General features: G+C 36.6%; 7 protein-coding genes across 7 annotated transcripts in view; 2 read left to right on the forward strand and 5 right to left on the reverse strand.

Annotated features, from left to right (window-relative positions):
- Positions 1–2,551: 2,551 nt before the first annotated feature.
- LOC100894066 (phospholipase B1, membrane-associated) lies at positions 2,552–16,442 on the reverse strand. The gene is made up of 14 exons (XM_030998521.1): positions 16,237–16,442; positions 15,556–15,683; positions 13,992–14,058; positions 13,299–13,357; positions 12,390–12,457; positions 11,759–11,802; positions 11,011–11,119; positions 10,271–10,469; positions 7,940–8,028; positions 7,477–7,552; positions 6,926–7,030; positions 6,143–6,238; positions 4,329–4,397; positions 2,552–3,282 (listed from the first exon to the last, which is right to left on the reverse strand). Exons 1-14 carry the CDS (start codon positions 16,310–16,312, stop codon positions 3,127–3,129), a joined length of 1,341 nt encoding a protein of 446 aa, XP_030854381.1. The 5' UTR covers positions 16,313–16,442; the 3' UTR covers positions 2,552–3,126.
- A 5,417-nt stretch (positions 16,443–21,859) lies between these two features.
- On the reverse strand, positions 21,860–34,856 carry LOC100890912 (phospholipase B1, membrane-associated). The gene is made up of 14 exons (XM_003724338.2): positions 34,738–34,856; positions 34,013–34,140; positions 32,479–32,545; positions 31,765–31,823; positions 30,876–30,943; positions 30,251–30,294; positions 29,499–29,607; positions 28,274–28,472; positions 27,921–28,009; positions 26,374–26,449; positions 25,824–25,928; positions 24,962–25,057; positions 23,673–23,741; positions 21,860–22,398 (listed from the first exon to the last, which is right to left on the reverse strand). The coding sequence occupies exons 1-14, from the start codon at positions 34,811–34,813 to the stop codon at positions 22,243–22,245; spliced, it is 1,341 nt and encodes a 446-aa protein (XP_003724386.1). The 5' UTR covers positions 34,814–34,856; the 3' UTR covers positions 21,860–22,242.
- Positions 34,857–36,877: 2,021 nt separating this feature from the next.
- Positions 36,878–51,953, reverse strand: LOC100894143 (phospholipase B1, membrane-associated). Its single transcript, XM_030999678.1, has 14 exons — positions 51,736–51,953; positions 50,521–50,645; positions 48,748–48,814; positions 47,809–47,867; positions 46,624–46,691; positions 45,911–45,954; positions 45,223–45,331; positions 43,002–43,200; positions 42,176–42,264; positions 41,575–41,650; positions 40,434–40,538; positions 39,449–39,544; positions 38,544–38,612; positions 36,878–37,938 (listed from the first exon to the last, which is right to left on the reverse strand). The coding sequence occupies exons 1-14, from the start codon at positions 51,815–51,817 to the stop codon at positions 37,780–37,782; spliced, it is 1,347 nt and encodes a 448-aa protein (XP_030855538.1). The 5' UTR covers positions 51,818–51,953; the 3' UTR covers positions 36,878–37,779.
- A 5,539-nt stretch (positions 51,954–57,492) lies between these two features.
- On the forward strand, positions 57,493–58,578 carry LOC576804 (allatostatin-A receptor-like). Its single transcript, XM_030998523.1, has one exon. The coding sequence runs from the start codon at positions 57,493–57,495 to the stop codon at positions 58,576–58,578; it is 1,086 nt and encodes a 361-aa protein (XP_030854383.1).
- A 1,687-nt stretch (positions 58,579–60,265) lies between these two features.
- On the reverse strand, positions 60,266–65,590 carry LOC105437255 (protein crumbs homolog 2-like). Its single transcript, XM_011663658.2, has 4 exons — positions 65,572–65,590; positions 64,972–65,094; positions 64,157–64,261; positions 60,266–62,812 (listed from the first exon to the last, which is right to left on the reverse strand). Exons 1-4 carry the CDS (start codon positions 65,588–65,590, stop codon positions 62,442–62,444), a joined length of 618 nt encoding a protein of 205 aa, XP_011661960.1. The 3' UTR covers positions 60,266–62,441.
- A 3,503-nt stretch (positions 65,591–69,093) lies between these two features.
- On the reverse strand, positions 69,094–89,189 carry LOC115929497 (fibropellin-1-like). The gene is made up of 9 exons (XM_030998529.1): positions 89,012–89,189; positions 80,519–80,632; positions 79,464–79,577; positions 76,830–76,943; positions 74,731–74,844; positions 72,842–72,955; positions 71,219–71,338; positions 70,482–70,595; positions 69,094–69,346 (listed from the first exon to the last, which is right to left on the reverse strand). Exons 1-9 carry the CDS (start codon positions 89,187–89,189, stop codon positions 69,219–69,221), a joined length of 1,110 nt encoding a protein of 369 aa, XP_030854389.1. The 3' UTR covers positions 69,094–69,218.
- A 17,209-nt stretch (positions 89,190–106,398) lies between these two features.
- LOC578357 (L-2-hydroxyglutarate dehydrogenase, mitochondrial) overlaps positions 106,399–113,822 on the forward strand; it is an 11,537-nt gene continuing 4,113 nt past the window's right edge. The window contains exons 1-7 of the mRNA XM_030999620.1: positions 106,399–106,553; positions 108,764–108,903; positions 109,447–109,598; positions 110,212–110,343; positions 111,895–112,057; positions 112,915–112,952; positions 113,680–113,822. The exon at positions 113,680–113,822 is cut by the window's right edge and continues 22 nt beyond it. Of these exons, the coding sequence (XP_030855480.1) occupies positions 106,420–106,553; positions 108,764–108,903; positions 109,447–109,598; positions 110,212–110,343; positions 111,895–112,057; positions 112,915–112,952; positions 113,680–113,822 (902 nt within the window). The 5' untranslated portion in view covers positions 106,399–106,419. The remainder of the gene's footprint in view (positions 106,554–108,763; positions 108,904–109,446; positions 109,599–110,211; positions 110,344–111,894; positions 112,058–112,914; positions 112,953–113,679) is intronic.

Raw genomic sequence — 113,822 nt, forward strand, 5'->3', positions numbered from 1 at the left:
GCTACTGGGCGGTAGTTAGAGACCAACGACCTATCACCATTCTTGAATACAGGAGTAATATGGGATTTTCTCCATGAAGAAGGAACTTTACCACAACTCAGAGATGCATTGAACAGAATTGACAAGGGATGTGAAATTTCAGAAGCTACTTTAGAGAGAACATTTGGTGAAATACCGTCTGGCCCAGGAGATTTATTTACAGGTAATCTGGAGAGAGCTGAGCTGACATCTGTATCAGATACTGTTAAACGATTAAGTTCAGTGATAGGCAAGGTGCACTCAGGAGCTTCAGTAGGTAGAGTAGAAGGAGGGGAAAAAACTGAAGAGAAATGAGAATTGAAAGCTGCAGCTATATCATCTGGTTGAGTAAACTGTGCTTCATTATACTTAAATTTAGGAGGAGGTAGTGATTGTTTACGACTACGTACAAATGACCAAAAACTCTTCCTGTTGTCTTTACGTGCAAATAACGTGTTAACATAAGTCCAGTAAGCTTTCCTTGTGAGGGTTTTCACCTGATTCCTAATAGTTTTGTATGTAACCCAGTCAGTAGGAGCTTTAGTTCTTTTAGCGTTTCTGAACAGACAGTGTTTCTTAGAAATAAGTTTCTTGAGTTCAGCTGTGATCCATGGTGAGCATTTGGATTTACGCTTAGATGATTGTGGAATCGATTCTTTAATTGCTGCATTAAAAAGATCTAAGAATAGTTCAGAACTTTCTTCAACATTACAAGGGTCTAGAAATGAGTTCCAGGGAATGAGATGAAGAAGAGTCCGCAGGTGGTCAAAGTCTCCCTTGTTGACATGTAGGAAAGACCGGAGAACAGAAGGCATTGGAGCGGGCTGCGATGAGCGAAGACGAACGCAAACAGCCAAATGGTCCGATTCCACAGGATTGGCCATAGTATGAACATTTGTTATGGCATGGTCACGATTGGTCAATACTAAGTCTATGAGTGACCCTGAATAGACATTCGTAGCGGTCAGACGAGTAGGAGAAGCTACCATTTGAGTGAGATCGAAGTCATTCATGAAAGATGACAAATGGGTCCGGTTGTTTGAAAGAACATTAGGGGACATGTCGACGTTGAGGTCCCCTAGGAGAAGAAGCCCATCGTAGTCATCGGATTTCACAGAATCCAGCTCAGCTTGTAGCAACTCCCAATATGATGCGTTGCTGTTTGGAGGCCTATACAGAACGCCAATAAGCCACGAGTCAGAGCCATTCTTGAACGTGGCCCAGATTAATTCTAAGGTGTCGTTGTGGATGCTCTTCCGGTCGGGTTTCAGATGCCGATGGAGTGCCAGCAGAACACCCCCTCCTCGTCGATTATCAGCGCGATCACGTCGAAAAACAAGGTATTCATTCGGAAACCCCAGTGACGCATCATAAATATCTTCAGTAAGCCATGTCTCGTTTATACAAATGATATCTGGTTTGGTGGTGCATATATATGACTCAAGTTCAGGTATCTTTGAACGCAAACTTCTTGCATTAAGTAAAGTACAACTCAGAAGTTTGCTTGTCGTGGGGCGGGGTGGATCAGGGGCAGTGACCTCAAATAAACCCCCATGAGGTCCCGGGTTAGATTCGACATCCCCACAAGAAAAGATTTCTACTTGAAAAGTGGATGTTGTATTGGAGTAATGGGGTATTCTCCTCCCAACAAAACGCCTATTCAAGCAAGAGTTAATTTCTCGGGGATGGACCTCTGAAGAAAAGAAGTAATCTTGTTGATTGGGCTTATTCCACCCAGTCTGCACTCCGCATATAAGGGCACAAAGGAGATAACAATGTAGCTCCATTCTTAAGTACTTAACTCACAGTTCTGAAGGCACAGTAGACTTTAACAATCCTTTGTTCAGCTGACAAGGTTAAGTGAACATCTCCAGGCAGCCAAGTATCATGGCTGCCAATGTAGAATCAGATACAGTACTACCTGGAAAGTTATCTCCACTTATATCTTCTTCTTCCTGTCTTGAAATCAACTGAAATTTGTCCTGCCGGATCCTTGCTATAGAATCAAACTTCAGTCCACAATTGGAAACAGCATATGTAGGAGAACTATACAAAAAATTGCAAAAGCTACAGAGCTCACGAGTGTATGTCATGCACTCTTTACCGTAGTAGTAATGTTTTAATGTCATCATTTATTATCATTATATTGTATACACATTACAAAACTTGTGATATTTTATTATGTTGTATTCTTGAAATGTAATTTGACCCCCTCCCCTCTTCCCCTCCTCTTTCTGTTTCTCTCTCTCTCTTTCTCTCTCCTTCTCTCTCAATATGATTGTGGTTTTTATTCTCATGTAAACCCATCGAATTCTGTTTTTTTTTTCACGAACCCTTTATCAAGCCAAAACCAACACTTCTTTATTTAGTCATTTTTTAAACACTCAGCCCTATCTTTCTCTTTCTTTCTGCTATCATTTTTTATTACATAAATGCCAATCAAGAAAAAAAGAACAAACACATTTAACTGTAGAAGTATTTATAATTAGTATAACAAACTATTTTTTTCTTCAGTATTTAGTACTCCAATCTCTTAAATTATGCCATGAACATATAACAATATGTAATAGAACATCAGTACCTATATACATTTCATTGATATTTGAAGTGATACTTGTCTACATAAAACCGATTTTTACTAGCAATACGATGCATTATACAGTGTCTGTCAATAATTCTATAATTCCAGTTCAAGACAAACTACAAATCTACATTTCGTATATATACATGCTATTATAACAACAATTTGGAAAGTCTGCAAACTGAACTAAATCATTTCAAACTTTAATAATTATGAATGCAGCATTAGGTAATTGTTTTTGATAAATTCAGATTACCTACTAAAATTGTATTTTTTCTTATATCATAACATTCGTATAAAGCAAAAAACAAATTAATGACATGAAGGAGTCTATATGAACTATGAAACATCACTATAATATTAATAATAGAATATGCAGGACTGCACTCAATAATTGATAGGTTTTTACCACTATTAAAATGGAAATATCATGCAAAATTGTATTATGTACAAGAATTTTTTTTAATTTTCCTTATCGATTTCTCTAGTATAGAATTCAATCAGTCCGTTCATTTCAAGAATACTTTTTAGTCCCTGAGTAAATCTATAATGCACAGGAGACAGAAAACAAACACGCGAGAGAAGTGAGTGATGCTGGCACCGCCCTCAGCCGGAGGGGCGGGTGTTGTGGCCTCCCAATATTCAGGTTGGCTGTTCAGGTTTGTGTAGATGTAAGGGAACTCCTGCAAAATGAAATATGATAAAACATAATTTAAAAAAACATAAGAGAGTGAGTCGCTTGTATCGTGGCAACCCTATAGCATCTGGAGTATTAAAGTCTCCCCCCCCCCCCCCCCGCTCCGGATTAAAGGCCATGAATAAAATCAATACCATCCGCAATATTATTTGTAGAGGTGTCGTGGTCGAGTGGATACGTCGCCGGACTGTCGAGCACAAGGTCCGCGGCTCGAGTCCCGCCGCGGCACTAGTGTCCTTTGGCAATACATTGATCTACTGTCACACTCAACCCAGGTGATGTAAATGGTACCTGGCAGGAATTAATTCCTTGAAATGCTGGGGCGCTGTTTAAATGGCAGCTACGCTAAAGTCGGGGTAATAATAAATGCGCCTCGGAATAGAATTATCTAGATAGACGGCGCTATAGAAATGCCTATTATTATTATTATTATTAAACCATGCAGAGTTGCCCCAGATTCGTTACACCCACAGTCACTTGGGTGATATGGGGAGGATGCCGCCCCGATATATCAATGTATGGATACGCCACAGTAATACCGCACTCAGCTTAAAACATACATTTATACTTATTTGGTAAATGTCTAGATAATTATTAATCGCAACTTATTTGCGATTGATATCAATTGCATCTATGTACCTAAGAGATAAGAGACTACAAAGTTGTGATTGATTTGAGCACTTGCGATTGATTTGGATCAATCGCAGCTTTTTATAAGACGGGGCCCTGATTTACGTAATAGTTGGATGATCAAAATTCCATAATTACAGAATTCACCCATTGTAATTTAATACTTTAACAAACGAAGACCCTCATCCGTTAAAGCCCACGTCATTCACATTCGTAGCATAAACGATATACTTCTATTCCTATACGAAAATCCGTTGCACAATTATGATTTCTAATAATGTATGCTCCATGCATGACATACTATAAAAAGCACTTTATAAAACAAATAAGTAGTTTCCACGACTGAGATAGATGTTAAAACAGTGATACATAAAAGGAAATAAATGGATAAGTGTAATTTACTTCAGTTGGGCAAGAGATATCGGTCACTGTAGGATCCCAAGTCACACGTTTGTTTCCAACAGGTTCGATCTATAATAAGACAAATTATAATACAGTGTATAGTTGATGCGATGGAGTTATCAGAAACAAACAAAAAATAACAGAGACTCACTATGAATATGACGGACAAAGAAAGCGGACAAAATAAACAGTTCCTCAGGTAGACAAAGGAACATTATGTAAAATGGTGAATGTGCATGTGACACCTGTTCTACACATTTTTATATAATAGCAGTGAAGGGATGTTCCTTTCTATACCTGAGGAACTGTATATTTTGTCCGCTTTCTTTGTCAGTCATATTCATAGTGACTAAAGCTTCGGTCACAAATGCCATTACGAACTGCTACGAACGCCGTACGAACGATTTTCAGACAATGGAAATTCGGGAAGACAATGGAAAAAAAGGAGATTCGTACGAAATAATCGTTCGTACGAACCTTTGTGACACTAGCTCACACTCACTTTGAACATTACGTGAATAGACCATTTTCGTAACGTAACACTATCTATAAATGCACACGTCCTTGCGAAGTGCCTGGATACGAATTATTTCATTCATCTGTCATGAATAATTTTATTTCATTAGTCAGAATGCGAACTGCATACATTAGTTGTTGCCAGGTAAGACAAATATTATGGCTTTCCCTACGTAACAACACGTAATACAAACATTTTGCATTATAGTAACTATTCATAACAGGTGAATGAAATATTTGTATTGAAGCACTTCACAAAAACGTTTGCATTCAATTTGGTTACATTAGAAAACTGGTATATTAAGTAACAAAATCATAGGGTTGACTATGCATTCTCCCCTTGTTTTCAGAATGAGTCAACACTACTCTTTTAACGTTATTTCAATAACGATGATGATGTGATGATGATGATGATGATGGGGGTGGTGGTGGTGTTGTTGGTGGTGGTGATGATGGTGGTGGTGATGGTGGTGGTGGTGGTGGTGATGGTGAGGATGATGATGGTGGTGGTGGTGGTGGTGGTGGTGGTGGTGGTGATGGTGATTCATAGCATTCACATGGCGCCATGTACCTCAAAGAAAAAACATTCAAAAGCGCAAGGCTCCTACAATGAATGCAGTATTTACACATTTTGTTGATATAGGTAAGTTTTGAGGAGTGGATTTTAAATAGAATTTACACTACGATTGCAGAGACAATTATACAATTGTTGCAGACTAACCACTTCGTGACTATTATCATGATTATTGACAGTGCGATCCTGCTTTAATGTCTCCTTTACTTTTACACTACGTTCATACAGGTGATTTCACACGATTTAATGTATTTTCTATGGCTACAATGACATCACATGCTGAATTTGAAACACTTTCAGAGTATGAGAGTGTGTAAAATGGTAAAATGTGTTGTTATGTAGTATTCATACTGTTTTAATATAGGGACACTGTAATCGAATTTAATTTGCGAAAATGCAATGCACTTTTACTGTCATACGTCAAACTTCAAAAAAGAAACGGGAAATTTGTTTTACGATATTTCATATTTAGATCATCATCGAATATATGATTTTGTGATTTAAAACTAAACGGACTAAGATTGTTGTAGAGCCAAGCCTATCTTAAATGCCACCTCTATATAAAGACCGCCTGTCTATAATGGTCAACTGTGTTGTCTTCCTCTGAGAAGAAACATGTGTTGGAAGACCTGTCTAGACAAGCCATCTGTGGCCAGCTTTCATGTTCCCCTTGGGAGGACTTTATAGACAGGTTTGACTTTATAAACTAAAGAAGAATGCGTACCATGTTATTCCAAAGTTCGATTCCACACTGCGCATGCCCCTTTGCACTGAAATGAAAGCAATCTGGGGCAAAGTATGAGAAATCTGGGTCTCCATCCTGCAAGATAAAATCATTAGCATACATCAATCATATGGGTAAACAATCAAACGGGTGATTCCTAATTATCATTTACGTGTACACCAGACCATCGATATAAGTATGGCTTCTCTTTGATAATTTTGGAGTGATGCATTGGAAAATAGACTTATGCTCAGTTAAATAAACAAATTATTAGTAAAGTAATTTTAGTTATAAATTAGATTGTGGATAAAATTGTTAATCATCTGCAGTTCCAATCAAAATCTAATAAATTTTCAGAAATGAAAAATTATCAAAGATCAATCATCTTATGGGAAAACAATTAATTAATGTTTCAATCATGAAAAATCAGGACATTTTTATACATATATTTTTCGGAAGCCACGTTATATTATTTGAATAAATTATTAAAAAAAAAAAAAAAAGAGGAGCACTATATTTTGAAGCTTCTTCTAAGAGCAGAGAAAGAAAAGGAAAACCAAGTCAGATGACACAAAGTTCCAATAACAATTTTTATATTTGGGATAGCTTTTACATTGGCTCTTTTATCTGATATTTTTCTTGTTTACTTCCCTTTTTTTTGGGAGGGGGGGGGGGGGAGTGAGTAATACTTTTTCATCGTAGACGGGGCCCAGGGAACGCGGTATAATATACCATTCAATTGATGACCTCTATTTTGATGTCAAGTTTTAGATCCCTATTTACCTCTGTCATAGGCACGGCTGTCTCTTGAAGAAAAGGTTGTAAAACCACCGTGAAGTCGTCTTTGTCGTCATACTGCCCACTGTTAATATCCTCCGTTAGTTTCACCTAAGTTAGAAGTGATATAAAGATTTATTCGTGATAAAGCATGATAGCAGATATCGAGTTTAACATAGCTTGTTTAAACATTTATTTGATTGAAATGCACATTAAGATGTGAAAACAATCAATAGAGAAACGGTTAAGGGTTGCCTACTGCGACTATTTATCTTAATATTATCTTCATAAGGCGTTGTCCCATTGTTGTATTGACTTATTAAAAACGTAAATACCAAAGTCGCCCTTTAATTAGGCTAATTAGCTTTAACTGCCCAATAAAAGTCCAACAGGCGCACCTTAATCTTAATGCATCATTTAAAGGCCCACCTGATCGCAAAGGTAACTTTCAAAAGTTACATGGCTGATGGTTGATACCAAATAAAAGGTTACTTTATGTTCAAATAATGGTATCCTTCTCTTTACAACGGCGTATTAATTGTAACGATAAGATGTACCTGATATTGTCTGTTCATGGCTTCGAATTCTGCCAGCTCATCAGGAGTCAAGAACATCCCACACGAACAAACCCCCCTGTTATGGTTCCAAAAAGATTTCTCATATCAATTCTCGGTACGATAATAATAGAAATAACAACAATAAAAATAATCGGTCAAATTATATAGTGCAGCTACTATAATTATGAATATACTCAGGATGAATATACTCTACTCCGCTTAATTAACATCAACATTTGAATGGTCAGTTGCTCTACTTTTGCAATGTTCTTTCAGAGCGTGAACGGTATGATTCATATTGTATATCATCTAAAAGAGGATTAATTTATGTTTATTCTGACATAATTACAAAGGATATATTTATATCAAATATTTATTTGAAAATCTTCATTATAATTAGTGTCCACTTTTGTTTTGCTGAGTGCATGTAAAAACAACATTGAGGTTGTAACTCTCAACTCACTGATGGATAAAATCGCATATTGTGCTACTCAAAATCTCCACTTGGTAAACTTGTAAGAGTCCCACTACATTGACGATTGTCCTCGGCATCTAAAGAGTGTGCAGAAAGTAATCTCATTGTAAGGTAATGGCAAAGTTAAAATGAAAGATATTTAAAGAGAAGGTTGAGTTCCGGAGAGAGGTGAAAAATAATTGGTGAGCGTTGTCATTATTATTATGCAAGTGTGGACGAAGATCAGAGAAAAAATTTTACCTGACAAGCATGGCTCTTCAAATGCCTTCACATTCTAAATATGACAAATAACAGCTTAAAAATAATGCCAGATTTTTATGCCTCATGTTTGTGTAGTCCCAGGGGCGTACGCAGGAATTTTTCAAGGGGGGGGTTTTAAAATATTTTGCTCCCGAAAATTTGAAAATCGCGCCGGCCGAAAAGTCGCTCAGTGGGGGGGGGGGGGGGGGGGGGGGGGGGGGTAAGCGGACACTTTTTTTTTTTTTTTTTTGGAGGTTAAAAAAAAATCGCAACGACTCAGCCGGCCGAAAAGTCGCTCAACGGTGCGATATAGGACTAAGGAATAAAGGATATTCATTTCGTGATTATACTATCCTGACATTGAGTGCAAACCGTCATACACACACACACACACACACACAAAGCCATGCTTGATTCCAGGGGCGTACGCAGAATTTTTCAAGGGGGGGGGGGGTTTAAAATCGGCCCCAAAATTTCGCAACGACTCAGCCGGCCGAAAAGTCGCTCAGTGGGGGGGGAGGGGGTAAGAGGTCACTTTTTTTTTGTGGTCCCCGAAAAATCGCAACCGACTCAGCCAGCCGCTGAATAAGCGGGGGGGGGGGGGGGGGGGAAGAGGACACTTTTTTTTTTTTTGGTCTCGAAATTTGAAAATTTGACATGTTTTTCGTTGGGGGGGGGGGGTAAGGTCATGGGCATAATTTTTTTATTTTTTTATAATTAAAAAAAAAAAACCCAAAGGGGGGGGGGGGGGTTTAGGGGGGTTTACACACATAAAAATACCAAAGGGGGGGGGGGGAGAGGACACGTTTTTTGTTTTTTTTTGGTCTCGAAATTTGAAAATTTGACATGTTTTTCGTTGGGGGGGGGGGGGGGGGTAAGGTCATGGGCATAATTTTTTTATTTTTTTATAATTAAAAAAAAAAAACCCAAAGGGGGGGGGGGGTTTAGGGGGGTTTACACACATAAAAATACCAAAGGGGGGGGGGGGGAGAGGACACGTTTTTTGTTTTTTTTTGGTCTCGAAATTTGAAAATTTGACATGTTTTTCGTTGGGGGGGGGGGGTAAGGTCATGGGCATAATTTTTTTATTTTTTTATAATTAAAAAAAAAAAACCCAAAGGGGGGGGGTTTAGGGGGGTTTACACACATAAAAATACCAAAGGGGGGGGGGGGGAGAGGACACGTTTTTTGTTTTTTTTGGTCTCGAAATTTGGAAATTTGACATGTTTTTCGTTGGGGGGGGGGGGGGGGGTAAGGTCATGGGCATAATTTTTTTTATTTTTTATAATTAAAAAAAAAAACCCAAAGGGGGGGGGGGTTTTAAAGGGGTTTTAGGGGGGTTTACACACATAAAAATACCAAAGGGGGGATTCAACCCCCAACCCCCCCCCCCCCTTGCGTACGCCCCTGCTTGATTCTTCTTATAATTAAGATCACTACAGCGAAAAGACATGAATGGATATAATATTTGACTGATAGGATGATGCCCATACTATTGACTTTGAAACAAATTTCTGGCCACGGAAGGTGAAAGAATCCATTTGGATTAAAATGATTAATGCTTCACTGGAGTTATTTTCTGGCTATTCACTATAGTGCCCATCTTCCTGTCAGCAAGAGACTGCATGTGTGAGGATTGTTTATTATTGTTATTATCATTGTTATTATTATTGCTATTATCATTATTACTAATAGTAATAATCATTTTGCATTACAATGACCAAAAACAATGTCAAAGATATTTCAATGCTTATTTCTGTTATATCATTACGTTTATTATTGTCTGTCGTTGTTTATATTATGTGAAAAGAAATGAAAAATAAATTCTTCTGTCATAGAGCTACTACTTACTTAATTACTTACTTAATATTATTATCATCATTATTATTACTACCACTGCTACTACTATCATTATTGTTGTCGTTGTAGATGTTATTGCTCCTGCTGATTAAGTTTTTTTTTAAAATTATGTGTTTATTAAGAAATCAAAACATAACATATACAAACTTTCGAAGGAAATACACAAAATTAATGACAAATTAAGATATTTACAAACATAAATAATTTGTTTTACTATACCTGGTCATGCAGAGTCATTAGCGACTCGTGAATGAAGTTGACGTAGTTGTCAGACGCGTAGTACACAATGTTTTTGCACCAGGCGCACAGGTCGTTTCCTCCGATGAAGAGCGTCACCACTTTCCAGTCGTTCTCGTAGTCGATGTTGGGATCGGCTTTCATCTTTTCGATCAACCAGTCCGCCTGATGAGGCATGTCACTGAGAATAGATGATATTAAAAGGTATTGTTTTCAGTAGACTGGGAGCACTTTCTGTCAAAAGTCGTATTGATATCAATTTAGTTTAACAATGGCAATCTCCTATTTGAAATAGGCGATTGAAATTGTGTGATTGGTTGGAGGACTTGAATTCTTTATTCAATGGGTCCAGTTCGCGGATGTTTTAGAATTGGCATTTTACAATGTTTAGGTTTGCCACAGACTTTGTCGACATGGCAAGACCGGCATGTTATAGGCAGCCTTACTTCTTAATTCTTTTCTTATGAAAGGCAAGTTAAAAGGAAAAACTAAAACAACGTAATAATGAGCTGAAATGCAAATGTTTATTTTGTGTGTTTTTAAGGGCGGTTGTATTAAGGGGTAGCTTTATAAAACAAATCTCGCTGCAGCAATTATTGAATATGAGCATACATGTCAATTAAAACATAAAGTAAGGGCCCTCATACGCCAAAAGCCATGCAAAAAATGATTTTGGCCGATAAAAAGGCAAATAACTTTGAGGAAAAATGATTGTATCATACTTAGCCTTGTCCCCGGGGTAGCCGACGTTCATGCCCGCTTCATCGGAGTCCCATCGACCTGTCCCCCATCCGTACCCCTTCAGAGCAGGGTTAAACTTCCGCAAAACATCTGTATACAATTTATGAGCGTTAACAATTCCGTAATGAAAAGAACTTAAGCATATCTACACTAGTTAGGCCAGGAGTGATTAGACCTCCCTGCGTGGTCACTGACAGGTGGTTACCTCATCAAATCAGCTCTCGATTAAAAAAGAAGGAGGGGACAATGGGGGACCAATGGGTACCGCTTAGGAATTGTTTGCTATATAGAGGCATACATAGTGCAGTCCCGCTTTAGAGATTTTAAAGATATGGACATCATTCTTGTACTGGAAGTATGATCCGTTTGCTCGAAATACATTTCATTGATATTGGATATTCATATTTTGTGTATTGGTTGAAAAAAGGGATAGTGTCGTTTTCATCTCAGCATTTTTTCATTAGCAAATGACTGGATTGATAAATTTGAAGTAAATTTATGTTGATCATGCCTTGCTAATACAAGTCACAGAATATCAACTCGCTTCCGTCAAGTCGATGATTATAGGAAACAAACTGCTCTTAAAATAACAAGAATAAAAGGATTCGTTACAAAAAAGGACAGTGTAGTGCTTGATGTTGAATATTTACATCATCATTTTTTGTATGAAAGCATTAACATATCCTGACTGTAATAATATTGTAAAATAAAAGTTTTCTTGACACTTACTGGCTAAAGTTGGATTTGTTTCAAAACCTTCATCTCCTCCGTGACTGGAATGTAAGGAAAGGAAGAAAGTTTTGTTCTCAATATATAGGATAAACCGCAAACATCGTTTTACAAACTATTGTAGAATTAAAGCATACTCCATGTAACAGAATGTGTATCAGAGTGAAATTAGCATCTCGTGCCTATCATATAATATTTGTATTACTATGTTAGGAAGAACCTTCAACAAGACAGTATGTTATTCATGTAATTACGACAGGAGGTCTCCAATTGACTATAATTTCATACTCAATTATAAGATGTGTTAAAAAAGATAAAGAAACAACTTTATAACATATTTTCACGTATTAGTTAAATGTCAGTCACACTTGTTGTGGTTAATATATTTGCTTAAATGCTTTCAAAGCATAAATTTTACATAGCTCGAACACAGCAATAAGAAATATCAATTTTAAGACCCGATTTGACAAAAGTCTCTTAACCAATACGTGATTTTAAAAAACCCTGATTAATGTTAACTTGGCGGGACAAATTTTTGATGTTTTCTTAAATTTCTCTGATATCAAAGAATCAAACATGGTCACTTTTATCCAAAGTTTGTTAGAGTTTCGGTATCTGTAGTTTATCTTACCTGAATGTTAGACCCCTGTATTCTAGAGCTAATTCTGGCAAGAAACATGCTCCAGCCCCGTTGGCAGCCTGATTCATGAAATAAAGTGTCAAATTGTTAAAGTCAAGTTATGTGCTGTAGATGCACGTTGATATTTTAGATATATTCAAGCTGAAATCTTATCTTTTTAAACAATACCTGTACTTGGCACTGTGACACTCATCCGAACTTTCTCGTCCAAACTTTCTCATTTTTCTATTTTTCTTGAGCGCCTCGGAATAGCATTGTCTAGATAGACGGCGCTATACAAATGCCTATTATTATTATTATTATTATATATTTACAACTCATAAAAATCTGTCTGTCAGTCTTTATGAAACCTTTGTGAATTTTCGGTGTTAATGAGTCAGTTATGCTTTTACGGTTTATTTTCAATTGACAGTAATCACGTACTTCTACTATCATTATTCACACGTTGATTATTTTTTAAAGAAAACCAAGCAAAAAAAAAATAATATAAAAAAAAAAGAACAACCTAAAATGCATTTTCTTCTTGAGTGGACTATGTCCACGACATTAATCAATTCAAACAGAGTTTGGAGACATATCTATGCTGAAACCATATGCATTGATTGAACCAATAAAGGAGGTATAAGCTCCTCCCACCCAAGGAGGTAGGCTCCTCCCACTTCCTTGATTGAACTTACACTGTCACTGCCCAGTATAAATATAATTATAATTTTTTTTTAAATCGAACGGTGACTCAGGGGTTTCAACTCAATGCGCATTGCATGGCTCCAGCGGAGATGACTTGACAATTTTAAAGCTGGAAGCTATCTTATAGAGCATATACCTTTATCATCATCGTTTATCATTGTAAATTTAAGTATTTTATAAACAAAAGGCTCTTATATAGTTATAGAAACTTACCGATAAGGAGTCCCCCATTGCACCTATGACATTGATGTCTGCCGGGCGTAGCCGATGTACTGAAGGGCAAATATTAATATTATCATTGTTTTGATGATAATGCAACTTTCTAAATGGTAATGCTACATCCAAAAAATGCAGATAATATTGTAATATATTCAATTACTGGACTGCTATTTTAATTCTACCATGGCAAGTAAGCTGTGTTCTCTGCTCCTTGAAATAAAAAACGCATTCTGTTGATTATAGGCCTAGATTTTATAAATATTAAGAAATTTCATAGCTTTAAACTATTTTCTACTCCTCTGGAATTCAAATAGGTTCTGTGTATTTTTCCCCCTCTTTTTTTCTTATTTTTTTCTTAATTTTTGTTTCTTCTTCTTTCTATCCATCTTTCTTTTTTTTTGCATGACGCAAAATCGAGCTATAAACTGTAATTAGGTAAAGAAGCCAAGAAAATATTTAAAGATCTATACATCTTTTGATTTTTAAAAAGAGATAATGGTAATTTTAATGTCCAAATATTTTGACTAACGGAGGTGGAAAAGGACATCATGTTGATGCCTTAGCACTCTTAACGAACATTTACTTGCAATTTTCCAGTATGTGTTTGCAAGCATTTTAACGTCTATTCGCATTTCAATAACTTAAATTTCCACATGAAAACGTGTTTAAAAAAGTAATAATGCTCACCAGATGTAGGAATCTCATCTGAAGGCATGGTGACTGTACACGGGAATTCAAGATTTTTACCTAACGCCTTCAAAATGAATGAAAACAACACAATATTTCTCATATAGATACCTATAAGAAATGATACTTACGTATATATGTGTGCAAAATATATTTCCTCATACAAAAGCAACTCTGTTGCAAGAAAAGGTTGTGACGAGAGATGCAGAAATAAAGCATTGTTAGCAATCAATTTCTCTCCATAGATCAACTTGACTTGAATTGATTTCTTATATTATAAATATACGTTTCTCAAATACCTTTAATCCTAATACACTTCCGTTGAATGTTTTCGGTACCATATTAAAGTTAAAATTTAATATTAGTAAGACAGAAAGATAGGAACCGATATTTAATACAAAATATTGTTGAAGTAGAAAATACAATTAAAATCAAGGGAAAAACAAATGATACTTCAGATGGCATAAGTGTAAATCATTATTGAAAAAATAAGTGGGGGAATATGCAATATTTAGAGCAAAAATAATACATGATAGAGGAAAAATACAAAGTTGTTTTTATTTTTAACACTTCGTAATAATTATGCCACAGTTGTGTCGTGTATCAATCCATTAATTAGTGTCATTAGGCCTTAGCAGCAGCTTAGACTTCGCTCGAGATTTTTATTGCTGCACAATCAATAATTATGACATCAATTAAATGATGTTATCTTTGTTATCTCAATCAGTATACCGTGGCGCCGCTTAACCTATATATATGTTTATATTGTATGATAATAAGCAGTGCTATTTCCTGCTTCAAATACGGTAACAAAAAATATATATATATTTTTCCCCGTCAATCATTTTCTCGGGGAAATCCGGCCAACCCTCCCAAGACCCGAAAAGGAGGATTGCTTTTTTTTAGGCGATTTTTAAATCATTTTCTCTCTTTTTTGCGGCGGATTTTCTCAAGCAAACGCTAATTCCTTGTAGGCCCTTAAAATCAACAAACATAGATGATTTGAACAATATTTGCCCATCACACTAAAACGGTTTTGTACTACATACCACACCAAGCTATAATGACTGGATTTTATTTGTATCATTTCATTCAGAAAACCCATATTGAATATTAAATGGACCAAAGAAAGAGCTTGTACACTTTATGATATGATGAGGAGTACCACCTTCAAATTAAGGTAAGCAATGAGTTTGAAATTGAGTGAGCAGACTTGTTTGCGCTATTAACCTCGATGTTGTTGTTGTTGTTGTCATGGCTGTTGTTGTTGTGGGCGAATTTAAATTATTTATTAACAAAATAAAAAAGCAGTAGGTCTTACAGAGTGTTCGGCTCTCTGTTCTACTTTTGGAGACCAAGAGCTCGATTTTATGTCACACCTTCCCCCACATAAATGCCTTGATCGATGAAAGTCTGTGAAAACTCAATTAGGGGCGCGCACACACACATTCACGCGCACACACTCTCACACACCCCCACACACATTCAGAAGGGCCAGAAGGGCGTTAACTCTATGTTGAAGAATACGAGTTAACACCCTTCTGGCTCTTAACAGACCACTTACAGGTGCACCAATCGGCCTGTTCTTGTAACACTCAAAGCCGGGAAGCTTCGGGAGCGTCTCGTTCCAGTCTACCATGATCTCTTTCAAGCCCTCGACCAGATTGGAGTATGCTTCTTCAAATCGCTCATCTAGTACAAAAACAAAATAAATGGAGAAAAAAGTAAAAGGGGGAAAGGAATGGATGAACTTTTTTTTTTTTTTCGTGGCCTTTTTTGCAGGATAAACTCTAAAATAAGTCAATGGAGTATACATTAAAAAAAAATATCAACGATAGGTAGATATGTGGAAGGAAAAAAAGAATTATAGAAAGTTAGAGAAACTGAGTGAACAGAAAAAGAGTGAGAGGACTTAGAAATAAAGAAACTAAACAGAACGAAATTTAAAAGGGTTATTTGGAAGAGAAATATCTTTTGCTTTTCCCTAAAATTTGTCAATAGATGAATCATCAAGTTGGTCAAATATTGAAGGCTATTTCATTGAACAAAACCATTCTCGATTCAAGCCCGGCTCCATTCTATAGGCGAAAGCCATTACCGTCTTGACCATACAATAACTCCGTTGACTCGACAGAATGATATGAGATATATTTCTTTCAGCTGTTCCTAAAAAGATAAACACTATTTCAAAATTATTGTGTAGTGCATACATAGATACAAAAATGGCAAAAGAAATGACCATTACCTCCGAGTGCTTGCCAGTAGCTGAGATGGAAAAGTAAAGCCAACAAGAAAATCGAACTCGTCAACGCTCTCGACATTCTCAAAAATGTGTATGTAATATCTAAACAAAATTTAAGTCACGCAGCAAATAATTCCTTCGCTGTCAAAGCTTTAATCTATAAATGACACAAACATCTAAATATTTGTAGTGTTTTTGTTTCTCCGGGCTTCTTTAAACGCCTCAAAAGAATCCTTAAATGAGGCTCACTATCTATGCAAATATCATATACGGCACTTGATGTCTTAATGACCATTAAGAGATACGCGCTACCTATACCGATCGATTTAATTGGTACATAAATTATAACGTGACCTGGGTTAGTGGCGTCTTCATCACAATCTGTATCTAGGTCAACGACCATGCCCCAGAACGCCTTCTTTCTAATCAAACATGTATTTTAAAGCCCCTCTGCACTAGTCTGGCGTGGAGGGATTATACCTCCATGCAAGGTCACTGACAGGTGGTTATCTGTTATTTGAGAGCTGATTTGATGATCAAATCAGCTCTCAAATAACATAAGAAAAAGGGCATCATGGGGGATCAACGGGTACCGCTAAGTCATTGCTGGCTGTAAAGAGGGTGCAAGTAGGTGTAAGTAGTGTAGTGGGCTTTAAAGATAAATATCTGGCCATGCGACTGCATTATGAAAGATTCTTTCTCTAAGCAATTGTAAAACGTTTATTTTGCAGCGCATACGGTTAGTGCCAACTGTAAGGTTCTGTCATCTTCATAATGATAAGAAGTTGACTCTGTCCATTGAAATATGTAAATGGGACTACACAAGCATGAAAGTTTGGTCCAAAAATGTCAACTATATTTTTGCCATATGTCGAACATAAGGGCATTTGAATAACCATCCTTTTTCTGGGGACGTTTTAGTATAAAACTTTTCCGCACTATCATTACAAGAATGTACATGCTCCCAAACTACTTTCACTTTTCCCAGAACTCAACCTCCTCCTTAACTGGACGCGCGGCCAAATTTAAAAACGTATTGACATGATTAATAGTCAATCTTTCATGTTCCACTATTGCATTTCGTCGCTTTTAGGTTTAGACAGGGCCTGATAACTAAGTAGGCTAGAACCACTGGCGTACCTATGGGGGGGGGCAGGGGGGGCAGAGTGCCCCCCCCCCCTGACGGGCTCCAGGGGAAAAAAGAAAAAGGGGAAAGAAAAGAAAAGAAAGGAAAGAAAAGAAAAAGAAAAAAGGAAAGAAAGAGAAAAAAGGAAAAAAAGGAGAAGGAAAGAAAAAAGGAAGAAGAAGAGAAAAGGAAGAAAAAGGGAAAAGAAAAGGAAAGGAAAAAAAATAGGGAAATTAAAAAAAAAAGACCATGGCCGTACGCACCAGGGGGGGGGGGGGCAGTTGACCCCAGATATTTTGAAAACGTACAGTTTTTTCCTGAAAATGTAGTGTAGGCCTATACCAAATCCTTCAATTCTACTTTTGAAAATGCAAAAGTACCCTCATGACTAGTTCGGTCGCTCGAACTCCCTTCACTCCTTTTGCTTTTGAGATTCTTCGAAAACTTTTAACGCATCTTTTCCCCTCCCCCACCAGAAAAATATTCCGCATACGGCCCTGAAAAATTAAGACAAATGAAAATAGGAAAATATAAGTGATATAACAAATTTGAAACTCTTCGCTGGCGCGAACTGCTTGCTAGCCTATTTTGTATTAAATGTTTTCACTTGCTCGTCCCCCTGAAAAAAGAAAAGGATTAGCATTGCCTAGAATACAATTGTGCCTGCCCCAACGGGCCCCGACCTGCAACCATGGCAACGATAACACACAATGTATGTACCAAATGTTACTAAAAGAGACTAATTCATTTTTCTCGCTCGCGAATAAAATGAATAGACATTGCTTTGGAAACAATTGTGCCCACCCTTGATCTGCAACAATATAATCAAAAATGGAAGAGTTTTTTCGCCCTCTCGCCAAAAAGGAATTGAATTGCGTTGAACGCGATTGCGTCCATCCTGACCTGCACCAATAAAAACAAGTTTATTTATTAATTTCTATTAAAAGAGAATTTTTTTTTTGGCTTGCTCGCTATGCTCGCTCGCCAAAATGGAATTGACACCGCTAACGTGCCCGCCCCAACCTGCAACAACCAGTTAATAATGATGTACCAAACGTTATTCAAAGAAGTTTTGGTGTGCTCGTGCTCGCCAAAACGGAATTAACATCACCTTAGACATGATTGTGTAAGCCCTGCCCTGCAACAAAAAAATTTGAAATTTATGAACCAACTATCATTACAAAAATTTTGCTCGTTTGCTACACTTTCTCGCCAAAATAGAAATAACACCGCTTTTAATAATCACGTCCCTGACATGGAACAATGAACCCAAGTTTAAGTACCATATTTTCCCTATAAAAGAGAAGTGATTTGTTTTTCGCTCGCTCGCTACGCTCGCTCGCCAAAATACAATTATAACACCGCTTTTAATAATCACGTCCTTGACATGGAACAATGAACCCAAGTTTTATGTACCATATTTTCCGTATAAAAGAGAAATGATTTTTTTCGCTCGCTCGCTATGCTCGCTAGCTCGTGGAATTATGTGCCCACCACTAACCTGCTACAATATCATTAAAAACAGAAATGTAGGGGGTTGCCTGCCTGCCAAAATGGGATTGACATTGCCTTAAACACGATTGTGCCCGCCCCCGACCTGCAACAATGAAACAAATTTTATATAGCAATTCATTGGGAGAAAGATGTATTTTCGCTCGATAGCTAAAATGGGTATAAAATTAGCCTAAACACAATATTGTTCCCGCGCCCTGCATGGGACAATTGAACCAAGTTTTCTTAATTTCTAGGACTTATTTTAAATCCAAGGGGACTTGGGAGTCCCAAGTCCCCCTTGGATTTAGAATAAATTCTTTGGACTTTAAAATAAGTCCTAGAAATTAAAGGGGAAGTCCACCCTGAAATTAAGTTAGTTTTAATAGGAGTAGAAAAATGAGAGAAACAAGTCAGTGAAAGTTTGAGCAAATTCCGATTAAAAATAAGGAAGTTAGGATTTTTGAAGTTGTGATCAATCAAACACAAATTGGCAACTCTATGACGTATCATGCGAACTCAACTTCCATTTGCTCAGTACTAAAAAAATCTAAAATTTTCATTTTCCCTCAAGAAAAATTTCAACCATACATGCACCCTAAATATAATAATTGCAAATATTATGTTTCTATACTCCCCTGCAAGGAACAAATATATATTCCGTCATCAATAACGAAGAAAACATGATTTTATGGAATATTATGCACAAAGCAAATGAAGGAGAGCTCGTATAATAAGTCACAGAGCTGCCAATTTGTATTTGATTGATCACAACTTCAATAATTCATAACTTTCTTATTTTCATTCAGAATTTGCTCAAACTTTCACTCACCTGATTTTCTTATTATTCTGCCTCTATCGAAACAAACTTATTTTGGGGGTGGACTTTTCCTTTAAGAGAGTTAAGTGGCAATTATTAAAAAAGAAGTGATTTTTTTCTTGCTCGCTACGCTCGTTTGCAAAAAAAATGAAATTAACGTCGCTAACAAGTGAATGTTCCCACCCCAACTTGCAACAATACCAGTTTATATACCAAACATTACTTAAAGATTTTTTTTTGCTCGCTCGCCAGTAGCATCGCCTTTTTTGTTTGTTTCAGTCGCTTGCCCCCCTGACGGAGTACCCCAGGTACGCCACTGGCTAGAACACTCGTTTATTTTATATGAAGGGCAAAATTGATGTTTGCTTTGGACTTGGCCTAATTCAGCGTACTAATTACCAAACTATGCGCGCAAAACGCAAGCTACGTTTCAAGATGAGACCTGCATATTTCGGTAGTGTATTATGTGTAGTTACAAAGTACATGTTTAAATTGTAAATGTAATAGTAAGTAAATTTGGATCGTAACATATTAAAGCTCCACCCCCCTCCCCCCAACAAAAAACAAAAAACATATCTCTACCCCTTTATCTCTCTCTCTCTCTCTCTCTCTCTCTTTGTTGTCTGTCTGTCTCTTGTTTTCGTTTACTTGTTCATGGTTCCCTCTCTGTGTGTCTCTTTCTCTGTCTGTCTCTCTGTTTGTCTCTCTTTCTTTTATCTCTTCCCTGATTTCTAACAGTACTTCTTTCTGTGTCTCGTTCATGTTTTTTACTTTCTATAACGTGACTGGACTTTCTTTTCTTTTTTGTCTATATTGGTCAAAAAAGGGGCAAACAGAGATTCACTGACCTGAGGAGTGTGTATTGGGTATCAATATGGAAAGCGATGGGTATGTTGGGATGGATGGTAGTAAAGTGGCTCTGGAAAATTATCCATTATGTTCCATGGTCTGATCTCCTATATCTTTATCTATTGTAATAAGTGCTTACATCGACAAATTTGCGATGTCTTGTTTGTATTATGTTACAACATTCAAGTGGTATATATTATCGTATATGGATACAGCTTACATTATCGTAATGTCTAATCTTGCCAAGTTCTCATGACTTTAATTCGTGAAGGGACAGGAACTTGGCAACCCCCCCCCCCCCCGCGGAAGTCTTACACTTGATGCAACACGAGTACAATGGTACTTAGTCCACAAGATTTGCAAATAAATGAACAAATACTATAGACAGTGTTCGTTTTTCTTTAGTTTAATTCTTCATGAATAGAAAACACTCAGATATAAAAATATCTCTTTATGTACATTTTAAAGTAAGATTTTGTAATCATATAGCTCCGTTTAATCTCATTTGACAACGGCCCCCTATTGTCAGAGTCAGCAGCATAACATGTTAGCCTATGGACTTTTACACACAAAATCGTTAAAAATTCATTTTTTGTTTTGTTTAAACGAAAAGCACATCGACCCCGACGTATGTTATCACTAGCTCTTTTATTGGAACCCTCATGTCTCATTGACTTTTGAAAGTTCAACCACCGTAATTTCATCAAAATAGGTCGCAAGCTCATTATGTCCATTTCATCCAACCCCCCACGGTAATTTTTCCATTTAGTAGAGGCAAGCATTTTGCCGAGGTAAGCAAAAACATGAATATTCATGAACGGTCAGACGATACAGCCTGTTAGTACGTAACGTATAGTGAGCCGTATCGCTCTTGGAAGTGTAAAATGGCCGCCGCGCGTGCGAGCCCACTTCAAGCGTTATCACGGGCGGGAATGTGCGATGATTCGTCCTGGAGGTAGAGGTTAGTGGTTTGTGCTGGCAATGTTCCAGCGAGCGAAAATGAGACAACCGGAGCAATATGTAAGCATATTCTTCAATTTAATACTGTTGCTATCAAATATCATCTCGATCAGCCTTATGAATTCGACTGATAAGTGTAGCTTGTTCTTTAATCATTATTGTATATTATCCGTAAACTTTTTAAAGTGTATTCTGGAAGCTTCATAACATATTAAAATGCCTTAATTTACAGTGATAATGAAAACAATAATTCAATTGCAAGAAGTATCAGGAGTATGCAGGGGGATTTCCCGCCATTCTATGATCTTAATATGCAGCGCATGATCAATAAAATGAAATATTGATATTCCCAAACCATGGTCTTTCTTGTTTTTTGTTACTTAATAGATGATATTAGATGATATTATAACAATAATTTGGAAAGTCTGCAAATTAAGTTATAACACTTCAGACTTTAATAATTATGAATGCAGCATTAGGTAATTGTGTTTGATAAATTCAGATTACCTACTGATTTTGTTTCCCTTATACCTAAACATTCATATGAAACAAAATTCGATTTGATGATCTGGAAGAGTCTGTATGAACGATAATAATATTAATAATCAAATATGCAGGACTGCACTCAATAATTGATAGGTTTTTACTACTATTAAAATGGAAATATCATGCAAGATTGTATTATGTACAAGAATTGTTTTATTTTCCTTATCAATTTCTCCAGTATAGAATTCAACCAGTCCATTCATTTCGAGAATACTTTTTAGTCCCTGAGTAAATCTACAATACACAGGAGACAGAAAACAAACATGCGAGAGAACTGAGTGATGCTGGCACCGCTCTCAGCCGGAGGGGCGGGTGTTGTGGCCTCCCAATATTCAGGTTGGCTGTTCAGGTTTGTGTAGATGTAAGGGAACTCCTGCAAAATATTATAAAATATAATAAAACAGAATTTTAAAAAACATAAGAGAGTGAGTCGCTTGTCTCGTGGCAACCCTATAGCATCTGGAGTAATTTCTCCCGCCCCAGATTAAAGGCCAGGAATAAAAATCCAAACCATCCGCAATGTTATTTGTTTAAACCATGCAGAGTTGCCCCAGATTCGTTACACCCACAGTCACTCGGGTGATGTGGGGAGGATGCCGCCCCTATATATCAATGTATGGATACGCCACAGTAATACCGCACTCAGCTTAAAACATATATTTATACTTATTTGGTAAATGGCTAATTTAATGATTAATCGCAACTTATTTGCGATTTATAACAATTGCATCTATGTACCTAAGAGATAGAAGACTACAAAGTTGTGATTGATTTGAGCACTTGCGATTGATTTGGATCAATCGCAGCTGTTTATAAGACGGGGCCCTGATTTACGTAATCGTTGGATGATCAAAATTCCATAATTACAGAATTCACCCATTGTAATACATTACTTTAACAAACGAAGACTCTCATCTGTTAAAGGGACTTGGTAACATTGTTAAGATGAGAGGTAGTGGTGCTAAGGTAGTGACTTCAATGCTAGATGTACAATTAAAGATAATCTGAAAATTTGAGTGGAAACGGACCATTATTTATGGTACAAATAGGGAAAAACTGATCTGATCGATTCTTTAATTATCCCAACTTTATTATTACAATTTAATTACATTTTAGGTGAATGGAAATCGTCATAAAGCAATAAAATGGCTCTACATTCCTTTCCAGACATTTAAGTGTTGACAGATTTTTTATAGCCTGTTTTATGTCTTTTTTTCATGGAAAAAAGTTGGGAAAATTCAAAAATGGTTGGGAGAATTTACTGTTAATCACTGTTAGAGGGTGTCATACATCGACCTTTTCAAAGAAAACCATAGATATCTTCGTGGTTTGAGATTTTTTTTTGCATGTCAGAGGGTTAGTAAAGTAGATGGAATATAGTAAGTAACATTATATACAACAATTAAGCAATTTTTTTCATCAACCTTCAACAATTGCACTTTAAAGCCCACGTCATTCACATTCGTAGCATAAACGATATACTTCTAGTCCTATACGAAAATCCGTTGCACGATTATGATTTCTAATAATGTATACTCCATGCATGACGTACTATAAAAAGCACTCTATAGAACAAAAAGGTAATTTCCACGACTGAGATAGATGTTAAAACAGTAATACAAAAAAAAATGGATAAGTGTAATTTACTTCAGTTGGGCAAGAGATATCGGTCACTGTAGGATTCCAAGTCACACGTTTTTTTCCAACAGGTTCGATCTATATTAAGAAAAAATATAAGTATAGTTGATGCGATGGAGTCATCAGTAACAAATAAAATAACAAAAACTAATATGACATTCACACTCACTATGAACATTACATGAATAGACCATTTTCGTAATGTAACAAGATCTAATGCATATACGTCTTTGTGAAATGCCTGGATACGATTTATTTCATTCATCTGTCATGAATAATTGTATTTCGATAGTCAAAATGCGAACAGCATACATTAGTTGTTGCCAGGTGAAACAAACATTGGGGCTTGCCTTACGTAACAACACGTAATACAATATTTTGCATTATAGTAACTATTCATTACAGGTGAATGAAATATTTGTATTGAAGCACTTCACAAAAACGTTTGCATTAAATTGGTTACATTAGACAAATGGTATATTGAGTAATGGTGGTGGTGGTGGTAGTGGTGGTGGTGGTGGTGATTCATAGCATTCACATGGCGCCATGTACCTCAAAGAAGAAAAAAACTTTCAAAAGCGCAGAGCTCCTACAATGAATGCAGTATTTACACATTTCGTTGATATAGGTAAGTTTGAGGCATGAATGTTAAATAGAATTTACACTATGATTGCAGAGACAATTTTACAATTATTGCAGAATTACCACTTCGTGACTCTTATCATGATTATTGACAGTGCGATCCTGCTTTGATTTATCCATTAATTTTATATTGCGTTCATACGGGTGATTTCACACGATTTAATGTATCTATGGTTGCATAAATAAAATCATCGAGTACGCAATTTTCACAGCAACGTCACATGCTGAATTTGGAATACTTTTATAGTATGAGAGTGTGGCAAATGTGTTGTTATGTAGTATTCATACTATTTTAATATAGGGACACTGTAATAAAATTCCATTTGCGAAAATGAAATGTAATTTTACTGTCAGACGTCGAACTTCAAAATAGAAACGAGAAATTCGTTTTCCGATATCTCATATTTAGATCATCATCGATAATATGATCTTGTGATTTAAAACTAAACGGACTAAGATTGTTGTAGAGTCAAGCCTATCTTAGATGCCACCTCTATATAAAGACCACCTGTCTATAATGGTCAACTGTATTGTCTTCCTCTGAGAAGAAACATGTGTTGGAAGACCTGTCTAGACAAGCCATCTGTGGCCAGCTTTCCTGTTCACCTTGGGTGGACTTTAGAGACAGGTTTGACTTTATAAAGAAGAATGCGTACCATGTTATTCCAAAGTTCTATTCCACACTGCGCATGCCCCTTTGCACTGAAATGAAAGCAATCTGGGGCAAAGTATGAGAAATCCGGGTCTCCATCCTGCAAGATAAAATCATTAGCAACGATCAATCCTACGAGAAAACAATCGAACAGATGATTCCTAATTATCATTTACGTGTACAACAGACCAATAATACAATTATGGCTCCTCTTTGATAATTTTCGAGTGATGCATTGGAAAATAGACTTATGCTAAGTTACATAAACAAATCATTAGTAAATTAATTTCTGTTATAAAGTAGATTGTGGATAAAATTGTTAAAAAGCATCATCTGCAGTTCCAATAATAATAATAATAATCCGTTTTTTTATATAACGCTCAATACACCGATCCTACGATGTGCCTAAGCGCTTTACCGATATATAATCAAATTCTCTTAAATTTCATGAATGAAAAAATTATCAAAGATCAATCATCCTTTGAGAAAACGATTCATTAATGTTTCATTCATGAAAAATCATGACAGTTCCTATACATATATCTTTCGGATTTACGCTATATTATTTGAACGATTTATGATAGTTATGATACGAAAATACGAACACTTTATTTTTGAAGCGTCGTTTAAGAAAAGAAGGGGGTGGGGGAATCAAAGATGACACAAAGTTTCAAGAATAATTCTATATTTGGGATAGCTTTTACATTGGCTCTTTTATCTGATATTTTTCTTGTTACTTCCCTTTTTTCGGGGGGGGGGGGGTGGGTAATACTTTTTCATCGTAGACGGGGCCCAGGGAACGCGTTATAATATACCATGCAATTGATGACCTCTATTTTAATGTCAAGTTTTAGATCCCTATTTACCTCTGTCATAGGCACGGATGTCTCTTGAAGAAAAGGTTGTAAAACCACCGTGAAGTCATCTTTGTCGTCATACTGCCCACTGTTAATATCCTCCGTTAGTCTCACCTAAGTTAGAAGTGATATCTAGATTTATTCGTGATAAAGCATGACAGCAGATATCGAGTTTAACATAGACTTGTTTAACCATTTATTTGATTGAAATGCACATTAAGATGTGGAAACAATCAACAGAGAACGGTTAAGGGTTGCCTACCGCGACTATTTTTTCTCAATAATAACTTTATAGGGCGTTGTCCCATTGTTGTATTGACTTATCAAAAAAGAAAAATACCAAAGTCGACCTTTTTAAGTAGACTAATTGACTTTTACTGCCAAAGCCCACCCGGCGCACCTATATCTGAATGCATCATTTTAAAGCCCACCTGATTGGGAAGGTAACTTTCAAAATGTACATGGTTGATGGTTGATACTTAATAAAAGGTTACTTTATGTTCAAATAATGTTATCCTTCTCTTTAAAACGGCGTATTAATTGTAACGATACGATGTACCTGATATTGTCTGTTCATGGCTTCGAATTCTGCCAGCTCATCAGGAGTCAAGAACATCCCACACGAACAAAACGCCCTGTTATGGTTCCAAAAAGATTTCTCATATTAATTCTCGGTACGATAAAAATAGAAATAACAACAATAATAATAATCGGTCAAATTATATAGTGCAGCTACTATATGAATATACTCTACTGCGCTTAATATAAGGTATCGTATTTTACCACGGCTGAAGCTGAGCCGCCATAAGGCGCTAAAGCATTTAAGAAGTTTTTCCCTAACGGGGACCCATTTACTTCACCTGGGTGGAGAGTGGCAAATGTAGATTAATTTCTTGCTAAAGAATGTTAGTGCCGCGGCGAGATTTGAACCCAGAACCATATGATCCACGGTCTGGTGAAGTATCCAATAGACCAAGACACCTCTGCAATATACTTATAGGCTTACACATTTCGTATTTGTACTTATTTGATGAAATAATCAACCCTATGAAAGGGGGATTCTTTCCTTTTAAATTTGTAACAAAACTAAAACAATCTCTTTGTGAAATCAATAAACTCAAACTCAAACTCAAACAGAACAAAAATTGTTTTATAAAACATGATAACTAGAGTATTAATGTCATCTAAACTAAATGGTCCAAAGTATTCTCATGTTAACCTGATCTTTCCTAAGCAGCAAGGGTTTAATAAAATGTGTGTTTTACATTTACAACCTTTGTAATAACCAACTACATTTGAAGTAATGAAAACAAAGAGATTCTAATAATATTTGAGTCAATTGTATCGTACATCTTCTGCAATGTGGCATCATTGCGTTCTATATTTATCTCCTTTGAGCATTTGCTGTAAATAATTTTTCATTTTGTTGATGGTTTACTGAAACCAATTTAACACTCAGCAAAAAAGGAAGTGGCCACTATTTATTGTTCAAAATTCCCATATAAACCGTCAATTAAATAATAATATATATGAAATTAAAGGAAATTCAATTACCTGCCAACATCAAATAAGGTCAAGTTTTGAACGTTCATTAAACCTTGGGAATGTCTGATTACGAAAATTTCACCAAAAAAAAAGCAAGTAGCCATTAAAATATAAATGAATACAATGAAATAAAGAATGAGAAACAATGTGGATCATTGAGCTCTGGATGTCAATTGTAGTCTCAGGACTGCATGGCTTTGACAAGCACGGTCACGTTGCCTCTTTTCATGTTTCTTATGATTTTTTGTGTGCATTCATTGTTTTAATTTGACTCTACTAGATGGAAATGCTCATCGACATTTTTTTTGAATGGCCAGACGCCCCACTTTTGCAATTTTCTTTCAGAGTCTCATTTCTTGTTGAATGGCTATGATCACTCATGCGTATGACTCCTATTGCATATTATCTTAAAGATGATCAATTTATGTAAATTCTGACATTATTATGAAGGGTAAATTTATATAAAATACATGTTTGAAAATCTTCATTATAAATAGTGTCCACTTTGTTTTTGCTGAGTGCATATAAAAAACAACATTGAGGTTGTAACTCTTAACTCACTGATGGAAAAAATCGCATATTGTGCCTCTCAAAATCTCCACTTGGTAAACTTGTAAGAGTCCGACCACATTGACGATTGTCCTGGGCATCTAAAATAGAATGCAGACAATGATTGCATTGTAAGGTAATGGCAAAGTTAAAATGAAGTGCGCTGGAGGATTCCCACCAAAACAAAAAACAAAAACTAAATCACTTTGACCCTCGGGTTTCTACTTCCAATATGGGGGGAGGGGGGTTACAGGTGCACAACTACACCGGATTTCCCCCTGCTCCTTCACGAAGAGTGTAATGGATTTCTTAATGAGTCATCTGTACAATCATCCACATTTTATAAATACAAATTGTTTAAATACCTGATCATGTAGAGTCATAAGCGACTCGTGAATGAAGTTGACGTAGTTGTCAGACGCGTAGTACACAATGTTTTTGCACCAGGCACACAGGTCGTTTCCTCCGATGAACAGCGTCACCACTTTCCAGTCGTTCTCGTAGTCGATGTTGGGATCGGCTTTCATCTTTGCGATCAACCAGTCCGCCTGATGTGGCATGTCACTGAAGAAAATGAATAAATGTATTTGCAGTGGACTGGGGGCATTGTATTTATATATTAATGTATCATTTTACATTTCCGTATTATGTGCATTTTACTTTTACAATGCTTCATTAAGCTAAATCAATTCAATTCTCGTTCATTTGCTTACATTTTTTTGTCATAAATTTACCTCTCTTTTCTTTTTTCTCTCTTTCTCTCATCCCTCATCTTTCTCTTGTCTCTTTTTCCTTTTTTTCCCTTCTCTTTCTCTTTCAAATTTTATCTCTTTTTATCCTTTCCCTCTCCTTTCTTCCACTTTTCACTCTTTCTTTCTTCTTTCTTCTCAATTCACTGACAAATTGATTATCACCATTTTATAATTTATAATCATTTTTTTTTCTTTTTTCTTTTCCTGTTCGTGATATTTTTCGTACTTTAAGTTATTATTGAATTTTTAAATCTACTGCTTTTAATGCATTTTTATATGATACAATGTGAGCCAATTATTTTTAGTCTTTGGACTTTTTATTTGGTATATTTTTAATAAAACCGAAATTGAGTTGAAAAAAATTGAATAAGTCATATTAAAATCAATCTCATTTAACAATGGCAAGCCCCTATAAGAAATAGTCGATTGCAATTGTGTGATTGATTGGAGAACTTGCATTCTTTATTAAATATAGAAGGGGTCCACTTCGCGGATGTTTCAGAATTGGCATTTTACAATGTTTAGGTTTGCCACAGACTTTGTCGTAATGGCAAGACAGATACATGCAGCCTTCATTCTTAATTCTTTTCTCATGAAAGGAAAGAAAAAACTAAAACAACGTAATAATGAGCTGAAAAGCAAATGTTTATTTTTTTATTTTGTTTAGGGGAGTTGTAAAGGGAAGCTAAATTAAAAAAAATCTCGCTGCAGCAATTGAACCTGAACATACATGTCAATTAAAATATAAAATAAGGACCCTCATACGCCGAAATCGATGCAAAAAATGATGTTGGCCGAAAAAAAGGCAAATAACTTTGAAAAAATGGTTGTATCATACTTAGCCTTGTCGCCGGGGTAGCCGACGTTCATGCCCGCTTCATCGGAGTCCCATCGACCTGTCCCCCATCCGTATCCCTTCAGAGCAGGGTTAAACTTCCGCAAAACATCTGTATACAAATGAAGAGTGTTAACAATTCCGTAATGAAAAAAACTTAACGCCTATCTGCACTTGTTTGGCGAGGATTGATTAGACCTCCCTGCATGGTCACTGACAGGTTGTTATCTAATCAAATCAGCTCTCGATTAAAATAAGAAAGAGGAGACAATGGGGGACCAATGTGTACCACTTAGCGATATAGAGGGCACACATAGTGCAGTCCCGCTTAAAGAGATTTTAAAGATATGAATTATGGACATCATTCTTGTACTAGAAGTATGATCCGTTTGATGCTCGAAATACCTTTCATTGATATTGAATATTTATATTTTGTGTATTGATGGAAAAAGGGGATAGTGTCGTTTTCATCTCAGCATTTTTTCATTAGCAAATGACTAGATTGAATTTGAAGTAAATTCATGTTTATCATGCCTTGCAAGTCATATAATATCAACTCGCTTCCGTAAGAGACGTCAAGTCGAATATTATAGAAACAAACAGCTCTTAAAATAACAAGAATAAAAGGATTCGTTACAAAAAAGGACAGTGTAGTGCTTGATGTTGAATATTTACAGCATCATTTTTTTGTATGAAAGCATTAACATATCCTGACTGTAATAATATTGTAAACTAAAAGTTTTCTTGACACTTACTGGCTAAAGTTGGATTTGTTTCAAAACCTTCATCTCCTCCGTGACTGGAATGAAAGAAAAGGAAGAAAGTTTTGTTCTCAATATATAGGATAAACCGCAAATATCGTTTTACAAACTATTGTAGAATTAAAGCATACACCATGTAGTACAATGTGTATCAGAGTGAAATTAGCATCTCGTGCCTATCATATAATATTTGTATTACTATGTTAGGAAGAACCTTCAACAAGACAATATGTTATTCATGTAATTACGACAGGAGGTCTCCAAGTGACTATAATTTCATACTCAATTATAAGATGTGTTTACAAAAGATAAAGAAACAACTTTATAACATATTTTCACGTATTAGTTAAATGTCAGTCACACTTGTTGGGGTTAATATATTTGCTTAAATGCTTTCAAGGCATAAATTTTACCTAGCTCGAACACAGCACGGAGAAATATCAATTTCAAGACCCGATTTGACAAAAGTCTCTTAACCGATAGGGGATAGAAAAAAAACCTGATTAATGTTAACTTGGCGGGAAAATTTTTTGATGTTTTTTTTAATTTTTCTGATATCAAAGAAGCAAACATGGTCACTTTTATTCAAAGTTTGTTAGAGTTTCGATATATATCTTACCTGAATGTTAGACCCCTGTATTCTAGAGCTAATTCCGGCAAGAAACATGCTCCAGCCCCGTTAGCAGCCTAATTCATAAGATAAAGTGTCACATTGTTAAATGTAAATGCCCGCTGCTATTTTAGATATATCCAAGCTGAAATCTTACATTTTCGACAATATCTGTACTTGGCACTATGACACTCATCCGAACTTTCTCGTCCAAACTTTCTCATTTTTCTATTTTTCTTGAGCGCCTCGGAATAGCATTATCTAGATAGACGGCGCTATACAAATGCCTATTATTATTATTATTATTATTATTATTATTATTATTATTATTATTATTATTATTATTATTATATATTTACAACTCATGAAAATCTGTCTTTCAATATTTGTGAAACCTTTGTGAATTTCGGTGGTAATGAGTCAGTTAGGCTTTTATGTTTATTTTCAATTGACAATGATCACGTACTATGATTATTCACACGTTGATTATGAGAGAAAAACAAAAAATGAAAATAAACAAAAAAAATGAACAACCTAACATGCATTTTCTTCTTGATTTGACTATGTTCACTTCAGTTATCAATTCAAACATAGTTTGAAGACACAACTATGTTGAAACCATATACATTGCTCGAACCAAGCAGGTATATGCTCCTCCCTCCCACCTCCTTGATAGAACTCACACTGTCACTGCCCAGTATAACTATAATTTTGTATTTTTATAACTCGAACGGTAACTCAGCGATTTCATGTCAAAGCGCTTTGACCCCACTGGAGATGACTTGGCAATTTTAAAGCTGGGAGCTATCTCATCATCTCATCACCGTTTATCATTGTAATTTTTTTTTTCATTAAAAATTAAAACAAAAATAAAAAAATTATAGTTATAGACACTCACCGATAAGGAGTCCCCCATTGCACCGATTACATTGATGTCTGCCGGACGCAGCCGATGTACTGAAGGGCAAAATATATTATGATAATGCAACTTTTTAAATGATAATGCTCCATCCAAAAATTGCAGATAATATTGTAATATATTCAATTATTGGACTGCTTTTTTAATTCTACCATGACAAGTATAAGCTGTTTTCTTTGCTCATTGAAATTAAAAACGTTTCCAACCAAATCGACTTATATGCATTTACAACTAGACGCAATAGTTTATTACAGGCCTAGGTTTATTGATATTAAGCGATTTAAAACCTTTTAACTATTTTCAACTCCTCAAGAAATCAGATGAGTTCTATGTATTTTTTCCCTCTATTTTTTCCTTTTTTTTTTTCCTCGTAATTTTTTTTCCCCTTCTTTTTATCTATCTTTTTTTGCATGACGCAACATCGAGCTAAATTGCAAAGGACAGTAAACAGTAAGACAAATGTTTAAAAATCTATTTAGAAAGAGATAATGGTAATTTAATGTCCACATGTTTTTTTTATACTAACGGACGTGGAAAAGGACATCATGTTGATGCGTTATAGCACTCTTAACGAACATTTTACTTGAAAATTTCCAGTATGTGTTTGCAAGCATTTTAACGTCTAGGCCTATTCACATTTCAATCACTTAAATTTCCACATGGAAACGTGGTTAAAAAAGTATTAATGCTCACCAGATGTAGGAATCTCATCTGAAGGCATGGTGACTGTGCACGGGAATTCAAGATTTTTACCTAACGCCTTCAAAGAGAATGAAAACAACACAATATTTCTCATATAGATACATATAAGAAATGTTACTTACGTATATATGTGTGCAAAATATATTTCCTCATACAAAAGCAACTCTGTTGCAAGAAAAGTTGTTGACGAGAGATGCAGAAATAAAGTATTGATAGCAATCAATTTCTCTCCATAGATTAACTTGACTTGAATTGACTCTTATATTATAAATATACGTTGCTCAAATACCTTTAATCCTATTACATTTCCGTTGAATGTTTCGGTACCATATTAAAGTTAAAATTTAATATCAGTAAGACAGAAAGATAGGAGCCGATATTTAATTAAAAATATTGTTGAAGTAGAAAATTAAGAAAATACAATTAAAATCAAGGGAAAAGCAAATAATAATTCAGATGGCATAAGTGTAAATCATTATTTTAAAAATAAGTGGGGGAATATGCAATATTTAGAGCAAAAATATAACGTGATAGAGGAAAAATACAAAGATGTTTTTATTTTTAACACTTTGCAATAATCATGCCAAAAGGGTCGTGTATCAATCCATTAGTGTCATTAGGCTTTAGCAGCAGTTTGGACTTCGCTCGAGATTTTTATCGCTGCACAATTAAAATTATGACATCAATTAAATGATGTTATCTTTGTTATCTCAATTAGAATATCGTGGCGCCGCTTAACCTATATAATTATATATTGTATGATTAGCTGTATTTCTGCTTCAAATGCGGTTTTAAAAAAAAAACAATTTATTTTCCCCGATATTTCCCCCCGTAAATCAGTTTCTCGGGGAAATCCGGCAGACCCTCCCAAGACCCGAAAAGGAGGATTGCTTTTTTAGCCCGATTTTTAAAATTATTTTCTCTGTTTTTGCGATAGATTTTCTCAAGCAAACGCTTATCCCTTGTATAGCCCCTTAAAATCAACAAACATAGATGATTTGAACAATATTTGCCCATACCGCAACAAGCTATAATGACTGAATTTTATTTGTATCATTCTATTCAGAAAACCCAGATTGAATAATGAACCAAAGAAAGTGCTTGTACACTTTCTGATATGATGAGGAGTACCACCTTCAAATTAAGGTAAGCAATGAGTTTGAAAGTGAGTGAGCAGACTTGTTTGCGCTATTAACCTCGATGTTGTTGTTGTTGTTGCTGTTGTTGTTGTGGGCAAATTTAAATTATTTATTAACAAAATAAAAAAGCAGTAGGTCTTACAGAGTGTTCGGCTCTCTGTTCTACTTTTGGAGACCAAGAGCTCTATTTGATGTCGTACCTTCCCCTACATAAATGCTTTGATCGATGAAAGTCTGTAAAACTCAATTAGGCGCGCGCACACACACATTCACGCGCACACACTCTCACATATTCCCACACACATTCAGAAGGGCCAGAAGGGCGTTAACTCTATGTTGAAGAATACGAGTTAACACCCTTCTGGCTCTATAAACAGACTACTTACAGGTGCACCAATCGGCCTGTTCGCGTAACATTCAAAGCCGGGAAGCTTCGGGAGCGTCTCGTTCCAGTCTACCATGATCTCTTTCAAGCCCTCGACCAGATTGGAGTATGCTTCTTCAAATCGCTCATCTAGTACAAAAACAAAATAAATGGAGAAAAAAATTAAAAGGGAGAAAGGAATGGATAAACTAACATTCATTTGTGGGTTGTTTTTTGCGTGACCTTTTTTTTACAGAATAAACTCTAAAATAAGTCAATTGAGTATACATTAAACAAAATATATCAACGATAGATAGATACGTGGAAGGAAAAAAAGAATTATAGAAAGTTAGAGAAACTGAGAGAACAGAAAAAGATCAATCGGACATCAAAGCAAAAGAGTGAGAGGACTTAGAAATAAAGAAATTAATAGGAACGAAATTTAAAAGGGTTATTTGGAAAAGAAATATCTTTTTCTTTTCCCTAAAATTTGTTAATAAAAGAATCATCAAGTTGGTCAAATATTGAAGGCTATTTCATTGAACAAAAGCGTTCTCGATTCAAGTCCTGCTCCATTCTATAGGCGAAAGCCATTACCGTCTTGACCATACAAACTAACTCCGTTGACTCGACAGAATGATATGAGATATATTTCTTTCAGCTGTTCCTAAAAAGATAAACACTATTTCAAAATCATTATGTAGTGCAAACATAGATACAAAAATTGCAAAAAGAAATGACCATTACCTCCGAGTGCTTGCCAGTAGCTGAGATGGAAAAGTAAAGCCAACAAGAAAATCGAACTCGTCAACGCTCTCGCCATTCTCAAAAATGTGTTTGTAATATCTAAACAAAATTTATGTCACGCAGCAGATAAGTCCTTCGCTGTCAAAGCTTTAATCTGTAAATGACACAAGCAACTAAATATTCGTATTGTTTTTGTTTCTCCGGGCTTCTTTAAACGCCTCAAAAGAATCCTTAAATGAGTCTCACTAACTATGCAAATATCATAAACGGCACTTGATATCTTAATGGCCATTAAGAGATACGCGCTACCTTTACCGATCGATTTAATTGGTACATAAATTATAACGTGACCTGGGTTAGTGACGTCTTCATCACAATCTACATAACATGCACAATTTTCTTTGTAATGACAGTCTGTCAATCTAGGTCAATCACCCTGCCCCCCAGAATGCCTTTTTTTCAAATCAAACATGCATTTTAAAGATAAATTTCTGGCCATGCAACTGTATTAACTATTATGAAAGAATCTGTCTGTAAACGATTGGAAAGGTCAATTTTGCAGCGCATACGATTGGTGCCTCATCGTAAAGATAAGAAATTGACTCTGTACACTGAAATATGTAAATGGGACTACTCAAGCATGTGGCATAAAAGTTTGGTCCAAATATTTCAACTATACTAGTATCGCTATAATATGTCGAACTTGAGGGTATTTGAATAACCATCCTTTTCTGGCGACGATTGAGTATAAAACTTCTCTATAGGGGAATGAAAAAGCTCCCAGATTATTTTCACTTTTCCAAGAACTCAACCTTCTCTTTAACTAGACGCGCGGCCAAAATTAAAAACTATATGACATGATTAATCATTCTTTCATGTTTCACTATACGTTAGACAGGGCCTAAATATAACTGAGTAGGCTAGAACACTCGTTTATTTTATATGAAGGGCAAAATTGATGTTTGTTTTGGACTTAGCCTAATTCAGCGTACTAATTACCAAACTATGAGCGCAAAACGCAAGCTATGTTTTCAAGATAAGACCTGCATATTTCGGTAGCGTAGAAAACAAAATATAATAATAATAATAATAATACATAACATTTATTAGGCGCTTAATACTGATGTTTCTAAGCGCACAGTGTTCTGATTAAGAGAAGACTATAACCCGTAAAATTAAATTAGAAGAAAAAGCAAAAATACAAAAGTAACATAGATAAGGTAAGAAAAACAGTGGCAATCAACTAAATAAAGACAAATATGGTGCGCACCTCCATTGACCGACGCACAACTGCAATTTACAATTTGAAAAGATAATATAAATTATGTGCAGTTACAAAGTACATGTTTAAAATGTTAATGTAATAGTAAGTAAAATTGGATCGTAACATATTAATGCTCCATTCCCCCCCCCCCCCAAAAAAAAAAAAAAAAAAAAAATCCTATCTATATCCCTCTATCCCTCTCTCTCTCTCTCTCTCTCTCCCTGTTCTGTCTGTCTGTCTCTTGTTTTCGTTTACTTGTTCATGGGTCCCTCCCTCTGTCTCTCTTTCTCTGTCTGTCTCTCTGTCTGTCTCTCTTTCTTTTATCTCTTCCCTGATTTCTAACAGTACTTCTTTCTGTGTCTCGTTCATGGTTTTTCCTTTCTATAACGTGTCCGGTCTTTCTTTTCTTTTTTTTTTTGTCTACATTGGTAAACAAAAAAAAAGGGGGGAAACAAAGAATCACTGACCTCAATGAGGATCATTGTGGGACGCGATGGGTATGTTGGGATGGATGATTGTAACGTGGCTCAGGAATATTATCCATTATGTTCCATGGTCTGATCTCCTATATCTTTATCTATTGTAATAAGTGCTTACATCGAAAAATTTGGCGATTTCCCGAGCGAAAAGAAAATCTATTGCGATAGTTTTTATTATATTATGTTACAACGTTCAAGTGGTATCGTATATGGATATAGCTTACATTATCGTTATGTCTAATCTCGCCAATGTCTCTTGACTTTAATTCGTGAAGGGACAGGAACGTGGCGACCCCCACCCCCTACTAGCGGACGTCTAACACTTGAGGCTCCACGTCACTGGTACATAGTCCACAGAGTACTAGTATTGCAAATAAAGGAACATATAAAATGAACATTTTTTCTTCTTCAGTTTAATTCTGCATGAATAGAAAACACTCAAATATAAACATTTATATTTATGTACATTTTTATGTAAGATTTTGTGATTAAGCATACTCTTCATCCTAATACTGTTGCTATCAAGACAGTAGCATCACGATCAGTTTATGAATTAGACTGATAAGCGTAGCTAGTTATTCAATCATTATTGTATATTATCCGTATACTTTTTTTCAGTGTATTCCGGATGCTTCATATTAAACGTAATGCCTCAATTTCCAGTGATGAAAATAACAATCATTCAATATCGCAAGAAGTATCAGGCTACGTTTGGCTTGTTAAGTGAAGAGTTTTGCCACCATTCTAGGATGTTATTATGCAACGCATTATCAATAATAATATTACCAAACCATGGTGTTTCTTTGTTTTCTTTTTAACTCTTTAACGGAAAAGTCCATATTCCTAAAAACTAGGACTCCTTTCACAACTTTAAACGTGTTAACTGTAGCTTCTAAGAATGTTTTGTAGAATTGAATTCTATCTCATTACCCAGAATGATGGATGCATTCAGATGATTTTGCCTTTCGTGCTTACTCAATAACCAACTATTATGCGTTCTATATTTAACTCAGTCCAGAAGTTATCTGGTTTATGAACAAATTAGTAATGCGGAAAGTGTAGTATTCTGACACCGTTCAATTTCCATAAAACTTAGATAATCCTCTAGTCAAAATGAATATAGTTGTTCTAACCTTATCCAAGTCTAGTAATTGAATAACATCAACATTTTTCCTATGTCAGATATGCTCAATGTCAAATCAAATGTGATTATTTAAGTAGCTCACATCAGCTACTGTAAGTTGTTATTTATACAATGTTTGTGAAACATGGTTTATAACAGTCGTGCAATTATTGATATCAGTGACGAGCAGCTAAAATTAGGGTTGCTAAGGCAACCGTTATCATGGATACCACTCCAGCATCCATCGTACGGGTTGATGCACTTGTCGTTGCAGGTTGTGTTGGTTCCCAAAACTCAGGTCTGCTATTCACATTGGTGTAGATATACTGGAATTCCTGGTAAAATAAATTTCATATAGGAAGAAAAAAGAATCGGGTTTAGAGGCAAAATTTGTCTTAGTTTACATTTAAAAAAGGTGAACGTCACTACTCTGCAGGTCTGTACCTTTTTCAGAAGCTTTATTGTATTATTTCCTTTTGAAAAGTTCAATGTGTTCTAAGACAAAATGTAGGCCTCCAAGACTGGGGTTGGTATCAACGCAAGGGCAAATAATTTTCCCAACACAATTACCACATACGAGAGTTCAAAGGCACTCTTATTTTTATTTTTGTCTGATTTAAAAAGAAAATACTTATTTTATGTTCGTTTGGTAAGATAGAGGAAGATGTTAAATACTGCATTTAAAAAGAATCTACCTCAAACAACTTGCGAAGCAATCGTGTGAATTGTTAAGTGAAACTAAGAGAGATTTATCTCTTTGTATGTCTATGTATTTCTGTGGACCTGTGTATTCACACTGTCCGTCGTAAACATGCACAGAGGAGAATGGATTTTTTTTGTTTTGAAAGGGAATCATTTTATAGATCAAGAGGGCTGTAGGTTTATTTAGAGATTTGGGATTCTGAAGATGTAATACGTAGTTCTTAATAGTTTCACATACCTGAGATGGACAAGTGAGGTCGATTTTATCTGGAGACCAAGAGGTAGCCTTTGCACCGACAGGTTCCATCTGTGTTTGGATATAATTAAAAAACAAATTAAATCAATTATATAAAATACATAGCACAATACGATAACCAAAAGCTAATTATCACCAACACATACGTTTAGCAACTTTGACAATATTGATTATCAAAATAAGTGAACCAAGCTGTCTGTAATAGCTAGATTTATACTGCGCACATAATCTATCCCAGGGGATGTCCGAAACCCCTACAAAGTATAATGTCAAAAACATAAAGTATTTACTTTACATTTGTCAAGATAAGCATAAAGTGTTTTCATTTTGTATTTATTTAATTGTATCTATTTACCACTTGGGGAATGGAAAGTCCTCATCAGCACGAGTGCTGTTTTTCATAGAGGTCCATTAGACTGTGTCTATCATATTCGTACCATAGATTATATTTAGTGGCGCCTTTACGATCATTAGTGTGACTGGCCTTGTTGGTTCTAAGTCATTAAATGTATGGGTATGGAAATGTCTTCTATCAATGCTCAGAGTTGAATAGAAAACTCATCAGTTTAAGGGGCAATACCACTTCTATTATGAATGTAACATAAGTTTGCAATATTGTAATGTTTCTCCTGACGCCATTGTAAGCTATACCACGAATTCTACTGGAATCCTGCGATATCCATCGGGTTTAATTCGAACCTGGCCGTGATATAGACGCATTGTGTTAAGAAACAAAACATCAATTTTACTTTTCCCACTATACAATGCCAACTGTTAATGTTGACCTGATATGATTGTGTCATATGTTGTGATTTTGTTTATGGTTATAATATTTGGAACGCGCTTACAGAGATATTGAGCGATTCGATATTAGTTTTCCGACTTACCATGTTTTTCCAAAGTTCAAGACCACCTTGGGCGTGGCCCTTGGCGCTGAGATGGAAGCAGTCTGGCGCAAAGTAGGAGAAATCAGGATCACCGCTCTAATAGGAAGTGGTGGGGAAACAAAACGAAAACAATTTGGTTATGGAAGCTTCGTATGCCCATAGAAACCTAGATATTAATCACATTTCCTTAATTACGATATTGCAATAAAACATGAAGCAAACTGTAAATGACGTATTGAAAAGGTGAAGTGAACATAATTAATGAACATCCATTATGAACAACATCATTTTAGAAAGACAATATAATTCTGTCGCCATCTTTTCTGTATTAAAGCGGGACTGCACTACTTGTAAGTATTGGCGTCCTCTATATAGCAAACAATGCCTAAGCGGTACCTGTTGGTCCCGCATGATCCCCTTTTTCTTATGTTTATTGAGAGCTGATTTGGTGAGATAACCACCTGTTAGTGACCAAGCTGGGAGGTCTAATCTCTCCTGGCCAAACTCGTGCAGACAGGCTTTAATATCATGTTTCCATGTAATTACGAATCGGAGATAAGTTATCATTTCTATTCGAATTGAATTGTATATTTATTCAAAATTAGATTTTAGGGCTACATACTATGTAGCCCTAAAATCTAATTTTCTTTAATTTTTACTTATACTGACTATTAGTCAGTATAAGTAAAAATTAAAGAAAATAGAAATTCGATTTATTTGGCCAGTGGAAAGCTTGGATACAATACTTATAATGGTACCGGTATACCATGCCCATGTTGGAGTTACCAAGTGGACAAAACCAACACGAGCACATAAAATGAAGGGGTTGGGGGGGGGGTATTTTACATTATCCGACAATCACACACTTTTCCATCTATTTCACTTATTCTTTTCTCCCCTCCCACATATTTTCTCCCATTTAATGATAGGGAGGGGCGTTTACACCCCTCCCCATAGCCCCTTATAGCTACACCCGTGATCTTACCTCTGTGAGGGGGACGACTGTGTCATGTAAGAAAGGCTGTAACACAACTGTAAAATCTTCCTTATCGTCATATTGCCCGTTCGTTATTGACTCTTCTAGCATGACCTAAAGAGGCAAATGAGAGAGAAAATCAATTTGTCATTATGGCGCCTAAAATTGCCCTTTGAAGTTTGAAATTTATTTGTTCCACGCTTATATTTAACAGAAATCAGATTGATACAAATTGTAGAGTAACAAAATAAAACGGGTACTTAACTGAAATGAAGGGTAATTGACGGTAAATAGCAAAGTGTTTCTAACGAAGTGTAGATGCAACATTCAGTATACGAATACTGTTAAATGTGAGGAGCCTAAATAATAGGCAAAGTGTGTACAATATCAGCCTCCTGTGAAGAGTTTTATCACAAAGTCTGATCATTACTCAGTAAAATTACGAAACAGTACAGTAGTTCCGAGTCTAGGATACGTACAAGGAGAACAATAATTGGTGTGCAATAATTTACGAGAATGAGAACATTTGCTTTTACATTATGTCACAAATGATATGCTTAATGCTATTATTTCCCACGGGCATGTATCAAATCCTTGTATTTGTGGCTTCGTCTTTTGCTCGTATACTGCTTAGCCCGGCCCGATCTTAAAAAACTTCTCGAAACTGTCGAAAACTTCTCGAAACTGTCGAAGATTAGCACCTTTGTTATAAGATTGAACCTTATACAAATTTTGTTAGAGTAGTCTACTTTTAACATGCCGTAAACAAATTAATGTAGTAAATGTTTATTCATACATGCGTTTATTTATTCGTTTATATTTACCCTTATTGCTCAGTGGCTGCCGGGCTCACGATCAATTGGGCAAAAAGAATTTCCGTTTCGGTTTAATAAAATTTGGAGTGGACTATTGGGCAATTATTATTATTTTTTATTATTATATATATATATATACATATATATATATAAAATTAAAATCATACAGGTAAATGAAAATGTTCAATTAAGAAATAACAATACTGATTATTAGATTATCAAAATAACTAAGAAACAATATCACTGAATACTGGAGACGTAGAATATAAAACAAAATGAATTCTCTAATTAAAGTTTAAAAATGATGACTAAATTGGTTTTAATATTTTACTCACTTGATACACTTTGGTGAGATTATCAAAGTTGGCTCGCTCATCGGGGGTTAAAAACAATGCACATGAACAGAACGCCCTACAGCAAACAGAGGAAATGGGTGAAGTTATCACGTTTTAGAGATATAATCCTATTTCTACCAAGAGTTTGTTCGAAAGGATGCTAACAAAACGCGACTTTTTTTTATTTTGTACCTTGATAACAGGCTGATTAAACCTGTATTTGCATCCTTTCATGGTAAATTTTCGAGTGCCCCTTGTACTCCTTTGATTCAATATCAAGAAATTATTCATTAAAAACACTGAGTATTTAAGGTAGACAATGAAAGTTTAGATATGCCATATCTGAACAATCTGAACCCCATCCAATTCAAAATTTCCGTCGTCGATCGATTCTCGTATTGTCGCTAAATAAATCATGATTTTTGGTTGATCTTTTTTCTTCAGAACCCCTGTAAGTATATTCATTTGAGGACATCTTTGTTTACTGCATTCGGGAAAAATTTTGGCAATATCGTGGGCATTTTTTTTCTGATTACCACCCCGTACAAAGTTGATTAGAGACGCCCCTTTTTATGATATCAATTTAGTAATATGAACTTACCATTGGAATATATCACATATTGGGCCCCTCAATTTCTCAACTTCAGAAACTCGAATCGTACCTATGACATTGACTATTGTGCGGGGCATCTGTAATGACAAGAACAATTTTGATCGACGAAATTAAGCAACGTAAATAATCTAGTACATTATTGTAATTTTTGGTTTTAGCGCCCCTTGATCATCGATATCATCATCATCATTTGTATTATTACAAGTCAAAATAAATTTAACGTAATCTGTCAAAAGAATGTTTTTATTAATAAATAGGGACTCAGTTTACGAAAAAGGTAGCAAACCCCATATCAAGTTTTACTTTTGTTATTATCATTATCATTAATATTACAAGTCGAAACCAATTCTCGAAAAGGGAAGCAACCTTCCATAGAAAATTTACCTGAGCTATAATAGCAAATAAATTTGAGGAACAGATGTTTGGAAGTTTCACGAAATCATACAATGATAACAGGAGTCATGCAATTTGGAAACAAGCCCAAAAGAGAGAGAGAGAGAGAGAGAGAGAATCAAGATTAATATCAAGTGAAGTCAGATCCAGGTTGTTTTTTGAGATAGTCATCATGTTTCAAATAAGTCACAAAGCAGCAAAGTTTAATGGAATAATAAACACGCGTTTTTACAGCGTTTTATACAAAAGTATCATATTCCTTGACCATATTTATGTCCAGGATTTGTGAAAAACGCTTTAACAAGCACTATACATTTTGTAAATTAAAAAAAATATCACTTTGTTCATTAATAACGGTAACATTTAGATTATTTTTCTACATCAACGAATGAAAACAAATGTCAAAAATTGATGTCCGCACCTGATCATGAAGAATCATGAGGGCTTCATGGATATGCTTGACGTAGTTTTCTGGGGAGTAGTATTCGTTGTTCTTGCACCAGTCACAGAGATCGTTGCCTCCTATGAAGAGGGTAACGATCTTCCAGTCATTCTCGTAGTCGATCTCCGGATCAGCCTTCATCTTTGCCACCAACCAGTCCGCCTGATGAGGCATGTCGCTGTGTGTGTTGAGTAGATGAAAAAACAATAACATTTATTCTCGGGTCCGAAATACCCGCTCATCATCATCCATCTGGCTCACTCGGTGTCTCTCTAAGAAACGTGCTGGTGAATTGTCTTTTCCATCGGTTGCTGCAAAACTGTGGAACCAACTACCTACTGCTGTGCAGACGGCCTCATCTGTTGACCAGTTCAAGAAACTACTCAAGTCACATCTATTCTGCTAGTAATTACTTTATCACCAGTCTACATATACTTTTCTGATCTCTAGCTGAGAAGTGTCTAACTTTTGTTTTTAAGTGGCCCAAACATTGTGCAGCGCATGTGCAGCGCTTTGTAACTGCAATGAAAAGGCGCTATATCAAATATCTTTTGGATTGGATTGGATGGATAACAAAATAATCATTATTTTGCTTATTAAATTATTTTGAGTCGGTCTCCGGATCGGATTCTACAACACTAACCACTGGGCTTGGTGTGACATGTAAGCGTTCATGTATTCAGAACAGAATTGAAATGTTATTATTTGAATACAATATTGTCATTCCTGATTCCTGACTATTCTTGTCTCCAAGCTGTATACTTTTGTTGATTACAATGAGTAAATAACGTTATGACCATGCCAACTACGTTTATAATACGCTCATATCGAGAACAAACTATATTTTTTAATATTGTTTCAAAAGCTGCAGATATAATATTCCCTTCCCTTTCCCTTGTCTTTTGTAGTTAGTTGACAGTGAGTATCGGTTCATGTATCCCTGTATTCTCCCTTTCCCTGTTTTAGCGTGTATTTGTATTTTATAAACTATACTTTAGTTAATTATGTCATTTGTAGTTTAAGGAGCCTATCTACAACAAGCTCTGCTTTTCCATAGGCCCGCCACTATATTTCTTAAGTTCAACTCAATGGACAATTTTATGAATAGTGTGTACCGGTATTGTATGTACATTATATATTATAATCATTTTCAATATGTTATTACACTCTTTGTAAAATGAGATATTGTGGAAACCAATAAACAATCTATTTATCTATGTCACTGTGTTTGAAAGGTGTGAAAGAATTAAAAATGAGTCTTTTTGATAAAAAAATTATCGGATTTTTACATATTAAAGCATTAAGCATTTTGAGTCGATCTCCGGATCGGCTTTTATCTTCTTCACGAATCACCAGGCTTGGTGAAACATGTCGCTGCGTTAGAAAAGTGAGAAAAGAAAAGTAACTATTCGGATTTCTTGAAGTATTCTATGTAAGTAATACAGCCTTGAAGAATTTTTATTTGGTCAATAACCTGGTGGTTTTTTTCGTCAAGACTAATCAAATTGCCCCCATGCGAGTCGATGTGCTCTAAATATGAAAACATATATTAGCCAATCGCAAGAATCGTTCCAAAACAATTATTCAAGTAGGACATGTTTTTTCTTCTTCAAGATATGGTTGCGCTTGGATGTTAATGAATTGACCTATTTTTCTATACTTCTACATGTAAAAGTCGAGTGTTATATTCCAATATTTTGATATAGCCAGTGTTGAGTCATACTGGTAGTAATAACCAAAAATTGATAAATTGATTTTCTACTGCTTTAGGAAACGGAATTATAAAGATGTTATGTATTGCTCCTTGCAATGAGTTTTTGCTCGCAAGAATTACAAAAAATTAGGAAATATTAAATGATTTTTTTTTTTTTAATTCAAGACCTTTGACGAAATCTCTTTCTTTCAGAAGCTTAATGAGATATTGTGTGTATTCTGTGTCAAAATGCAAGCGATACCAGCAGTGTAAGAACTATATTTATTTAATGATTACAGGACCTTGAGAAAATGTGAGATTGGATGTACAGATATGATGTCCAGGGTCCCATTTCACCAAACTTGTCATCAGTGACAAATTATAATTTTGGGTTATAAGCTACTGAAATCCTTGCTTACGATCGGTCATCAGCAGATTTGTCACTGATTTTTGTCATTTGTCATTGAAAAAAGGTTTTGTGAAATGGGGCCCAGATGTATAACTTACGCAGCTATATCTCCGGGGTGACCAACATTCAAGCTCGCATCCTTAGTGTCCCACATTCCTGTATTCACGCCATAACCTTTGAGGTCAGGATTGTACTTCCGCAAAATATCTAGGATTATATACGGATATAAAAGCCATATGAAATGAGTATTATCGTAAATAGATATTATGGTAAAATTTATTAATAACAGTCAAATAAATGATAACAGTTTTGAAATAATATTTACATTCATTTACATGCATGATCATGAACATCGAGGTAATAAAACGATTCTTTAGAGTGTTTTATAATCTGGAGACGTATAGGTAAACTCCACCAATCTCAATTGAATATGGAGCAATTTAAAAACAACTAAATGAAAACAAAGAAAGTAAACACCTGCATCTGTCATTCATACAAGATGTCCACCCTAAGGGAAATGTGATTGCTGAGAAATGTTTCTAGAATATAATGTTTTGTTTTTGTGTAGTTATTATTCAAACTTTTGTAAAAACATTTTAGTATATGAATTGATTTTAAATGATTGGCGTTTTCATTTAATTCTATTTCTTGATGACCCTGACGATCAAAATGTATTCCATCCACAAATCAAAATATTTTGATTAACGAATAGATTGTCATCTCCATCATCTGACCAATTTTACACAAAAACAAATCGTCTGTCAAAACAAAGTGGACTATACTTACTGGCAAGAGTTGGGTTCGTTTCAAAACTTTCATCTCCTCCATGGCTGAAATTATGAAACAAATTAAAACATTGTACTTCACGTAGTATGAAGTTTGGGGAAGAATCACAGGAATTGATTTTTGTCCGGCGAGGTTCTATTTCGCAATTATTACAAGAGCAATACGTGGTCGTTAATGCACCAATACAAATATTTGACAGTGACTATACTGAATATGATAAGGAGCTCGTTGGATTTCGAGGAAAAGAAGAACTTCAGATTTTACATAAATAACAATAGAAAAAGAACTGAACTAAAAAAAGAGTTTCTGCCCAACTTTCAATACTAGATGATTATATGTGAAATGAATACATGTGAAGAAATGCCGCTCTTTTGAATTTTCAAATGAATACAAAAAGGAGCACTCTAAACTATTTTCTGAAACTATACACGAATACAGAATATTTACACATTTTTCCACTTAATCGATTTTCACCCTGACGGAAAAGACATCTACCATTAAATTCCACCATCAAAGTATTATCAACGCCCTATTTTATTTCTAAGGATAGCCACGAATAAAAACATACTAAAGCTTTTCGTCTTGAAGTCTTTAGAGTAAATGGCCATTCTGAACAAAAATACGACATCTCACAATATGAGCGCTAACTAAGGAACAAAGCATGCAAACAAATGTTTTTTTATCTTGTCTTCAAAAGATAAAATTACAAGTACCTGAATGTTAGGCCTCTATACATATAGAGAAGTTCTGGGAGAAAGCATGCTCCAGCTCCGTTTGCTGCCTATTACAACATTACGAGAAGAAAAAAATGTAGTAAGTGGGTGGTTGACGGTGAGTGTTTAGAATGTCGGTCACCATATGATTTGCTTTGATATTTCTAAAGTCGTTCTTTGTTGGAGATTTTATGATGACATTTGATGCACATAATTTCTACAGGTCTTTTAAAGTCCATTTTTGACTAATGTATGTTAATAGTTATCTGTCAAGTGTGTTCCATAAACCCATTTTTTGGCATTCGATTTCCTTTTTGTTCTTCAATTTTGTATATCTTATAAAAACTGCCCACAAAGATTTCTTAACATGCTATTCAATCACTGCCGCTTTCTTATGTTGCAGCCTCTACATCGTTAGGTCAAACGGGTAAAGAAAATCATATGAAAATCTTACGATGAAGTATATCCTGCTTTTTTTTTTTCATGTCCACCCTGCATTTTAGCCATGCGCGTGCTGTATTATGTTCAGCACTTGATAGGAAATAATTACGATGTACATTTACAATTGTGTAAGTGATTAGCAAATTTTAAAGTGTTAAGCCTGTATAGCCACAAAAGTCATGTATCATTATCACGGTCATTTGATTCAGTATTGCTAAATCCGCACATGTTAGTGCACACACTTCGCTCCCTGAGGAGTATTTTGACCAGGAGCCATACATGTGCACGCATGCAAATTCATCTGCATTCTAACGGGTAGCCATGTAACACTTGGATGGAGAGTGGCAAATGTAGATAAAAGCCTTGCCCCAAAACCACCCGACTATGACACACCGACGACACCTATATACCTCTTTATGTTATGAACACAATATCTTATAAAGACACTTTCGTTATAAGCGGAAAGTAGAGTCGCTTTACGTTGGTGCCTTCATTAAGACAAGGGTTAGGCTATTGGTCAGTCCGATGCCTATTCTGTCCGTTCGTGTAAGAGATATGATTTGTCAATGTACGTAAATAACGTTGTGAAGACAAGGGTTAGGCTATTGGTCAGTCCGATGCCTATTCTGTCCGTTCGTGTAAGAAATATTATTTGACAATGTACGTAAATAACGTTATGAATTTTTATTTAAAACCACCTAATTTCAAAGTAATAACACTTTGGACAAATGTGCTTCTACTTACCGTTAATGAGTCGCCCATGGCACCAATGGCTTTGATGTCTCCTGGACGAAGTCTATGAGCTAGAAAATAAAAATCGAAAAAGCAAATTCAGAGGGAACTCCAAAGGCTCGTCCAGATACGACGCGGTAAACCGCAGCGATTTTGTATATGTTGAATAGCAACTGCGCGCAACAAAGGTCCTACGCGCCTTCACGTAGCTCTGCATTATACTGATGCAGAAATGTGAATCGTATTACATTTCACATCATTAAAATATTTAAAAAAACCCGGTTTTGCCGCGTCATTTCTAAACAAACCTTTAGAAAAAGAACATATGATTGAAGTAAATACATGATACATTTGTTTTTATTTATATCGATAAATCTTTACGATAACTTAACCCTAACGCTAAAACCTAACCCTAACGAAAAAACCTAACCCCGATGTTATCCTTGGCTCAATGTATAAACGTTCCTTGAAAATTTGCGCATTGAAACACTCATCAAAATGCGGCTTCCATATACAACCGGCATCAAATTAATCAAAGTGACATCATAATCTCAATAAGACGTACAAAAATAAACTGTAATAATATACATTCACAATCTCTGAAAATAATTGATACTGATTTCGAAGGGGAGTTTTTGATAGAATTGCTGAGAGCAAAAAAACAATATTTACCATGAGGGTAATTTTGTAACTACCCAACTTTGAGCATTTTTTTAAAACCCAACTTGGTTAATATTTTGCATTCTTTGATTAAGTAATTATTCTATATTTTGGACAACGTATTACTAAATTTTGATAAAACAAATGCCCTTAAATGCCCTTGAATGCCCTTTATGGTACACAATTCACCTAATGCTGGACAATTTTAACCAATATTTTAAAAGAGTGAAGGGCATTAACACATATCATCTTACATAGGGCCAACAGAATGAGAGCGAGAATTCTTATTACCTGATGTTGGTATCTCATCAGAAGGAGGGAGGTCCTCGCAAGGAAATGTGAGTTCTTTTCCAAGAGGCTAAACTCATATAGAGATAACAATCAAGTGATCGGAAAGGGTAGAAAGGTTTAGAGATAGTGAGAAGGAGAGGGTGAGAGAGGTATATTGGATAAGAAATAGAATGGAATGAATGTCAAGACAACAAATGAAGATTATTTTTTTAAAGATCGAGAAATCTTTGCAGGTGAGGAATAATAATGGAGTCATACATAGCTATGTGAAATAGTGTCTCTACCGAGTTCATCTTGCTTTTGATAAAGACGTTTGTTTATATTGATGCCTATAAACCTAGTTCATTGATAAAAGCTTATCCCCCAAAACGTATAAATTTACAACAATGTACAACATTGAATATAATTTTAAAAGTAGATAAACAGCAGTTTATTGTTGAACTGTAATGACCAAGTCCAAACCTATATTAGGTAAGGCATATTTTAGCTACGAGATAGATTTGTTTTTTTTGTAATAGTTGATCAGTATTATCTTATCTCTTAATGACAGCTTGAACCTTGGTCGAAGGGTTATCTAATTAAAGATTTTTCCCTTTGAAGTATTATCAAACATAGACGCCTCTTGACCAAATACACGTATCTCAAGGAGCTATACTTGAAGTGAGAACTTTGTGTCCCTCGTAGAACTGGATGACACGGCGCCGAGCAACGATCAACAAACTTTGTATGCATCATAATCCAACGTGCATAATCACAGGTTATGACATTTAATTTAAAGTTCCCTGATTGAGGTTACCTGGCTTAATTGACAGTCATTTGAATATTGAAATCGTTTTTTTGTAGAGAATTTGTTGACCTTCCGATCGCATTGAGGTCAGACCACTCGCAAGACACTCCCCGATCTAAAGCCGATTTGGCCTCTCTCGTACTGAAAGATGGTTCGACGATTTGTTGTCTCATATCGGAAAATGGTTCAATGGTTTATTTCTCGTACTGAAAGTTGATTTGAAGGACTGCAATACCTCACAATCAGGAAGATTTATTTCTAATTATGTTCAAATTTTCATATATGTCATGAAAATTCAATTTGTACCAAAATCAGACCGCATCAAGACTATGTAGTATGTGGTGAGCTATAAACAGTGTTATTATTGGGTCCACGTATATGGGTGCACTGGCATCCTGGATAGGGGTGGCGCCGATCCTAGATACTAGTCCGCCCCTGTGGGGTTGACACTTAGCATTTCATAAATAAGTGACTGATTCCAACCTCTTGAACCTGGATTCAAGATAGTATGCTTTTATGAAAATTGGACATAGGTTTTATCATTATAATTGATTTCATTTACATATTTACTTATATGTTCATTTGTTTACCTGTATGTGTATTTATTTGTAATTCCATTTATATAAAGGAAAGCATCGTCAGTTACAAAAATGCTATCTAAAGAGCCATGTATAGGCCTTTACTATCAATATATGTGCAAGATATAACCAAAAAAAATTCCTTGTTATATGGTTTAATTTAGTTTATTTTTTTATCAAAAAAAAATCATTTAAGAATGTAGAGAAATTTTAAACAATTGCAAAAATTTAAAAGAACATAATCACAACTACTTTTGCAAAATTAACCCATTGAGGTTCAATACCTTGTTGTATATCCTTTATAAATCATTTTGGGATTACGTAAGGAGTCAAAAAGTAGTTGCGATCGTGTCAAGAAGAAAAAAAGAAAAAAGAACAGAAACTAGGAACAATAAACAACAAACATACCGGGAGATCTAGTGGACGTTCCTCGTAGCATTCGAAGCCAGGAAGCAGTTCTAGAGTCTCATTCCAATCGACCATGATCTCCAAATCAGAGACGAGTTTGGAATATGCCTGCATGAATTTATTATCTGATAGATGGAAAGGATGATTGAGTTTGAGTTTGAGTTTGAGTTCATTGATTTCACATTTCACATGCAAAAATAATACAGATAACAAAATATACATAAAAGACATATTGTTTCATCATTTAAAAAATATATATATATATATTAATTGACAAGGTAATAATCACATTTTGTTGACAACTACTATCATTTAAAGGAAACCCAGACAAGAGTACAAACTGTGAAATGTGCAGGAACCTATATAGAAAAGTAGCGCTTGTAAAGAATAGGTTCCTGGGAGACTTGAAAATTGATCAAGAGTGCGTGACGAAAAATGGACTAAGAGCTTCCAAAGGACTTTAGATACATAATTACACGGGCAATACTAGCGCTCGTTGTATTCAAATATTAAAATCCTATCGGGTTACCACTTGCTACACCTGGATTGAGAGTGGCAGAACTGATGTATGTGAGCGCTATACAAGAACCCACTATTATTATTATTATTATATTAATGTACTGCGAAAGGACGTTGGTGCCATGGTAGGGAATTAAACCCCTTACCATGTGATCTACAGTCTTGTGATTTATCCACTAGACCATAACACTTCCACCTTCATACATGTATAAGCTTAAATATGTTGTAATCCCAAGCAAAGAGATGGTTTATCAAAATATCAACCCAAACACCAGAATTGTTTCAAGTTTTGGACAATGACGTACATGACAAGTATATTAAAATAAATCAAGATTTGTGTGAAGAAAAAAAATCATTGATTAAATGCAAAACGAGTCGTACATATACTTTGCTTACATTTACATCGTATCACTAACAATAATTTAGGTCACGTATTGTGTAGATTCTTGTAACTATTAATACCCCGAAAAGAAAGCAATATAAAAAGATCCAAAACAGAGTCAGGTTGTACAAATAAATAACTATCAAACATACGTAAATTCTCTATCAAACCAATTTATAGCCATTATTGAAAAACTAATTATGTCCCATTAGCCTCTCACTGACATTTGAAAGGTTGCTTATGAAATTCTTTTCAAAGTGCGAACAGGCCCACATTTAATAAAAATCGTAAATACTTAAGTTCGAACGTCTCACCTGCGTACACATTGAAATTGCTGAGTTGAAGATGCGCCAAGGCTGTCAAAATAGCAGCGAAAGTGGTCACTATCCTCGCCATATTTTCCCTCTTTTTTGATAACCTATGACTTAGCTGCCGGAATATGAGTGAAATAACATTTAGGTGTGACTTTTGTACACTTTAAACCTTACCATATTGCATTGGTACTTTAGTAGTATGTTATCGCTGATTTTGTTATCTAATTTAGCAATCGTATTCGATATCATACGACAAATACGTTGGCCACTTGTAGCTGTTGTCGTATTTGTATTACCGGTCATTAGAAGATTAACAGAACGCGAGCTGATATAACTAACAAAATTAGATTGATTTGAACTGTTGTGGGCACTATTAATCCAGTCCACAAACAATACCTCATTAAATCTTGGTACAGCATAGACAGAGACCCTACATTTGAACTATCAAAATAAGAATGACAAATAATTTTATGTCTGATCTATTATGGATTGTCAAGAAATCAAATATCGGACTCTAGAATTTGAATTTTGATAAAAATAACGGTAAATAATAGTTTAATATGTTATTTTATCTGTCTACTAATATACGGTCTGAAAGTAAGCAACCAGGGGACCGATGGCTTTAAGTCCTCTCCAAAAGAGTTGGTAATGAGGATTAATGCAGTACCAATTGATACTAGCGAATTCTCTTGGTTTTGAACCCGGCTCCTCCTAGTTACGAAACCATTGCTCTACCACTAAGCCATCATTCTCGCCTCATACAGCAGCATAGTACGATTATCATTTTAAGTTGATCGTTAGAACGTCCTTACCCTTTATACAACAAGGGTAATTAGGAAGTTATGCTTAGCGGATAAGTGCCACAAAAAACGTAAACAGGCATAGATTCACACGCGAAGACAATCAGCTCGAATTCTGGGCACCGTTTCACGAAACCGTCAGAATAAAAGTTCACCGACATCCATTTGAAACGAGTGTTAAATTAAACAAACGTGTTTTAACGGGTTATCGGCAAACTCGTAATTATGGCCGTTTCGTGAATTGCTGCTCAGGGGACAGAATCTATATCTTTTGTGATTTGAGGTGTAATGTATCAAATGTATATATGAGTCGGACACCTGTCAGGATCTAGTGAAATATAGGCTTATTTGTGTACATTACAATATATTTAAGCAACTCTAGTATGTTTTACCCTTGAAAAAAATGGTGTTCTCCTGCGGATTTCCCCTATTTTTTATTAACGTTTAAAATTATAATGTTAGAACAAAGTTGATTCAGAAGTGTTAGTGTTAGATCAGAAACATTTCCATCCATGAAATTGTCATAATGTAGTTGATCGGCATTTATATATTTCATAGAAACTGAAGATTATTTCTAATAAACCAGGTATCCATTATTTCTCTAAAATGCAGACGTTGTAGGGCCAACTTTAAGGAATGAGTTATTTTCTCTTAACTTTGGATGCACACAAATAAATGGATATCATGAAATCTATTCCCAACTCCTTAGACTTTTACCTACATAACACATCACCTTTAATTTATGCCCTGCTTTATCATAAAAGAGGTTATTTCAGATCTTCTGTTATTTAATTTTATGTGTTATATCTTGAAAAATCAATGAATCTCCCCTAGAAATGAAGTTTGAACTTATCTCATACGATTAAAGATGTCATTTTATGAAGTTGTGGCTATAGTGAGTTTGGTTTTATTTTTGTATTTTATATCTTGAAAATTAAGTGGATCACCCTCATAGGCGCCGAAAGAGTTGGCGCCGAAAGAGTTGCCCCCCCCCCCCCCAGTCAAAAAAGTGGGGGGGGGGGAAACGCATTTTTGCCCCCTAAATGCCCCCCCCCCTCTCCAAAGGAAAAAAAAGCAGTAAAGGAATAAACATGGTTTGTATTTTTAACCCAAAAGAACATAACAATAATAAAAACCTGAAAAGGAAAGTTCACAGGAATTAAATTTCATAAATATTGCGCATGCCACCTATACGGTATTTATCAATGGAGGTCTTTACGCGCATATTGTGGACATATTGTGCGAGAATGGGAAAGCGTGTCTTTTTTTTGTTGTTATAGGGGTGAGAAGACATGAGCCCCTGAACGCTGGCGTACTGATGGGGGGGGGGGGTATTTTGTATTCGATACCAGTGATTTACAAATGTTGCTGTTATGACATGATTTTCCGGTATTATTTCTCCATTTTGGGGTAAGTCATACCTTTTTATACGTTTGTTGGAAAATGAGAAATTCCCAAATTACAGTCAGGCGAAAAATACGCTTATTTAGAAGCCTTTATGTCATGGTCAGCAAAGTGGCTGGGCTCGAGCCCCCCCCCCCCCCTTCCCTCACTTTTTGAAAAATTATGTTAAAGAGTAAAAGAAAGAAAGACGGAGAGAAAAATAAGTGACCTGCCAATGTCACAAATAAGGTGTAAAAAATGCTAACTGACCGTAATTAAATGCTTAAAACCCCAGAGCTTACGGGTGCTCCACCCCGGACCCCACCAAGGGCCCTAAGGTGGTCCCCTGGATGCTCATCTGACCGTTATTAAATACCTAAAACCCCTGAGCTTCCGGGCGCTCTGCCCCCTGGACCCCACCAAGGGCTCTAAGGCGGGCCCCTGGATGCTCATAATTATGACCGTAATTAAATACCTAAAACCCCTGAGCTTCCGGGGGCTCTGCCCCCTGGACCCCACCAAGGGCCCTACAAGGTTAGCCCCTGGATGCTCATCTGACCATAATCAAATACCTAAAACCCCTAAGCTTTCGGGGGCTCTGCCCCCTGAAAGCCAACCGAGGGCCTTAAGGCGGCCCCTGGATGCTCATCTGACCATAGTTAAATATTAAAACCTCTGATCTTCTGGGGGCTCCCCCCTCCCTGGAACACGTCAATGGCCTAAAGAGGGGTCCCTGGATGCTCATCTAACTGTAATTAAATACCTAAAACCCCTGAGCTTCTAGGGGCTCAGCCCCTTGACCCCTGCCGAGGCTCATGCCCTAGACCCCACGCCAATTTACGCTCTACCTGATCGTTAATACTCTACTTTGAAAAACGTACCGCGGGACCTGCATGTAACGTGTAAGACCCCACCCCTCCCGAACATTTTTTCTCATTACGTCACTGCCTCTGAAAGGTGAGCCCCCTGGAATGTTTGCCCCTCCCCCCCCCCCAATCCCAAACTGCTTCCGGCGCGCCTGATCACCCTTTAGAAAGAAAGTTTTAACGTATCTCATACGGGTGAAGGAAACCATTTATGTAGGCTTTATTGGATACTGACTTTCACACAAGGTATCTCATTAGACGGGTTTGTAAACGGGCTCATTTTATTGTGCAATTGTCATAATTTATATACAATAAATTTCACGTTATGTGTAGTTTACGCATCTCAAATTTCGTTTCATTTCATCTAAAGAACTTGGTTGCAGGGAACTTTTACTTGAATTTAAAAGGCCTGATATTGAATGAAAAGGTCCTATTCAAACATCTGAATAAAAGGTAGAAGCTACCATTGATGTTATCTCAATTGAAGATGTTTTGTATCACGAAAAGTATTGATCGTCATAAAACGAGTTTGTATGCGGCTACACTTTATTGTGAAATCGTCATTATTTTATACCATTACTTTCCCGCTCTGTGTTTTTAGTGCATCTCGTATTTCGTCTCATCTGAAAACATGTAGAAGCTACCATTGATGTTATCTCAATTGAAGATGTTTTGTATCCCGCAAAGTATTGATCATCATTAAAAGAGTTTGTATGCGGCTACCCTTTATTGTGAAATCATCATTATTTTATACCATAACTTTCCCGTTCTGTGTTTTTTGCGCATCTCGTATTTCGTCTCATCTGAATAAAGGTAGTAGCTACCATTGATGTGATCTCAATTGAAGATGTTTTGTATCACGAAAAGTATTGATCGTCATAAAACGAGTTTGTATGCGGCTACACTTTATTGTGAAATCGTCATTATTTTATACCATTACTTTCCCGCTCTGTGTTTTTAGCGCATCTCGTATTTCGTTTTGTCATTATTTTATACCATAACTGTCACGTTCTGTGTGTTTTGCGCATCTCGTATTTTGTCTCTTCTGAATAAAAGGTAGAAGCTACCATTGGTGTGATCTCAATTGAAGATGTTTTGTATCACGAAAAGTATTGATCGTCATAAAACGAGTTTTTATGCGGATACACGTTATTGTGAAATTGTCATTATTTTATACCATAATAGTCACGTTCTGTGTGTTTTGCGCATCTCGTATTTTGTCTCTTCTGAATAAAAGGTAGAAGCTACCATTGATGTGATCTCAATTGAAGATGTTTTGTATCATGAAAAGTATTGATCATCATAAAACGAGTTTTTATGCGGTTACACGTTATCGTGAGATTGTCATTATTTTATACCATAACAGTCACGTTCTGTGTGTTTTGCGCATCTCGTATTTTGTCTCTTCTGAATAAAAGGTAGAAGCTACCATTGATGTGATCTCAATTGAAGATGTTTTGTATCATGAAAAGTATTGATCATCATAAAACGAGTTTTTATGCGGATTCACGTTATTGTACAATTGTCAATATTATATACCATAACTGTCACGTTCTGTGTTTTTTTTGCGCATCTCGTATTCCGTCTAATTTCATTAAAAGAGGAAAACTTGGTCACTGCTAGTGCTCAAGTTTCCAAGGAAGTTTCCCCGGAAATCAGAAGACCTTTATGCACTAGAGAGTCACCATTAAACATCTGAAAAGGGTAAAAGTTACAATAGCTATGACCAAAATCTAAGTGGTTTCGTGTTAAGAAAAAGCGAGATACTGGTTTTTGATAGATGGCATGACAGGGTATATAAGGGCGTACGAACTAATGCAGGCTTTAAGTTACGGCAATGCCATGCAACCTCTCACAAGCTTGATCGACTTTCAAAAATATTCAGTAGATCTTTCAGCTGACTTTACGGAAACGCAGACGTTGGAATTGTATACGGTGAGATTTTTTCTTCAGTTTTAGATTAACTTTCCAACAAATATTGACACTGTTTTTAGTGCAGATACGAAGTGTTTGCAATATGAAAGTAGTTATTCTAGTATTACAATCGACTTACAAAGACAAAATAGATTTAAAACAGGTGATCCTGCATCCATTTTACAATTGGGTAGATTTTGTCCAGATGTTAAAAGATATGTTTCGTTGACAAGTGCCTATAACTTTACGTTACTATTGATAAGAGCTTGGTATTTCATTTCGTCGGGAAATGTAATTTAGCCGTACTTAAACACATGACACTAACTGAGAAACTTTTTTTTAACGATTGTTACAAAAAGAATATTTGTCACTCAATTTTAGATCAAATTATTACCAGAAACTTCAATTTGTTCAACTCGATTTATGAGTATCAATGATTCCAATGCAATACTTAGAAGTAAGTTTACTTTATCTCGATCCTCGCATAGCTTTGTCTGATATTTACACGCTAGCTTCAGGACCAATTAAACCCTCCACTGAATATGCTTAAAGGATAGATGGCGTTATTACGTTTCCATTTTAGAGGAGTATCAACCCACACTTACCTTTTCTTCGTGTCTCGTCGTTTATTCCTCTCAACAGGTTCCCCATATACCTAGATTGTGTTTACATCGCACCTGCATCAAACACCGTTAGTTCTGCTGGTTGCGATTGAAGCAAAATCCGACATTCGTCGATCAAGATAATTTCTTCTTCTTCTTGTTCTGTGCCGATTTCGGAATCGAGACATGAACATGGCCACCGGAGCTTCACCGCTTTGGAATTCTTCAATTGATCCCTCGTCTGGGATTTTCGAAACGGGTGATGGTAACGATACAGCTAGTGGATGGTCCTGGCTCCCGCTCGTATGGAATTGGTGGGTGATTCTGCAACTGATGTCCGCAGTGCTAGGTATGGCCGGAAACCTCTTGGTCATTCTTGTGTTGTACCAGTGTCGTGCAGCAAGTCGCTCTACCGACATACTTGTCGGAAGCCTTGCTACTGCTGACTTCCTAGCATCCTTTCTCATGATTCCGATTCCACCCCATCAGACGGTTCCTGTCTCAAGGATAGGTAACGTCTACTGTTGGTTTGTAGGTAACAGCACGATAATGTGGATCTGTTTGACAGCATCCACGTTCAACCTCGTAGCCATCTCCTGTGATCGCTACTTTGCCATTGTGCACCCGTTGCAGTTCATGCGGTACGTCACCAAAGGCCGGGTTCGTGTGAGCGTGTTGTTGATATGGGCGGCTGTATTCATTCTTGTTGGACTCCCCATTTGCATCAGCTACGGGGTGGACAGCGACAAGAGGACATGTGGATTCCTGTTCGAAAGCAGCACCGCCAAGGCAGTGTATGGATGGTTCATTTTCCTGCTTCGTCTCATCATCCCGACCATGATCCTCGTAGTCACCCAATCCGCGATTGCGATCGTCCTCCACCGGGAGTCCAAGGCCTTTCGGAAAGATGTCAATGGAGCTATGCATTCCCAACGCTCTGTACACCTAGAAGCTCGTGATCACGTCATTAAACTCATGCTCATCGTCAGCATCGCTTTCATCATATGCTGGTCACCCAGTCAGATTTTCTTCTTCGGTATCAATATTGGGTTCATCTCCTTCGAGTACCTCTACACTCCAACGCAACGTATCTGCAAAGTGTTAACGCTATGTAATTCTTGTCTGAATCCCATCATTTACATCGCAAGGCACCCTCACTTTCGTGTGGCAGTGAAGGAGCTTTTTAACGGTTCTAAAGCCATGAAAAACAGAGGCCCTATCTTCGAGCACAAGACTGTGAATCGTGAAAGCAGCGTGACCCTATCTACCATAGCTTAAAGAGTATATGGCTGATAATTCAATTTGATAATCTATGTCATTATAACTCTTTGGTAATCTATGTATATATTTTTTTTTTTCTTCAAGTCAATATATTCACATTATACACACATAATGTTTGTCATAATTTTGAGGGATCTTCATTTTACAAGCTCTGCTTTTCAGTGGATCCCTCCATTTCCACAGGTTTATCTTATAAACTTTAAAAAAAAAAAACATTATACTTTTATGTATACTTTCTATTTCATAACTTTAAACCATGTAAAATGTATTATATTATTGAATGCGGAATTTTATATCTGATTTCTTGTCAAAATTACTGTTCTGTTGGAAATTAAAAATAAACCTGAACCGAAACTGAACTGAATTATAATTTTTGACATACGTATACTTCAATGAATGACATGTATCACGTGTATGATAATATACTACGGTGCTTATTAATCACATCAATTAGAATCACGTTTGACCACGCACAGTAAACGCTCTGCACACACGTTTACCTTCACAGCTTCATTCACGTAAACAATGTGCACCATCTTCACTCCTTGTCGAGTATTCCTACCCCATGGTCACCATGTTGGCATATGGTAATCACTATCAAAAAGGCTTTCGTCATCCTACCAGGTCCCCATTTCTCTCCTGGGTATGGAGTGGTAAATGTAGATTAATGTTTTGCCAAGGGAAATTAATGCCGTGTCTGGCACCGAATCTATACACGACCTTCGCATTTCCAGGTTTTTGCTGTAACCACTCGACTGCGACACCTCTACATTGTTAATGTTCAACCAATTTCAAAGCGATTAAAACTATCTGTAACCAATTAACAAAACTAAATCACGAGATTGCATGAAACTGTCAACCTGCTAAAAAAGAGTAATTATTGAATATATATCGATCACATTTTTGTAGTATGATTAAATGAAAAGAATTGTGTACGCCTAGCTGAATTCATGGCTTTAAAGTAATTTCGCCCAAAACAGACATGGAAGTCTGGTTTATAAATTAGTTAAGATTACATTGGTATAATTATGTGATGTCAATCTAAAAATAACCAAACATTGATAAAAGTGGACTTTATGGAAGGATTAACTGAGGCAGCAAATCCATGAAATATTAAATCTAATACACACCCTTTCCTCAAAAATAAAGGCTTCTAGCCAGTCAAATAAAGGTATAATGTGGGTATAATTGTCTCATCTTCTTATAACAGCCTGTTGCGGTATTCTATCAAACCATTTGAATTCGATAAGCAAAGTATTTTTCAAGCTCTTTACGTGAGTGATCTATATTATTAAGATGATTTAATCTTAGATATAAACTATTAAATTGGGAAGGAAAAAAACATCAAATTTTATTTTAACGATTAATATCTGTATTATATACAGTGGTCAGTTCTTATTTGAAGTTACCATACAATTCAACTTTCTCTGTAGGAAACTTAGAACTCTGAATACATGACAGTATGTTATTAATATTTTGGTTATTGCTTTACTCTCATTTTATTATACTTGACGAACGCCACTGCACATCCAGTCCAGAATTTGGCCGGTTTGTTCTAACATGTTTCATAAGAGCTCTCCTATTTGCTCTCTCTCCCATACCTGCTAATTTCTAAAAACCAGCCCTTACATTACGATAAAAGCAAGAATTTGAGACATAAAGAAATGCTCAAGACGCATTTTGTTCAGTTTGAATGAGTTTCAGAACACCAATTTAATTATCGATGATATCAAAAAGTCAAAAATGTAAAATCAAATTCAGATTATATGAGTTTCGTAAGATTATATTGTTTACTACTAGTGTATATATTCTACTATTAAAATGTCTACACGGGCTGCGAAATCCTGAAAAAAGCAAACTTGCAAACTCTAAATTGATTTTCAAATTTGGGGATTTTACTGAGGGATGAGTAAATAGTGTATAACCAAGGAGTTTTAAGTGCTTCTTGGTATAACATTAGGCTAAAATGTCCAAACTAGTTTTCCCCATACGTTACCGACCGCATCGAAGATTTCGGTTTGCCTGATGATTCTATCATGGACCTACTAAGAATCTACTAAGAATGATAGCCTTTGAACCGAACCAAATTTCATGTAAATGGATATATTTTGTCCATACCCATTAATGTTCTCAAGTGCATAGTACTTGGTAGTGAAAGGAACGCCATAAAATAGCATCGGTAAAATTCGGGAAATTCTGAATTCGTGGGATTATATATTTCTGTATACATGTATTCAACTCCTGACTATTCGACACTTGTATAATTGATACCAACTATTTAACACTTGTGTAATTGATATTGTATAACAATTTAAGTTCATATAACCACTTTCCAGTACCTTTAAGAAAACAAAATAATGTTTTTTTCTATGGAGTAAAGTAAATACTTAAAATGTTAAAGGCGATTACCATTGTCATTATTATTATTGTTATTATCATAATTTGTATTATTATTATTACTATTAATCAATATCATCGTTACCACTATCTATATAATAATTCTGCAATTCTAAAAAGATCACCTTTTTCTGAGCCTACCTTGTGTCATAGTGAAGATATTGTCATTTCGTCATTTAAGAATGCCATATTACATTGCCATTGGTCCAAATATGGAGCATAGTTTTACTTTCAACGGGTCGGCAAAATCTTAAGAAAAAAGGAACGTTTTAGACAAAATTGTTCTCACATTTAGTATTTACATTTCAACAAGTTTAAGTCTGTTTTTTTTCTCACTTAATCAGTAAGAAACAATGAAAATCAATCAAGAATGGAACAGCAATTTAATGTAAATTTCGTTGTAAAATGAATGCATAATTATTGATTATAAACATGTATCACTATAGAAATTATCACTATTATGACGATGATGATGTTGATGATGATGATATATTATGCATAAGCAAACAGTGAATGTTAGTATAGATACATAAACAGACATGAATAAAGCAGCTTATCTACTTGTTACAATCAAATACTTACATACTGATTACACTGTTAAATGATCGTAATTATGTACATTATTAGTAAAAATGAAAACGTACCAACAAGCGGATCAAATAGTTCGCTAGTAAAATTTAATTTAATATAATTGTTGTAACAATGACGTCCTAATGGAAATGTAAAATGAATCACAGAAATAAAAGACATGAGTGATCACCCAGGCCTCCACGCCAAAGAAACACAAATTGCATTTGTTTATAAGTTTATTTGTTTCTTTGGATGGGAGAGTGGCTTCTTAAAATTATGTGTCAGAAAATCCGTAAGTTTTGTGCTGAAAAATTTCAGTATGATGTTTTCTCTTATAAGCAGGCTATAAGAAAGCCTCTTCGAAAGTTTGTAAATCTTTAAACATTTTGTTCACCCTGCTCAAAAATTCTTAGAGTCTCATTAACTTTTCGTTACTGCCGTTGGTGCTTTTCATTCTAAAATAATGGATTATTTTTTTGGAATACATTGTTCACATCATTATCTTATTATCCACTTTGAGCCCCCCCCCCCCCATTTTGTCTTCTCCTTCATTGATAACTTCACTTCCTCACATGAATATCATTGATTGATTTTTACTTGAAAGGTCCTTGAAATACTTTGCTCACATCATTGAAAACAATTATCTTTAGGTCCTCACATAAACAGTATTTTGTGATCTAAACAGGAATTACGCGATGGGATTTTTCTGTGATTACATTCTATTCGTGGCAGGAGAATACCGAATCGGTATCCCTCATTCCTCTACTCTTCTTTCAAACGAAAGATCCACCTGTTAAACCTGTTTCATAATTTTGATCTTACCTTGTCAACTATATTCTTTATTGTTCAAAAAATTGTTATATTAAATGAAATAAATAAAATCAATCAATCAATCAATCAACCAATGGGTAAGTTGTAAATTTAAACCAAAATCGACTGTCGACTTGGTTCGGAACGAGCTTAAATGTCATTTTTTGAGCCCCATTGAATTTGCTATCGAAGGGGGGTGTTCCAAAGCCTCTAACTGTAAGCGGTCCGAAGCTCGTATCCTTAGCAGAATACAGGAAGTCGGGAAGCACATCGCTTAAGAAGTAGACGTAAAGCCGCGCAAAGTGATACTCGATTGATTTGCTAAATTGACTATTATCCACGATGACGGTAAATTGCAGCTCAGCGCTAGACGAAGAGTGAGCGGGATATTCGGGCGACCGGAAGCTCTTTTCTCCGAAGGGCTGTACAGTGTATTCCTCTCCGTCGGGAAATTCTAATTAATGTAAAGAAAATGAGAATTAAACATAGCATACATGACTATACCAAATCAAACATCTTAAGCATGTAGATGATGAATTACACCAGTTTCGACCCGAATATGAACATAGTGACACATTGAAGGGCCACCTCACAAGGGGTTTGTATGTACCAGACAATGATCTGCGGAAGAATATAGTCCACCTGTGCAAATATCACCTTTTTGTTATCAAGTATAAAATTGCTCTAGTCTTTCAAACCTCATATGCTTTCATTTCTGTTATGTTTTTGTTAAGGAATCTTTTCATCGAAAATGTGTATAATGAAAAGTATTTTTTTCCTTCTCATTTGTTATTTCCTATTTGTACCCTTCCCTGATCATTTGGGAAATTTTCTTTTTTCCACTGACGAATCCAGGATATGAGAACATGGGACAGGGTGATATGTGTCTAAAGATGATGACAAAAATTTACTCTCACAATTTTCAGAAGGGTTTCGTCACTTTAGGTCAAGATCTCTGGCGAAAGGGTAATCAGCCCCCATTCCTACCGTCTGCAATCACCGTCTGCTTACCCCGGGTACTCCCCATTTTTTCAAAATTATAGGGGGGTAGAAAAATAGCCCCTGTATTCACGAAAGGTCGGGTAACATAATACAACCAATCCTAATTTGTCCTTGAGGTTAGTCTAATTTTTGTTACATATTCATCTATGAAAAAATGCCCATAGAATAAGTCAATAACCAATTTTATGATTGCTTTACTTTTCATTAACTCTTGTGATTATTAAACTTTTTTTTCAAAAGGGTCGGTTCAAGACGCAAGATTCCGTAGCTTTGCTATAGGTTCTTCAGAAAATTTCGGGTAAATATTATTATACCCGACGCTTTGGCGATAAGAGAGGTGTATTTCACAAACGGTACACCAAAGCATTCGGGAATGGGGGAGGGGGGGGGTTATATAATTCACGAAAGTTCGTGTAATCCGAAGACTTTTGTTGCTGTTTTTGTTGTTGTTTCTTTGTGTGTTTTTCTTTGTTCAGAAAAGACTGTTGCCTAGGCTTACTTCAATTCATCGGGTCATCGAGTCCGGTCGGGTGATCGCGGTACACGACCTTTCATGATACAAAAGCGGAAGATCATGTGAATATGCACGTTAAGGAAGTGACCTTTCGTAGAAATTCCGTAGGGTGTTCACAAAGTGTCGGGTAAATCAGATCAACCATTTGTAGATGAGAAGGTTTTTTTCACATACATTAACACCCTACATTTCGTGAAGACAGGGGCATGTTTACACAAAAGGTAGAGTAACGCGACCACCTGACCCGACGCGCTGACCCGGTGATTCGAAGTAAGCCGTTACCTATGCATTCGCCTTCACAGTCAGACGGTTCACACTCATATCGATTCACGTAATTCAAACACAATCCACCGTTGAGGCATGGAGTACTCAAACACTCGTCAATATCTGTAAAAAAAAAATTAAGATTAAATTTTTAAAAAACACAACAAACATAACATCACTAGGCTTGATCATCTCTAGGTGTTGTAGAGAATGCAGTCAAACACACGAGACCGAAATCAGACCGACACCTTACCGAACATCGCACCCAAAGACCAAGAGTTGTTTGGTTTGGAGTCGGTTTGGATGTGTAATTACTGAGGTGTAAAAGTCGATTTTTCGCGAGCCATTCAGACAACAGACCGAACACAATAATACATAACCCCGTATTACCAAGATATATATCCTGCGTTATCGAAAAGATCTGCGGGGTATACAGTGGTGTATGTCACAACATTTGATAAGTATTGTCTGTACAATAGGTCGAGTTTTGGTTAAGATTTGAAATAGCTTGACCGTGAGCTAACAAATTCTTTATTATTCTGGAGAGATGGAAAGATCCCATAATATCAAAGTTATTTGGATAGGCTTGCTCTTGAAATGCTCTCTTGTTCCAAATATGACTACAAATATTTTGCAATTTTGTGTCAAAGTTTTGATACCATATGTATATGATGTTTACCAAGATGAAGTAATTTTCATAATTCCAAAACCTTTTGACATTATCTTCTAGTTCATAAGCTCCTTTTTAAGAAAAATGTTTCATTGTTTGTTTCTAAATACAATCATCCTCCACTGCTTAGAGAGTAGGAAAAATAATCATGACAATTGTATACCTATGCTACAGTAAGTCCCAGCATACCCAGCAAACGAACCGGTGCAAGAACACTCGTATTCACCGAGTCCATCTTCACAAGTCTGTATACCTGGACACGGGTTGCTAGCGCACTCGTCCTCATCTGTGTTGTAAAAGAATGACAAAAACGATTATAAACCACTAACATATATAAGTCCTATGTTTTCCTATTTACCCTTTCTGTGTATATAAAAGTCCGTTCGATTCAATAGGTGGGTGTTTAGATGTAATTTTTGAGAGATAATCCAGTCGCGGAAAGATGATCTGGGTGAAAGCATATAAATCGTTCAATGTTTTTGAAAAATGAATCAGGCAAAAGAGTGACGAATTATTGGACGTTAAGATCTCTCCTTATCTCTGCTTATTGGCAATACTGTCATATTTCATGAAGTGAGAACTCGAAAATCAAACGAAGTGCAAATAAGAGATAAAATCACGATCGCAAAAACTTTGTATTAATGAAAGTTTCAGTAATGTTATTGCTGCCTATACCAAACAAATCACATTCAGGTAGAATACCCTCTGATTTTATCGTTCGTACATTTCAATTGGCTATGGTTGATTTCTCTAAAATATTTACGATCGTGATTTAACAACATCCTGGCCCCAATGTTAACTCTTGGAAGAAAAGAAAAAAATTATTAGTAATATTCTGGGTATTTATTAAATTTACAGATGAAGGAAATGTATTAATACTCACTGATATCACAATCGAATCCACTGAACCCTTCTGCGCAGGTGCAGTTGTAACCGTCAAACATATCATGACAGGTGCCTTCATTTTGACAGGGTTCCGAATCGCACTCATTTTCCTCTGTCGAGAGAAAGATTGAGTGAAATAATAACGTTAGGTACGTAATTGGTATTTATATATATCCTTACAAATCATACCGTTGTTTAAAAAAAAAAGATTTAGGCCAAGTAGAATTGATTTCTAATTAAACGTCTTCAATATTTTATGAAAATGAGGGGGTTACATATCATTTGATACCCGATATTTTTGTACATACAAGTATCATTGGGTCAATTAACACAGATTTAATTTAATTGTAAATGCACTAGGCGTAAAAAGGCTTAAAAAACAAACAAAGTGGAATTGCAAGTCAATATTTAAGATTTGCAATATACTAATGATTTATATTGAACCTTGTTCCTTGAAGTCCTCCGATTCTTATTTATATCAGTTCAAAACAAATATACCAAATAACTTTTTGTTATGAGGTGGGCCCAACAAAACTAAGGAAGAGAGGACGAGAAACTAAAACTTCATTTTACTTGGCCTTGTATTTGTTATCGCACCCAATTACATTAAAGTGTCAGTCATAAAGTCACTGCTCTTTGTCGAAAGAATGCATACAGCATATTAAATCTGAATCTGAAACTCACCGTAAGCGCACGTCTTGCCGGTGTATCCTGCTGGGCAATGGCAGATGAAATCTGAAGTACCATCCGAACATGATCCCCGTACACAAGGATCACTCTGGCACTCATCAATATCTCGTCAAACAAAAGAAAATAGAAAGAAAAAAAAGCTTCTAAATACACTGCCGTGGAGAAATCTGGAGCAAAAGCATTTAGAACAGCATTAACTAAGGTGACATGAATGCGGTAATCGTTGTGCAGTTTTGGCATTGGGCTGAGATTAGGTGAATGATAAAATTTCATGTCATAACTCTCCAATTTTCCGTTTTTTATTTCCTATTGGTGATCTTTTCCACATCTATTTCAAATGACATGAGCAAAAGAAAAACGGCAATAAACTGCAAATAAAGTTATCACGAACATTAAAATAGCACTGTCGCAGTCATATGCAACGCTTGACTGAGTGATAGGCCTCGACAAAACCTTTGATACGACATTTGCTCCGGCGAAAACTGCTTCCGCCCTCAATTCGTCAAAGGGTTACCAAAATAAAGGGTTACCGATACAGTTGTATGGTTATCTGTTAGGTTTATGGTCAGGTTTAGGGCCAGGGTTAAATCTTAAGGAACCATCGACACCATTGCACTCTTTTGTTTACGGACATGACTGTGCACTGTCCATACCTATTTGGCATGTTTGTCCCTCGAAGCCAGGCGGACAGCCACACGTGACGCTTCCTCCAGGCTCATCATCAAAGCATAGGCCACCATTCTCACATACTGACACAGCCGAGCAATCATCTGGAAATATCATAATCAATAAAAAAAATAAGAAAATCTAGTATTATAAATTTAAGCTTTTTCTCTGTAAAGAACGTCAATATTGTTGATTGTACCGCTGTAAACTAATATTAGATAATATTTCTTTGCCAATGGGATTTTTCTATTTACTCTTTTGTTTTGTATGTTTGTTTTCTTTTGTAAGCCACTGATTGACTGGCAAAACCCGTTTCAAGCCTCGCTCCCCCCCCCCCCACCCCCTATTATCTGAGAGACTATTTTAATGGATTATATCCTTTTGATTCTAGGATATCTAACTAGTTTAATCAGTTTAAGTCAGTTTAATTCGGAGGTATCAATTCCTACCCTCTCCTACATGAACCAGACTTCCAGGACTGACTGATTTTCTCTTCCGAACTTTCTGAAAATAATTCTTCAAGAAACAATCTCGTCGGGACTTCAGCATTTCTTTTTTTACTTGTAAAATATAAGAGTGAATACAATTACCCGTATTCGTCTTGCAATCTACCCCCTGGTAACCCTCGGCACAAGTACATGTGTATCCGTTGTTTCCATCTGTACAAGTAGAAGCGTAATGGCATGGAGAACTCAGACATTCGTCAATATCTGAAAGGGAAAACAAAAGATCCAACAATCATTTTGTCAACATAAAAACATAAATTCTACCCCTCCTTTCTTTGTATAAAAAGCAACCGGCTTAAGTATTTGCTATACTACTCGACTTTCTCGTAGCAATTTCAGCTTGAGAAAAACCAGGAAAGAATAGCAACTGTCCATTTATTCCAAAATGATGTCGTTATGTAAATGTTGTTCTAATCTGATGTCATTATGTAACGATTTCTGATAGGTTATTCCTTTTCTTCTTCAAGTAATCTTTAAAGAGCTATGCAGCCTATCACTAAGATGAACTAAAGATTGCAAGCGGTGTGACGAAAACAAATGAGGTTTAATGGGATGAGGGCATTAGATGCCAAAGGAGTAGTCACTGGAAGTTCTCTGGACTGTAAGGACTTCCCTTCACTTGCTGGAAGGCTATGTCATGGTTCTTCCGTGTTCGCAACATGTATGAGTATGAGTGGGAAATCATTGGTTACATGTGTGACAGTAATGTGGATGTGATTTCACATAACGTACATCGATTGATGATAATAATAACAATAATAATAATGCTTATAATAATAATAATGGTCATTTATCCTATGCTATAATCTATGAAATACCATAGCGCCTACAATGTTTGGAGAAATACATAATGTTCTCATTTTCTTTCCTCATGTATCTGTGATTTATGACAACAGTTTTCAGAGTGGTAATAAATATTTCTTAATAATGCTTCTGCACGTGTTTTCAAAATACCCTCGATATCAATGCAATACCTTGTAACTAGCGAGTTCGTACAATTCCATTTCTGGCTGAAGCTATGTATTTTTTTATTATTTGTTTCTTTCTTGAACCATCCATAAAATGAAGGCTCATGAAACATGAAAGTTGCAGCCAAACAAAAATACAGCAAGAAATTAAAGCCAGGCAATAAAGTGAAGTTTTATCTAAGCATTCCATCTTACCAATTTCACAAGTCATCCCGTGGAACCCCGGGGAGCAAGAGCACGCGAAGCCAAGGTTAACCACATTCTTACAAGTACCATCATTTTGGCAGGGAGAGCTCACACATCCAAGCATGACTTTGGGAAAACAGAAAAGATGATACATCAAGGAAGGTAGTTGATGTTTTTATTAATTTATCGATCAATCACATTAACCATTTTCTGTGGAGATTGTATTTTAACTTAACGTTAAGATACTATTTATTTTTATAAAGTTTAGTATTAAAAAAAAATAGTTTAGGGAGCTTTAAAGAGGAATAATTTGGATCATTATCATTCTTTTTCTTCTTCAAAGGATACTATCAAATCTACATGCTATTGGTCCTCTGGCACACTGGTCCAATATAACTCACAGTTAGGCTATGCCTTGTCTGACATATTTTCTAACATGCTCACATTTATACATTCCAAGTACACATGGAACCAAAAAACATTCAATCAATCATTTGACGTTTCTACTGTCATTTTACTATACCTTCGTTGCATGTTACATCGCCAAAGTATAGAGTACAGTCGCACGTGAATCCATTAATACCATCTACACACGTTCCCGAATTTTGACACGGTAAGCTTGCACATTCGTTGATGTCTGACAAAAAATTAAAAAGAATTTTTAAAAATGTGCCAATAAAGTTATGCATATCCAGTATCTGATTTCAAATTTTGTTTCAGCAGTCAATAATAACTTTGCAAATCATCATTTTATAAGAAAAGCACATTGCAAGAGTTAAGGCAAAATGCCTAATACAAACAGAATGATTCAAAAGCAACAAGAATTCAAGGAAAAAAAGGAAAACTACATGTTTTGTTTTTTTTTGCATTTCAACGATATATACTAATATCAATTTTTTTTGTCGAACGGTCGCTACGCTTTCTAGAATACTGATAAACGCAGTGTTTCTGCTGTCTGCAAAACTATGACTTCAATAGGTACCGCAAGCAATTGGGCAGACAGTGACGTAGCGTGGGCTAAGTCATTGGGGGCATCATCCTTTAGTGTACTAGATCAGCGTTTTTCAACATATTTGTTTGTAATCACGTCATCCTTTTTAGGAGTTAAATTTTTTCGCGTCACCCCAATCCAAAAATCATCAAAGAGGATTTGTTTTTTCATCCCTTGCGCACAAAGATGTACATGCACATTGGTGAGTGCCTGGAAATATATTATCCGAATCTCAAATACTGCGAGCAAGCGGGCAAAAATATTACACTTTAATTATGGATCTTTAAATTTGTATTGGGTAACCTTGCTGCCAGAAATCATCCTAATTCATCAATTTTGCGAGATGTAAAGCGAACGAAGGGAAAATGAAACTTTGTTGAGTTATTCATTTCATGTAGATAAAAGTACAATAAATAAGGTTATATGCGAGAGCCATGCTGACCGAATCATGACGATATAAAGACAGCGAGCTGCCCGCATGTCGTCATATTACCATATGGGGATCTTCATGGACCTCGCAGCCTGAAACTATCCCGTTTATGAATTTTCTCATACTATCTCTGGAATGTTATTTTTGCACCAAAATACCGAAAGTGATATATATTTGGGCATCTTGGGTTTTCTATCATTCTTTTCATGAAGTTGACTTTATTCCAAAATACATCTTCAATAGCAATACAATTCTTAAAAAAAAAAATCTGGCCAAAGTGTAAACACAGGTTCATGTTACTTTACAATGCTCATATTATTATATTATTATATTTTTATTATTATTACTTACTTTCATCACAGACTATTCCCGTAAAACCTGGTGCACAAGTGCAGTTGAAGTGATCCAGTCCATCCATGCATAGTGCTCCATTGAGACAAGGGTTACTGGAACATTCATTGATATCTGGGGGTAAGAAGTTGACCGAAATGTCATTGGTAAACTGCAGTCTATTCAACGGTTCACGTACAATGCACGCTTGCTTTCATAATTGGCATCGCATCAAAAAACGTTTTTAATTTTGTACAAGTTGTTTGACACTCAATTGAAATGCGTGTAATTTTTTATTCATACGTTTAAAGTGGATATTATCGTCGAATTAGCAGGCCAAGGTTATTTATTATTTTGTGTATCTTCTCATTTTAGTCTGCTTGCTGTGTCGATGTTGTTTAAGTCAAATATCGTTACTATCTCGCCCTTTTTCTCCTTTTCGGTACGTTTTAGTTGAATGCTGATGAAATGTTTTGTATTTGATTCGTAAGTTAAAGAAAATCGCTAAGAAAAGAAACAAGAAAACAAAGGCATCCATTTCGTAATGACTATCTGATACCTCTTCTTCTTATCGAGTCACTACACCAGTCCCGTCCAGTGGTCCACACAGGCTTTGGCACAGCAATTCACGGCTTCCAGGTCATCTTGGGTGCATGGCTCTTTCAGGAGTGGGCAGGCTAGCAGTGACATGAATATTCTAGCATCTTAACAAATAACTTGAAATTTGATCTAACGGATAAATATGACAATGTGTGTACCTTCTTCACATGTTTCACCGGTCATTCCGTTACTGCACACACACATGTAACTCTCCAATGCTTCCAAGCAAGTAGATGAGCCGTGACAAAGGCTGCTGGACCTGGTGCAGAAATCTAATTCTGAAATAAACCAATTCCAAAATCATAACAAATTGAACAATTTATGCCACAATTTACTTTTATAGATGAATTCTATGCACTGATGTCAATATTGATGACTGCGCATTACATGCACTTTCCTATCAACAGTACAAAAATGGACGAACAAGCGTAGGATGAACTACTTCTTGGGTGCCTAACCTATGCTTGGCTACCAACATGTAATTTGAACCCTGTGGGTTGTATCAACATGTAGTGGTCTACTTGTAAGTCTTTCTCCGGCGTTGTGATGACAGTTAACACCGATTGCAGCCTCATTTGGGATTCAATCTCGTAGTCCCCACTGGACTACAGCCCCGAACGACTACCACCCATTGTATAAGTCACCATCCAGAGAGAGATTGATCATTTTGAAGACAGTATTTGAAGAATCTAATCATAACTTACAAATTAAATAATTTAATAAGCTAGGCAGACTGATTTTCGACGATACTAGTTCACTTTAAAGGGAACCGAAAGTTTTCTCATAATTATTTTCGCTTTAATGATTTAAAAATGTCTTCTGTGACTTCTGTCTGTCAAATTCGGGGTCGGAAGATGAAAAATAATAGTGTTTATCCAAGCGTGGTTGCCTTGGCGGGGGGGGGGGGGTAATTTTTTTAATTTTTTTAATTATTTATTTCCTCTCATAGGGTGGATGGCCCTTTCAGCACAGCTGATTTTCGAAGGGGTCCACAAACAGAAAAATAACAATAAGTATACAGTGAATTATTCAATAATATGTAAAACGTTGCAAATGCAAGAAGTAAGGTAATAAAAATGTACATGTAGTTACAACAAATAAATATCTAACAAATTAATGTACAAAACAAACAAACAATAAGACAGTTCATTACAGATATTCAACTAGAACGACAACAAGCATACGAGTTAAACTGTAAAACCGATAACATAACACAAAAAAAACATCAAGGTAAACATAAGAGAAAAACAAGAAGAAAAAAAAACAAGACCGGAATAAGAGGATGGGTATAATATTTATCACGTTTAAAAGTATTGAAAAAAAAAAAAAAAAAAAAAAAAATATATATATATATATATATATATAAAACATAACTATAAATAGAATATCAAATTGAAGGTAAAAATTGTAAAGAGGGCAAGACAATGTTCAGTCTATGTGAGTTCATTCAAATCAATGGCGCGAACAAAGGTAGTCAGTGTGTTTAAGGTTCGCGTTTCAAATTCTTTTGGAAGGTTTGCATACTTTTACTCTACGGTGTATTTCTTAGCCGATCGGGGAGTTATTATTTGTTCCACAATCATGTTCGTAGAGACTTTCAAGAAATCAGTCTAAGCCAAATTCACAAGCCTTGTGCGTCACCTATTAACATGTGCGAAAATTACAAAGTGTAATATGTAATCCGTACATTATTTCTTTAGGCGATGCATTAAGGTATTTAAATTGCCCTGCGATTTATTTCTTGAAAGTTTTTGCGATCGATTTGTTATTATCATTATTACCAGTAAGGCAGTGGACTCCACTAAATCGCGCGGTACAGGTGCAGTTGTATCCATTGATGACGTCAATGCAAGCACCACGGTTGCCGCAGGGATGCGAGGAGCATTCATCAATATCTGTGGAGTGGCAACGTAAATAGTGATGGAGAACCAATACAGTTTTGTTAGAAACTACATATTGTTAATAAAAAAAGAACAAAAACGTGCCGATGTCTCAAATTTTGATTATAAAATTGTATTAATAGAGTCGTCGTGATCTTTCATTCAATTCGGGTGTAATCCTTTAATGGCATAACAAAACAAGAGTCACGTATAGTTCTAAAACCATGTAAACTTTATAGCTTTCACACTATCCAATGTAATTTGAATTGATGAGACGACTTAAATGAATTAACTAATGACAGCTCATGATTTAAATTGTCGGAAAGAGGAATTAGAAAGAAGAGAATTATAAGTTGACTACTTTCTCATTGCATTATAGCAAGAATATCTAACAGGAACGAACTAAATAATATTTCGAATTTATTTCAGTACATTTCATTGTCATACTTATCCGTACATAAATGTTATGAACCATATCGAACAAATAACAAAAAAAGTAGAAGCTGAATGATAACGAACCTGTTTCACAATCTTGACCGGTAAATCCGGGAGGGCATGTGCAAAAGTAGCCAGCCAACCTCTCACTGCAGTTTCCATTGTTTAAACAAGGAGAGCTCGCACATCCTGGAACAAATAATCAACAGTCAATCGTCATGATTTTTGTTTCGCCACCTTCCTACAATTCCCTACCGTGCGCAGGGTAAAATAGAAATGTTGTTCTCAGTCCACGTCGGTGCTGCTTTGTATTGGTGGGTGTGCCCTCAGAGAACACACGTTAGTTGTAGTTTCAATAATTATAGCTCCCAGCCGTGTAGCCATAGTAATATTTTTTTAGAAGAAACGGTCACTCCGGGGCGGGCTTCATCTAGTTCTTTAGATTTAGTTCATATTTAGGTTATTTTAGGCTGTTGTTTGGGTCATAAAAATAACGTTAAATGAAGTATATAGTTGATTAGAATTAGTCACCGAGCTGAGCAGAATCAGCAGGTATTATTCGACTGTTTTTATTTCGATTGTTTTGTAGACAACACTTTGTGGCCATCCTGAGCTGTTCTTTACATTAGAAGGTACGTGCAATTTCGTTGGCTTTAGATCAGATTGTCTTTCTGTAAGCGCCTTCAGCACCATATTGGGGTGGACATCAGTCGCATTTTGAATTAATGCATGGTTACTATTATTATCATTAATACAATCACTACTATCGTTATTGTCATTGTCATTGTCGTTAAAAATCATTGTTTTCATTTATATTGTTACTAGCGGGAAAAGATCATGAATTCAGCTGCCAAGTGTAACTCCCTACTTACCCGGCGTTGTACAAATATAATTGTTCAAAAAAGAGACTGTGCCTGGTCGGACTAGCTGGTTGGCTTGTTTGTGCTCCTTTACAACAAGTCCTATCGATGTTGTTTGGGTTCCATCGAGTGGGAGGGGACAGCTCGGTAACACGCTAGCAAACTTCTCCTCGGCCGTCAAATAATGGTCCGTGGTTTCTTGGAAAGAAAGTTTTCAAAAATCGAATCATTCTGTAACGAGTGTATTTTTTATGTGCATCTTCTTAAAGAATGTTTGATTAATTTCGGGAATTTTCATTTGCGTATATATTATTATGTTATAATGTAATTGTCCCGCTATGGCTACCCTATCTCAATATGGAGTGTGTATATCTTTTTTCTCTCTGAAAGAGCTTTGTTTTTGAAGATTTTGGAATTTATTATTTATTGACAAAAACATCATTTTAAGCAAAACCACTGCAGCAATCCATATCTACTTATGATAATAATAAATACCTTGGTCGCATGTGATCCCCGCGTATCCCTCCAGGCAGGTACATACAAACATGTCGACATCCTCCAGGCACGTTCCTCCGTTGAGGCAGGGGTAACTCGCGCATTCAAGGGTATCTACGCCAAAACAAGAATGATAACGTGAGACCAACCTGAGGTGATACTCTTACCTTACCTATTTTCATTCATGTCAGCTGTTTGTCTTTTTAATCACCAGAAAATTGCTGATTTTTGGTAATATCCGCTAAACCTTTGTTGCCAAATCAGGAGCTGATAAGTGTTATATTCCATTCACCATTTGATGCATGGGGCCAGTAATTCATAAGCGCATGATGCAAAATCGTTTACGATACCAAATCAGGATACATTTACATTTTTTTTTTGGGGGGGGGTGACACTATCTAACTAATTTCGATGGAAAGCCAAGGTTATAAAACCTTTCGACCATTCTGCATTGCTTATATTGTAGTCTAAATTGCATCTTTTTGGTTGAGTTGTTGCTGTTGCTGTTTTTATTACGTAATAATAATGATAATAATAATATTCCGCGTTTATACAGCGCTGAAACCATCGACGACATCTCAAAGTGCTTTACAGATATATTATTACCCCGGTCATTGGATTCAGGGCTGCCCACACACAATGTATGCATATTTCCCACTCCCTGGGAAGCATTCTGGCCAGGCGCCTTTTTAGAGACGCTCACAATGCTAAGTAAACTACATAACCGTTCGCATCCTACCGGGTACCAATTTAACACCTGGGTGGAGAGTGGCATATTGTAGATTAAGGACGTTAGTGCCGGGCTGGGATATGAGCCCCGTCTCTTGTGATCTACAGTCGGGTGACTTATCCACTAGACCACAAAACCTCTACAAATATTTTAGAAATGTGTAGACATTACAACGACGTATTACGGATTCCGAACATGAATTCATTAGGATAGGCCTATATAATAGGCTACTGAATTGCCCTTTAGTTGATTTTTCGAAAGCAGGTGCAATGTTATTAGTGTCTAATTAATCCGAAAACACATTTAATACATAATACTGAGGAATCATGAACTATCATTTCTATCTTTTAAGAATATAAGATGAAATGTTAAAGGGAGTAATGCGAGTTGGCTACCTTGATCGCAGTTTTGTCCATGAAAGCCAGATGCGCAGTTGCACAAGTATCCATGGTGATAATCTGAACATGAACCTCCGCTTTCACAAGGAGACGGGTCACAGTCATCAACCTCTGGATTTCGTCGCGGAAGAAGATTACATGTCAATCATGAAATAAAAACGACAATATTCAGTCAGAACAATTCTTATATTTATTCTCCTTGAATTACTGGAAAAGACCGGGAAGTACAATGTTATTAAATGAAGGGTAAATCAAATAAAATGTTTTATTTTTAGTGTCAAACTGAATGTTTCCTTTTTTCCTAAAAGTGGTTGTTAAGCAACATGCTTAGTTATTTACCGCGAATCATTCAGGCAGTTCACCTGAGTTATTATAAAACGATACAATATATTATCATAATTTAGTAGGGGACATAGGCATACATACATACATATACATTCATTTGCTGTTTTGAAAGTCGTTCCATTCCAGACCATTAAATGCATTTTTGTTCACTTATCCAGATATGAAATATTAATTTTAAAGTGATAGATTTTAATCAATGAAATCTACTCATATTTACATGCACATCCAGTGTGTTGTAGCGTCATAGACAATTGAAATAACAAAAACCTTTGATTGGTGATCTGCGTTAACAAATAATTGAATGATAGAAAACCAGCATTTCCTTTCTTGTTCGTGTTTTTTTTTTGGGGGGGGGGGTAGAGGGAAAGGTTATTAATTTTTGTCTTTGTTTCATTTTTTATAAAAGTCTGATTAATGACAAGTGTAAGTGGAAGAAAAAGCAGCTATGTGCAACAAAGGTACAAAAATATTCACTAAACTGCGTTTCTATAACAACACCCAAATGTAAAGCACATTTCTCTAAGTCATTTTATGGGGCATCGGTGGTTTAAATTTGCCAAACGGTCTTAATACCAGCTACATGTCTTAAAGTTGAATTTCTTCTTTAATTTTGATTTCGTGTATACCTTCCTCGCATTGATAGCCCATGAAACCTTGCACACACATGCATGTGTACTCATTAATTCCATCGATACATGAACCTCCGTTAGAACAAGGGCGGCTTGCACAATCATCGATGTCTGCAAAAAAAAAAATCATAATAGTTGTTACTCTTTCGTACTTGCTAATTGTTTATACTTCGTATACTGCATGCCCATTTTCTGTTGAGATACAGGAACAGCACGTAATAATAATAATATTATTCAGTTCTTGTATGCACTTAAGTCTAATTTCATAAAGTGTTCCAAATAATGTTCCTCTGGTTTTAATCATTCATGAATCATTGTTGGGATGGAAAGAAAACATATGAAGTAAAATCACCTTTTCACAAATTCTAAAACTATACATGAACGTTACCCCTGGTAACACTTCTGCTTCCTCCTCCCATCTCGCCTCCGCCTTGCCCCCCCCCCCTCCCCTCTCCCTCTCTCTTTCTCTTTCTCTCTCTCTCCCTCTCTCTTTCTCTCTATTCCCTCATTATTCACGCCGGTTCTTTGGGACTTTATCCCTATAATTATCTACTAGTCTCCCTTTTTATACAAAAGTGAGTAACGTTGGTGGTTCGATAATGGTTTGTTTTAATAAACCATCTACTAATTGCCAGCTTTTGTTCCGTGTCTTTGTTCGCGTGTGTATACTGTTCTTTGTGTTCGTTTTAGACTATACGCAATGAACCGAACACATCACTTTATGAATTCATTACACTTTAGATGCTGTAAGGCTGTTGTCATGCAGAGTGTCCACAACAAAAAAAACAATTTTCATGAGTGTTTTTATGCCTCCGCCACCGAAGGTGGTGCCGGAGGCATCATGTTTTCGGGTTGTCCGTCCGTACGTCCGTACGTCCGTCCGTACGTCCGTCCCGTTTGACCGTTATCACAATATCTCAAGAACCATTTAAGATTTAAACTTAAGACTCGGGAATAGTATTTATCACCATAGGAAGACGATCTGATTAGATTTTGGAGTACGTAGGTCAAAGGTCACAGGTCACAGAGGTCAACTTATGAAATTCCTTGTATTGAGTTTGTTAGCGCGATATCTCAAGAACCATTTGAGATTTAAACTTCAAACTTAAGGATAGTATGTATCACCATAGGAAGACGATCTGATTAGATTTTGGAGCACGTATGTCAAAGGTCAAGGGTCACAGAGGTCAACTTATGAAATTCCATACATTGAGATTGTTATCATGATATCTCAAGAACCACTGGAGATTTAAACTTCAAACTTAGTGATAGTGTGTATCACTATAGGAAAACAATCTGATTACATTTTGGAGCACGTAGGTCAAAGGTCAAGGGTCACAGAGGTCAACTTATGAAATTCCATACATTGAGATTGTTATCATGATATCTCAAGAACCACTGGAGATGTAAAAACTTCAAACTTAAGGATAGTATGTATCACCATAGGAAGACGATCTGATTAGATTTTGGAGCACGTAGGTCAAAGGTCAAGGGTCACAGAGGTCAACTTATGAAATTCCATACATTGAGATTGTTATCATAATATCTCAAGAACCACTGGAGATTTAAACTTCAAACTTAATGATAGTGTGTATCACCATAGGAAGACAATCTGATTAGATTTTGGAGCACGTAGGTCAAAGGTCAAGGGTCACAGAGGTCAACTTATGAAATTCCATACATTGAGATCGTTATCGCGATATCTCAAGAACCACTGGAGAATTTTCACTTCAAACTTAATGATAGTATGTATCACCATATCATAATATCTCAAGAACCACTGGAGATTTAAACTTCAAACTTAATGATAGTGTGTATCACCATAGGAAGACAATCTGATTAGATTTTGGAGCACGTAGGTCAAAGGTCAAGGGTCACAGAGGTCAACTTATGAAATTCCATACATTGAGATTGTTATCATGATATCTCAAGAACCACTGGAGATTTAAACTCCAAACTTGTTTAAATTGCTCTATGGCGGAGGCATCATTTTCGACTGCGCGCAGTCAAAATTCCATCTAGTTTTTTTTCTGTTTCGTTATTGTTATCATTTTGGTTATCGTTGTTCATTGATTATAACCATGCTTTTTAGGTCTTGGTGATTCTGTTTCTCATCCTGCAGCTCTTAAACTTTAAAAAAAATTGTGAACAACATAGATTAATAGCACCACCAGGGTTTTATAAATATTATCATTTTCTGCCCACAATTCGTCCTTGTTTTCACGAAGTGACGGTAGCGAGGAAAATCGTAACGCAAAGTGAATGCAATTTTTTTTTCACTACCGTCACTTCGTGAAAACAGCGACGAATTTTGAGTTAGTAAAGTCGACGAACGCACTCGCATGGAATAGAGCACACATAGGGGGGGGGGGCGGGTGTCATCATTTATTTCATTTACCTCCTCCCCCTAAATTGTTTACCCAAAGATGCCTGTTATTTATTATTTTTTTCTGATTAACTGTGTACGTAAGCTACTAGCTGTACACTACTTATACTTCTTTCAAGGTTTCGTCCCCTCTAAAGTTCACCATTATACAGGCTACGACCTTGTTCGTGCATTATCTAATTTATCGGGCTTCACAGATCAGCACGCAAAATATAAATTTTTGTAAGAAAATGAATTAGATTTACCGTGTTGACAGAATGGACCTTCGTAACCCAATGCACAAGTACAATTGAACGTATTGAAACCAGCCAAGCATGTGCCTCCGTGCTGGCATGAACTGTTCTCACATTCATCTTGAACTGTGGCGTAACAACAAATCGGAAACAAAAACAAATGAACAAGGACCTTCCATTAATTAACAAAGAACTACTTCATAATAGTAAAAGGTGAGAAGACTTTTTCGATTTAATTTAATAATTTCACGTGAGTAAAAACGTAACGAAATGAGAAAGGTCTTTAACCTAATACAGCCACTGGCTTGAGATGTGCTTGGACACAAAAATGAAATAAAAAACAATAGAAGGTTTTGCATATTTTTGTTAAAGATGGTGCCTTCTAACTAAGAAATTGTAAAGATCATAACGATGAAACAATGTATCAATAGGTGTATTTTAAGTTCTGACAAAAAAGTGATATCCAACTAATCAAACTCGTTCCCATCATAGATTTTATTTAAAGGTAGCCTTGTGAAATTTCAAATCATCCGTCCTAACTTCACACGAGAAGAAAATAAATAGTATTAAAAGAAAGGCCCCTTATCCATCAAAACGGTGTTTTAGTTATAAACTTTTCTTTTCTTATTAATAATTAAAAAAGGCTTTATATTTTCAGATCTGATCAGTTTAAAAGGAGAAAGTGTTTTCATCTTCACAGAATCCTTGGTTCATCCCCACATAATTCAACATTATGTACAGATATTGCCTGACTTGAACTTATTGAAATATTAAACTGCCTCCTTTAAGACTTAAAAACTGTTGCAATGAATTTGGGGTTTTTTCCTCTCGTGTGTTCAATAGTTTATATATACAAGTATATAAATATATATCATATAACCATTGTTCTCTCAATTCCTTTCACATTATCTATAAACATATAATGTTTATAGATAATGTGAAAGGAATTGAGAGAACAATGGTTGCGTAGCTTGAATCAAATTTCCACAGAACTGTCCTACCTTTTGTAAATATGTGTTGGGGATGGGCATGTGAGTGAGGTTAAGTAAAAATGATATCGGACATACCTTCTTCGCACAGCGTACCAGTGTAAGGTTGAGGGCAGGCGCATGAAAACTGTTCTACTTCGTCGATGCAGAAACCATTATTCAGGCAATTGTTAACAAAACAGTCGTTTATATCTATTGGATATGAGAGTAAAATTAAGAAGGTATTCAGAACACAGAAATTATTTGTAGAGGTGTGGTACTCGAGTGGTTTAATTACTTGACTGAGAACGCAAAGGTCATTGGTTCGAGCCCCAGCGAGGCATTTATGTCCTTGAACAAGGTATTTTATCTGCATTACTCCTCTCCACCCAGGTGCTAAAATACGCGGTAGAATGGAGCGACCAATGTGATTGGATTAGCACGCGCACGCTCTAAACAAAAAAGGCGATTAGCCGGAATGCTCCTTAGGGAGTTGAGAATGTGAACTGCAATGTGTCGAATAGTATTGAATTCACTGACCGGGGTAAAAATGATATTGTAAGCCCTTTAGTCGGTAATAATTGGTAAAGCGCTTTATAAGAAAAAGTTATTATTTTATCAGAGAGTCAAACAAAGAGAAGGGCTAGAACATTCTGCATGTTTTGATGCCACTAGGTATTGCTTTCAACTAAAATGTAATGAAATGGTAAGAGTGAGGAATAGACACTGTTGTCCAAGTGGAACAAACAAATATAAAGGCGAATCCTTACCATTGTTTTTATTTGTTAGTTGTTATTCTTTTTTCGTTTTTTGAGGACATAAATACTTTGATGCACAGCTGTCGTTTTTCATAACCTATACTGCTTTTTAGACAGTCATTGACTTCAAGCCTATGTTTTGCTGCGTTTTAAAATAAATGTCATCAATTACCCTTAAAGACATTTGTGATAAGCGCTATATAAAAGGTAAATATTATTATTATTATTATTTTAGGCAAAAGAGAAAAAGGAGTGGTGTGCAAACCTGTTTGACAATGTTGCCCCTCGAATCCCGGTCGACAAGTACATCTGTAGGAGTTTACCTCATCATGACAAGTCGCTCCGTTGTAACATGGCTCATTCAAACACTCATTTGTTTCTTTAAAAAAAAGAGAGTATAATCATAATAAGTCATATAATAATAATAATAATATTCGGTTCTTGTATAGCGCATTTCATATTACGTTACGTCTCTATGCGCTTCCTAAAAGCTTTGTATCAAGTCACATAATACTGTACAAAAGTATTTGTTAAATCATTTAGAAATAGGTATAGGCCTAGATTATTTTGATTTTCAGAAACTTAAATTAATTCAGTAGGTATTTGCTCCACATTTATAATTACCGAAAGGAGTGTAGTTTGAAATAAACGTGGCTTATCTTAGTTCATTGATATATGGAAGGCCAAGTGTTAAACCCTCAGTATCGGATAAAATAATGATAACGAAATGAAGAAATATATATATATATAATATGGGTCATGAAATCAATTGGGAAATCAAATTCATATAGATGCATTGGTGACGTTTCATTGTTTAGTTACAGAATTATGATGACTTGAACATCATGAACAATGTGACATTTAGCACTTCATAAATCAATGTACCAATTTTAATTGAGCCTAAATACAGACGTGGTATACGGGGTTTGGGCGACTTTTAAAGTATAGGTGTTTGGTTATACAGGGGTATGTAGTACAGTAATAATCTGTAGTTTTGAGATGGTTTATGAAGCATTGATTAAGCACAACGTTTTAAAGTTCCTTCAGGCTACCTGAAATTAAAATCTCATTACGGTCGATATATATGTTTAATCTTCAATTATTGTAATTGGTAATTTCAAATAGCATGATGTATTATGGCGACACAAAATAATTATGCCATGTATTTTTCGCGTTTGACTAACTGGGTGGAGAAAGCCTTTTTCATAGATTAATTGGTGGCTTAGTTGCCTCATTCTCACTATCAAGTCTCATTTCATCGTCTCTAACAATACTTTAAAGGTCTGTTGATGAATAATTCAGTCTCACCGTTTTCACACAATCGACCATGAAATCCTAATGAACATGTACAGGTATAGCCATTGAACACATCAGCGCAATTCCATGTTCCATCGTAGGAACATGGGTTGCTCATGCATTCATCGGTGTCTGAGAAGAAAAAAGAGTATGTTCAGTATGTCTTGGAAAAGAAAGAATTATAGACATGATAAAAGTAGATCATTTAGTCATTGGTTTACTTCGAGACAGAGATACATTTATATACCTCTCGCATTTGATTTTGGATATAAGAACAGTACGATAGGTCATCTTATCAGTTTTCCCTCTATGGGTACTGATACAAATCTTACTAAATTTATTTTATTCCCGAGGAGTGATAAACTAGATTGATTATAACAGGAGACGTCTCTTGTGATTCATGTGGTAACTCTCTATTTATTCCGAAAATTGTAAGTAGTTTCTTACCAGCCTTTCCCATTTGATGTAAGGTCGTAAATTTTAAGAAATGTAAACGTAGAACTGTGCGTGACGATGTTGGTTTGGATATATTAAACATTGGCCATTGGAAGATTCAGACTAGTATATCTATGTATTATTCACTCAAACTAAACAACATTGAAACATTGAAACTAAACAAAAAAGAAAGTATTCATAAAGTTTCACACTCGATTTAGTTATGTTTTTTGTCCTTAACAGAACTGTTTTTTCATTTCGTTTATTTCCATTTCCAACAAAATAAATAAAGTACATGGAATTGCATTGTACATAGTAAAACAATGAAACTTAACGGTTTTACCTCAATGGCCATAACTCTACTACGTTCTCGTCACTGCACTTTCAAAAACTCGATGCAAATTTTGAAGGTCTTTCTTAGCTACCCATGTATCGTTTCAGTAAAGATGTATTTCTAAGTTCACCGGATAATTTAGAAGGTATTTTTTTTACTTGTTTCACAGTCGGTTCCTTCGAAGCCTGCCAGACAGATGCATTCGTAACGATTGTCGAGATTCAGGCAGGTCCCTCGATTAGAACAGGGATTACTGGCGCATTCATTGATATCTATAGGAATGCGAGGGTAGAGAAAAAGAGACAAAACGAGAGAGAGTGTGCATATAATATGGGTGAATATGTGTGTGTGTGTGTGTGTGAGAGAGAGAGAGAGAGAGAGAGAGAGAGAGTGAGAGAGAGATAAAAGAGAGAGAGAGAGAGAGAGACGAGAAGGTGTCGTTGTGAGAGCGACAAAGATGGCGATGAAGGAGGTATAAAGAAAGAGGAAACGAATGCAATTATGTGTGGTCTCGCCTTAGAACGGACAGAGGACGGACACCGCGCCATGGAAGTGTGGGGGAGGTCATTGAAGACAGTCACATTTTATTATGAAAGCAAAGGAGAAACTTTAGCGGATGCTGGCATAACTATCGTCATTTTTAAAAACCGAAACTACATGTATAACGTGAATAAATTACACCCCCCCCCCAAAAAAAGAAGACACCCCCTAACCGACAATGTCGAAAGCACCTTTATCAAATGTTGCCATTAAAAACACCTAGATCATCTTACTCTCTGTGAATATGACTGATTATCTTTTTAAAAAAAAATAATAATCGATCAGTTAGTTAAAAGCAGATGAGCAATATTGGAATAAAGAATATGAACTGAATACATGTTATATTTTTTCTTACCTAGTTCGCAGATTGTGCCCGTGATACCTCGAGAGCATGCGCATTCAAACTTGTTACTTTGATCCGAACAGATTCCATTGTTTTGACATGGCGAACTCAAGCATTCATCGACTGCTTGCAAATGGAGAACAAAAATGTAAATACCAAGATTGCAAAGGCTTTCGGAGATTAAAATTAAAAACTCAGACAATTTTAATAGCCTTCTGCGTCATACATTGAAATGGTCGGACATGACAATGGCAGATAGGCAATATAATGCTATTGAAATAACCGGTAAGTTGATTTTTTGAAAGCCTATTAGAAAATGTTTTTTGAGATCATGTTGATTAATTATGTGCATGGATAAGAATAAATGAACGTCGTTACATACTTTACTTTAATACAAACAAAAGTATTTTGATTACACATGGAGGAAGCTCATTAAAAATGAATATTAAATTATTATCAAATGTAAACAAATTCGCACTTTTCATCTCTGCTTGGGCCCCTCTCAAATCATTTCAATTTATCCCAATCATGGTCCATAAAATTCTGACAGGAATATTAAATAAATTAATTAAATAAATAATAAAAGGAATAATATTATAATAATGGTAACGATACTACTACTAATAATGCAACTAATACTACACCACCTACTACTACTACCACTACTACTACTACTACTCCCACTACTACTAATACTATACGACTACTACTACTACTCCTTCTACTAATATTACTACTACTGATAATGATAATAATAACAATCAATCTAAATAATAACATAACTGTTTTTTGGGAACAATATTTCGCCTAATTATAGCTGCAATCAACTATACCCACCCCCTTAAAAAGCCGCCCCTAAAAATCGGTATGTTTCACTACATACTGTGTTCTTCTTTATGTAAATATCCGAGTTTGTAATAGATTTTGTGTTTACCTTCCATTGAAGATACGCCTGATATGAGAAGTGTCGAAGGCAAAATCAACCCATAAAGCCAGAAGCAGCGGAAGTCCTTTTGCGGGAGGGAAAATAGTAATACACTTTTGAAAAAATAACGATATGTAAATCGAAGACATCGAAATTGAAAAATGAGATTTGATTGCTTCAGATGTTCTTAATCTGCGACGAAAAGATAAAGCTTATGCAGTCGCACATTGAGCACGTGAGAAATAATTGCATCTTCGTGATTATACTTGATTCGACGTTTTGAACTTTAAATATAACAGCCAATATACCGATGATAAAGTATCAAGTCATTTGCAACCATTTTAATTATTGCAATAATAGTATTTCTTGTCAACTTTAGGATAGAGGTGTCGTGGCCTAGGGGGGGGGGGCGGTTAAATGAAATAAATGATGACGTCTTCATCAGTATAAATCAAAAGATTACGTTTAAAAATACATTATAATTTACTGATTTGTATGAAATGACAAAATAAAATCATTTTACCATTATTCTTGCTGCTTCGGAAAACTTGACAGTTGCTGTTTCCTGCTCGCTGGCTAGTCGCCCAAAGTAACTTAGTGACCAGTATTTAAGTACATTTCCACTGCCAAGGTCGTGCGGAGCGTTTTTTGTCCAATGAGAAACTCATCAGAATAATTGGGGTTGGAAGTGCTATTTCATAATACGGACTTCTCGACGTGCGTCACCAAAGTTGAAAGGCTCTGAGCGCAATTTGGACAGCCGATCGAGAAATCAATTAAATAGTATTGACTTGGCTCAGACTGTCAACAGCAAGTATCCTTTAATGTTGCATAATTATCCATCAAAGAGTGGGGGTGGGATGTGAACGTATCATTATTATTTTTTCTTTCCTTTTTTATTTGTATTGTTTTGTTTTTACTTATCAAAGATTTTCAGGCCTTACCTGCCACCTTCTACGAAATATCCGAGCCGCCCCTCAGTTAAATGCCCATACCGTTATTTGAGTTGAAAAGTATCATCTCTGGTCATTATAATTTATCACTGACTGATTAACATATTGTGCTGTTAATGCTCAATACTCTTAATGTACAGGCGATACTTTAGAGATTTAAACATTTACGAGAGAGGAAAAATTAGGAGCATGTGTGACCCAAAGCTACCCCCCCCCCCCCTTCCCAACAGCTAGGCCGGTGTATAGGAGGGATCTACTGTTTTTAGTTTAGTGTTTTATATTTTGGTGATTTAACGAAACAGGCCAAGTCAAAAACTGTCATAATAATCCATGATTATTATTATTAAGGTGACAATGTTTATTTTAATACTCTTAAACACTGGAGGTAGAGGTGTCATTGTCTAGTGGATACCTCACCGGACTTTAGATCACAATGGTTCGCGGCTCGAGTCCCGCCGCGGCACTAATGTCTTTTGGCAAGATATTAATCTATATTTGCCACTCTCCACCAAGGTGTAGTAAAATGGGTACCTTGTAGGAATTTATTCCTTGAATGGATTTAGTGTCTTAGGGCAACTGGATAATACTCTGAAGACACCTTTAGCATTCCCATGGGGTGGACGCGTGCGCAATATAAATGCAGTATATAGAGCCCAACGAGGACCGACTGTCATCTATTACAGCTAATAGGCTTTACATAACGTGTCTTTGCATGACGACTCTGTAATTAAAAACAATGTAGCTGATGAATTACTTGTTCATCCAACCAATTAACCTTTTAGTCCGGTTATAAATTCAGCATTTATGATTCTATTCTTGCCATGGGTCCATGAAGTCCCATGTAGATAATTAGCAGTGACGTGTTATTAATATCATTATTGCCTGTACAGCCCAATGAGGACCGACTTTGATCTAATCAAGTTCATAGCGTTTTTACTTTAATATTACATGTGTATGCACGACCGGGTGACTTTAAAAAAAAATGTAATTCATGAATAACTTTTTCATCCAATCAATTAACCTTTCATTTTGGTAATAAATGGAGCATGTGTGATTCTATTCTTGCCATTGATCCATGCAGTCTCAAGTAGATAATTAGCAATGATGTATTGGAATCATAATTATCACTTGATAACTTCATTTATATAAAAAGTCATATAAGTTGTATGAGATTAAATGAGGCGTATTTTTTAAAAGCCGATCATCCGGTCGTGTGCACAAGGATGTAAAAACTGTTATAATTGGAGTAATTACTGGTGTGATATTTTGATGAGGGGTGCATTTTGGACATGACATTAGGATTTTAAGGACATATCTCATTCGGGAAGGTTATATTTGAAATTTTTCAAAATCATATTCATTAAGAAATAATATTGTTACATTTGTTGAATGTTGTCATTTATATATGCCATAGGGTCTTCAGGGATATTTCTCCTTTTGGGAGATTGTACTTGCATATTTTTTTTTTAATTTATGAAATTCAATCCTTTTTACAAAAAAACAAAAAAAAATTATCTGATAAATTATACTTTTTGCCATAAATAAAGGAAAGGGGCACTCTTTAGTTATATATTCTATATATATTATATAAATTCATATTTATTTCATTTCTAACAGAGATATTGAGTTGCTCCTAATTGGTTAGTCATTTAATGGAGCCTTTAATGGGAAGCCCATACTGATAATTAGCTGGAATAAATAAAAGCAGAAAAATGAAAGAAACAAAATAAGTGAAAGATCAAGCAATATCCGATTAAAAAATAAGAAAGTTATTAATTTTGGAAGTTGCGATTAACAAAACACAAATTGGCAACTCTGTAACGTCTCTTGCGAGGTTCTCTCCCATTTACTATGTACTAAAAACATTCTGAAATTTTTATTTTCCTTTAAGAAGATGTTAATTTAATATTTTATGGCGGACTTAAGTACTAGTTTGGCTAGGAGGGATTAGACCACACAGCGAGATCACTGGCAGGTGGCTATCTCATCAACTCAGCTCTCGAATAACATTAGAAATAAAGGATCATGGGGGACCAACAGGCACCGCTTGGGGAAGTTTTTTATACAGTGCGAGTCAAAAAAAAGTTTACACCTAGAAAATTGCTAATTATTTTAAAAATCATCTATGAACATTAAATTATTATACATCTTTTGAAAGAGTGTTTTATCCCATACCCTTTGGTATCATATTTGTGTGGTATGTGTTCACGCTTGGATGAACAGAAGACATTGTTTGCGAGAGTGCACACATCGACTTGCGCCAAAGTTGCTTATGTGATGTTTGAATAAAATAATTGGGATTTCGGTATTAATTCGGTCTTTGCAGATCCAAATAGCATCCCTAACAAAATCAATCATGCCACACATATCAAATATCGAATATCAAATATCAACGAACATGTGTGCGCGCGCGTGTGTGTGTGTATGACTTTGCTTCTGCAAAAAGCATATATGCAATGCATTTCATTTGATACATTCAATTCATTCTCTCACTCCGCTAATCCCAACATAATACGTACTCATATAGTGTAGGCATCACTTTGGCGCAATTCGATTTTTGCACTCTCGCAAACAATGCCTCCTGTTCCTCCAAGCGGGAACACATACCACACAAAAATGATACCAAATGATTTGGGATAAAATTCTCTTTCATAAGATGTATAATAATTTACTGTGCATAGATGATTTTAAAAATGATAAGCAATTTTCTAGGTGTAATTTTTTTTTGACTCACACGGTATACTTTAGTTGAGTTTGAATGGTTTTCTACTCTTATTATTTCATAAGTTTTCACACATACACACAACAACAATACAAAGGTAGTTTCAATTTGAGTATAGCATATCCAGATTTATTTACAAGGATATAATTGAGTATTTGTCATTTTTTAAACAAAAATATATCGGAGGTTCAATTGTTTGAATCCAGTTTGAAGGCGACCTCAGAAATGATTTCATCTAGAAAAGTTATTGCAATGATAAAATCACTTTCGATTGTATGGTCTCTACCATTGATAAGTTCGTATTCATCTTTGGTGAGGGAGAGATCAAGTATGACGTCACTGCTGTCGTCATCGAAAAGATCATGGGTGTAGTATGTCAAATTGTTGACTGTCGTAAACGTGTTGCTATCGTCTTCATTGTCGGTTGTAATGCTGGACACGTCTGTGAAACTATCATTGTCCATTTCGTCCATGAATCTGATCAAACTAGAAGTAGTGTCAGATAATGAATCGTTATCATCTTCATGATGAATCTTGATCAAGACTTCGTTATGGAGCTGACAGCAGTCGGATGCGATACTTGTTCCGTCATCGTTATCATCGTCGACGTCGTTGTTTTCGCTGTCGTTTTGCTTTGGAGCGATGATTGGGTAATACGTGATGCTTGGGAAGCCCTCTTCCGAACTCCACAATGATGTCGAGTCACTGAATGTATCGTTGATATTACATGTAGTAGAGTGGAACTGTGTTTGACGAAAAAAAAAATTATATGAGATAAGAGCTAAATATTGTGTAATAGCTTTAAAATTGCATACAGAGAGGCGGACAAACCAATACGGAGAGAAAATATTGTATATTCGGAGAGATAAGATTAAAATGAAATCTAATTAAAGCAGGAGAACAAACGAAAGGCGCGTGAGAGCAAAAGAATGATTTAATTCCAACTATAATTGTCTTGGTTGAATAAAACTTTTACGAATATTAATTGAGTTTTAATAGAATTCTTACCATTTTGAGGGCTTCTGCTGTCAAAACATTACTTCCGTTGGCAGTACTGTCATCCTCGGTGGCTGTAATTAAATAAATACCACCCCAAAAATCAAATCTTAATTTTCAAAGTTGCTATAGAAAATAATGATAGAACAAAGCTGAACAGTGAATGGTGGTCAAAAAAGTACCACCCTATTTTCGGTTCGTGCTCAACGAAGCTTTAGGGTTTGGTAACTATAGAAAAAATAAATCTGATTTACATTATTAAAATGTGAATACTGTGTTTATGTGTTTAATAAGGTTTTTCTTGGATCTTGGATTCTTTTCCTCCGAAATACTCCGAAGAAGAGTTTTGACTGGAGGTGGTGGAGGGTGGACGATTACATTTTGGAATAAAGTTCTTTAGTAACTGCATTTTTAAATGAGAGCGGGGAGGTTTGGTCGATGTTTGCTTGTTGTAGGTTGTTCCATGTCTTTACAGTCCTTGGGAATTATGAGTTGGCAGCCGCATAGACGTCCGAGTTGGTGTGGCGAATTTCAAATTGGTTGGAGTGTTATATGACCATTGGAGGAGCTTTAGGAAAATATTCCTACCTGACAAGAGACAACACAGTCTCCTCATACTCTTTCCCATTCTCTTTCGAAGTCGGGCGAAAAATCGTCGCTTACGAGAAGATCGGCGAGCCATTTCTCTTTGAGATATAAAGACAGGAGCAGAGCAAACGTCTTTAATGCAAGGGGAATTCATAAAGAATGAATCTCTTGTAGGTAATGCGTTACTAATGTAAACACAAAACTTGCGCATTTCATTGTTACGTATGATTTTTGGAGTAAGATTTTAGTAACGTGTTCCTAATTGGTCAAAAGTTTCTACTCGAACGCATTGGTGATGAGTATACATTATTACGTAGGTCAATGCGCGTAAATGTGTGAGAGGGCCTTTTCTATAGGTTGAAGTGAATGCACGCGATGACCTCACAATATGATTGTATAGGTTTTGTGCCTTATAAACTGCCAAAGCATGAAAGACAGTGGCGGCAGTGACTGCAGGGGGCAGAGGTGGTACGTGCCCCAGGCGCCCTTTAGAGGAGATGAACAAAATCCGCAAAAAAACTACAGGTGCAAAACACGAAGAAGAAAAAAAGAAAGGAAAGAGGAGAAAGGGAAGACAAGATTATTAAGATCATAAGGGTTATATGCGCTCACAATACGTTAGGTAAATTGCATCAGAAATAAAATTTTGTGTGGGTTTACAATGATTTTTTTGCTAAAACTCGGTCGCTTCACTCTCTCACATAATTCTGTTACACTAGGATCTCGTTATTGCGAAAGCCAATATAGTCTACAATCGGGGATTCTAGATTGATTATTATTATTATTATTTTTTTTTTTTTTATATATATCTCGTTGCTTTGCCCCAAATTCGCCAAAAATTTCATTTAAATTGTATCATAATGTGAAAGAGGACGTCATTTAAGATACACTTCTGGAAAGATTCCCCCCAAAATAATGTGTTTAAAGTCGAATATTGATAAAAGAATACAAAATTTAAGTTCTCGCAGTAAACATGAATTTTGTATTTTAAATGACATCCTATTTTATAATATGATACAACTTAAGTGAATTTCTTGCCATCAAATGTGTGGGGCTCCCAACACTTTAGAGGGGCTTTAAATGAAATGCATTGCATATGTTTTTGAAAAGGGCAAAGTCACACACACCCACACACGCGCGCACAAATGTTCGTTGATATTTAATATTCGATATTTGATATGTGTGGCATGATTAATTGTTTATGGATGTTATTTGGATCTGCAAAGACCGAATTAATACCCAAACCCCAATTGTTTTATGCAAACATCACATAGGCAACTTTGGCGCAAGTCAATGTAATTGCACTCTCGCAAACAATGTCTCCTGTTCATCCAAGCGTGAACACATACCACACAAAAATGGTACCAAATGATTGGGATAAAACATTCTTTCATAAGACACATAACAATTTAAGGTTCATCATGATTTTTTTAATAATTAGCAATTTTCTAGGTGTAAACTTTTTTTTTACTCACAACCTATACGAGGTAGCAAGTAGCTACAAGTAGGACAGTGGGGCTTTAAATTAATAGTTTCCTCCTATCTGTCGAACACAGTACGGTTTTCCGTATAGACTGAACTTTAAAGAAACAATTTCATGACTCGGAGAATCTAATCCGCGGCCAGGCCTCAGGTCTTGAAAGAGGACTTCTGGGCTTAATCTCGTGCAGTAGGGGGACGGCGGCCATTTCGACCCCCCCCCCCCCCCCCTCATTCCATTCACCGACGCGACGCGCGCGACGAATACAATACAAATCTTTCCTTTTATGATTTGTGGACTAGAGGCCACCATCTAACGTATGTGAAGACGGGGGTGAAGCTTTTCTTCACACACCTAATCGGAGATGAAGGTAGCCCATCCAATGTGTAAAAATTGCCAATTTGGTAAGTGTAAGGATCGCACTGTACACGTACAACCGCTATACTACACACACGCAATATATTCTTTGTGTATTGTATCCATCAGGCATGATGATCAGTGCAACGATGGCTGGCTACCAATTAAAATAGGCATGGTGGTCGGATATGAGAGTAGATGATGGAGGGGGGGGGGGGGGGGGGGTAAAGCGCAGTACTTAAGGGCAAATCAAAGAATTATACTACAACCTCACCTCATTTATGTTAAAAATTAAAACGTTATTATCTTCTTTCGAATTGCAATATATCCCTGCGCCATAATTATAAGCATGTCATGCATATATATGCCTTTTCTCTGCGAAAGGGGGCATTGACTCTTTAAATACCAAATCACATAGACTATTCACCATTATGTCACCATCATGTACATATTTTCTATGGATATAATTTTTCACGATCTCAACTTTTCACCACCCTATAGCGTCATGTACATTATCAATTATGGATAAAGTGGAATATTAACTCTTCACCACCCTACGCTAACCTTTCACCACCCTTCCGTCATGTACATTGTCTATGGATAAACTGGAATATTAACTTTTCACCACCCTACGCTAACTTTTCACCACCCTAGCGCCATGTGCATTGTCTATGGATAAACTGGAATATTAATTTTTCACCACCCTAGCGCCATGTACAGTGTCTATGGATAAACTGGAATATTTAATTTTTCACCACCCTACGCTAACTTTTCACCACCCTACCGTCATGGACATTGTCTATGGATAAATGGTAATATTAACTCTTCACCACCCTACGCTAACTTTTCACCACCCTTCCGTCATGTACATTATCTATGGATAAGCTGGAATATTAACTCTTCACCACCTTACGCTAACTTTTCACCACCCTAGCGCCATGTACATTGTCTATGGATAAATGGTAATATTAACTCTTCACCACCCTACGCTAACTTTTCACCACCCTAGCGCCATGTACATTGTCTATGGATAAAGTGGAATATTAACTCTTCACCACCCTACGCTAACTTTTCACCACCCTTCCGTTATGTGCATTGTCTATGGATAAGCTGGAATATTAACTCTTCACCACCCTACGCTAACTTTTCACCACCCTACCATCATGTACATTGTCTATGGATATAATGGAATATTAACTCTTCACCACCCTACGCTAACTTTTCACCACCCTACCGTCATGTACATTGTCTATGTATAAAGTGGAATATTAACTCTTCACCACCCTACGCTAACTTTTCACCACCCTTCCGTTATGTGCATTGTCTATGGATAAGCTGGAATATTAACTCTTCACCACCCTACGCTAACTTTTCACCACCCTTCCGTCATGTACATTATCTATGGATAAGCTGGAATATTAACTCTTCACCACCTTACGCTAACTTTTCACCACCCTAGCGCCATGTACATTGTCTATGGATAAATGGTAATATTAACTCTTCACCACCCTACGCTAACTTTTCACCACCCTAGCGCCATGTACATTGTCTATGGATAAAGTGGAATATTAACTCTTCACCACCCTACGCTAACTTTTCACCACCCTTCCGTTATGTGCATTGTCTATGGATAAGCTGGAATATTAACTCTTCACCACCCTACGCTAACTTTTCACCACCCTACCATCATGTACATTGTCTATGGATATAATGGAATATTAACTCTTCACCACCCTACGCTAACTTTTCACCACCCTACCGTCATGTACATTGTCTATGGATAAAGTGGAATATTAACTCTTCACCACCCTACGCTAACTTTTCACCACCCTTCCGTTATGTGCATTGTCTATGGATAAGCTGGAATATTAACTCTTCACCACCCTACGCTAACTTTTCACCACCCTTCCGTCATGTACATTATCTATGGATAAGCTGGAATATTAACTCTTCACCACCCTACGCTAACTTTTCACCACCCTACCGTCATGTACAATGTCTGTGGATTATTAACTCTTCACCACCCTACGCTAACTTTTCACCACCCTTCCGTTATGTACATTATCTATGGATAAGCTGGAATATTAACTCTTCACCACCCTACGCTAACTTTTCACCACCCTAGCGCCATGTACATTGTCTATGGATAAATGGTAATATTAACTCTTCACCACCCTACGATAACTTTTCACCACCCTAGCGCCATGTGCATTGTCTATGGATAAACTGGAATATTAATTTTTCACCACCCTACGCTAACTTTTCACCACCCTAGCGCCATGTACAGTGTCTATGGATAAACTGGAATATTTAATTTTTCACCACCCTACGCTAACTTTTCACCACCCTACCGTCATGGACATTGTCTATGGATAAATGGTAATATTAACTCTTCACCACCCTACGCTAACTTTTCACCACCCTTCCGTCATGTACATTATCTATGGATAAGCTGGAATATTAACTCTTCACCACCCTACGCTAACTTTTCACCACCCTAGCGCCATGTACATTGTCTATGGATAAATGGTAATATTAACTCTTCACCACCCTACGCTAACTTTTCACCACCCTAGCGCCATGTACATTGTCTATGGATAAGCTGGAATATTAACTCTTCACCACCCTACGCTAACTTTTCACCACCCTATAGCGCCATGTACATTGACTAAGGATAAACTGGAATATTAATTTTTCACCATCCAATTACAATACAGTTTTTTGAAGTTAAAACGGTATAATGTCCCATGTGCAGGCCAAAAATAATGACGAGGTTAAATTCCAACGTAATTTGAATGATAATAATAATTCAGAACTTCCCTCAAAACCAAAAGGTTTGAAAATGTCTTTTTGTGAGAAAGGCGCGGATCCAGGGGGGCGAGCGGGCCTTGCCCCCCCCCCCCCGAAAAAAAGGAGAGAAAGAAAAGGAAAAGAAGGGAAAGGGAAAGAGGAGAAAAAGGGAAAAAAGAGGAAGAAGAAAAGAAAAGAGGGAAGAAGGAGATCGGGGGGTAAAAGGAATTGCCTCCCAGGCTGCTGCCCCCTCCCCCAATCAAAAAATAAAAGAGAAGGAATTAGGGAAAGGGAAAGAAAAAAGGAAAAAATGAGATAAAGGGAAGGAAAAAAAGAGGAAGAAGAAAAGAAAAGAAGGGGGATATCAGTTGCAATTTTCCCGATCGGGGGGGGGGGGGGTGGAGGCAAAAGGCCCTTGCCTTCCCCCCCGTCCCCGCGTTAAAAAAAAAGAGGAGGAAGGAAAAGGAAAAGAGGAGAGCTAAAAGGGAACAAAAAAGAGGAAGAAGAAAAGAAAAGGGAGAAAAGAAGGGGAGATCAGTCAACAATGTGTGGAGCGGAGTGGGGCCAAAATGACCTTGCCCCCCCCCCCCCCAAGGCAAACTTAAAAGAGAGAGAAGGGAAGGGAAAGGGAAAGAGGAGAGAAAGGGAAGAGCAAAAAGAGAATGAAGAAAGGTAAGGGATATCAGTTGTAATTTTCTCGTCAACAAGGTGTAAATCGGGGGGGGGGGGGCACTGGCGTACTGATAGGGGAGGGGGGGGGGGGGCTTTGGGGAAATAAAATTCAGACGTGGTTTATTTCTAATTCCATAACGGTGGTTTACAAATAATGCTGAAATGACATAATTTTCCGAGATTTTTCATCACTTTTAAGTAAATTGTACTTTTTTATGCGTTTGTTGGAAACTGACAAATTCCTAAATTTACAGCCAGGCAAGAAAATGCTTCTTGAGATGCCTACATGTCAGGGCCCGCGGAACGGCGGGGATCTGGATCCTCGAGCCTCCCCCCCCCCACTTTTTTTTGAAAAAGTATATTAAAGAGAAATAGAAAGAAAGAGAGCAAGAAAGAAAAAATAGTTAACTGCCAGTGACACATTATAATGATGTATCAAAATATGCTCATCTGACCATGATTAAATTAAATGCCTAAAACCACGAGGGCTCAGTCCCCCTGGATTCCACCTAGGGCCCTAAGGCAGGCCCTTAGATGCTCATCTGACAGTAATTAAACGCCTAAAACCCCTGAGCTTCCGGGGGCTCTGCCCCCTGACCCCAACGAAAAGCCTCAAGGCGGGCCCCTTGATACTCATCTGACCGTAATTGAGTGCCTAAAACCCTTGAGTTTCCGGGGGCTCCGCCCCCTGAACCCCACGCCAATTAGTGACCTGCAAATGTCACAATTAGGTATCAAAATAATGCTCATCTGACCGTAATTAAATGCCTAAAACCCCTGAACTTCCGGGGGCAGACAAGGTATCAACATAAGTTCATCTGACTGCATGCAGGCGCGTAGCCAGGGGGCGGTGGGGTGGTCCCCCAAAAAACGCGTAGCGAGGGAGCGCGGGAGGGGGGAAACTGAATTCAGACGAAGAATATTTTCGAGAGCGGTACAACGAATCGTCTTCTTTCTCTAATGATTTAATGAAACGTAAAAGCTTCCGCGCTTCGCACGGGGGGGGGGGGAGGAACTGAAGTTAGACAAGGATTAAGAGTCAAGAACGATACAACGAATCGTCTTCTTTCTCTAATGATTTAATGAAACGTAAAAGCTTCGCGCGGGAGGGGGGGGGGGACTGAATTTAGACGAAGATTAAGAGTCGATAACGGTACAACGAATCGTCTTCTTTCTCTAATAATTTTTTGAAATGTCAAAGCTTCCGCGCTTCGCGGAGGAGGGAGGAGGGAAACTCGCCCCTACTTGCACCCACCCCCTCCCAATTACGTCACTGTTGGTCACCATAACGTACCAATATTTGGCTCGCATGATTTCAAATTTGCCCCCCCCCCCCTAAGAAATCCTGGATCCGTGCCTGCATGTAATGCTCATGTACCCCTTACAGCTCTATTTATTACCAAAGCAAGTCAATCATTCATTAATAGCGTCTGACGGTCAAGTCTTAAAAGTAAACAGGTTTCCTTGCATAATTTGAATTCTTTATAGGACACTGCTAACAGACGTGACATATTCACAATTCCTGCAAAGTTCTTCAGACTTTCATGTTGGCTGAAAAAGAGATCATGGGGTTCAAATAAAACCTTTAAGAGATTTATTATTTCCGATCGGTGGGTTTATGTATAAGCAATTGCTAAGTAGAATGGCACTTTAACGCTTCCGTATGTCGCCTATATAAATTAAAAATATATATATAGGGCTTGATATGTAGACGGGTGAGATACTTTAACAATGAAAAAGTCCTCTTCATTTAACAGACTATCAAACAAATTATAAAACTTGCACTCTCCAAAATATTATCGTCAAGAATTTAAAATTCTATTGTACTAGCCTGTATATCTTTTTCTAATACAACTGTAGAGAAAACATATATTGTAACATTCTGTAATATGTGGAATATATTTTACAAATGAACCTCAATATACCTGGCAAATGCGCAATTACACCTTGTTCCCGAAATATTTTGCGGTACCGCAAGACCTTATGCAGGTACATGCAACTGGGAAACTGTTGATTCGTCGGAAGTTTGCAACTTGAATGGATCTTATTTCAGTCGTTATGAATTCAAGAGAATCGGAAATGAACGGCGAAATTGTTGTGCTGTTTATGTAGGACCTCCACACAATTCCACATTGATTCCAAAGGGATGACAACATAATGAAGCACGAAGGCAAAGCTGGTCTCGTAAATGTTTTTAATAATGTGGTTTTCATTGTGACTTGGTTGCCATGTCTAATGTTTTAAATATGTGCACAGCTGCATTTGAGATGTAAGCTGACTGTACAACATTGAATTTATCTCCCATATAATTATACTAGAGAGAATGTGAATAACAACGAATTTGTTAACAAAACGCATTTTGCCCCCCCCCCCCACAAAAACGCCCCCCCCCCCCCCCCCCCAAAAAAAAACAGTAAAGGAGTAAACATGGTTTGTATTTTTAACCCAAAAGAACATAACAATAATAAAATCCTGAATTAAATCACATTTACAATTCCATTCGAAGAAAAGAAACGTTCACAGGAATTAAATTTCATAAACATTGCGCATGCCACCTATACGGTATTTATCAATGGAGGTCTTTATAATAGCGCATATCATGGACATATTGTGCGAAAATGGGAAAGCGTGTCTGTTTTTTTTTGTTATAGGGGTGAGAAGACATGAGCCCCCGAACGCTGGCGTACTGACGGGGGGGGGGGGTGTTTATTCGATACCAGTAATTTACAAATGTTGTTGTTATGACATGATTTTCCGGTATTTTTTCTCCAATTTTTTTTTGTAAGTCTTACCTTTTTATGCGTTTGTTGGACGATAAGAAATTCCCAAATTACAGTCGAGCGAAAAATACGCTTATTTAAAAGCCTTTATGTCATGGTCTGCAAAGTGGCTGGGCTCGAGCTTCCCCCCCCCCCCCCCCACCTCACTTTTTGAAAAAGTATGTTAAAGAGAAAAAGAAAGAAAGACGGAGAGAAGAAATAAGTGACCTGCCAATGTCACAAATAAGGTATAAAAAATGCTCATCTGACCGTTATTAAATGCCTTAAACCCCAGAGCTTAAGGGGGCTCCGCCCCGAACCCCACCGAGGGCCTTAAGGCGGCCCCCTTGATGCTCATCTGACCGTAATATACCTAAAACCCCTGAGCTTCCGGGGGCTCTGTCCTTTGGATGCTCATCTGACTGTAGTTAAATATTAAAACCTCTGGGCTTCTGGGGGCTCCCCACCTGGAACACGTCAATGGCCTCAAAGAGGGTCCCTGGATGCTCATCTAACCGTAATTTAATACCTAAAACCCCTGAGCTTCCGGGGCTCAGCCCCTTGACCCCCCTACCGAGACTCATGCCCTGGACCCTACGCCAATTTACGCTCTACCTGATCGTTAATACTCCACTTTGAAAAACGTTCCGCGGGAGCTGCATGTAACATGTAAGACTGGTGGTGATGCAGATTTTTTCGTCTGCCCCCCCCCCTTCCGAACGTTTTTTCTCATTACGTCACTGCCCCTGGAAGGTGAGCCCCCTGGAATGTTTGCCACCCCAACCCCCCCCCCCCCCCATCCCAAACTGTTTCCGGCGCACCTGATCTATACAGTACTAGTAATGATTCTTTATTCTAATGTTGCCATGTATTACCGTAGAGGCTATGTCTACGAGAACGAAGAAGAGAAAATAGAATTGAAAGGGAAAAAAAGTCATATTATGCATTGGCATTTCCTGTAATTTCTCAATAAATGTTTACTAGTTTTCGAAATATTCTGGTGTCCGCAGTCTTAATATTGTTTTCAAACTTCAGATGTGTATCATTGTGAGAATTTCATGAGAGCTTAGTTGTCCCCGTCTTATAGAGTTACGATTGATCCAAATCAATCGTAAGTCCTCCAATCAATCGCAAGTTTGCAGTCTCCACTCACTGGGGAAAAGGGGCGGCCGAGCGACTTCAAAAGTGGGGGGGGGGGGGGCGGGGGGGGGCACCAAGAAAAAAGGACACTTTCTGAAGAAAAAAAGGCACCTAGGCTACAAAGGGAAATCTCAAAGAGAAAATAGACATTGTTTAGACTTCGGTATATACCCCTACATTGTGTTTACATTATCAGGGATGATTTCAATATTTGTTTCACTTTATACACCATACAAGATATTGCATAATGCATCATGCTTTGCAGTTGGGTGTGATGGTCTGAACATTTATTTGCGAGCGAGGAAAAGTGTTAAGATTTGTGAGGTCGCAGTGCGAAAAATTACATCTTATAAAGAGGAAAAACCCAATCCTGATAGGGTTATAAGTACATTTTCATAACGGAAGACTGAAAAGACCTTAGATAAAATAACATAAGTATATTTTGATTTGATCATATTTTCTTCTGCATTCGTGTAATCATACAGTTTTTCGATAACAATAATAATATAAAGTACAATAAGTATTTTTCTGACAATGAATCATAAATTAGCAAATACGTATATATATATATATATATATATATGAAATGTCATAAATACTAAGTTTCCTCAAACATTATAAAACATGATACAATTATTTGCGGAAGAAGGACTGTCATTGTAAGCAGATTGCTTGATAAAACGACAACCCCAGACAAAAACTCATGAATATATTAACACATATTAAGCAGATACGGATAGGTAATTGAAAATACAAATTTCGATGATGGTGATATTGACAATGCAGATGAGGATGATGATGATGATGAAGACGATGATGATGATGATGATGATAATGATTCGAATGAAAGAAGAGATGACATGATAAACAATGAAGAGTTGATTCTGATAATAACATCGTTTTAACTTTGGCCTTAAATGAGTAGAGTGAGCAGGCCCGTAGCCACGGGGGGGGGGGGGTGGGGCACGTGCCCCCCCAAAAAAAAATTGAAATTGTTTAGACCCCTCCCCAGAACGTCGATCAATTACATGTATGTGTCCCCCCCCCCCCCCCTAAACATCAAACTCTGGCTACGGCCCTGAGAGGGAGCAACATGATTTAATAGATTCTGGGAGAAAGTTCCATAGGTCAGGACCATGGTGTCTTATGGATTTATTTCGGGTATACTAGATGAAAATTTGAGGAATTACGAGTAGGGTAAGAGTGAATAGCTTTATTCATAATGTAAAAGTTTTGAAATGAAAGAGGGAGCATATTTTTTAAATACTTAAACATGATCAGTAAACATTGTAGCGAATTTATGTCGAATACTGTAAGGGTTTTCAGTTTGTAAAATATTGGACTTGTGTGAGATAAATAATGGTGAACCAGTACAAAATACGAAGGGCTTTCTTTTGCAATAAATAAATAGAGTTGATTTTGATTTTGGCGCTGGTGGCCAATACTAAATTGCAATATGTTATATACTGTAATATCAATGAATTATAAAGCATAACAAGCGGATAACATGGGATTAATTTCTTCTTTCAAAATCGTTTCAAAATTACAGTAAGTTCATTGGCTGCATGTATCTCTTTCAAAAAGTGTTTGAACTAACTTTAACAATCCCATTTTTGTCTTGATGTCTTGATTTGTAACTGTCCCTTCTTACCTACGCATGTTGGTAATGAGAGACCTTTGGTGATGTCATAAATTATTTTTATCTTATTAATCAGTAACATCATGACCACAATTTTGTTTCCCAATAAAGAGAAGAAGTTACTAAAGAGAAAACAAAACTTTCTGTATGTGTAACATTTTTCATGTTTATGTAAATTATGGAAATGTGCTTAAGGGTCTCCAATTCCCCACACCTACCCTAGTACTAGAGATTAAAGAGGGCACTTACGAGAATGGAAAATGGACACTTATTGCAATGGAAAATGGGAACTTGTCGAAGGAAAAGGGGCACGTGTCAAAATAAAAGGGGCACTTATCAGAGTAAAAGGAGCACTATTCCTATGTAAAAAGGGGCACTTTTCGGGTGCTTGAAAAAGTGGGGGGGGGGGCACTGTGCCCCTACTCCCCCCCCCCCCCAGGAGTGCGGCCTCTGCTGGGGAGTATTCCTACCATTATGGTCACCGTGGAGGCATAGGCATGACTAACACAAACTAACACGGTAAAGAGTTAATATTCCAGTTTATAGACTATGTACATGGCGCTATATAGGATGGTGAAAAGTTAGCGTAGGGTGGTGAAAAATTAAGAGTGCAGTTTATCCATAGACAATGTACATTGCGCTGTAGGGTGGTGAAAAGTTAGCGTAGGGTGGTGAAGAGTTAATATTCCACTTTATCCATAGACAATGTAGCCTACATGACGCTAGGGTGGTGAAAAGTTAGCGTAGGGTGGTGAAGAGTTAATAATCCATAGACAATGTACATGACGGTAGGGTGGTGAAAAGTTAGCGTAGGGTGGGGAAAAATTAATATTCCAGCTTATCCATAGACAATGCACATGACGGTAGGGTGGTGAAAAGTTAGCGTAGGGTGGTGAAGAGTTAATATTCCACTTTATCCATAGACAATGTACATGACGCTAGGGTGATGAAAAGTTAGCGTAGGGTGGTGAAGAGTTAATATTACCATTTATCCATAGACAATGTACATGGCGCTAGGGTGGTGAAAAGTTAGCGTAGGGTGGTGAAAAATTAATATTCCAGCTTATCCATAGACAATGTACATGGCGCTAGGGTGGTGAAAAGTTAGCGTAGGGTGGTGAAGAGTTAATATTACCATTTATCCATAGACAATGTACATGGCGCTAGGGTGGTGAAAAGTTAGCGTAGGGTGGTGAAAAATTAAATATTCCAGTTTATCCATAGATAATGTACATGGCGCTAGGGTGGTGAAAAGTTAGCGTAGGGTGGTGAAGAGTTGATAATCCATAGACAATGTACATGACGGTAGGGTGGGGAAAAATTAATATTCCAGCTTATCCATAGACAATGCACATGACGGTAGGGTGGTGAAAAGTTAGCGTAGGGTGGTGAAGAGTTAATATTACCATTTATCCATAGACAATGTACATGGCGCTAGGGTGCGGTGAAAAGTTAGCGTAGGGTGGTGAAGAGTTCATATTACCATTTATCCATAGACAATGTACATGACGCTAGGTCGGTGAAAAGTTAGCGTAGGGTGGTGAAGAATAAATATTCCACTTTATCCATCGACAATGTACATGACGCTGATGTGGTAAAGAGTTAATATTCCAGCTTATCCATAGATAATGTACATGGCGCTGTTGGGTGGAGAAAAGTTAGCGTAGGGTGGTGACGAGTTAATATTCCAGTTTATCCATAGACAATGTACATATGACGCTAGGGTTGTGAAGAGTTAATATTCCAGCTTATCCATAGATAATGTACATGGCGCTAGGGTGGTGAAAAGTTAGCGTAGGGTGGTGAAGAGTTAATATTATCATTTATCCATAGACAATGTACATGACGCTAGGGTGGTGAAAGTTAGCGTAGGGTGGTGAAGAGTTAATATTCAGCTTTATCCATAGACAATGTACATGACGCTAGGGTGGTGAAAAGTTAGCGTAGGGTGGTGAAGAGTTAATATTACCATTTATCCATAGACAATGTACATGGCGCTAGGGTGGTGAAAAGTTAGCGTAGGGTGGTGAAAAATTAATATTCCAGCTTATCCATAGACAATGTACATGGCGCTAGGGTGGTGAAAGTTAGCGTAGGGTTGTGAAGAGTTAATATTCCAGCTTATCCATAGATAATGTACATGACGGAAGGGTGATAGCGTAGGGTGGTGAAGAGTTAATATTATCATTTATCCATAGACAATATACATGGCGCTAGGGTGGTGAAAAGTTAGCGTAGGGTGGTGAAGAGTTAATATTATCATTTATCCATAGACAATGCACATGACGCTAGGGTGATGAAAAGTTAGCGTAGGGTGGTGAAGAGTTAATATTCCAGTTTATCCATATTTAGACAATGTACATGACGCTAGGGTGGTGAAAGTTAGCGTAGGGTGGTGAAGAGTTAATATTCAGTTTTATCCATAGACAATGTACATGACGCTAGGGTGGTGAAAAGTTAGCGTAGGGTGGTGAAGAGTTAATATTATCATTTATCCATAGACAATATACATGGCGCTAGGGTGATGAAAAGTTAGCGTAGGGTGGTGAAGAGTTAATATTCCAGTTTATCCATAGACAATGTACATGACGCTAGGGTGGTGAAAGTTAGCGTAGGGTGGTGAAGAGTTAATATTCAGTTTTATCCATAGACAATGTACATGGCGCTAGGGTGGTGAAAAGTTAGCGTAGGGTGGTGAAGAGTTAATATTCCAGTTTATCCATAGACAATGTACATGACGCTAGGGTGGTGAAAAGTTAGCGTAGGGTGGTGAAGAGTTAATATTCCAGCTTATCCATAGATAATGTACATGACGGAAGGGTGATAGCGTAGGGTGGTGAAGAGTTAATATTATCATTTATCCATAGACAATGTACATGGCGCTAGGGTGGTGAAAAGTTAGCGTAGGGTGGTGAAGAGTTAATATTCCAGTTTATCCATAGACAATGTACATGACGCTAGGGTGGTGAAAGTTAGCGTAGGGTGGTGAAGAGTTAATATTCAGTTTTATCCATAGACAATGTACATGACGCTAGGGTGGTGAAAAGTTAGCGTAGGGTGGTGAAGAGTTAATATTACCATTTATCCATAGACAATGTCCATGACGGTAGGGTGGTGAAAAGATAGCGTAGGGTGGTGAAGAGTTAATATTACCATTTATCAATAGACAATGTATACATGGCGCTAGGGTGGTGAAGAGTTAGCGTAGGGTGGTGAAGAGTTAATATTCCACTTTATCCATAGACAATGTAGCCTACATGACGCTAGGGTGGTGAAAAGTTAGCGTAGGGTGGTAAAAAATTAATATTCCACTTTATCCATAGACAATGTACATGACGCTAGGGTGGTGAAAGTTAGCGTAGGGTGGTGAAGAGTTAATATTCCACTTTATCCATAGACAATGTACATGACGCTAGGGTGGTGAAAAGTTAGCGTAGGGTGGTGAAAACTTAATATTCCAGTTTATCCATAGACAATGTACATGACGCTAGGGTGGTGAAAAGTTAGCGTAGGGTGGTGAAGAGTTAATATTCCACTTTATCCATAGACAATGTAGCCTACATGACGCTAGGGTGGTGAAAAGTTAGCGTAGGGTGGTGAAGAGTTAATAATCCATAGACAATGTACATGACGGTAGGGTGGTGAAAAGTTAGCGTAGGGTGGGGAAAAATTAATATTCCAGCTTATCCATAGACAATGCACATGACGGTAGGGTGGTGAAAAGTTAGCGTAGGGTGGTGAAGAGTTAATATTCCACTTTATCCATAGACAATGTACATGACGCTAGGGTGATGAAAAGTTAGCGTAGGGTGGTGAAGAGTTAATATTACCATTTATCCATAGACAATGTACATGGCGCTAGGGTGGTGAAAAGTTAGCGTAGGGTGGTGAAAAATTAATATTCCAGCTTATCCATAGACAATGTACATGGCGCTAGGGTGGTGAAAAGTTAGCGTAGGGTGGTGAAGAGTTAATATTACCATTTATCCATAGACAATGTACATGGCGCTAGGGTGGTGAAAAGTTAGCGTAGGGTGGTGAAAAATTAAATATTCCAGTTTATCCATAGATAATGTACATGGCGCTAGGGTGGTGAAAAGTTAGCGTAGGGTGGTGAAGAGTTGATAATCCATAGACAATGTACATGACGGTAGGGTGGTGAAAAGTTAGCGTAGGGTGGGGAAAAAATTAATATTCCAGCTTATCCATAGACAATGCACATGACGGTAGGGTGGTGAAAAGTTAGCGTAGGGTGGTGAAGAGTTAATATTACCATTTATCCATAGACAATGTACATGGCGCTAGGGTGGTGAAAAGTTAGCGTAGGGTGGTGAAGAGTTCATATTACCATTTATCCATAGACAATGTACATGACGCTAGGTCGGTGAAAAGTTAGCGTAGGGTGGTGAAGAATAAATATTCCACTTTATCCATCGACAATGTACATGACGCTGATGTGGTAAAGAGTTGAGATTTTTAAAAATATATCCATAGAAAATATGTACATGACGGTGACATAATGGTGAATAGTTTCTGTGATTTGGTATTTAAAGAGTCAATGCCCTTTTCCCAGAGAAGGCATATTTATTTATTTATTTATTTATGCATGCATGCATGCATGTTCACAATTCATTGAAGTTAACATCACATGAAAAATGAATATAAAATAATATAACAAATCATTTCAATTTTACAATCCATTTGAATTGACTTCACATGAAAAAGAATATAACAATGATTTATCATAGACACGTTGCAACCAATATACAGTTTGAAGAAAGAACACACAAAGGTGATGAAACATAAGCAAATAGAGCTTGAATCGTGTACCACCTTTCAAATATATAACATATGACAAATAAAATTCATGCATGACTTATAATTTTGGTGCGGGGATATATTGCAATTCAAAAGAAGATAATAACTTTTTAATTTCTAACATACGTGAGGTGAGGTCTTAGTATAATTCTTTGATTTGCCCCTAAGTACTGCGCTTTACCCCCCCCCCCCCCCCCTCCATCATCTACTCTCATTATATCCGACCACCATGCCTATTTTAATTGGTAGCCAGCCATCGTTGCACTGATCATGCCTGACGGATACAATACACAAAGAATATATTGCGTGTGTGTAGTATAGCGGTTGTATGTGTACAATGCGATCCTTACACTTATCAAATTGGCAATTTTTACACGTTGGATGGGCTACCTTCATCTCCGATTAGGTGTGTGAAGAAAAGCTTCACCCTGAAGACGGAGCTGGAGTTAAAGAAAATGGGACGGCATCAAATTATACATTTGCTTCGAAAGAAGCTTGTGAACAAGTACATGATTTGGGACAGATGTTCATCATTTTTAGCTGTATCAAGCAACGTTCAAAGATCTGTTCGGCATGCTTCTGAAAAAAGGTGAGAATTTTGAATTAGAAGTTACGGTCATTTCCCCGGACGTCCCCGGTGGATTTTATGGGAAAAGGGGGAGGGACGAGATCCAGCCGTCAGCTGACCCAGACGGTCAGCGACCTGAAGCTGAGGATAGTTGATTATCACACGTCCACCATTCACAGACTTTAGTCTTTAGACTATGTCATTCCAGTTTAATTTAAAATCACTGGTACAGAAATCGGCTTAACTTGAAATACAAATGCTTGTGATGTTGATTATTTCTAAACTGGAAGTTTTGGGGTTTGAACTTAGTTTGAGTGGGTTAGCGAGGGTTAATTTTTAGTTACATCATCCATGAAGGGTTTCAGTCAGACAACCCCCCCCCCCCATCATTTGTATTCTCGATAGATCTAGACACTAGAGATCTGAATGAACATGGTCCTGATCCCCTATTAGAAAACATTTTTGGGGGTATAGTCTATGTGATAGCCGGGGTCCAGACAACTCGCCACAAAGACAACCCGCCCCAAGACAACCCGCCACAATACCCTGGACATCTCGCCACAATGCCTTTTCGGACAACTCGCCACACTTGTTTTCCCCTCATGATTTCTAGATCTAAAATGAAATGGATTTGTAATTTTTCATGATTTTCGTGCTTTTATAAACACAGTCATTACAAAGAATAAAGAATATAGCTGATTTCCCTTGTAACAATAATATAATTTTGACAAACCAAAAGTTGTCCGGGGTGGGGTGCCTTTTCGGACAACTCGCCACACTTTTTTCCCCTCATAATTTCTAGATCTAAAATGAAATGAAATTGTCATTTTCATGATTTCCGTGCTTTTATAAACACAGTCATTACAAAGAATAAAGAATAAAACTGATTTCCCCTGAACAATAATATACTTTTGACAAACCAAAGGCGTACGACCAGGGCGTACGATCGCCAGAGCATTGGGATAACTTCTCGGTTAGATCTAGAGGTCTATAACAGCTGCATTTTTCTGTCCCAGAAATTTGTTAATGTTAGGATACTGGAAGCACTTGCGTACTGATAGGGGGGGGGGGGGGGGGGGTTGGGCAGTTGACCCGCGAAATAAAATTGGAAAGTGGTTTATTTATAGATTTTCTGGGTTAGTTTCGTCAGAGGCGGCATTCTTCATTGGGGGGGGGGCACTGTGCCCCCACTTTTCCAGGTTCCCCTAAAGTGCCCCCTTATCCTTTGTTCATGTCCTTTTCCTTCTGATAATTTTTAATGGTAGGAATTCATGGAAGGATAGGCCTACTGGAAGCACTGGCGTACTGATGGGGAGGGGGCAGTTAACCCGCGAAATAAAATTAAAATGTGGTTTATTTCTAGATTTTCTGGGTTAGTTTCGCACTTTTGCCCACAGTCAGAGGCGGCATTCCCGGAGGGTGAGCCCCCTGGAATATTCCCCACCCCTCACCCAACCCAATCCCAAAGTGCTTCCGGCACGCCAAACTGGTTGCGATGTCAGGAATGCTCGTCCCGGCCTCTTTGGTATTCCTGGCAGTGACAACAAATATATTCCCCACTGAAATAAAGTATTGCTCTACTATACTGCTACTATACTACTACTTCTACTACTACTACTACTACTTCTACTACTACTACTACTACTACTACTACTTCTACTACTACTACTAATAATAATAATCGTAATCGTAATCGTAACTAGTAGTCGTACGCCTGGCTTGGGTTTGTCCGAAATAGATTCTTGTTGCGGGTCTTGTTGCAAGCGCAAGGAAAATCATCTTTATTCTTTAGAACAGCTCTCAAAATACTCATAATTTCTATGTTTCCTGTCATGACTGTGTTTATAAAAGCACGAAAATCATGAAAAATGACAATTTCATCTAAGATGAGGGATTTTAGATCTAGAAATCATGAGGGGAAAAAAGTGTGGCGAGTAGTCCGAAAAGGCATCCCACCCTGGACAACTCGCCTGTGGCGAGTTGTCCAGGGTATTGTAGCGGGATGTCCAGGGTATTGTGGCGGGTTGTCTTGGAGCGGGTTGTCTTTGTGGCGAGTTGTCTGGTAATCGTGATAGCCCCCCTCCCCCCCCCCCCCCCCCCCCCCCCACCAAAAAAAAAAAAAAAGTATCTAATTTCCCTAGGAATTGTAAAATTGATGTCAAGAAACATCCATCCAAAATTTCATTTATAAATCAATCATTTCAATAATTGTGTGTTATATATCTTCACAGCTCCTCGGGATCTCCACCAAGTAACGATTTTGACGTGTGCATCGTTGGAGGTGGGATAGTCGGCTTGGCTACAGCTCAGGAGCTCATCTGGAGGCAGCCCAATCTCAAACTTGCAGTGGTGGAGAAGGAAGCCGAGCTTTGTAAGTATTGATTCATATTCAAAAAGAGGAGATTATCTGTTGAGAGTCAGAAGGGCATTAATTCATATACTTCAATAACATAAGAATAACACCCTTCTGGCTCTCAACAGATTACATATTTGAAGGTGATATTGAGCACTGGTCATGAATTTAATTGAAGAAGAAAAAAATGAAGATAAAAACAAACCAACTAATTAAACAACAACAAACAAAGAAGCAAATGTATGGTACCACAATCCAGGTATGTTCAAAGAGTATTCTATGGAACAGGGCCAGTTCCACAACCATCTATGGTTAATTTGCCATTACTGGTAACTTCCATGGAAACTTTGATTCAATTTGCTTTAGAGTGATGTTGCCATTGTTCTTAATATTGATGGCCAAGTTACCATCAATTATAGTTTTATACAACGGAGCCCAAGACTGGTATAACTAAAGCTAAACTTTGTTTATTTGTAGGAAATTGGTTCTCATTTGATTTGGCATAAATGAACTCATCAACAGTTATACATGTATACATTACTTTGAACTTTGACCTTTCAGCCTTACATCAGAGTGGTCACAACAGTGGTGTTATCCATGCCGGAATCTACTACACGCCCGGATCTCTCAAGGCTAAGCTATGTGTGGAGGGCTTGGAGCTGGCCTACAAGTATCTTGACGAGCACAATCTTCCCTACAAAAAATGTGGAAAGGTATGCAGGCATTCATGTACAATAGGCGGTTAACTTCACATAGTTCTGGTAATGATAAAATGAAAATTTCTTACAGAATGTAATGTATCAACATTTTTTTTGCTGAATCTTTTAAACTACTTGAAACTAGAAAAAAAAATGCATCTGAAATATATGTTAAATAATTAGATACATTCATTACGGAAAAATTATCATCAGGGGAGGGAGATGATGAAGTGGAGGACTAATGGATGAAAAACATGTCAGAAAAAATTGCCTAGGTGTACAAAGTTGCAAAAAGACATTGTTGCTTCATGTAACTGTGACTGCTATTTGAATTCCGAATGATAAATGTTTGATAAAGCTGATTGATTTTATATTTCCATTTTTTAGCTCATTGTTGCAAGTAATGAAGAAGAGCTACACTGAACATGGACCAGGGGCTCTCCAAAACTGCAAAAGGCCGTCGATTTCTATAGTTATGAATGCCATTTGAATTCCGTATAATAGAAGTAATAATAATAATTTAGTGGGTTCTTGTATCTTAGGGCTCATGTCTGTCAGACTTGACACTCCAACTGCGGAATCTAATCTACTGAAACCAATTGATTTCTTATTTCATAATTTTTCCTAGCTCATTGTTGCACGGAATGAAGAGGAGCTACCCAGACTAGATGCTCTCCATAAAAGAGGACTAGAAAACGGTGTGAAGGGACTAAGGATAATGAATTCAGATGAGATCAAAGAAGTCGAACCGTATTGCAAGGTACAATTTGTTCAGTGTGTGAGATTTTTCCCTCAAAACACCTGTAAGTCTTGAGTTTGTGAACATCTCATTGAAATAATTGTTACAACATTACCACAAGTTTGAAGTTGATGTCTGTGAATTTCATATACATGTTGTTTTTGTTAAAAGGTCATTAATATTTAACGAGTTTAAAACTTGGTTATTGGGGAAGTACTGATCATCATACGTCAATCTAGTCATCTATGCGCGTGCATTCAGCCAATATGCAGGTCAAAGACCTGGAGAATTATTTACTTACACATGTAGTAAAGTAAATCTGCATAATTGTATCCCCCGGCAGTATGCCGGTGGGGTACTTTGGATTCAGCAGCGTTACGCCGCCGCCGCCGCCGCCGCGTCATATTCTTGTGTGCGCTCTAACTGCCACATTTCTTGATGGATTTCTTTCAAATTTTGTATGGAGGTGTATCCTGGTATAATCTACATACCTATAACTTTTGGTGATGCTGCCCCCAGTGTTCCGTCTTCTATAGGGTACAAGGCCATATTTTTGTGGATGGTTTGTGTGCGCTCTATAGGCCACATTTTTAAAGGGATTTTGTTCAAATTTTGAATGAAGGTGTATCTTGGTATAGTCTACAAGCCTATAGATTTTAGTGATGCTGCCTCCAATGTTCCGTCTTTTATAGGGTCAAAGGTCATATTTTGATAGATGTCTTGTGTGCACTCTAGTGTACTGCTGCCCCCAGTGTTCCGCCTTCTATAGGGTACAAGGCCATATTTTTGTTTGTGTGCGCTCTATAGGCCACATTTCTAAAGGGATTTTGTTCAAATTTTGAACAAAGGTGTATCTTGGTATAATCTACAAGCCTATAGATTTTAGTGATGCTGCTTCCAATGTTCCATCTTTTATAGGGTCAAAGGTCATATTTTGATAGATGTCTTGTGTGCACTCTAGTGTGCGCTCTAACTGCCACATTTCTCTACGGATTTCTTTCAAATTTTGTATGGAGGTGTATCCTGGTATAATCTACATACCTATTGTTTTGGTGATGCTGCTCCTAGTCTTGACAATAGTCTGAGCCACTTGCGGCAATTTCTACGTCATCCTTTTGTTTCACAAAGAGGAGAGGGAATCTTTGTCCCTCCTTCCACATAAGGATAACACAAAATCGCTGCCACTGCCGGGGGATACATTCGCATTGCGCGGCAATACAGATTGCGATATTTCTAGTTATAGCAGGTGTTTTTGAAACTATGAAATTCTTTCATATCCCTTTAATTTCTTTCCTTTTGTATGAAAAGAATGATATTCATTGAAATAAAAAAAATTGTCTGTTTGTTGCATGTTATTCTTGTAGTTTTTTTCTTCTGTTGCTTGTTTATAAATGCCCATTGTTTAACTGGAATAACATCAGATTTACATGTTCATGTATGTATGTACTGGTACATGTATTTATGGGTGTATACATGTAATGTACTTAAGGGAGGTTGTTTGTGTGTATATACGTAGGTATATATTATTAATTTATATAATTTGTTTTCTTGTACTGGCTCTATTTGATTTAGGGTTTAAAAGCCATCCACTCTCCTAACACCGGGATCGTTGATTGGGGTCAAGTAGCGCGACACTACGGCAAGAATTTTGAGCGGCTTGGAGGTAGTGTCTTCACTAACTTTGAGGTTAGCAACTTCATTACGACAAGAGAGGGCAAGGCTGGCAGCAAAGATGGTAATAATTTGTAAATTAATTAATTAATTATTGATTTCATTATGTCATTACTTTGAATTACTCTTTGATATTATAAACTGCATGTTCTGGTATGGTACAATGTATGTTTATACAATTAATTTTTTTTTAAAGAAAGTAAAGTGGAAAATTCTATGAAATACTGTGGGCTCTATACAGATGGTCACTTAAACCAGTTCTACAGTATAATTGAGCAGAATCAGGGGCCGGTTGCATAAACTTTAACAACAGTGATAATTTTGCCATCAGTATTAACTACTATAGCGACATCACTCAACAGCCAATAAAATCAAGGTTTCGATGGAAGTAACCATTTTAATGGCAAAGTTACCATCAATATAGGTTTATGAAACAGGGCCCAAATCAGTATTTGTACTTTAAAACACAGTTTTAGTGGGATGGTTTCAATGCTGCAGTAGATATTCAAAGGAAGAAATCATAGATTGAAAAGACTGACTTCCTGAATATTGATAAAGACTTTCATCAATAAGCTCTTCATCTTCTACTTTGGCCTTCATAAGATTAATTTGAATGCCTTGTTCACCCATTTTCATTTTCATATGAAACATTTGAATATTAAGTTTCTAGTGATTAACGGTTTCCCCAAATCTGAAAGCTTTCCTGTAGTCCTGCTACTTGTATGTATATGGAAAGCATGGGGGTGATGAAATAGCTTTGTAGAATATAATCACAACACAATTCTTCATACAATGACCATAGAACATTTCTCTTGCACATGTACAGTTCATATGTCGAAATGTAGTTGAATACGTAAACACATGGTGTCAAATATCATAGCAATTATAATTCAATAGCCTGTTATCATTTGTGTTTTCTAGGTTTACAACACCCTGTGACGCTGCAAGCCAAATCTGGTGTAAGTATACATACAAAATGACAGCTGTGTACATGCTAATGAACAAAAATACAATGTCAAAATTAAGATTTACTTAATAAATCGCAATAACGCAAACATTTCTGTATAGCAAAGACATAGGAGAGTCAACAGCTAAGAAATTGGTAGCAGCATCTCACTGATGTCTTCATTATCTTTTTTGTTTTGCCTCTACCTTATATAACACTTTTAACAAAGCTATATTCAGTTGATTTCAAATAATCTTCTGTTGGAAGAATTTCATATACCGGTATTTAAGATAAAGTAAGGTCATACAACACTTCCTTGTTACTGTAACATCTTATGACCTCAACTTTGTAAGGACTTGTGAAACCCCTCATAAATGAGACAATGTGCAAATTGATCTATATGTATATAAACATGTGAATATGTTAAAATGTACCATCATTGTAAATATGAACGATTGAAAGAGGAAAAATAAATTAATTAAATGAATTGCATATATTTATAAGAGTAATACACCTCACATTTGTGTAGCTTATATGCACAGATCATCAAATAATTGTATGCATAGAACCACCTCCTCCAAAACATTTTCTCTTGCCATTCATTTTAACACTTTGAGATTTGGCACAGTAATGTTTTTTTTTTTTTTTTTTCATGTTTTTTTGTTTAGTCATGGCTGAATGGGGCTTTAAATATAAAATAAAATAAAAGTAAGATTCAACACATTGTTTTCTTGTAACAGAAATCTCTGAGGTGCAGGTACGTGGTGACCTGCGCTGGCCTCTACTCGGATCGTGTAGCTGAGATGTCAGGCTGTAGCAAGATTCCTAAGATCGTACCGTTCAGAGGAGACTACCTCCTACTCAAAGCAGAGAAGAACTACCT

This window comes from Strongylocentrotus purpuratus, unplaced genomic scaffold (assembly GCF_000002235.5).
Source record: "Strongylocentrotus purpuratus isolate Spur 01 unplaced genomic scaffold, Spur_5.0 spur5_scaffold_5, whole genome shotgun sequence".
NCBI classification, from domain to species: Eukaryota; Metazoa; Echinodermata; class Echinoidea; order Camarodonta; family Strongylocentrotidae; genus Strongylocentrotus; species Strongylocentrotus purpuratus.

What these genes read in the sequence shown, in the direction of transcription:
- LOC100894066 (XM_030998521.1), bottom strand. Translation starts at nt 16,312, where the DNA reads ATGTCGAGAGCGTTGACGAGTTCGATTTTCTTGTTGGCTTTACTTTTC. An exon ending in ACAGGCCGATTGGTGCACCT is followed by an intron (nt 14,059 to 15,555) that starts GTAAGTGGTCTG and finishes TTCATTTTGAAG; the next exon opens with GCGTTAGGTAAAAATCTTGA. An exon ending in AACAAATCCAACTTTAGCCA is followed by an intron (nt 11,120 to 11,758) that starts GTAAGTGTCAAG and finishes AATTGTATACAG; the next exon opens with ATGTTTTGCGGAAGTTTAAC.
- LOC100890912 (XM_003724338.2), bottom strand. Translation starts at nt 34,813, where the DNA reads ATGGCGAGAGCGTTGACGAGTTCGATTTTCTTGTTGGCTTTACTTTTC. An exon ending in CCATGAACAGACAATATCAG is followed by an intron (nt 25,929 to 26,373) that starts GTACATCGTATC and finishes CTTCTAACTTAG; the next exon opens with GTGAGACTAACGGAGGATAT. An exon ending in TAGAACTTTGGAATAACATG is followed by an intron (nt 23,742 to 24,961) that starts GTACGCATTCTT and finishes TTCTTAATATAG; the next exon opens with ATCGAACCTGTTGGAAAAAA.
- LOC100894143 (XM_030999678.1), bottom strand. Translation starts at nt 51,817, where the DNA reads ATGGCGAGGATAGTGACCACTTTCGCTGCTATTTTGACAGCCTTGGCG. An exon ending in ATCTCACCAAAGTGTATCAA is followed by an intron (nt 40,539 to 41,574) that starts GTGAGTAAAATA and finishes TTGCCTCTTTAG; the next exon opens with GTCATGCTAGAAGAGTCAAT. An exon ending in ACCTCACTTGTCCATCTCAG is followed by an intron (nt 37,939 to 38,543) that starts GTATGTGAAACT and finishes TTATTTTACCAG; the next exon opens with GAATTCCAGTATATCTACAC.
- LOC576804 (XM_030998523.1), top strand. Translation starts at nt 57,493, where the DNA reads ATGGCCACCGGAGCTTCACCGCTTTGGAATTCTTCAATTGATCCCTCG.
- LOC105437255 (XM_011663658.2), bottom strand. An exon ending in TGGGACTTACTGTAGCATAG is followed by an intron (nt 64,262 to 64,971) that starts GTATACAATTGT and finishes TTTTTTTTACAG; the next exon opens with ATATTGACGAGTGTTTGAGT. An exon ending in CTGTGAAGGCGAATGCATAG is followed by an intron (nt 62,813 to 64,156) that starts GTAACGGCTTAC and finishes TACATTAATTAG; the next exon opens with AATTTCCCGACGGAGAGGAA.
- LOC115929497 (XM_030998529.1), bottom strand. Translation starts at nt 89,189, where the DNA reads ATGGACAATGATAGTTTCACAGACGTGTCCAGCATTACAACCGACAAT. An exon ending in GGGGATCACATGCGACCAAG is followed by an intron (nt 72,956 to 74,730) that starts GTATTTATTATT and finishes GCCACTCCACAG; the next exon opens with ATATTGATGAATGCTCCTCG. An exon ending in GGGAATAGTCTGTGATGAAA is followed by an intron (nt 69,347 to 70,481) that starts GTAAGTAATAAT and finishes ATTTTTTGTCAG; the next exon opens with ACATCAACGAATGTGCAAGC.